We start from the raw sequence: 144179 nt of genomic DNA, 5'->3' as shown, positions 1-144179 counted from the left end.
AAGGGATATATATGTAGTGCTGCATTAATATTTTGTTAGTAAATGGAACATCTTGGGTTATTTACACTTTGTTTTTTATTTCCATTTGCAGATTGATGGGCCAAGCCATAACCAAGCCACAGTCACTAAAAACCACTCAATAAATGGCTGCAAAAATTATTGCAAATGCCACATCCTGAACACTTTTTTATTGACTACTGAAATAAAATGGATCCATGTGTAAAGAATGAGTATCTGCACCAAGCTCTGCTGCAACGAGACTTGTAGTGTATTTATTGAAGAACACATGGTTATACCTGCAAGTGTGTTTAGCAGAAAGCTTTAACTGCAGTTACAGAATGTTCTGTTGTAATATTTTGCTTCATCTGTCTATAGCTGATGTTGGAAATGGTATGAATCCCCTACTGGGTCTTCTATTGAATTTGTATTGAAGATGAGTATTTTTGTAAATCTATGATCCAACATAGCACAAAGTTGTTGTTTTTTCCTTCATCCTTTATATAGCCAGTTATGGCTTTGAGGAGGACATGTTTGTCTTCTGTCTACTCCACATGTGACTGTGATCAGGTAATATGCTGGCATAATACCTGATCCTCTGACACATTCATTTCCACCTCCATTTTCCCAACCCTGACAACTAGTCTCCAACCATTCTCCCTTGCAACCTTCCACCATTCCCCTTTTCCTACCATGGCCCCAGCTGCTGAACCCAAATGCCCAGGAGGCTGTAGCTTGTGATCCACCCTGGAACACAAATCAGCTCACACAAACAGCCCACTGAATACCCCATTCAATACTAGATTGGATGGAGAGGGGTGGTGTGTGTGTGTGTGTGTGTGTGTGTGTGTGTGTGTGTGTGTGTGTGTGTGTGTGTGTGTGTGTGTACAAGAGGGGGGGGGGGGGGTCTTTCTCTTGGTCTTTGTGGAAAGAAAACAGAGGGAGACATTCTCCACTGAGGGCTATGTAATGATCTGCTGTGTCTTGGGCATCAACCTAGCACCAATAAGGACTCACACTTCGATGTTGTATCATATTTAAATTGGTTTTGAATTGAGACTATGTGGTAGAGCCCTTTCTAAATGCCATTATAAGTTGGGGAAAAGTGGGAAAGATTTGCCAAAAAATCATAGGTTAAATTTCAACTGATCAAAAACAATCTACTATCTATAATTCCACTTGTTTGCATCATGTAGATTTTCGCATGGCCTCGATGCATTATTTATGCATCACATCAATTTACAATAACCTACAACTACCCTTTTAAATCCCCAAAGTCACATTTGAGGCTATGTTTTCAATTGCCGTTCGGTAGTCTAAAAAGTTCACGGGTTAGACCATGCACAAATGACTTATTAACACGTTAGAACATCAACATATAATAATTCCTAAATCAATACAGCTCCACAATTACAAACATACTATAGGTCTTACCATAACGCCAGTATCTCGATAGTAGGCTAGGCTAAAACAAACGAACGAAAAACGAATCATTAACAAAAGCTACATATGTTAAACAAATTCTGCACATCCTTCATAAATGGCATCCGAGTGTTCAGTCCTTCAGTGTTTCTGAGTCGAATTGGCGCTCATCATTGTATGTGGCGATGTTTATGTCTCTTCGTCGGCCTCATCTCATTCTTTTTATTTTCACATGTAATGCCTTCTAACGCGAAGTCATTATAAAAACATTAATCCCAATATGTTAATCCTCGCCATGTCGCCTCGGTCACACACACAGCAGAGCAGCATCACGTTTGTCTCTATTCGCGCACAGACCCAACTGTTTAACCGGACAGAGATAGGGATACAGCGCGCATGCTCTTCAAGGATACTCCTCACAGCTCACTGCGGGTTCGATGTGCACTGTGCACGTTTTCCACATTGTCTGCCTAATACAGCGTAATCCTTCATTCTATTACATTGGATAATATTTACATTATTTGTAAGAATCATATAAAATATAAAAAAAACAAGTATATTTACTTTCTGTCATCACATTCATTGTGATATCAATTAGGCTCCATCATGGAACATTGTCATTCATTTGTTTAAATACTGTGATTCTAGATAGGTGCCCCTGGTTTTACAGACACCTATTATTAATGTCTGTGAAATATCGGTGAAAATAGAGATTGTCTTCTGATCTTTTTTTGCTGTAGGCTGGAAGCTTCCGATGGCAAGGGAATATGTGTGGCTTGAATTTGAAATATGAGACTCCAACAGCTGCATCGGTGTTATGACATCGATGGATCAATGAGATCAGCGCTAGCCTAAAATTACAAACGGAGTGGAAGGGGTGCAGCTGTGGATGCTACATTGTCAGTTTGTAGTGCTAGTCTATTAGGCTAGGTTCAGGCCAATTCTGATATTTTTTCTCACTAATTGGTCTATTGGCCAATCAGATCAGCTCTGAAAAAGATTGGATGTGATTGGTCAAAATACCAATTAGTGGGAAACATATCAGAATTGGGCTGCCTGTGTAAATACAGCCTGACTGACCTGTTAATGAGAATGGTTAGGACATAGGAGACGGAAGACTTTCTGCTGGCTTCGCTTGTTTACCTGAAAAACAGAGGAGAAAAAAATACAATTATTTTTCTCTCTCTCTACACACACACACACACACACACACACACACACACACACACACACACACACACACACACACACACACACACACACACACACACACACACACACACACACACACACACACACACACACACCAGATGATTGTTTAACTGAATTCTACAGTGGGCTTGGTGCTAATCAATAGGCTTGGTTTTACTGTTGATGGAGAATATAGTGACTGGAGAAGGAACAGGTCTTAGCGCAATTAGAAATGGATAGTCATAGTACTGATCAGATAGAGCATCACACTGCAGCTCTGGCCATTGCTCCGTCTCCCCTGCTAGATGGAACTAGTTCATCCCTGTGTGGTTGGGTCGTAATGAACACACTGATTACTTTTCCTAATTAGAAACAGACACACGGAAAGGGTCTCTGTATAGAACAGCAGGTGAAGTCTTACTGTAAAACATCTCATCCGTCACAGATCGTCACTGCAGTGCAAACTCCCACACACCTCTCCCATGGGTATATGAGCTTCATGCTGTATGACCTTCATGCTATCTTGAGCCTTTGGAGAAGCTCTCGTATTTACACTTACATTTCACACTGTACAGTCATTCTGCTCATATCGACAAAAAAAGCTCATTTATTACCCAGAGTGCCTTGTGTCAATGTGCACAACACCATGCAAACTACAAGTACTGTAATTACAGCTGACGCTGCCTGGCACCGACCACAGCCTTGACAGAGGTATGCAGTCATTTAAAACCTAATTAATATCAGATGCTAATGGATGCCTCTGCTTTGCCCTTGATGCAGATGAGAAACCCCTATAACTGTCGCAGGGACAGAGAATTAGCATAGCTCCTGATGTACCCCAGGCTGGAATGAACTCTCCAGAACTCTAAGGGTTCTAATTAAATCAAGAGGCAGAGATCTGTTCCCAGGTTTTCTAAAGTTATCTAACTGGATTTTGCCTATCGAATAGGATTAAATGCATAGAAATAGAACAAATAGAATGGGAGTCCCCATTCAATTCCATGATTCATCTGTTCTATTCATTCTATTTCTATGCATTCAATCCTTTCCGATGGGTGAAATTCAGATAGATACATTTAGAAAAACTGAAAGAGGATTAATGTTAGGAGTCCTCTGTAAAGTAGACTATACCTCACCCTAGGTCTGGATTAACACCTTCTATACACTACAGGTTACCATCCATGCATGCAGGCTGCATATATAACACGGATATAAGACACAAAGGCTTATAGCATGACATCCCTGTGTCCTTTCCGTGGCTTTATATTACCGTCTATAAGCAAATAGAGTACAATGCATCTGACTCTAGTCTGTACACGGACTGCCTGCCAGTGACAGATATATTCATCAGTTTGCCGTGCAGTAATGTCCAAGATAATGTGTTTGTCATCTGGTCCGGACATACAAATCAGCTTATCCCCAGGGGCTAAACTGAACGAAGCAATGCATATTAGTAATGAATGAATCCAGGGCTGACTCAGTTCAACATTGACCTCCTTTACTATATGAAATGTCAGGAGTTGACATATCGTGGCAGTTCGGAGTTACAGGATGTGTTTTTATTCTGTTTGTTTTTAGCCCCCCCCCCCCCCCCCCCCCCCCACCCTTCTCACTCAACCTCCATGTTTGTTAGCATCCATCGGCTATTTCTCTCTGCCCTTTCCCCTTTCTTTGTTTGCATTCAGTCAGAGTACATTCACACGCCAGGAATGAAAGGGAGGGAGAGTTTTTGCCCTCTAGTTACCTGCAGGGATGGACTGAAACAGTGCCGCTTGAGTTGGCCTTTTATCATTCAATGAGCCAAGAGCGATATGTCTGTCTATTGGTGCCAAGGGCGAAGGGGGAACTGAACTTTAAAGTCAGCTTTCCACACTCACTTGACCATAGAGCAGTCACTTGGACGGAGCTGAGTGATTGGATGCTTGAAAAATGCAGCCTCAGTCCATGCTCTAATTTTGCCATTTAGACTCTTTCCTTCTCAGACTCCGTTTCATCACTGCCTGCCTGGCCTGCACTCTTAGTGTAATGTTTTGTTTAGCATAATCTAAAATGTAAAAGGGATGGGTGCATTGCAAATAATGTTTTTGTTGTTGCTTGATGACTATCATTTGTAAACTCTGGCATGCGGGCCAGAGATGCAATTTGTTTTATGGTGCCTTGTTACTTAGTTTTACATTTTTTGCTGGTAAACACATTAGTTGCAATGAGATGAAATGACATTGCTAAAATTGCTATTACAGGTACCTCTCAGTAGTGGGGGAGATGAATGCTGCTTTTAGTGGAGCTGGCTTAGTCTGATAGATGTGTCCATGTTGTTGATCCAGCATTAATGAAGTTATTAGTATGGACACTGGTAATGCAGGCTAATGTCTATTTCTACTGTGACATAATGGATTTGTGGCTCTGGATCAAGAAACTATAACGAATCTGATTGTGTCACAATTATTTTGATGAAGATATGCTGAGATAATGAAGACATCATTCAGCTCCCTGAAATCACTCAGAGCTTAGTTCAAATACTCATCCCCCTTTCAACCCCAAAATTGCTTTGATTCTAGATTATACAGAGATTTATGGTTATAGAGACATTCAGATGGAGCCCTTTCATAGACCGGCTGACTCATAGAGACAGAGAGAGGAAAGAGAGCTGTGGGACTCCGTCGGGATGTGAGGGTTGTGCTTGGTTAGGGAAAAGCCTGAGCTGTCACCTCCTCCACTGACATGGTCTCAGGGCAGCAGGGCAGGACTCAGAGCTGGCTGACTGGCTCGAAGTTGGCTGACTGGCTCAGAGCTCAGAGGGTGCGGGGGGGTGGAACCAACAGACCCCGATCTGAACGTCCGCGGGCAGCCAGCAGGTTATCCAGCCGGATCGACAGGTCCACTAGCTGGTCGAACGTGAGGGTGGTGTCTCTGCAGGCCAACTCCTGTCGGACGTCCTCGCGCAGACTGCAGCGATAATGGTCGATCAGGGCCCTGTCGTTTCATCCCGCGCCGGCAGCCAGTGTCCGAAACTCCAGGGCGAACTCCTGGGCGCTCCTCGTCCCCTGCCTCAGATGGAATAGGCGTTCCTCAAACTCCTCAAACTGGTCCAACGCCCCATCTCCCTCTCTTCACATGGCGTTGGCCCACTCCAGGGCTTTCCCAGTGAGGCACGAGACGAGGGCGGACACCCTCTCACGGTCCGAAGGAGCCGGGTGGACGGTTGCCAGGTACAAGTCCAGCTGCAAGAGGAACCCCTGGTAGTTCGCAGCCGTCCCATCGTATTCCTGGGGAAGGGAGAGACAAATCCCACTGGGACCAGGAGAAGGAGGGGCGCGTAGTGGAGACCCCAGCTGTGCTGATGGAGGCGCTGGGAGAACTCCCTGTCTCTCCCAGCGGTCCATTGTCTGGACAACGCGGTCCATGGCGGTGCCAAGATGGTGGAGCATTGCTGCGTGCTCCCGGACGCACTCCTCCACCCCTATACCCGGGGTACCTGCTCCTGCTGACTCCATAAGTTGGGTCCGGTATTCTGTAAGGGGTGCGTACTGTCGGCAGAGGTGTCAGACGCAGGAGAGCAAAAACTGTATTTCCAGTTCCAGAACAATCAATAAATGGGTACATAACCCAACGTACACCAGACATAACGTGCACAAGCACTTACAATAAACAATACCAGACAATAACATGGGGGGAACAGAGGGTTAAATACACAACATGTAATTGATGGATTTGAAACCTGGTGTGTGGGAAGACAAGACAAAACAAATGGAAAATGAAAAGTGGATCGGCGATGGCTAGAAGACTGGTGACGTCGACCGCAGAACGTCGCCCGAACAAGGAGAGAGACCGACTTCGGAGGAAGTCGTGACAGGCTCAGAGCTAGCTGACTGGCTCAGAGCTCCACACTCGCTGACAACTGACACTCTCACTTCACTGGCTCACTCAAGCAGTGAGACATGGCAGGGAGACATGGCAGAGAGAGAGAGAGAGAGAGAGAGAGAAGGCTGTGGGGGGATACCCTGAGAGACTATGATGGAAAAGGTCCAGGAGTCATCACATGACCAGGGTTGCTTTCTTCCTGTCATGAAAGGTAGCTGCTACCTCTGGAAAAAGAGAAAAAACTTGAAATGCGTATATATCTTGTGGATTGTCATGAATAAAATAAATGTCCACCTTGCCCTAGCTGTTTCCAACACTACTGTGTCCATCCTGCCAGCTCTACTTTGGTTCTCTTTGCTGAGTTGGACACCGTCATGGGAATTGTTCTGCTTGTTAGATCCACTTAAGAAAAAGCCTGGGGATTCATTTATCAATATTGTGTAGAAACTATTCAAAAATACTACTGACCAATGGAATTTAGAATGTTCGCAAGCATAGAAAAAGTGTGATTTATCAATCCTATGAGTGTCATGCGTACAGCGATAGGAGATAATTGTTGATAAATACCAATTGTTCTCAGCCTCAGTGCTCATGCACAACCGTGGCTATTTGTATTTGAAATGTCTGTAATTAACCACATGTCACGCCCTGACCTTAGAGAGACTTTTTATTTCTCTATTTGGTTAGGTCGAGGTGTAATTTGGGTGGGCATTCTAGTTTTTCTATTACTTTGTTGGCCGGGTATGGTTCCCAATCAGAGGCAGCTGTCTATCGTTGTCTCTGATTGGGGATCATACTTAGGCAGCCCTTTTTCCCACCTTAGATTGTGGGATCTTGATTTTGTACAGGTGCTGTGTAGCCTGCGGAACTTTACGTTTGTTTTGTATTCTGTTGTTGTTTTTCGGTGTTCATTTTAAATAACGTAAGATGTTCGCCTACCACGCTGCACCTTGGTCTAATGATCGTAACACCATATATGATCAAAATCATCCCTTTAAACCTGTGGAGAACATACAACGCCGTATCATGAAATACCCTACAACGGTGCAACCCCCAAAAAAGTTGAAAAATAAACATTTTCCGAGATTGAAATAGAGGTGCTAGTGTCAGAGATTGAATACAACCAAAAGACTGAAATAGACTGAAATAGAGGTGCTAGTGTCAAATCACATTATATTTACAGTAGCTTTGATTGGACTGATCATGTCAACATCATACATTCAAAATCTTAGCTAGCAGTCATTCTCATTAATCAAGTCGACGATCTACTGGCAAATCCTTTTTAATCCTTGTCACATGATGAAATTATAGATAAAACGTATCGGTGCTCATCGGCCATTGGACATAAACATTACACAAGTTGGAATTCACAAATTCAACAATGAGTGGTTTGGAAGGAATCAGTGTGGCTAACTGCAAGTATTGCAAAGCAATCATTAGCCTGCTATTCAGTGGAGTGGCTGTGTGGTCCCAAGTCTAAGATTAGGGGTCTCTTATCCTAGTTTAAAATTATAAACATAAAAAATTGGCCATGCTGTCAATAAAGCATGATTTGTGCCGCGCTCAAAACAACTGTTAACTCGGAACTGCAAAATCGGACTTTAGTGAGTTCAAGACAACTGGGACCTCAGGAAAAACGAGCTACAACTGGGAAAATACGTTTTGAGCTTTCATCCAACTAGGAATTGTAAATGTGGAACTCGGGCCTCTTTCTAGAGCTACAACCTGAAGATCACTGACGTCAACATGATTCAACCTTTTTTTCCCCCCGAGTTCCCGGTTCAAATCAAATCAAATCAAATGTATTTATATAGCCCTTCGTACATCAGCTGATATCTAAAAGTGTTGTACAGAAACCCAGCCTAAAACCCCAAACAGCAAGCAATGCAGGTGTATAAGCACGGTGGCTAGGAAAAACTCCCTAGAAAGGCCAAAACCTAGGAAGAAACGTGGAGATTATAACAGAACATGGCCAAGATGTTCAAATGTTCATAAATGACCAGCATGGTCGAATAATAATAAGGCAGAACAGTTGAAACTGGAGCAGCAGCACGGCCAGGTGGACTGGGGACAGCAAGGAGTCATCATGTCAGGTAGTCCTGGGGCATGATCCTAGGGCTCAGGTCCTCTGAGAGAGAGAAAGAAAGAGAGAAAGAGAGAATTAGAGAGAGCACACTTAAATTCACACAGGACACCGAATAGGACAGGAGAAGTACTCCAGATATAACAAACTGACCCTAGCCCCCAGACACATAAACTACTGCAGCATAAATACTGGAGGCTGAGACAGGAGGGGTCAGGAGACACTGTGGCCCCATCCGAGGACACCCCCGGACAGGGCCAAACAGGAAGGATATAACCCCACCCACTTTGCCAAAGCACAGCCCCCACACCACTAGAGGGATATCTTCAACCACCAACTTACCATCCAGAGACAAGGCTGAGTATAGCCCACAAAGATCTCCGCCACGGCACAACCCAAGGGGGGGGTGCCAACCCAGACAGGATGACCACATCAGTGAATCAACCCACTCAGGTGACGCACCCCTTCCAGGGACGGTATGAGAGAGCCCCAGTAAGCCAGTGACTCAGCCCCTGTAATAGGGTTAGAGGCAGAGAATCCCAGTGGAAAGAGAGGAACCGGCCAGGCAGAGACAGCAAGTGTGGTTCGTTGCTCCAGAGCCTTTCCGTTCACCTTCCCACTCCTGGGCCAGACTACACTCAATCATATGACCCACTGAAGAGATGAGTCTTCAGTAAAGACTTAAACGTTGAGACCGAGTTTCCGTCTCTGACATGGGTAGGCAGACCGTTCCATAAAAATGGAGCTCTATAGGAGAAAGCCCTGCCTCCAGCTGTTTGCTTATAAATTCTAGGGACAATTAGGAGGCCTGCGTCTTGTGACCGTAACGTACGTGTAGGTATGTACGGCAGGACCAAATCAGAGAGATAGGTAGGAGCAAGCCCATTTAATGCTTTGTAGGTTAGCAGTAAAACCTTGAAATCAGCCCTTGCTTTGACGGTTGTTTTGAAAGCACCCTAAATCCAGAGAATGCCAGACTTTGATGACAAAGTTTGATGACAACATTTCCCCATGAAGGACCAAGGCGCCACCTTCCTGTTCAAGTGAGCACAGTACAACAAGGTGAGTCCAAAAATGTATTGTATGTTGCCGCATAAATGATGTCATGTGAGAAAGGGGTGAATACCTAGTCAGTTGTACAACTGAAATGGGTCTTCAACATTTAACACAACCCCTCTGAATCAGAGAAGTGCGGGGGGCTGCCATAATCAACATCCACGTTTTCGGCACATGGGTAGAACAACAGATTTTTACCTTGTCAGCTCAGGGATTCGATCCAGCAACCTTCAGTTACTGGCCCAACACTCTAACCACTAAGCTACCTGCTATCTGTCATTCATCATTTGTTCAGATATACTTCGATGTTTAGTGTCAGCAGTTGTTGCTGGCATCTCATGCCTAAACTTGCTAATCTTGCCAATTAAACAATTATTAAAGTAGTTGACAATATCAGTCGGTTTTGTAGTGAATGAGCCACCTGATTCAATGAATGATGGAGCTGAGTTTGCCTTTTTTTCCAACATTTCATTGAAGGTGATCCATAGCTTTTTACTATTATTCTTTATGTAATTTATCTTTGTTTAATAGTGTATTTTATTCTTCTTTTTATTAATTTTAGTCACGTGATTTCTCAATTTGCAGTACTTTTGCCAATCGGTTGTGCAGCCAGACTTATTTGCCATTGCTTTTGCCTCATCCCTATCAACCATACAATTTTTTCAATTCTTCATCAATCCACTGGGATTTAACAGTTTTTACAGTTGTTTTCTTAATGGGTGCGTGCTTATTGGTAACTGGGATAAGCAATTTCATAAATGCGTCAAGTGCAGCGTCTGTTTGCTCCTCATTACACATCACAGACCAGCAAATATTCTTCACATCAACAACATATGAATCACTACAAAACTTATTGTATGACCTCTTATACACTATATTAGGCCCAACCTTTGAAACGTTGGTTTTCCTAGATATGGCTACTATATTGTGATCACTACATCCGATGGATCTTGATACTACTTTCAAGCACATTTCTGCAGCATGAGTAAAGATGTGATCAATACATGTTGATTTCATTCCTGTGCTGTTTGTAACTAGTTTGACTGATAACCTGAACCAGGTTGCAGGCACTGGTTACAGTTTGCAGCTTTTTCTTGAGTGGGCAGCTTATTAATAGCCAGTCAATATTTAAATCACCCAGAAAATATACCTCTCTGTTAATATCACATACATTATCAAGCATTTCACACGTTTTCCAGAAACTGACTGTTAGCACTTGGTGGTCTATAGCAGCTTCCCATAAGAATGGCAGAAGAACCTGTAGCCATATTACTTTTACAGTATTTAACATGATATCCTCTCTAATCTTTACAGGAATGTGGTTCTGAATATTTCTGTCTTTTCTGTAACTGTTATAACATTGTATTGCTACCACTGTATCATCAAAGGTATTGTATAAGTGAGTTTCAGAGAGTCAGAATATGAATGTCATCTGTTACTAAAAAGTTGTTAATTTATTCAAAAGTTATTCATTTCATTAACCTTGTAATTTAAACTAGAGGTGTTTTGTTTCGAAAAGGTATCGAAATTGTCTGTCACGACTTCCGCTGAAGTCGGTACCTCTCCTTGTTCGGGCGGCGGTCGGAGTCACCGGCCATCTAGCCATCGTCGATCCACCTTTCATTTTCCATTTGTTTTATCTTGTCTTCCCACACACCTGGTTCCAATTCGATAATTACATGTTTGTGTATTTAACCTCTGTTTCCCCCATGTCCTTGTCCGGAAATGTTTATTGTAAGTGTATGTGCACATTATTGCTGGCGTGCGAAGGGGTTTTGTCCCACTGTATCTATTGTTTTTGTTCACAGTGATTTTTTATTATTAAACTGAGCCGTTGTAACACAGTCTTTACTCTCCTGCGCCTGACTTCTCTGCCGCGAGTACGCACTCCTTACAGTTACACTCAATGCCACGATTCAGAGAGGGCGCAGGGCCAGATATGATGGGTCTTTTGTTACTGTCTAGCAGAGAGTCAATCAGCTCTTTGAAATGCAGTTTCAGCTGTTCAGAGCTGCCCTTCATGATGTCATTAAAACCCACATGGACTACAATAGAATCGATGTCCATGTTCTGGCATAGTACATTCGGGAGCAGCTTAGTTATGTTTTTTACTCGAGCTCCGGGATCAGAAATTGTTTTTGCCCCAGGAACACTTACATTTCTTACCATGATGCTGCCCAAGGACGAAAACATCCACCCACTTCCACGTTTCATAACATGGTGCAGGCCTCCGACAGACAGAGAAACCCGCTCGATCCAGAGCAGGGACAGAAGGTTGCTGACGTTGTAGGGGAAGGAGTAGGCTCAATGGCCGCAGACACAGGTATCCAGAGCCACGAAGGTGCAGGAAGGCTCCAGGGCATTGTTATTCACAATACCAGGATATGTATATTTATATTAGGTTCAGTATGAGCTGACAGCACTACTAAAGCTGTGTGAGGTGAGGCTCTGAGAGGGGGCATGGCATTATGGCTGTGTCTGAGGGCCACGGGCCGATGGGTTCGTTGGGCGGCCTCAACTTTATGCTGTAATTTTATCACAGGTGAAGGATTCAGAACGGGAGAGAGGGAGTGAGTGGCCGTCCGGCAGGCAGACAGGTAGGAGCTGGAAGGCACAGTGAAAAACCGCTTCCCGTCTCCCACTTGTCAGGACTGGACTAGCGAGCCAGTGGAGAGCTGGCAGCGGAGAGGAGAGAATGAGACAATCGTCTAGGACGGGTGTTTTTTCTGCACTCCTTTTCCCAAGTGTAACTGCCACACTCCACAGCATTAATCAGGATTGGGGTGACAGTGACAGGGAGCCAGCCAGCACAACTGCTGATCTGTCACTGCGGAGAGGCAAATGACAGTGGTGACTTTGAGCATCCTGCAGGAAGGACAGACACAGACACTCTACACACCATTCTAGTGTTAAAAAGGACATTCCCTCCCCTCTGAAGGCTCTCACTCTGACTGCATAACAGAAGAGATGGGAAGTACCATGGACATTGTGTCTCTCAACCTGGAATTCACATTAAGCAACATTCACATTTGACCAAAATGACTCCATATGAAGGAGTACTTCAAATGTAGTTATTTTGGTTTGTCAATATTTCAGTTTTAAATCTGAAATGAAATACCCCCCCCCCCCCCCCATTCAACACAAGGCCTGTTTTTTCCCTGTGGCACTGTTGTGTCTGCTTTCTTACCTGAGGTGTGTTCAACAAGGGAAATAGTTTGCGAACGTTGGGCAACGTTAGCTTACATATTCCATTTGTTTTGTGTTAGCCACGATCGTTCGAGAAGATAGTGTGTTTCTGATCTAAGCTGCCGCTAAAAATGATCAAGTGGCCATGTAGACTTTATACTATATTTAGTTGGAATAGCTAAGTCGTTTTCAGTTTTAATACTGTTGCTAAAAAGCCACAGTAATCCTTACAAAAAGTAGATGTTTGATGTTTCACTGTAACATTTTGGAACGTTGATTCAAATTGTTACTCTGGTAACATGTTCGCTGCAAACAGGTTTGTTGCAAAATATCTGTAGGTATGAGTGTTCATAGCCTTACAGGTATGGGGTTGCTTGGGCAACAGTCATTTTGCAGGGTCACCCTTCCAAAACGTGTGTTGTTGATATGAGTGAAGCCTTGGTGGGTGGCCGAGGAAAGGGCAACACCAATGTAGATCTGTAAAAGTAAACCAACTGATCAGATTACTCAAAATCACCATCGTAATAGTAACAGTGAAACCGCATCCTCCATATCTGTATCTATAACGCTACACAACATTTTCAGGATTCAGACTTATACGAACTGTACAGTAGTAGGTATGAATGATGTGACTGCCCTCTGGGAGGCACTAACAGTAAAAACTAAATGGTTGATCAGGTTTTTGTACTAGAGATGATGTAAGTGTCCATGCTTGTCAAGTCATGTTATGGAGACATACTAAATTACAGCTCATATATAAAAGGGCACACAAGTTCACAGTTTAGGTCTGCCTGTCTGTTTGGGTAATACAGTGTTTCACATCCCTAGGAAACGGGAGGGTGAGAAGGGGGGAGAGGAGGGAACTAGGAAGGGAGTACGGCCCTTGGCCCTAGTAGACTAAAGCCCTTTGCCTCTGTTCCTCTTCCTACTCGATTTGCTTCCTGATTTGTCTTGCTTTTACTGGAATCAGTTTGCTATGATCCTGACCACAACCTACTGTATACCTGCCCCTGATCACTTCTCTCCTGCAGCCCGTTTCCTCTGTTTGCACACCTCAGGCATTCATTCACCAGTGAGTTTCCTTGCTTTGTGACAAGAGAAGGCATGCTGCCAATTGCTCATCCACTCATAAACACTTAGAGGTCAGAGACTTTACGGCACAGGCCTTCCTGAATCAGGGATGTAAAGGACCTGTATAGCTGTACCATAAACACCTCAAATCAAATGGGGGCATTTGATTTGCTCAAAACAGCTTAGTTCATGGTAAATTACATTGCAAGGATGTCTACATCCATAATTACTTCATTCATATCATTTCAAGTTGAATGACAGTCCTTGACCGAAAAGGAATGTGGTTGGCAATGCTAATTATAGGATGAGAGACAGAGTGTGACATTCAATGTCTCGGAGAAGAGCCAACGAGGTGTATTGTAACCTACTCATTTCAAAGGAGAGAAGCAGGGGTAAAAAACAACCATGCAAATAATTATCAAGAAGTTCCAACTGCATAAGTAATCATGGAAAATAACTATCTTATGTTAGAAATATTGATTGCAATGCCTCTATTCATTTTCAAAGAAGTATGGGGGATTCATAATGTTCCGAACATGATTTATTCCCTTTAATATTACATAATTATCTTTCAACTCTTACAAAAATACAAATTGCATAGGCACAATTCTGACACTTGAGAACACAGTCATCTTTCTCATGCTCTGTTTTAAGACTAAACTCATACAGCTCATTCAGTAGCTATTTTTATTACATTATATTGTGAATTACAAACACATGTTGAAATGTTAAACACATTCCTTTCACTTTTAGAGACTATTGGATGTAAAACGTATACTGTATTCTACAAAGCTCTGCTGTAACATTTCATTTCAACAACACTTTTGTCAATCTGTTTAAACAAGTGTAAGACATTACTAAGAAATCCACTTGCAAAGCCAAATAGCCTAAGCCATCATTGCAATCCCATACATACAGTACATATATAGACATATACACACATCAGCTTCACTCTGTTTGACATCATTGTAGACATTAACGTTGGTGCCCTCCAGTAGAGCTCATGTCTTGGGTTCACCCAGAGTCAGTACATTGTAAGGAACTGTTGGTAGCCAGCTGAGCCTTGCAGGTAACCCGGCTGCCACTTGAAGGGCACGGCAGGATAGGAGTCTGAGAAGCTGTCAGTGTGGTACGGATGACAGGTGGCCCTCATTCCAAATGGGTACCCTGACCCCCATCTCCACTCACAGCTGCTGAAGTACAGGGGGCTGCTCAAGTCCTCTTGAGGGTGTGAGGGTGTGTAGAGCTGGGTCCCAGTGGAGGAGAAGTGGGCATAGGATGGGGAGGGCAAGCACGATGGGCTGGGGTGTCCCCCTCCTGAGGTGTCTGTATAGAGCTGGAGCTCTGGAAGCAGAGTGATGGGAGACTTGTGGGCACCGTGATCCAGCCGGGACTGCTGGTGGTGTTGAGGCTTACACTGCAGACAGTAGGTCTCCACCGGGGTCTGGAGGCCCCTGTCTCTCTCCCTGTCCTTCCCCAGGTCCAGCATGGCCTCTCCAATCCGAGCCGAGGGCTGCTCTCTGAGGCATTCTGTGTGGGTGCAGGGTGTCTGTCCTCCTGGCAGGGTGCTAGGGCTGGGGTGGGAGAGCAGGAAGCCTGTCAGCGAAGAGATGTGATTGATGGCATGCCTCAGTGGCAATCTTGGACAGCCGTTTGCCATTGAGGTCATGTTTGAGCACAATGAGCAGCGCATTGAATGACTGGTTGTGGTCCAGGATGCAGTTATGCTCACGAACATTGGCGTCCACAAGGCGGGACGGGACTTGGAGCGACTGGGTCTCTTCTCATCCTGGCAGCTGCCGGCCGTGCCCCCCTCGCTCTCTGGAGAAGACTTCTTTGAAACAGTCTCACTGTCCTCGCTGCCACTGTCCTCCTCTTCCTCCTCCAAACCCAGCAGACTCCCCTCTTGCTTCCTCCTCAGAGGACTGTGACTGTAAGAATGGCGTGGCTGCTCATGGCTGGCCTGGTGCCCCCACTCCCCCTGTGTACTGTACTCTGAGAAGACAGGCTCAGGTCTGTCACTGGTGCCTCCAAGCTGAAGTAAAACTAGTGAAGTTCCAAGTTCCTGTCCTATTCTACGTGACTCCAATGCTCGGCAGACTTTCTACTGTCTCTTAGCTCCTTTCAGTGACTCAGTCCATACCTCTGGCTGGCTCTGACAGGCAAGAGGAGCTTTTAAAGACTTGTCTTTTTGTATGTGTCACATTGTAGGAAGGTCTGCCTAAAAGCAAAGTTGTATTCTGTTTACAAGGGCCCTGGAGGCAAACAGGAGAAAGATTAGTCAACTGCTCCCCCCCCCCTCCCCACATCCCCTCCCCTCTCCAGTCATGCAGGATCTCCTCCGCTTCTAAGGTGCATTATTAGCATGATCAGTGTCATAATGGAACATGAACATGTGATGATAAGTGGCAGTATTACAACATTGTGAAAAAAACATGGTATGTTGGTGGATGGAAGCCATTTGTGACATTTCTGGAATATTTCAGTAGAAATACTTTCTTAAATGTTATCTTAAAAATAATGAGTACCCCAAAAATAATGTTGCGTAGAAGACATTTGTGAAATTTCTGTAGGCTAATGTTTGAGTTTGAAGGTCTTGACAGATAGGAATGCTATCTTAAAAACAACGAGTCATGTTTTAGGTCTCAGGAATATTATTTTTTTAGGACTGAGAATGCATTGCAGAAGTAGCCATTGTGATTCATTAAGTCTCGCCTGCCAGGAATCTCAAACACACAGTTGTTGAAAGAGATTAACATACAATTCCTCTTTACACCTTATAGCTGAAAAAAGAGAGTAAAAACACTTATCATCACGTTTAAGCTATATCTACGGCAACAATTAGCCTATTATTAACATTATTATTATAATTAGTTCTAATGAGTGATTCTTACCTTGCCATGGCTGGACTAAGGTACAGTGTAATTTGGATGCCTAGGTTGGGTGTTGGGTCATTGTTCTGTTGAAAAACAAAAGACAGTCCCACTAAGCGCAAACCAGATGGGATGGCGTATCGCTGCAGAATGCTGTGGTAGCTATGCTGGTTACGTGTGCCTTCAATTCTAAACAAATCACAGTCAGCTCCGGTTAAACTGACATGGTGAGAGCAATGTGTTTTCCCCGTTGCAACTCAATAGTAAAAGGCTGATAGTTATTGTTGGTGGAAAAAAAAGTTGTTTAGGTGAGAATTATAACATCACCCTTCCTTTTCTTGTTCTGCAATTAATGCATAATGTATAGGTTTCTTAAACACAGGGTCTGCACACTCTTGCATGGTGTGCTCTCTATAATTTGAAATTAGTTGTAAAAGCAATAACTTTCCATGCTAATCATAGGTTGGGTTTTGAAAATGTGGGAGGGTCACAACTTCACAATTCCAGTCAGAGTTTTCCCTAAAGACTGTTATGCCCATGTCTTCATATCTTATCAATGTTTACCCATAACAATATGACCTTCTCAGTCACAATGACGTCAGTGTTAGACTTTACCCTCTCTTTTCCCTGATTCCTATTACTCACATTTCTTTCTTTGGCCCCTTGGTTTGATTGCAGATGAGGATCCTCGCAAAATGGTCCTCGTCTGAGATCTGAAGGGGGGGGGGGGGGGGGGGGGGGAATAAAAAACATATGAAACATTCCACAATCATCTTTGTAAATAAAACTTTCCATCTGCTGCCATAATTATCTTTTTTATCAACGTTATTTTAATCCATCATTCTCCCTCACTTTTTACGTCATCAGCTCTATTCTTAGTGTATGAGACAACAACTATTTTAAATAATAAACTGTGAGGCTAGTGTAGGCATAGTGGCCTAGGCTTTGACCAAAATCTACCTTTGGTCAAGAGGTACCTTTGAGCAAGACACTTCACCTTAATTGTTCCACCTTAAATCATAGCATTATTTACGCCCTCTAAACCAACTGAGATTGCCAGTTCAAGTGGACTCAAATCAAATTATGATCAATCGATTGTTTCATTTTTCACAAGGGGTTAGAAAGAGTAATGTCAGCAGAGTTACTGGAGCTGCTGTCCCAAGCCGTCTTAAATTATGAGGACAGACTCTGGGAGATGAGAAGCAAGTACAGGGAGTGAATATTTAATAAATAATGGACAGGAACAAAACAAGGACAGCGTCTGGACAGCGGAAACAAAACATAATTAATGCAGAAACGTGGAAGAAACTGAGGAAGTGACAGATATAGGGGAGGCAATCAATAAAGTAATAGAGTCCAGGTGAGTCCCATGAAGCACTGATGCGCGTAACGATGGTGACAGGTGTGCATAATGATGGGCTGCCTGGCGCCCTTGACTGCCAGAGAGGGGGAGCAGGAGCAGGCGTGACAGTATCCTCCCCATCTAGGGGCGCCACCCGGCGTCCCACCTGGGTGAGCCGGACGAGTCAGCTGAGGCGTGGAAGCTCGATGAGCCGGCTGAAGCGTGGAAGCCCGATGTCATGACTGTCCTGATCAAGTCAGGTTACAGGAGACCACAACCCTACAGATTATTTCTCAAACCCAACAGAGGAGTAGAGATCTAGGAGTCTGAAGATGTGAGGGTTTTATGACCCCTAACGCCACTGGTAAATCTTAGGCCACAGACAAATTCCTATTGTCCTGTTACTATGGAGAACCAGCCTCAGAACATTAAACATGAAATAAAGGGACTTTGGAACAATGGTTTCCGTCAGCCACAATGGTGGTCATGACGATAGATGGATTATGAAAATGTATGTCATGTTTGTTTTGTTATTAAAGGTTAATAGATGACGTTATTAAGAAAACATTGTAACGTCAACAGTTTACCTAGTATATGTTTGATGTTTATACATTGTACGTTGTATGGAAAATGTCCAAAAATGTTTTGGTAAAGATGAAATGTGAAGTTAGTTGTCTAAAATTGAATTTGAATAAAATTTAGACCTTGCCTCTTAACGAGGTATGCCCAGAGAATTGCCCTAAATGCGGTTAAGCCCACTTCTGACACGAGGGTATAAAACCTGTGAGTAAAGAATTTACAGATGAGACTAAGTGACCCAAGCTGCAGCCACTGTTTCATTCCTACGCTGTGAGCTCTGAGCTACAGAGCTGTCTGTCCTCAGAAGAGCCCTTCCAGAACAAGGGCGAGGGAACAGACTCCTAAGCCAAAAGGACACTGACATCGTGAGGATGACCAGAGAGGTGCGCTGGAGAAGTGTGTCATTGAGCAGCCTGAACGGTCCACGCGGAGAATCCACAGACACCTTCCCCACGTAATTACATCATTATATTCTGACCCATAAGAGCGGCAGTTTGGGGCAAGGCTAGGGTTAGAACAAGCATAGCTGACAAATTCACTCAAATGTATATTTCTCTCGTGTACTTTCTCTTTTTCTCTCTCTTTTAAATCCCCATTTTGGGTAACACGTGCCATAGTGTGTTGGCCCGTTATACTAATTCTAATCAATAGCCTATAATGTGTTTTTGTGTATGTGTATCTTTTATCATCATTTCAGCTTTCTAGTAAATAAATACTCAACTAAGGTTGGTGTGGTACGAACTCATTGGTGGGAAACAGGGTCCGTGCAGATTCCCGGATTATGCGACATTCAGAACGAGACTGTAGAGGTAACTGGTTAATTAGCGGCTGTTGTAAAATCAATATTCTGATATTCTTTGAGTTAATTTGGGAAATAGAAACTTAATAAAACAAATTTTCCCATGGTGCCCCAGGTTAATGAGTTAATCATTGTTTGATTCAGTTAATCACGCAATTAGAAACCTTTAATCATTCAATGAGCAACAGTCGTCACATTAACTAATACAACGTCACGACACCGACGAGCCGGCTGAAGCGTAGAAGCCTGACGAGCCGGGATGGGAGCCTGATGAGCTGGCTGAGGTGTGGGAGCCCCACGATCCGGCTGAGACAAATGTCAGCAGACTTACTGGAGCTGTTGCCCCAAGCGATCTTAAATGTCAGCAGATTTACTGGAGCTGCTGCCCCAAGCCATCTTAAATGTTAGCGGGTTACTGGAGCTGCTGCCCCAAGCCATCTTAAATGTTAGCGGAGTTACTGGAGCAGCTGCCCCAAGCCATCTTAAATGTCAGCAGATTTACTGGAGCTGCTGCCCCAAGCCATCTTAAATGTTAGCGGGTTACTGGAGCTGCTGCCCCAAGCCATCTTAAATGTTAGCGGAGTTACTGGAGCTGCTGCCCCAAGCCATCTTAAATGTTAGCGGGGTTACTGGAGCTGCTGCCCCAAGCCATCTTAAATGTCAGCGGGGTTACTGGAGCTGCTGCCCCAAGCCATCTTAAATGTCAGCGGGGTTACTGGAGCTGCTGCCCCAAGCCATCTTAAATGTCAGCGGGGTTACTGGAGCTGCTGCCCCAAGCCATCTTAAATGTTAGCGGGGTTACTGGAGCTGCTGCCACAAGCCATCTTAAATGTTAGCAGATTTACTGGAGCTGCTGCCCCAAGCCATCTTAAATGTCAACAGAGTTACTGGAGCTGCTGCCCCAAGCCGTCTTAAATGTCAGTGGGGTTACTGGAGCTGCTGCCCCAAGCCATCTTAAATGTCAGTGGGGTTACTGGAGCTGCTGCCCCAAGCCATCTTAAATGTCAGCGGGGTTACTGGAGTTGCTGCCACAAGCCATCTTAAATGTCAGCAGATTTACTGGAGCTGCTGCCCCAAGCCATCTTAAATGTCAAGAGAGTTACTGGAGCAGCTGCCCCAAGCCATCTTAAATGTCAACAGAGTTACTGGAGCAGCTGCCCCAAGCCATCTTAAATGTCAGCAGAGTTACTGGAGCTGCTGCCCCAATCCATCTTAAATGTCAACAGAGTTACTGGAGCTGCTGCCCCAAGCCATCTTATTTGTAAGGAAACTGACATACAGAGCCAGTGGATTATGGTCTGCACTAATAGCTCCGTTCTCTCCTCCACTTGTGGGGTGGTAATTTACTCCGTGAGAAATCTGAAGCGTCTGATCCCCTCTGTCAGCGTGTCACACTTTGTGTTTGTAATTACAGCACCAGGTAGTCCGGCACTGTCTTTGATTAATTTGTAACGGAAAGGATTTGGGGCTAGCACAGCACAGTGTGCTGAGTCATGTAGCCTATAGTCCTACATATGTATGATCTTAATTTGAGCCAGTTTGCTACAGCAGGAGAATAATCCTGCAGCAACAGGAAGTGTGAATTAATATGTGGATTTTAATTCATGGACATTTTTGTAGGGGTTAATACAATTTTCGTAAGGGAAAATCAAGTCGAACATTTCTATGTGGAAATAAACCTTTTTAAAAGCCTTTTTAAACCTCAAATACACTACATGTTTTAAGATCCTACATCCGTATAGTGCACAAATAGGCTTCCTCAGAGGCCTGGGATTTATGGCAGAGCTTGACAGATTTATGGTCCGAACACAAAAAGCTTTGACTGTAGTTTGAAACAACCCTTGGCCCAGTGTTTCTGACAGATGACAAGACACAACCAGCAATTATCTCTCGCCATAAATAACATATATTTCTTTACCAATACATATTTACACAGAGGTAATTTGAGATAATAAGAAAGGAGGAAGACTTGTGTTCCAGTATATTGACTGAATGGTGACGGAATTTTCATAAGAACAGATTTTTTATAATCTATTTGTAATCTAGCAAAGGAAGAAAAACAGTTTCCAGTGAAGAGGTGTATTATTGATAGTATTGTTTTAATTCATGTGTCAAACCAATGAAAACATGATTGTGCTTGTCACGTCCTGACCTTAGTTCCTTTTTTATGTCTCTGTTTTAGTTTGGTCAGGGCGTGAGTTGGGGTGGGCATTCTATGTTTTGTATTCTAGGTTTTGTATTTCTGTGTTTGGCTGGGTATGGTTCCCAATCAGAGGCAGCTGTCATTAGTTGTCTCTGGTTGAGAACCATACTTAGGCAACCTGTTTTCCCACTATGGGTTGTGGGTAGTTGTTTTCTGTGTCTGTGTTTTACCATACAGAACTGTTTCTGTTTTCATTTATTTATCTTGTTCTTTTGTATTCAGAGTGTTCAGTTAAATTTCATTAAAATATGGACACTTACCACGCTGCGCATTGGTCCGATCTTTCCTACTCCTCCTCAGAAGAGGAGGAAAACCGTTACAGTGTTCTTCAACAACAACAGAAAAATGGAGGTAGACAGCGTAATGGGCATAATGTATCTGGGAAGTGAGATGTTATTTTACACTTTGTAATTCAATGCGCTTCACAAGATCTCATTAAATAGAGGGAGTCTGTCTGGGTGTGATAAAGTCAGTATAGCAGCCAGGTATTATTTTTCCCTGCAGCTGTAAACGTGTAAAGGTGGAGGACACTGCTGGTCCAAGCTCTCCCCATCCAGCTCCAACCCTCTGCCTTCATACACTGGCAGAGCTGCTTGACCTTTAGGAGGACAGTGATGTCATATTTCAACAGGATCTTTACCCTGTGGAGGGAGCAGGTGGAGGTGGATCCCCTCTTCTAACGCCCCTCCCTCCCTGTCCCGCCTCTTCAACCAGACTGACACACCCACAAGGGTCTGTCTGCATGCAGGGCTCTACCTGTGGAAAGAGAGAGTGACCCAATGGCACATGGCTGAGTCACAAACACACACACACAGCTTTTCACTCAAGGACAATATTAGAACCCTGGTAAGTGATAAGTTATGCTTTCACTGACACCATGGCAAAAGCTTCTTTGTCGGGACTACAGTAAGATGTTCTGATCTGATCACAAGACAAGTCCTGTAGTTTATCCCTGTAGTGGTGCAGGAATCTTACCCTCTCTGCCCCTATCCATGTGTAAAGGCACTGGCCACCAAACAGCACCTTGAGCATAGAGGCTCTGAGGAAGTCAGAAACCAAGTTATATTTTATCAGAAGTTGAGGCAATTAAGGCTCACAAATATTCATGTTCACAATTAATATAATCAACCATTTAGTGACAGTTCTGTGTTCAGAGCTTAATCTACTGTATGATAAATATTCAAAATGTATAAATATTATTGTTATGACAATGGTTTGAGGTACGACAATGGTATGATATTTTATTGTTTTATTGTTTCTTCAAATGAAAGATGTACACCTTAACACTGCTTCTACATGCATTACAGACCTGCCTATTTGGGAAAAAGGATAACACAAATAAATATGAAATAGATATTTTCACAAATCCTCCACCCTCAACATGACAAGAGTAGGGAGATGCTTTGGAAGTCCCATGCCAGCCTGCCTCACACCATAATTACACACAGTAGTCATTATGGCCTCAAACACTTACACGGTGGTCAAGGTTAAAGGGCCAGGACCTTGTCCTCTTCCCACACAGAAACATGGTAAAGACCCTCTGTCCATCTGACGGTGGTAATAGGGAGACAATGGGTCAACCCTGAGACAATAGATGTAGTTGACATCCTGCAATTAAAACAATAAAAACAATTGACCTCTGAACAACCTAACCTCCAATCAAATTGCTAGAATTACATGATGCAAAAATAAAAATCTGCTCTAGAGAAAAAAAGTTGTATTTTCATTCATAGATTCCTTTCCAGATGATTTGAATGAATTAAGTTATTGTACACAAAAAGCGCTATAAGGTAAATTATTCATTGTAAAGTCTTCAAAGCTCTGTGAAACCTTGACTGCCCTCCAGCGGTTAACTTGGAAATAAACAAGGAACTTGAGGCCTTCACACACAAACCCTCAACATCTACCACTAACATAATTTAGGGGGTAGTCAGCCCCTCTTCACAATAACTTGAAGCAAGAAACATTAACAAATTAGTTTCTTTGCTATGATATATTATGTACAGACTTTTGCGTATGTGTGTGTAGCTGCGAAGCTCCTCCCCTCATACACATGTATGATTGTATCAATACACAGATTGCAGGAAGTATTTTTTACAGGAAGTAAACACAGCACTCTTTGACAGAACTTTATTTATTTGCCTGTTTTGTACAACAAAGGGCAATGTACATGATACAGGACCTTTCAGATCACTTACTGGAGGAGATGAGGACATCCTTTAGTTTATAGTCTTATAGTATATGCCTGCTACCAAACAACGGTGAGTCTTTAAAAGTGAAAGTTAACTTATTCCTAACAGTGGGGCATTACGAGTGTGACTGAGAAAATGGCCTCCCGACGGTCTCTCCCAGAAGACGATCTCTCCTGTCCTGTGTGCTTAAACATCTTCAGTGATCCTGTCCTCCTATCATGTAGCCACAGCTTCTGTAAAGCCTGTCTACAGGAGTACTGGAGCCTGAGAGGATTTCAGGAATGTCCCGTTTGTAGGGAAGTAATTTCAATGGGTAATCCACTCTGTAACCGGGCTCTAAAGAACCTGTGTGAGGCTGTCTTAAAGGAAAGGAGTCAGAACGTTTCAGACGGGTCTGAGGTGCTCTGCAGTCTGCATGGTGAGAAACTCAAGCTCTTCTGTATGGAGGATCAAGAGCCCATTTGTGTGGTGTGTCGTGATTCAAGGAAACATAAAAAGCATGACTGCATCCCCATACAGGAAGCTGTACAGGAACATAAGGTAGGATTATTTGGTAGTGGGAAAAAAATACCTTGCAGTAGTTTGTAGTAGTTGTTTCTATTTTGATTATTTTTTAACATGTAGCACTATTTTGTGGTACTTTACAATAGTTGGTGCTAAGATACAGCTTGTGAAATCTGTTTGTTTTTTACTCTTAACCAAATGTCTTTCCTACACAGCAATTTCACATAGAGTAACACCTTTGTGAATCCCATGTTTAATTTCAGGTGAAACTCAAGACTGTATTGAACCCCCTAAAAGATAAACTGAGGCTCCTTAATGAAATCAAACTCACCTGTTATAAAACAGCAAAACATATCAAGGTATGACATTTCAGTATTGATGCAACAACATTGTACTCATTTTGGCTAGTTGTCAACTCCGTTCTAGATCATCATCATACTGTAACAGAAGACTGAGGTGAAGCAATTTTGATTGGATGCCGTCAGCGGTGGGGGGATACAGTATGTCTTAGATTTTCCTCTCACTGTATCCAGATCCAAGCCCAGTACACAGAGAGGCAGATTAAGGAGCAGTTTAAGGAGCTGTACCAGTTTCTGCGAGAGGAAGAGGCCACCAGGATAGATGCAGTGAGGATGGAAGAGGTGCGGAAGAGTCACGGGATGAAGAACAAGATAATAGAGATGAACAGAAAAATATCATCACTTTCAGACACAATCAAAGCCATCGAACAACAGCTGAGAGTTGAAGACGTCTCATTCTTGCAGGTAAACAGCTGATTTTATGAGTCGATATTGTATATTGTAGCAATCCTTCCTAAATGAGCCACGTTACTATTCCCACCAGGTGGGTTAACTCTATTGGTGCAATGTGTAGAGTGTTTGCCTTTTATGTCAGAGACCCGGGTTCACTTCTCTGTGCCCCCATTCACTACATTGGTGTCAGAAGTGGGAATGCACAGCCCAGAAAGTGTGAGGGGACTAAGTAGTCAATGCATGTTCCTTCCTGTTTGGAGGGGGCAATATAGCAATCCTCACTCTATGAGCCAATTTACAATTCCTACCAAGTAGGAATGCATAGGTGCCTTTCACGCCGGTGACCTGAGTTTGCTTCCCTGCTGTTCTCTACAGTATTATTTACTGTTTATTGATAACACTGATTTGCATCTCACCTGCTTTCTTGTTCCTCTTCAGAACTACAAGGCCTCTGTGAAAAGGTAAGTGATCTTAATCCTGTATCTCCTCTCTGTGGTTCAGAACCCATCATCAGAGCAGTATTGAACACTAAACGTTCTTCCAGAGCCCAGCACCCACTGCCGGATGCAGAGAGGGTTTCCGGAGCACTGATAGAAGTGGCCAAACACTTGGGCAACCTGCAGTTCAGAGTCTGGGTGAAGATGCAAGGGATTGTTCATTACAGTGAGTGTTTTACAGCAACAACAAAAACAGTTTTAGTCTGCGCCTTGTTCTTAGTCCTAGAACAGTATCAGTCAAAGAAATGTAAAAGGCAAATTCAGATGAAATCCAGTAGTGTTCTGAATAATAATAAAAACAATGTTATTCTTTCTATTGCAATGCTCATATTTAGATGTTAGTCTCAATTAAATTTGTGGGTAATTTTCAGAGTTAAAATCTCTCATCAGCTCCTGTAATCCTGGACCCCAATACTGCAGGCACATGTCTCATTCTGTCTGAGGACTTGACCAGCTTAAGGGATGCTGATAGAGCACTACAGCTTCCTGACAACCCAGAGAGGATTGATGGATGTGTCCTAGGCTCTGAGGGTTTTAACTCAGGAACACACAGCTGGGATATTGAGAATTTGGATGGTCACTATTGGGCTGTAGGTGTGACCACTATGCATGCCAGCAGGCCTAATAATTGTAGCGGTATGCCAAATGAATCCTGGGGTGTTTGGACTACTTGTGGTGTATACCTAGAAATGTCCCCACAGCCAAATCTCCATAACCTCACAGTAGATCACTTTCCCCAAAAGATGAGAGTGCATCTGGACTGGGCCAAGGGAAAGCTGTCATTCTTTGACCTTGATAAAAACACACACATACACACAATCACACACACTTTCACAAAGACAGTCTACCCTATATTTCGTCATGATAAAACATTGAGGATCTTACCAGTGAAGACCAGTGTGACAACAGTTAAATACAACACAAACTGATGTAATAGTTTAACTGCCACAACACTGTTTCTTATCACTCTACTCATAGTCCTTAGTGTTGGAGAGGTGTGCATTGGTCTTTTCTCCACTATCTCTGAGACACACACTCGGCTCTATAACAATGGATTCTGACCCTGGTCTTATCAACAGGTGAAGCAATGAAATTGTTCATGTATCACACTCTTTATGTAGCCTAATGTTGATATTTTGTATTGATTGATCCAGTAAAAGCATTTTGATTGCTGTGGATGTTTTTCTATTGTCAGAATGCTGTGTGTAATCTGTATTCTTGCTCTTTGTCTAGTCATTGTCACATCTGTGATGTTGATCTTCATTCATTATCAGTAAACTATATTTTACTTCCTTACCAAAAGCATGTCTAACTGCATACAAATGTCCACAAGGTTTTATTAATACAATGTGAAACAAATTGTGTTTCCCTTGTTTATCTCCTGTTAAGTTTCACCATTTCCGGCATGTTAGTCTCCAAACATCACATCTAACAGGAGGCACCGACTGCAAGAGAAAACAGAACTGGTCTCTGTTAAAGTACCTCCATTTTCAGATGTCTGTCCTCTTTCTCACTGACACACTCATGCCATTGGTAAAGGGGGGTGTTGAGCTATGACTCAAACATCCTTGTTTAACCACTGTAGTGGAACATGCCCAACATGTTTATACCACTCAAACTCAACTCTAAACCTCAACATCAGTTCCACTGGGGAAACCGCTGTGGAACTGGCTTCAAGGTCCAGAGTTGATAAAAAGTTGAATACCCCTGCTCTATACCTTCCTGGCTTTGTGCGAGTCTCTCTTAATCCATTCAAACCTCAGATCTTGAGTCAAGGAAAAACAACTAATGTATGGAAATTAATGGGACTGATTTCATTAAGGGGTAGTTATTGTAAATAGACTTGAGTGTGTAGCTGTAAGTCATTTAAAATAACAAGAATACAGGAAGTTTCAGCTAATCACATTTTTAATAGATTTAGAAACTGACAACTTTTGTTAATCCTTAGCATAACTACAGCAGGAAAAGAAAAGTGAGCAACAATTAACGTAACTTAATACATGACAGTATGAACAGTCGACAACATGGCACAACTTCTAAATACACTGTACTGTAGTATAATTTTAATACCAAATGCAAACGTCAGAGCTATTACATTTTTCTAATATTTGAATTGCGATTTAGAGGGACACAAACTAAAGGAATTAAGATGCCATAAATGAACCATTCAGTCAAATACAGACTTATATTTTCACATTAACCCTGACAATTAAAACACTGACCTAAAAAGCATGACCCAGTCTGAGAAACCAACCTAAAGAAAATTAGTTATAATTCTCAAAACTGATCGCAGCCTGACAATCCACAGAAGTGAAATTAAGAGTAAGTAAAGATCTAAATTAAAACCCAAGGATAGACAAACAGAATGTTCAAAGATGTACTCTGGCTTAGTTTGGCATGGTTGATTATTAACATGGACAAAACGCTTTGTCAATAACTATATTACATCATAAACAGACTGTCCTACTTACAAAAGGTGCTGTAATTGTTAGGGGCCAAAGAGTTGGCTGGTATCAATAGAGATTTAATTTAGTTATGTAGATTTATCTATTTAATTAGTCAAATTTAGTTTTAAAGTGGTGATCAGTTATCATAATGTAGGCTGAATAAATTCACGTATGGGGACTTGGGAGAGAACTCAACTAACAGTCTCAGAAAGGACTGTTTCTTTCCCTATGAATAAGAAATACTAACAATTCTCCTCTGAAGGTGAAACAGACTTGAGAAATGGGTCCTAAATTTACGCTAAATCCTGCATTGATGTCAATAGGAGATTTGTAACACGGACATTTGCATAGTTCTGGTTAAAATACTGCCCTGTATGAATCTCTAGAGAGTTCCTACAGTACAAAACAGTGGTCACTGCCTAAGTGCCAATCCTGTGCAAAATCCAATGAGAAAGACTCCCTAGAACTTCAAAAACTAAATGTTAAAAGAAAATGTACACAAATATGGGGCACTCATTGGAGCATTGAGATGGTACGTAGATGTAGCACGTTAAGCATAACCTGGATTTATAAACTGGATGATTAACAGAAAATATAAAAATGAAAAAGTATAGCCTCTGCACAGTGTTGGTAACCACCACCACACATCCTGAGAAAAACATCCCAAAAAAACAGTCCGGTATTAACAGAGCCCAAAGAATTTTGAGCAAAGAACCTAGGCCTCAATGGGAGAGGGATGCATATTCTCATAATTTGAACAAGTTCCATCTACCCACCCAATGACCTGGGATTTCAAATTAGTGTAAATCTGTTAAAAGGGAAAAATAACATGTTAATCAAAAGTTCCAAAAATATATATGTTTTGCAGGGGCTTACAAAAGCCTTCCCCATGATATTTGGTTGCTTGCATCTAACCTAGAATACAAGCAGAAAACCCCAACTTGTTTTCACCTTGCAGCACACGGTTTACACATCTAGAAGGCAACCATTCTAAAACGTTAAAACCTTTCCCATTTAATTCAGTCTGAATTCAAAATTACGCACCTGTGATAACTTATAGGTCAAATATGAACATTTTGAATTCCTAAAGATATCAAAATGTTTCATCTTCCAAGACAGGCTGAGAGTATCCTGTGATTCCAAAGATGTGGCGGGAATGCCGGGGTGGTGATTGACTGTCTGAGCATCCCACGTCACTTAATGTCCTCAACAAGCCTCTCTCTGAACATGGGAATTGAGGGCGAAATGTATGAGTCACTCTTGCTGACACGTTTCCTGTCAAACAGTTTTGTTCCCCCACTGTTCAACCAACCTGTAATCTCCCGAATGACAGCATCCCTGTAAGAGGCTCATTGTGGTCTCTGTCGCTGCTATACTGTGCCTGACCCCCCCTCTCTACAGCACAAGCTGCTCACATCAAGTTAGTCCTGCACATGAGTCTCAGAAAGGAGAGGGAACCAATTCATGAGGCAGCGGCCAGGAGAGGGCGTAGCACTCAGTCATGACTTAACAGGCCCATCCTTGGACTGCTCATAGAACACAACTCCTTTTGAATCTAGACGGAGGGAAGTAGGACACGTCAGATTTACTTAGCTCAGACATACAATACCAATAAGGCTTTTCGGGTTCTTGAAAATCTCTCCACAATCATACAGCAGGAATTACAAGCTTACCTTGTTTTTGTAAATTCTGAATATATTCAATCTCTGTAAAAATATAAAAACAATGTTTAGTACAGTGTGAGAGATTGATAATACAGTAGTTATACATGCACCATTCTCTTTCTGTTCTAAGGACCAGCCATAGCAGGACAATTTTTTAACTTTGAATGATCAGAGGCAACAGCTACCTACCTACCTTTAGTGTGATAGATAACAGCAGCTTTTAGATCAAACGCCCCCCAAGATCTTGAGTCACAACCTTTGTGGTGGCTGTGCTCCTTCACCAGAGCAGACACAGGATGAGCAGGGGAGGCAAGAGGCAACTCAGCACCAGGGTCCTTAGAAGAGGACACTACGGCACATCTACTCCCAGCCTCACCAATCAGAGTGTCTGTGCCAGGGGCTTGGCCTCCCAGCGCAGCATCAGGGCCAGGAGCCAAGTGAGGGCCTGATTTCCCAACACTGCTATGGACTTGGGACATAGTTTGTTTGTCCTGCTTGTAAGCTCTTGGGAAGAGGGGCTTGTCAGGTCTCAGAGAGGTGGTGGCAGAGACCTGCAGAGGCAAAGCTGTAGGGCCACCTCCCTGAAAGGTGATCTCCACGATCTGGCCTTTCAAGGCTGGCTTCCCCACTGCCGGCCACACCTCGGGCCCTGCACTGGGCTCGTTGATGAACGACAGCCCCCACTGGTTCTGGAAAATGTCCACCAGAGCTTTGGGATTTGTCTTAGAGGCAGGTGAGTCCACTTGGTGGGCGCTGGGGAGGGCTGGTTGCATATTTGAAGTGGCCAGGGGGTAAACAAGGATACTGGGCTTTCTCAGTTCTCTGGTAGTAACGGAGGGGGTGCCCGACATATTAGTGCCGTTGCTGGACAAGGATGATTCGTTCTCCCACTTGCTGGCAGGGGAGACATGCATTGCTCCAGTGCAAACAGTAGTGGTGAAAAGTGGCGCAGGGAGGGGGCAGCTATTCCCCTCTCCAGATAGGAGTCCATTGGTGAAGCTAGGGGAGGTGATGGTTTTGACAGCAGACATGGGGACTTGGGAGAGTCTGGTGGGCACCTGGGACTGGGGAGGGGAGGTGTCACCTGCTTTGTTTAGATTCTCTTTCACTTTACTTGCATAACTGACCTTGGGCACTGTTTTGGCACTACTATTGTCCACAGGAAAGACAGGGGGTGGTTTAAAGAGGGTCCATGAATCCTTTTTTGTGGAGGTAAGCTTAGCTTTGCTTAGTCTGTCTTCCAGCTTTTTAACAGAGCCTGCAGCAGCCTTGCCGTCAGAGTTGTTACAGTGTAGTTCACCAACCTGAACCACAGTGGCCTGAGCCACAGGTGGGACACTTGTGATGGAAATGGGAGACTGTGAGCCTGCTGCTGTATCGGCAGCCTCTGGAGTGTGAGGCTCCGTGTCATGTTTGTTAGTGACCATAACTGCCTGAAGCGTAGCCTTCTCCTGCCGAGCAGTCACACTCTCCTCTGCCATTGCACTCCGCTGAGCCCAGCGTTTCTTGGGAGTGATGTATCCACTCTCAGAACCACTGCCACCGCTGTCTGGTCCAGGCATGCTGGGGTAGCCGTTAGCATACAGGTCAGGTTTGAGGAGCACAACGCCATTTGTTAAAGCAATGGACTCGCTCTTGCCATCACGTGTTTTCAACTCTGAAGGCGTGTCATTTTTGCAATTCATACTGTTCTTAAAATGGCTATTGCTACTGCCTTTTGTGTGAGTGGCGAGGAGCTTCCAGGGAGGTTTGGGTTTCAAGTTGTTTGCTGCTTGAGTAATGAAGGGCATCCACAGGAACAGAAGGGGTGTTCTCTCTCCAATGGGCTTCCATTTATTTTTCCATTACCTGATGACATGACAAGAAAATACACAATAACAATCAAATATACTGTACTTGCATAGAGTAGACCTACATTTGTTAAACTATCTTCACCCAAAAGAATACGTCTGTTTTGTCTATGTCCACAACAATACAGGCTATCCAATGAAGTCGTACAGGTAAACTGATGCCACATTTCCTGCAGACAATTCAAAATCTGATATTGAAAGTGTTAATGAATTAGTATTTTTTAAAATTTATATTAAACATGAATACATTTGAAAGAAAGTCAAGCCCGCTCACATGACTTGATACATGTCATAGCCAATACTAGCCAGCAGATCTGATCTGGCTTACAGTGGCACTAGGGTCAGACAGCATTCCTCTGTATATTAGGAAAAGTTACCTCAATCTAAGGATGAAAAATGCTTTGTACTCCAAAGTCGCATTATCCCAACTGCTACACCAAGAAGATTGGACAGCTAGTTTAGTAGCAGTCATTCAATCTTCTCGTGGAACAGTTGGGATAATGGGACAATTCTGAGTACAATGCAATTATCATCCCTGGATTGAGGTACGTTTTCTGAGCTATATATATATATATATCTTCAGCGGCTCCTTGGGGTCTTAATATGCACAGGAATACCGTCCGACCATAGACATAGTACAGCTGTAAGCAAGTGGGTCGGATCTACTGGCTGTGCCAATGATGCCAGAGAAGATCAAGTGACAAGAGCAACAGGCCCCAAAATAACGATAGCTACTAGCTAGCTACGAAAAGACTTGAAAAACAGCTGATCAAACACATTTACCATTGATGCCAACACTCAGACCATAACTCTTACAATTACATGAACGTAGGAAAAAGTTACTGTTTACCGTAGCTAGCTAATAATAATAGCCAATGTTACTTAATTAGCAAATGTTAACGGAACATTCCAGAGAAGCCGGTTCGTGTTGCAATGACGTTAGATAACGCATTATCTACATTCCCAAAAGTGACACTCAGCTGACTAACGTTAGAATCAGGTAATTACATCGGATTTGTTCGCTGGCACATTTCTTAAATCATTTCTGGCTTACAATGCTGCTAACTAACGTTAGCTAGTTAACTACATTAGCTGTCCGGTTATTAGACGGTGCACAAGGTCAATGTCCAGCGAACTGTCGTTAGCTAGCCAACGTTCACTAATTTAGTTGACCGTACCAATCTAGATAACTAACTAAACACTCACTAACAGCGTTCTCTAAAAAAAAAAAACGAATTAGCCAACGGGCTAGCTCATGTTTTATATAATAGCTAGCTGTGTAGTTAGCTAGCTGCAAGCTGGCTAGTGACGGCTCAAAAGTTTGTTGCTACAGTACTGTAGTAGATTATGGAGGGACATTCGGACCCGTTTTCTCCGTCTGCTCTTCCTCGTACTGGTGCTGTTGATCATTTTCTACCCATGCGTTCGGTGGACCGGGGTGACTCTCGTCTACATGCTTCAAACATCCCTCAGATAACCATCCATCGGTCCGGTCCTCCATTGAAGTGCAAATTAAATGCAAATCCACGAAGGCTGCTTCCCCTGTTAAACTAGCTAGCTAGCCAGTAGCATAGCCAAAACATTCCCAATCAACGCCCATGACTTCATTTCTGAGCTACGTTTGGGCGTGTACAAGCGGATCATTTGTATCAAGTCGGTGACCTTTCAGTGTGTTGCATTATGGGGTTTAACAATTGTCCGGCTTGCGCATACATTTTTTGTTACAAAAATTGTGTTGTAAAAAACATTGAGTTTTGACTGCAAGTTTTTACAGTTTCTCTTTACCAACTTAATTCTACAGCCATTGCCTGCATTGTGGGAGGCTCCATTGCCATTCAATCATTAGGATGTTTTTGTTTGACCCACGCGAACGTGACTGAAACAGGAACCAACTTTGCTGCGATTCATGTATACAGTGGACACGGACAAATACATGTAATAGTTGATGCTCTCTCAATCACTCATTGATTGTACAATGTACACAAGTGTGACTTCAGTAGGTATAATTTCAGTTTGTGAGTGTGTGATATTGGGGTTGGAACCATTATTTAAACATTATAAAGAACAACAAGATATATTATAAATATATCAAATTTCAGCCAGACCGCCCAGCCAATCCGAGCCACCTACACGCCCGACCCCCACCAGTTTAGTCAATAACTGAACTCTCTCACAACACAAGTTCCTTCCCAAGGTATGGGAAACAAAGGTTTAATGAAAACACACAGAAATAGTACTCCCTCCATATAATTCATATCATATGACCAATAGTACTGTAGAGATCTTTTTACTTGCACACAGTATAGCTGGGTCACCCTGCCCTGCCCCTAGTGGTCCATGGCCCTGTAGTGCCCCAACCCAAACACACCCCACTCAGCTTTAGGATCTTGGTGAAACATTCATTATTGGTTTCAGGTGTGTTAGGCCAAGGCCAGAGTGACCACACAGGACAGCAGACCCGCAGGACCAGGACTGAGCAGCCCAGCGGCTAGGGATTGCCTAAATAGGTACACTACCGTTAAAAAGTTTGTGGTCACTTAGAAATGTCCATGTTTATGAAAGAAAATTATTTGTTTGTCCATTAAAATAACATACATTTGATCAGAAATACAGTTTAGACATTGTTAATGTTGTAAATGGCTATTGTAGCTGAAAACGGCAGATTTTTTATGGGATATCTACATAGGCGTACAGAGGCCCATAATCAGCAACCATCACTCTTGTGTTCCAATGGCACATTGTGTTAGCTAATCCAAGTTTATCATTTTAAAAGGCTAATTGATCATTAGAAAACCCTTTTGTTAGCACAGCTGACAACTGTGGTGCTGATTAAAGAAGCAATACAACTGGCCTCCTTTAGACTAGTTGAGTATCTGGAGCATCAGCATTTGTGGGTTCGATTACAGGCTCAAAATGGCCTGAATCAAAGACCTTTCTTCTTCACAGAACAGCACAAACGGGCTCTAAACAGAATAGAAAGAGGAGTGGCCCCGGTGCACAACTGAGCAAGAGGACAAGTACATTAGAGTGTCTAGCTTGAGAAACAGACACCTCACAAGTCCTCAACTGGCAGCGTCATTAAATAGTACCCGCACAACACCAGTCTCAACATCAACAGTGAAGAGGTGACTCCGGGATGCTGGCCTTCTAGGCAGAGTTGCAAAGAAAAAGCCATATCTCAGACTGGCCAATAAAGAGAAAAGATTAAGATGGGCAAAAGAACACAGACACTGGACAGAAGAAGATTGGGAAAAAAGTGTTATGGACAGACAAATCTAAGTTTGAGGTGTTCGGATCACAAAGAACATTCGTGAGATGCAGGAAAAGATGCTGGAGGAGTGCTTAACGCCATCTGTCAACCATGGTGGAGGCAATATTTTTATTGATTTTATTTTTATTTCACCTTTATTTAACCAGGTAGGCAAGTTGAGAACAAGTTCTCATTTACAATTGCGACCTGGCCAAGATAAAGCAAAGCAGTTCGGCCAAAGAAAGAATTGGTTTTGGGGGTGACCAGACAGATATACCTGCTGGAGCGCATGCTACAGGTGGGTGATGCTATGGTGACCAGCGAGCTGAGATAAGGGGGAACTTTACCTAGCAGGGTCTTGTAGATGACATGGAGCCAGTGGGTTTGGCGACGAGTGTGAAGCGAGGGCCAGCCAACGAGAGCGTACAGGTCGCAATGGTGGGTTGTATATGGGGCTTTGGTGACAAAACGGATTGCACTGTGATAGACTGCATCCAATTTGTTGAGTAGGGTATTGGAGGCTATTTTGTAAATGACATAGCCGAAGTCGAGGATTGGTAGGATGGTCAGTTTTACAAGGGTATGTTTGGCAGCATGAGTGAAGGATGCTTTCTTGCGAAATAGGAAGCCAATTCTAGATTTAACTTTGGATTGAAGATGTTTGATGTGGGTCTGGAAGGAGAGTTTACAGTCTAACCAGACACCTAGGTATTTGTAATTGTCCACGTATTCTAAGTCAGAGCCGTCCAGAGTAGTGATGTTGGACAGGCAGTGATCGGTTGAAGAGCATGCATTTAGTTTTACTTGTATTTTGGATTTGGATTGGAGGCCACGGAAGGAGAGTTGTATGGCATTGAAGCTTGCCTGGAGGGTTGTTAACACAGTGTCCAAAGAAGGGCCAGAAGTATACAGAATGGTGTCGTCTGCGTAGAGGTGGATCAGAGACTCACCAGCAGTAAGAGTGACATCATTGATGTATACAGAGAAGAGATTCGGTCCAAGAATTGAACCCTGTGGCACCCCCATAGAGACTGTCAGAGGTCCGGACAGCAGACCCTCCGATTTGACACACTGAACTCTATCAGAGAAGTAGTTGGTGAACCAGGCGAGGCAATCATTTGAGAAACCAATAAACCAATATGATGGTCTGGGGGTGCTTTGGTGGTTGTAAAGTGGGAGATTTGTGAAGGGTAAAAGGGATCTTGAAGAAGGAAGGCTATCACGCCATTTTGCAATGCCATGCCATGCCATACCTTGTGGACGGCGCTTAATTGGAGCCAATTTCCTCCTACAACAGGACAATGACACAAAGCACAGCTCCAAACTATGCAAGAACTATTTCGGGAACAATTCTGGTATTCTGTCTATAATGGAGTGGCCAGCACAGTCACCCTATTAAGCTGTTGTGGGTCTGCAAGGCTGCAATTGCTGCAAATGGAGGATTCTTTGACGAAAGAAAAGTGTGAAGGACACAATTACTATTTAAATTTAAAATAATTATTTATAACCTTGTCAATGTCTTGACTATATTTCCTACTTATTTTGCAACTCATTTCATGTATGTTTTCATGGAAAACAAGGACATTTCTAAATGACACTACCGTTCAAAAGTTTGGGGTATCTCCCTTGACCTCCCCTGAACTGGGAAATTTCAATACAGACTCCTTTTTTCGTACTATATTCCATATAAGGCATCCAGACCTTATGAAAGTTGCACAGTATACCCTTAATCTTAAAACAAATCTAGTGATAATGTACATAGCTTGACATTTATTACATACATTGTGGGAGGATAACCAATGAATGGCAATGCATTTATCAGCCACTATAAGTTACACAGTTTCTTCTGATAACAGTCTCCAGTATCAACATTTCCAAGCAAGCAAAAACAGGGAGAAGAGAGAATATTTAGACATGCTGAGATAAAAGAACTTACTCTTTGCCAGAATTCAGCCCGCCTTCACAAGACCACAACATATGCAAATATGTCCCCTTTTGTGCGTTACACCTCCAGCAGAATAATAACATTTCCGAGTGAATGATATTCAGTTTCACTGGAATATAAACTCAGCAAAAAAAGAAACGTTCTCTCACTGTCAACTGCGTTTATTTTCAGTAAACTTAACATGTGTAAATATTTGTATGAACATAACAAGATTCAACAACTGAGACATAAACTGAACAAGTTCCACAGACATGTGACTAACATAACTGGAATAATGTGTCCCTGAACAAAGGGGGGATCAAAATCAAAAGTAAAGGTCAGTAATCTGGTGTGGCCACCAGCTGCATTAAGTACTGCAGTACATCTCCTCCTCATGGACTGCACCAGATATGCCAGTTCTTGCTGTGAGATGTTACCCCACTCTTCCACCAAGGCACCTGCAAGTTCTCAGACATTTCTGGGGGGAATGGCCGTAGCCTTCACCCTCCGATCCAACAGGTCCCAGACATGCTCAATGGGATTGAGATCCGGGTTCTTTGCTGGCCATGGCAGAACACTGACATTCCTGTCTTGCAGGAAATCACAAACCGAATGAGCAGTATGGCTGGTGGCATTGTCATGCTGGAGGGTCATGTCAGGATGAGCCTGCAGGAAGGGTACCACATGAGGGAGGAGGATGTCTTCCCTGTAACGCACAGCGTTGAGCTTGCCTGCAATGACAACAAGCTCAGTCCGATGATGCTGTGACACACCGCCCCAGACCATGACGGACCCTCCACCTCCAAATCGATCCCACTCCAGAGTACAGGCCTCGGTGTAACGCTCATTCCTTTCGACGATAAACGCGAATCCGACCATCACCCTTGATGAGACAAGACCGAGACTCGTCAAAGAAGAGGACTTTTTGCCAGTCCTGTCTGGTCCAGTGATGGTGGGTTTGTGCCCATAGACAACGTTGTTGCCGGTGATCTCTGGTGAGGACCTGCCTTACAACAGGCATACAAGCCCTCAGTCCAGCCTCTCTGAGCCTATTGCGGACAGTCTGAGCACTGATGGAGGGATTGTGCGTTCCTGGTGTAACTCGGACAGTTGTTGTTGCCATCCTATACCTGTCCTGCAGGTGTGATGTTCGGATGTACCGATCCTGTGCAGGTGTTGTTACACGTGGTCTGCCACTGCGAGGACGATCAGCTGTCCGTCTTGTCTTCCTGTAGCGCTATCTTAGATGTCTCACAGCACAGACCTTGCAATTTATTGCCCTTGCCACATCTGCAGTCCTCTTGGCTCCTTGCAGAATGCCTAAGGCACGTTCATGCAGATTTCTTATGGTGTTTTTCAGAGTCAGTAGAAAGGCCTCTATAGTGTCCTAAGTTTTCATAACTGTGTCCTTAATTGCCTACCGTATGTAAGCTGTTAGTGTCTTAATGACCGTTCCGCTGGTGCAGGTTCATTCATTGTGTTTAAACTCTTTACAATGACGATCTGTGAAGTTATTTGGATTTTTACGAATTATCTTTAAACGACAGGGTCCTGAAAAAGGGACGTTTCTTTTTTTGCTAAGTTTAGTACGTTCTATGGATGGTCTTAAACTGCAGTTATTTATGTGTGAGATTATATGAACATGACTGAGCATTCTAACATATCTGTATCCATTGATTATCATCAATAGCTTAAATCGACTTTGGAGTTTTGTCAGACTGTCTTAAAATAGCATCTGGCTTGTCCAGTGTTTGCTGGACAAAGGGAATAGAGTGTTGTATCTGAAAAAAATCACCTCACCTCTGTCACAGACTGGTCTTGCCTGACCCTGCTGAGACCCTTGTCACTATCTGATCCTCCTAAAATTAGGCATGACAAAGAATAACCTTGGTGTACATTTATACTTTATCCTATAATGGAATCAATGGTTCAATTTTGTATCATTCACAAATATACTGAACACTTCACCTGAGCTCCGTAGACTGGTCTTCCCTGGCTGCCTGACCGTGCTGGGAATCTTCCCACTCCTAAAAGGTAGGCTATAAACATAGATCAAGAGAAAGTGCAAGTCTCTCCAACTCTGCTCTCTTCAAACTACATCTAGCATATTGGCTGATATAGCCCAGTAATACAACGTAAGGGCCATGTGAGAATCTCCGGTAAGTTGACCTATTTCTTAAGTTATTTTTTCACATTTGATATTGCCTATAGGGTGCATAATTGCTGGGACATGGCTGCCAAGTGAGCTGCGTAACATACGCCCTGTAGCGCCCCAACCCAAACACACCCCACTCAGCTTTAGGATCTTGGTGTACAATGGGGTACTGTGGTGTCAACAGCACCCCCTATATTTAAGGACAGTTTTTTTTTTTTCATTTACCTTAGTCCACTAGCTCCATTCACTTCACCAGAGAGGAAGAGGCAAAGACTTTGCCACAGAATTTGTAAACCATCTTTGAGTTGATTGGTGAAAAAAACAAACATATGACTAGACAGTGAACAGGTTACCAATCGGCTCTCTTACAATAGCAATTGACATCTTTCCCATCCAATCAAATGATTGGACACTCAAATAGGCCTACTGTGGGAAGAGAAATCTTTGCTATAGTGGGCTACATGTATGATTCAGATGATGAGCAGAAAGCATAGAGTTACAGGACTCATCTTTGTATCTGTGCCTTTATGGTGACAGCATTGGTAGCGCCATTGAGGTTATCTCCATTTTATTGTGGTCAAATTAAATGATTTCATCCATCCTCTTCAACTACACAAGTCTAATGCCGCCACTGGCGTTTGCTATGTGTTGTTTTTGTCCCAGGGACCTCATTCAGAACAAATAAAGTACTATAGATACTGGTAGGTACTTTATTTAGAGCTACCTAAATGTTGTCCCAGTAGGCATCTAATGGAACTATGGCATCACTGGCGTGCCATCCATCCCACTTCAGACACAAATGTAGTGAATTGGGACTCAAACTCGGGTCCCTGCTACTGTCCTCTCCACAAAGTTGCTAGGTGTTTCTTGTGTCGCTAATGCTAACACATGGAGCACGCCACCTGGCACAAATTTGCCATAGTTTCCGAGCTTCAATCTGACAAGTCTTTCCAGGATACACTTTTGACGGCCTCAGACACTATCCCACTTCTCACCTCAGTATTGAGAAGAGTGGAGGAGAGCAAATGTGGTAAGTGGATTCTCTGGATATTACGTACCCAGGATAATGTAATAGATGTAACCTACCGGTAGGTGGGGGAAAAGTCACTGAAACAACAGAATAGTGTAAAGCTGCCACCATCTTTCAAAAACAGGGAGCTATAGTAAAGATTTGTATAACTTAACCAAGGTAGACCACAGACTGTCATTTCAAATAGGAACAAATGAGTCATAGTGGGCAGAACAAGCAAGGAGTTGGGCAGAGGCAAGCAGGAGCCAGCAATGTCCTATTGGCATGGTCTAGCATGCATTTGCATATTTCCGTTAAGGAACGCCTCCTCTGTGAAGTGCGCGTGTGCAATAACTCAATTCGCCTTTGCACTCCTAAACAATGCAATTTTCTGAAACGTTTTCAAAGGGTAAAGTCTACAAAACTTAGTCCACTCTGTTTGTAACATATTGCAGTTTTGGGAGAAGAAAACAATATTGAGATCAAATGTTTAAGCGATGGGAAAATTAGCAGAATGTCGGCCAAAATCCATCTCGTTCGATCTTCTCCCACTCCCAGCCACTGGGCTTCCTCCTGGATACACCAAGCGTATGCTTTACATTTATACATACGGTGAAATATCTGTCTCATTGTTCTATCTGTGGTTATAGGGTGACAAGAAATTGGGAGATGAACCTATACACTACCCATAGCTCAACATGATTTATCTGGATTTACAAATGGAGACCGTCTGAAACCAGGGAATGGACTGGCAAGCTGTTCCATGATGAAGGGGCTCTGCACAGGAAAAGGCCCTGCCCTCAGCTGTGCTTTAAGATATTCTCGAGGTGACTTAGGTCAAAGTGTGGTGATTAAATCGAGCATGTTGGTTTATATTGTGTGAGCATGTCCTTGAGTAAGTGGGAGCATATACTGTAAATGTAGGCTATCCAACTTGCACATCCCACTTTTATGATAATTACTAAAGACCGATGTTTTAGAATGCTCTCAATGTTGTTATGTTAGTTATTATTATATCCACAAATAAAATATTTTGCATAAGTCTGAGACAATTAACTCACACTGTGTGTGTGTGTGTGTGTGTGTTTGTGTGTGTGTATGTGTGTGCTTGTGCTTGTTGATGTCAATATAAAATAATGTCTGTGGGTGATTTGTTAGTCAAATGAGTTTGGTGATAATATGCAAACCATTCATGCCCATAATCTGCATTTTATATGTAAATTCTTTAAAGTTTAATTTTGCAAGAAATTCTATCCTTCTTTTTCTCACAGGAGTCTGTTTTAAAACATTTTAATTCACCCGTACCTTTTAAATGCATACAAAATGTGAATTCTCTCTGAATTCAACACTCACACAAATTGTTGTTTAAGACTGTCCCTTCAAGCCTCCCCGAGTGGTGCAGCGGTCTAAGGTGTCACTACAGCCCCAGGTTCGACGCCAGGCTGTGTCACAGCTAGCCGTGACCGGGAGACCCATGAGGCAGCGCACAATTGTCCGTGTTAGCTGGATGGTGTTTCCTCCGACATGTTAGTGCGGCTGCCTTCTGTGTTAAGCGAGCAGTGTGTCAAGAAGCAGTGCGGCGTGGCAGGGTTGTGTTTCGGAGGACGCATGGCTCTTGACCTTCGCCTCTCCCGAGTCCGTAGGGGAGTTGCAGCGATGGGACAAGACTGTAACTACCAATTGGGGAGAAAAAGGGATAAAAGTTTTAAATAAAAAAATTAAAAATGACTGTCCCTTTAAAGGCCCTAACCTGATGATACTGTTCTTATTGTAAATACTAATCTTTACTTTATGCACATTGCACAAATTATGGATGTTTTTTTCCCATATTTATTTAGGAAGCTCAAGCTATCTAGTGTGATCTATCGTGGCCTCAAAATTTCTGCATCTCAAAAGAATATACCATGCCATCCCACTATAAAACATTCAGTGGCCAATGCTTGTGCTCATGCTACTACTCAGGAGAGAGTGCTCTGAAATACATTAGTGATGAATGGATCAATGTCCCAAACTCCCAGAACTTGCAACCGATATACTCTTCTCTTCTGAGAACCTTTATATGATGAAGTTTAGAGCAGTATAGATATGGACTGGAGACAGACGTCAGCAAAGCTTGTCCACATACAGTTTATAGAGTCACACTTCAGCAAAGCTTGTCCACATACAGATATGGAGTCACACCTCAGCAAAGCTTGTCCACATACCGATATGGAGTCACACCTCAGCAAAGCTTGTCCACATACAGTTTATAGAGTCACACTTCAGCAAAGCTTGTCCACATACAGATATGGAGTCACACTTCATACAGTTTATAGAGTCACACTTCAGCAAAGCTTGTCCACATACAGTTTATAGAGTCACACTTCAGCAAAGCTTGTCCACATACAGTTTATAGTCACACTTCAGCAAAGCTTGTCCACATACAGTTTATAGAGTCACACCTCAGCAAAGCTTGTCCACATTCAGATATGGAGTCACACTTCAGCAAAGCTTGTCCACATACAGTTTATAGAGTCACACTTCAGCAAAGCGTGTCCACATACAGATATGGAGTCACACTTCCGCAAAGCTTGTCCACATACAGATATGGAGTCACACCTCAGCAAAGCTTGTCCACATACCGATATGGAGTCACACCTCAGCAAAGCTTGTCCACATACCGATATGGAGTCACACCTCAGCAAAGCTTGTCCACATACAGTTTATAGAGTCACACTTCAGCAAAGCTTGTCCACATACAGTTTATAGTCACACTTCAGCAAAGCTTGTCCACATACAGATATGGAGTCACACCTCAGCAAAGCTTGTCCACATACCGATATGGAGTCACACTTCAGCAAAGCTTGTCCACATACAGTTTATAGAGTCACACCTCAGCAAAGCTTGTCCACATACAGTTTATAGAGTCACACTTCAGCAAAGCTTGTCCACATACAGTTTATAGTCACACTTCAGCAAAGCTTGTCCACATACAGTTTATAGAGTCACACTTCAGCAAAGCTTGTCCACATACCGATATGGAGTCACACCTCAGCAAAGCTTGTCCACATTCAGATATGGAGTCACACTTCAGCAAAGCTTGTCCACATACAGTTTATAGAGTCACACTTCAGCAAAGCGTGTCCACATACAGATATGGAGTCACACTTCCGCAAAGCTTGTCCGCATACAGATATGGAGTCACACCTCAGCAAAGCTTGTCCACATACCGATATGGAGTCACACCTCAGCAAAGCTTGTCCACATACAGTTTATAGAGTCACACTTCAGCAAAGCTTGTCCACATACAGATATGGAGTCACACTTCATACAGTTTATAGAGTCACACTTCAGCAAAGCTTGTCCACATACAGTTTATAGAGTCACACTTCAGCAAAGCTTGTCCACATACAGTTTAAAGTCACACTTCAGCAAAGCTTGTCCACAAACAGTTTTTAGAGTCACACTTCAGCAAAGCTTGTCCACATACCGATATGGAGTCACACCTCAGCAAAGCTTGTCCACATACAGATATGGAGTCACACCTCAGCAAAGCTTGTCCACATACAAATATGGAGTCACACCTCAGCAAAGCTTGTCCACATACAAATATGGAGTCACACCTCAGCAAAGCTTGTCCACATACAGATATGGAGTCACACCTCAGAAAACTTGTCCACATACAGATATGGAGTCACACCTCAGCAAAGCTTGTCCACATACAGATATGGAGTCACACCTCAGCAAAGCTTGTCCACATACCGATATGGAGTCACACCTCAGCAAAGCTTGTCCACATTCAGATATGGAGTCACACTTCAGCAAAGCTTGTCCACATACAGATATGGAGTCACACCTCAGCAAAGCTTGTCCACATACCGATATGGAGTCACACCTCAGCAAAGCTTGTCCACATTCAGATATGGAGTCACACTTCAGCAAAGCTTGTCCACATACAGTTTATAGAGTCACACTTCAGCAAAGCTTGTCCACATACAGTTTATAGAGTCACACCTCAGCAAAGCTTGTCCACATACAGTTTATAGAGTCACACCTCAGCAAAGCTTGTCCACATACAGTTTATAGAGTCACACTTCCGCAAAGCTTGTCCACATACAGATATGGAGTCACACCTCAGCAAAGCTTGTCCACATACCGATATGGAGTCACACCTCAGCAAAGCTTGTCCACATACAGTTTATAGAGTCACACTTCAGCAAAGCTTGTCCACATACAGATATGGAGTCACACTTCATACAGTTTATAGAGTCACACTTCAGCAAAGCTTGTCCACATACAGTTTATAGAGTCACACTTCAGCAAAGCTTGTCCACATACAGTTTAAAGTCACACTTCAGCAAAGCTTGTCCACAAACAGTTTTTAGAGTCACACTTCAGCAAAGCTTGTCCACATACAGAAATGGAGTCACACCTCAGCAAAGCTTGTCCACATACAGATATGGAGTCACACCTCAGAAAACTTGTCCACATACAGATATGGAGTCACACCTCAGCAAAGCTTGTCCAGATTCAGATATGGAGTCACACTTCAGCAAAGATTGTCCACATACAGTTTATAGAGTCACACTTCAGCAAAGCTTGTCCACATACAGTTTATAGAGTCACACCTCAGCAAAGCTTGTCCACATACCGATATGGAGTCACACCTCAGCAAAGCTTGTCCACATACAGTTTATAGAGTCACACTTCAGCAAAGCTTGTCCACATACAGTTTATAGTCACACTTCAGCAAAGCTTGTCCACATACAGTTTATAGAGTCACACTTCAGCAAAGCTTGTCCACATACCGATATGGAGTCACACCTCAGCAAAGCTTGTCCACATTCAGATATGGAGTCACACTTCAGCAAAGCTTGTCCACATACAGTTTATAGAGTCACACTTCAGCAAAGCGTGTCCACATACAGATATGGAGTCACACTTCAGCAAAGCTTGTCCACATACAGTTTATAGAGTCACACCTCAGCAAAGCTTGTCCACATACCGATATGGAGTCACACCTCAGCAAAGCTTGTCCACATACAGTTTATAGAGTCACACTTCAGCAAAGCTTGTCCACATACAGATATGGAGTCACACTTCATACAGTTTATAGAGTCACACTTCAGCAAAGCTTGTCCACATACAGTTTATAGAGTCACACTTCAGCAAAGCTTGTCCACATACAGTTTAAAGTCACACTTCAGCAAAGCTTGTCCACAAACAGTTTTTAGAGTCACACTTCAGCAAAGCTTGTCCACATACCGATATGGAGTCACACCTCACCAAAGCTTGTCCACATACCGATATGGAGTCACACCTCAGCAAAGCTTGTCCACATTCAGATACGGAGTCACACTTCAGCAAAGCTTGTCCACATACAGTTTATAGAGTCACACTTCAGCTAAGCTTGTCCACATACAGATATGGAGTCACACCTCAGCAAAGCTTGTCCACATACAAATATGGAGTCACACCTCAGCAAAGCTTGTCCACATACAGATATGGAGTCACACCTCAGAAAACTTGTCCACATACAAATATGGAGTCACACCTCAGCAAAGCTTGTCCACATACAGATATGGAGTCACACCTCAGCAAAGCTTGTCCACATACAGATATGGAGTCACACCTCAGCAAAGCTTGTCCACATACAGATATGGAGTCACACCTCAGCAAAGCTTGTCCACATACAAATATGGAGTCACACCTCAGCAAAGCTTGTCCACATACAAATATGGAGTCACACCTCAGCAAAGCTTGTCCACATACAGATATGGAGTCACACCTCAGCAAAGCTTGTCCACATACAGATATGGAGTCACACCTCAGCAAAGCTTGTCCACATACAGATATGGAGTCACACCTCAGCAAAGCTTGTCCACATACAGATAGGGAGTCACACTTCAGCAAAGGTCATCCACGTACAGGTACTGTATGGAGTCACACCTAAGCAAATCTTTTCCACATACAGCCTGCTCTTAATGAGCATCCACCATTTCCCCACTTCCCATAAAAATGCACTTTCAGTGTGGCATCGTGACTGACTCGGCTGATAAATGAAATGGGCTACGGGAGCTACTGATTTTCCAGTGTGATAGAAATTGTCATAATTTGGCCAGGTTTTACATCTCATTTCCTCTCCTGTGAAGTCTCTTAAGAAAGCGAGTTCCTAAAAACAGACTTGGACGGAAATGACCTGCTGCTTTAAATAGACCTGTCTTCCACAGAGAGAGACAGAGAGAAGACAGGGGAACAGTGAAACTCTCCCATTGTAGCTACCTCATTAACTCTGAAGGTAATGTTGGCACTAGTCTTCATGGCAATGCACATATTTTACTTTGTAGTATATAGAATTTTATAATGTTATATCTTGTTTATTGATATACACGTGTGGGATCAGCAGGTAGCCTAGCGGTTAGTAAGAGCTTTGGCCCAGGAACCGAAAGGTTTCTGGTTCGAACCCCTGGGCCGACTAGGTGAAAAATCTAAATGGATCTTAATTTGACCAGTTTCATTGCAGGAGTAAAACAAAATAAGGTGATAAATAAAAGAAGGTGCTAATTTCTAATGGGAAATTAATTTTGATAGGCTACAAGAAGCTATAGTTTGGGTGTAAGCTACGGATGCATTTCGGATACACTTGTATGTCGTAGTAGAGACCAATATATATCTTGTGTTATTAAGCTATATAAAACAACATTTCAGATACATTGTTGTACATGTGAATGTTGCAGTTGTAGGACCTACAGTAGTAGGACATTTATTCTGTATGGTGCTTTAGCATTTGAGCGAGTGAGAGAATTTATGTAAGTCACAAGGCAATTTTTTTCAGCAACAACAGAGTGATCAAATTAAGATACAGCATCTGTACAGTGCCTTTTTAGAAAGTAGAGTACATCACCACTTTTCACAATTGTAACATTTTGGCAGAGCTGTGTGTGGTAAGTCTAAATGAGAGTGGCATTACCTAATGCCCCAAGACAACACTAATATAACTGAAAGTTGATTTTTTATTTTTATTTATTGGACTGGTCAACAATGAGGTTTATTTGTGTCTCCTTTCGCCATCTTCCCCAATATAATTTTTTATCATGATGTGCGTGCTGCTGACCATCTGTTTTCTGCTCCAATTACAAACTATGGTAGCCTCCTCTCTGCCAGGCACATTCCCCCCAGCATTCCTGTGCTGTGACCCCCTCCTCTCCTCTCCTGTGCCTCCAGCAGCACTGTCCGTCCATGTTGCAAACTAATTGGATGATTGCTCCCCATTAGAGTCGCCATAGCTGGGTCACTCTGCTGTGCTGTAGAGGACAGAGGACATCCCCACAGTAAAAATATAGCTGGAGCCAGATTTTCAATGATTATGTAATACCTTTCTCATTCAATTGAGATCTGTCCAGACTTTTGTGAGGTGAGATTTAAAAGATCAAATAATGTATATTTGAATTGGGCCCAGCCAGACATAGAGGCCCTGTATTGATGTGGGAGATACTTAACTCCTGGCCTTCATTTAGCAATATGCCTAATGACACTTTAGCCATGTAAACAAACTGAAATCTTGAGTTGTTAACTTTCCGGGTTGCTACTTTCTCGGTTTTAGATTATTTTCCCGGTGTCCATAAAATTAGGTTAATTAATAATCTGGGTGGACCATCCTTGTGGGGCCTTTTTCTGTCAGAGGGATTATCCAGTCTTGAGGGGGAGCCTATAGTAAGTCTACTCCCCAGACACAGAGAGAGAGAGAGACTATAGTAAACCGACACAGAGAGAGACTATAGTAAACATACTCCCCAGACACAGAGAGAGAGAGACTATAGTAAACATACTCCCCAGACACAGAGAGAGAGAGAGACTATAGTAAACATACTCCCCAGACACAGAGAGAGAGAGAGAGAGAGAGACTATAGTAAACATACTCCCCAGACACAGAGAGAGAGAGACTATAGTAAACATACTCCCCAGACACAGAGAGAGAGAGAGAGAGAGAGACTATAGTAAACATACTCCCCAGACACAGAGAGAGAGAGACTATAGTAAACCGACACAGAGAGAGACTATAGTAAACATACTCCCCAGACACAGAGAGAGAGAGACTATAGTAAACATACTCCCCAGACACAGAGAGAGAGAGACTATAGTAAACATACTCCCCAGACACAGAGAGAGAGAGAGAGAGAGAGACTATAGTAAACATACTCCCCAGACACAGAGAGAGAGAGACTATAGTAAACATACTCCCCAGACACAGAGAGAGACTATAGTAAACATACTCCCCAGAGACAGAGAGAGAGAGAGAGAGAGAGACTATAGTAAACATACTCCCCAGACACAGAGAGAGAGAGACTATAGTAAACATACTCCCCAGACACAGAGAGAGAGAGAGAGAGAGAGACTATAGTAAACATACTCCCCAGACACAGAGAGAGAGAGACTATAGTAAACATACTCCCCAGACACAGAGAAAGAGAGAGAGACTATAGTAAACATACTCCCCAGACACAGAGAGAGAGAGAGACTATAGTAAACATACTCCCCAGACACAGAGAGAGAGAGAGAGAGAGAGAGAGACTATAGTAAACATACTCCCCAGACACAGAGAGAGAGAGACTATAGTAAACATACTCCCCAGAGACAGAGAGAGAGAGAGAGACTATAGTAAACATACTCCCCAGACACAGAGAGAGAGAGACTATAGTAAACATACTCCCCAGACACAGAGAGAGAGAGACTATAGTAAACATACTCCCCAGACACAGAGAGAGAGAGACTATAGTAAACATACTCCCCAGACACAGAGAGAGAGAGACTATAGTAAACATACTCCCCAGACACAGAGAGAGAGAGACTATAGTAAACATACTCCCCAGACACAGAGAGAGAGAGACTATAGTAAACATACTCCCCAGACAGAGAGAGAGACTATAGTAAACATACTCCCCAGACACAGAGAGAGAGAGACTATAGTAAACATACTCCCCAGACACAGAGAGAGAGAGAGACTATAGTAAACCGACACAGAGAGAGACTATAGTAAACATACTCCCCAGACACAGAGAGAGAGAGACTATAGTAAACATACTCCCCAGACACAGAGAGAGAGAGACTATAGTAAACCGACACAGAGAGAGACTATAGTAAACATACTCCCCAGACACAGAGAGAGAGAGACTATAGTAAACATACTCCCCAGACACAGAGAGAGAGAGAGACTATAGTAAACCGACACAGAGAGAGACTATAGTAAACATACTCCCCAGACACAGAGCGAGAGAGAGACTATAGTAAACCGACACAGAGAGAGACTATAGTAAACATACTCCCCAGACAGAGAGAGAGAGAGACTATAGTAAACATACTCCCCAGACAGAGAGAGAGAGAGACTATAGTAAACATACTCCCCAGAGACAGAGAGAGAGAGACTATAGTAAACATACTCCCCAGACACAGAGAAAGAGAGAGAGACTATAGTAAACATACTCCCCAGACACAGAGAGAGAGAGACTATAGTAAACATACTCCCCAGACACAGAGAGAGAGAGACTATAGTAAACATACTCCCCAGACACAGAGAAAGAGAGAGAGACTATAGTAAACATACTCCCCAGACACAGAGAGAGAGAGACTATAGTAAACATACTCCCCAGACACAGAGAGAGAGAGACTATAGTAAACATACTCCCCAGACACAGAGAGAGACTATAGTAAACATACTCCCCAGACACAGAGCGAGAGAGAGACTATAGTAAATATACTCCCCAGAGACAGAGAGAGAGAGACTATAGTAAACATACTCCCCAGACACAGAGAGAGAGACTATAGTAAACCGACACAGAGAGAGACTATAGTAAACATACTCCCCAGACACAGAGCGAGAGAGAGACTATAGTAAACCGACACAGAGAGAGACTATAGTAAATATACTCCCCAGACACAGAGAGAGAGACTATAGTAGCGTTCTCCCCAGACACTAATTAGTGGCAATATTTAATGAGATATATTTGACATATTTACTTGGACTGCAGGTGTCTATGGCTGCCCACCTGAACTTGTCAGACCATGATGTTCAGAATCTCTCAAAGCAATGTACCTGGATCTTTCTGCAGGGATGTGATAGTTACACCACCTCAGAGAGGGGCAACAAAAATGACATTTTATTTGTTGTTATGCTATTGTCTTTTAAGAATGATTATGGTAGAACTTACACTGCATTAAGGTACCGTTTTTGATGGGCGTGTAAAAGGGTTTTCAACCTATAAGATGTTTGTAGAAAGTGAATTATTTGCCTAGTTCGTTTATAAATCTTTAATAGCCTGAACAGGCAGTCGATAACGCATTGGCTAAAGTTGTGTGACCGTGATTTTGATGGGTAACACTGTTACCAAGTGTCTATAATAACAACATGTAGGCTATACAATAAATCAATATTTTTCGGCATGTGTATAGATAGCATATAGGCTAGGCTACTGAACGCAATTTTCAAAACCCTTGCAATATATGAAGAGATGTAAGCAGTTACTGGTTACATTCTATGTCTATCACTGTGCGTAAAAGATAACGTTCTTGTTGAGCGGATAATGATTGGGTCGCGCTCCTCGTGTAATTTCTATGAGCAACTGGAGCTCGTGTTCTCCATTCGGGTTCAACTGTTCTATTCATATTTCACTGCGACCTACAAGTCTAGGTCTCCACAATGGCGGTAGTTTCAAGTGTCCACAGGCCTTGACTTTTGTGGTAAATCCTCGGTTGCTATCTGGATGCAACTGATTGGCTAAAAAACATAAAAAACGTCACAACTCGTCTTTTGATTGGAGCCACAGCCTTCCATCACTGAGTGGTTGTGTTCTCTGGCTGTGCATGTTTCCTAGGTCCTGACAGCACCATCCGGCTGGAGGGAGTCGACACTGGCTGCTTGTTTTCTAAATACAAGGGACTTTTGGATATTTTTTGTTTTTATTCATATTTTCCTTTAATGGATTTATGTGTGTACTGCGTAGGGAGATAGTGTGCGGAACAAGCTGAACACACGGGATCCAATGGGGAAAATAAGTTGACTGTGCTGTCAGAAGAATTTGTTTTCCTCGTTATCCAGAAAAAAATATAGCTAATTTTATCAACATGATTCGGATTTCTGGAGTCTGGGGTTGCGGGAATTGTGACATCTGAGGGAGGACAACGGTCCTTGGGCTATTTCTACAAGACGTCGTAAACGGCAACATTGTATCACATCTCGGTAGCGTTCTCGCTTTGCTTGGGTCTATTTGTTCTTGCAGTCAGTCTACTGCTACATAATATTGGAATTGTTGTTATATGCGGAACATTTGAAGTCTCCCATACTGTTCTTGCAACGCCTACTACAAGTGGCTATCAAGCAAACAACGGTAGCTCGACCTAAAGCCGAATAACTTCTGCAAACTGCATGCAGCACAGGCGGTGGGAACAACGGCGGTGCTGGACCAGACAATATGGCAAACTTGAGTAATGAAAGATGAATGCTGTGCTATTTCCCATGTGATACATATCGGTTTCCCTTTTAATATCAAGAAGGGGAAATTGACCGAGTTTCGCCAGTGGAGAGGGGAACGCCACTTCCAACATGAGGGAGACCTAGGGCCGTGGATAATTTATTTATTGTGGGGGGTGCGGGTTATTTTCTGTCGCATTTTTTATTTAAAAATTGAAACAAAATATACTTAATTTACATTTTAATTATTGCAATAGTTTAGTGGCCTATCTGCTATCGGTGCATGCGGAAGAAAATGTAATTACGAGAAGTAGGTCAGATCCGTGTAATGATAAAGCTTTCAGGGAGAGTGAGGTTGATCTCAGAATTATAGCTGACATGTTTATTTAATTCAAACCTTTTCAAGTTGGTTTTGTTGATTGTATGCATCGGGTCACAACCAATGACCAGTTAAACACCATCTGCCCAATCCTATAGCCTACCTTCACCTGGGATATTATTTTCGCGTAAAATAAAAGGCGCATTTTCACCTATATCCCTCCTTTCCTTTCTTTTTTATTGTTATTGAGTGAATGGCTTTGTGCGGAACAACGGCTGCCAATGCCGCAAAAATGATGGCTGCATACAACGGTGGCGCCTCGGCAGTTGCTGCCCATCACCCGCACCATCACCACCAACTACCGCATCTCCCACCTCCCCATCTCCACCACCATCACCACCCGGGCCAGCATCACTTGCAACACCCCGGCTCTGCCGCCGCTGTCCACCCTGTACAACAACACGCTTCTACAGCAGCAGCTGCAGCGGCAGCCGCGGTAATGCTGAACCCGAGCCAGCAACAACCATACTTTCCCTCGCCAGCTCCTGGACAAGCCCCCGGCCCGGCAGCGGCAGCGGCACCTGCCCAAGTTCAAGCTGCGGCTGTCAAAGCTCACCACCACCATCATCAACACTCGCACCACTTACAGCCGCAGTTGGACATAGAGCCCGACAGACCCATCGGCTATGGAGCTTTTGGGGTGGTCTGGTAAGTGTTACAAATATGTTTACCTACCTTCTGGATGAGGCAAAGAATGTGTGATGCCATGCGCTCTCTCTAAGGAGGCCGTGTGCACGTGACCTGACCTTGTGTAGTAGTAGGCTGCAAAGTTAGATATGAATCAATATGTAGGCCTATGTTGTGATTATGTCAGTAACAGTTACAGTTATTCAACATTTTGGTTCCCATTAGGTGGAATCACAGGCAAAAAAAAAAATCTTCAGAAGTGAGACTGAACTCACCTCCCCTATATCCCCCAATACTCAAAATCTAGGTATGTTTATGTACTGTTTAGTAGCTTATTAAGCATATCCAATTTCTAAGGTTGAGGTGAAAAAAATGTGAGTGTGAAGGTGGGGGGGTAAATAGCTTTTGATACACAGCTCTCTGATCCAGGGACCTGTCCTGTGGGTAACATCCCCAGATTTAACCATAAACTGTTTTTAAGACTTGGGATTAGGCTTTCATCTGTTTCTGGGCTCTCTTCAAGGGGCCAAGGCTCCCAACCTGGCCATGTTCAAGTGCCTTAGTTTTGGAAATACATTAGTTGGCCTATAGAACCACATTGCGTTCTTCGCTTCTTCAAAGTACAGAGCACATGTGGATTCCGAGGGGCCTTGATGTTGCTACCAGTGCAATAACATTGTAATTACTACTACAGTATTACTGCAGCACTGTTATCACTCAGCAAGTGTCCTGTTTGTCAGTGATCAGTCAGTCAGACTCTACCTGCCATTTTCTTTTCTCCACTCTAAAAACAACCCATTAATATACCTATGCTACTCCTACTGTACATCTCGAGGGGCCATATAGGGCGATTCCACGCCAGCGGGAGCTGAATAATTTTTTTTGTATCTGAGTTTTCGGGCAATTCTTACCTAGAAACTTTATTGGGAGGAAGTATGTTTGAAATGCTTTTTACATTTGTATCATGATGAAAGTGGGCATTTTAGGCCCTTTTTAGACCTATACACTGAGTGTACAAAACATTATGAACTAATCTTTCCATGACAGACTGACCAGGTGAATCCAGGTGAAAGCTATGATCCCTTACTGTTGTCACCTGTTAAATCCACTTCAATCAGCGTAGATGAAGGGGAGGAACAGGTTAAAGGATTTTTAATCCTTGAGACGTGGATTGCGTTTGTGTGCCATTGAAAGGGTGAATGGGCAAGACAGAAGATTTAAGTGCCTTTGAACGGGGTATGGTAGTAGAAGCCAGGAGCACCAGTTTGAGTGTGTCAAGAACTACAACACTGTTGGGTTTTTCCACACTACAGTTTCCTGTGTGAATCAAAAATGGTCCTCCAGCCAAAGGACATCCAGCCAACTTGACACAACTGTGGGAAGCATATTAGTCAACATGGGCCAGCATACCTGTGGAATGCTTTCAACACCATGTAGTGTACTTGTTCTGACTAATTGAGGCTGTTCTGAGGGCAAAGGGGGGTGCAATTCAATATTAGGAAGGTGTTTTGTACACTCAGTGTACATGCCTCCTCCTGTAAGACCTTATGATCCGTGTACCATACATGATACAGACAACATCTTGGTATATTTATTATTCTTATAGTGTGCGCTAACATAATGGAGTATGTTTAGATTCTGAAATACACATTTTCACAGTAATTTATTCAACATTAAAACAATTAATATGAGTATCTCAAATCTACCCTTTTCGAGTTTGGAACAAAATACTCTTCGAAACACATAATATTTCCAGAGTGGGCTCTGATACTTTAAATTATTTTATAGACAGAAATGGACATTATAGGTCATTAACCAATCACAGCCCTCCTTTAGGATTGAACATTCAGCAAATCACCAGCAGAGGGAGTTCCCTTTGAATCCATTTACCATTAACTGTGTTGGTGGTGCTCAATGATCAGAACTTCAGAATTAGCAAAGTCCTCTCTGGAAATGTGATGTACTTGTAGAGTATATTGTTACGAACAATATGTCTTAAAATTAACTAAACCTAAAAGGGTTGTTTTGAGATATTCATATTTTTTATGTTGAATAAATGACTGTGAAAGTGTATATTTCAGAATCTAGACATTACTCCATATGTTAAAGCACACTATAAGGAGTATAATGACACTAATATGTTGTCTGTATCATGTATGGTTCACGAATCATACAGTCTTACAGGAGGCATGTATAGGCCTAAAATGGCCACTTTCATCAGGATTTTCTCAAAAATAATTTGTGATACAAATGTAATAAGCATTTCAAACATGCTTCCTCCCAATAAAGTTTCTATGTGAGAATTGCCAGAACAATCTGAGACCCAAAATAAATTCCGCTGCCATGGAATCCCTCTATAGGTACAGTTGAAGTCGGAAGGTTACATACACCTTAGCCAAATACATTTAAACTCAGTTTTTCACCATTCCTGACATTTAATCAGAGTAAAAATTCCCTGTCTTAGGTCAGTTAGGATCACCACTTTATTTTAAGAATGTGAAATGTCAGAATAATAGTAGAGAGTGATTTATTTATCACATTCCCAGTGGGTCAGAAGTTTACATACACTCAATTAGTATTTGATAGAATTGCCTTTAAATCGTTTAACTTGGATCAAACATTTCAGGTAGCCTTCCACAAGCTTCCCACAATAAGCTGGGTGAATTTTGGCCCATTCCTCCTGACAGAGCTGGTGTAACTGAGTCAGGTTTGTTAGGCCTCCTTTCTCGCACACACTTTTTCAGTTCTGCCCACAAATATTTCTATGGGATTGAGGTCAGGGCTTTGTGATGTCAACTCTGATACATTGACTTTGTTGTCCTTAAGCCATTTTGCCACAACTTTGGAAGTATGCTTGGGGTCATTGTCCATTAGGAAGACCCATTTGTGACCCATTTAACTTCCTGACTGATGTCTTGAGATGTTGCTTCAATATATACTCATAATTTTTGTTCCTTGTGATTACATTTATTTTGTGAAGTGCACCATTCCCTCATGCAGCAAAGCACCCCCACAACATGATGCTGCCACCCCCTGTGCTTCACGGTTGGGATGATGTTCTTCGGCTTGCATGCCTCCCCCTTTTTCCTCCAAACATAACAATGGTCAATATGGCCAAACAGTTCTATTTTTATTTAATCAGACCAGAAAAGTACAATCTTCGTCCCATGTGCAGTTGCAAACCGTAGTCTGGCTTTTTTATGGCGGTTTTGGAGCAGTGGCTTCTTCCTTGCTGAGGGGCCTTTCAGGTTATGTCTATATAGGACATGTTTTACTGTGGATATAGATACTTTTGTACCTGTTTCCTCCAGCATCTTCACAAGGTCCCTTGCTGTTGTTCTGGGATTGATTTGCACTTTTCACACAAGTACATTCATCGCTAGGAGACAGAACGCGTCTCTTGCCTGAGCGGTATGACGGCTGCGTGGTCCCATGGTGGTTATACTTGCGGACTATTGTTTGTACAGATGAATGTGGTACCTTCAGGCGTTTGGAAATTGCTCCCAAGGATCAACCAGACTTGTGGAGGTCTACAATTTAATTTCCGAGGTCTTGGCTGATTGCTTGACATTATAGAAAAATCAAAAGAAAAGAGGCACTGAGTTTGAAGGTAGGCCTTGAAATACATCCACAGGTACACCTCCAATTGACTCAAATGATGTAAATTAGCCTATCAGAAGCTTGACATAATTTTCTGGAATTTTACAAGTTGTTTAAAGGCGCTGTCAACTTAGTGTATGTAAACTTCTGACCCACTGGAATTGTGATACAGTGAATTATAAGTGAAATAATCTGTACCTTAAACAATTGTTGGAAAAATGACTTGTTATGCGCAAAGTAGATGTCCTAACCGACTTGCCAAAACTATAGTTTGTTAACAAGAAATTTGTGGAGTGGTTGAAAAACAAGTTTTAATGACTCCAACCTAAGTGTATGTAAATTTCCGACTTCAACTGTATTTAAGTAATATGTTGTTGGCCCCACCTAGTCTTCCAGTGGCATTAGAGAACATTCCACCCTATGGCTTACTCCCATCAGTTTCCATCAGATCTGAAAACAGTTAAGGGATAAAGGGTTATTTTGGGGCTGGGCATATACAGTATCTCTAGCTGGGCTTATGTTTGGAGTTGGATGGTAATGAATTCTACTTGTTGTAGTCTTTCCTGCACACACCATTGGTCAGGGTCACCGTCTTCCCCCTCCTACTTTTCCTGCTCCCCCTGTTCCGTGCATCCCCAGCAACACCAGACCGCCTCTTTAATCTTAGCCTGACCTTTCCTCAAAATCACTTTCTGTTGCTCATTGTCTGATTTTAATCTGCACCACTGCTGACCGCCTGGATATTTATAGCGCTGTACTCGCTAAAGGCACAAAGGTTTTCAGGAGCTTGCCCCTCCCTCCCAGAGACCCATCCAGCTGAGCACTCAAGGCCTCTTATTTTAAAAACAAAGTTGCACTCAGACTCAGTCCAATGTGTTTTTAATGTATTTCAGTACTAAATATTAATCTTGAAAATACAGCTTCATAATGAGGAGGGGGTTTACAAAGCTTGGTGGGAGGTTTAGTCTGATCAGGCAAACGTCAGCAATGTAAGGATTTTCTGTTGGTGAAATTCCAATGATTAATTAATAATTGGAATATGACAGTTTTCCGACCAGGTGTTCAAGGAATGGTAGTGTTTATTTATGGTTTATTTGTTCTAAAAATCGATATAAAAGCTCTATATATGGACCCTTTCTTTCTAAAATTATCTACTGAAATTGTTACAACCGCTATTACCAGCCTGTTCAACCTCTCTTTCGTGTCGTCTGAATTTCCCAAAGATTGGAAAGCAGCTGCGGTCATCCCCCTCTTCAAAGGGGGGGGACACTCTTGACCCAAACAGACCTATATCTATCCTACCCTGCCTTTCTAAGGTCTTCGAAAGCTCAGTCAACAAACATATTACCGACCATTTCGAATCTCACCATACCTTCTCCGCTATGCAATCTGGTTTCAGAGCTGGTCATGGGTGTACCTCAGCCACGCTCAAGGTCCTAAACGATATCTTAACCGCCATCGATAAGAAACAATACTGTGTAGTGGTATTCATTGACCTGGCCAAGGCTTTCGACTCTGTCAATCACCACATCCTCATCGGCAGATTCGATAGCTGTGGTTTCTCAAATGATTGTCTCGCCTGGTTCACCAACTACTTCTCTGATAGAGTTCAGTGTGTCAAATCGGAGGACCTGTTGTCCGGGCCTCTGGCAGTCTCTATGGGGGTGCCACAGGGTTCAATTCTTGGACTGACTCTCTTCTCTGTATACATCAATGATGTCGCTCTTGCTGCTGGTGAGTCTCTGATCCACCTCTACGCAGACTACACCATTCTGTATACTTCTGGCCCTTCTTTGGACACTGTGTTAACAACCCTCCGGGCAAGCTTCAATGCCATACAACTCTCCTTCTGTGGCCTCCAATTGCTCTTAAATACAAGTAAAACTAAATGCATGCTCTTCAACCGATCGCTACCAGCACCTGTCCGCCCGTCCAACATCACTACTCTGGACGGTTCTGACTTAGAAAATGTGGACAACTACAAATACCTAGGTGTCTGGTTAGACTGTAAACTCTCCTCCCAGACTCATATCAAACATCTCCAATCCAAAGTTAAATCTAGAATTTGCTTCCTACTTCGCAACAAAGCATCCTTCACTCATGCTGCCAAACATACCCTTGTAAAACTGACCATCCTACCAATCCTCGACTTCGGCGATGTCATTTACAAAATAGCCTCCAATACCCTACTCAATAAATTGGATGCAGTCTATCACAGTGCCATCCGTTTTGTCACCAAAGCCCCATATACTACCATCACATACTACCATCACTGCGACCTGTATGCTCTCGTTGGCTGGCCCTCGCTTCATACCCACTGGCTCCAGGTCATCTACAAGACCCTGCTAGGGAAAGTCCCCTCTTATCTCAGCTCGCTGGTCACCATAGCAGCACCCACCTGTAGCACGCGCTCGTGCAGGTATATCTCTCTGGTCACCCCCAAAACCAATTCTTCCTTTGGCCGCCTCTCCTTCCAGTTCTCTGCTACCAATGACTGGAACGAACTACAAAAATCTCTGAAACTGGAAACACTTATCTCCCTCACTAGCTTTAAGCACCAGCTGCCAGAGCAGCTCACAGATTACTGCACCTGTACATAGCCCATCTATAATTTAGCCCAAACAACTACCTCTCCCCCTACTGTATTTATTTATTTATTTTGCTCCTTTGCACCCCATTATTTCTATCTTTACTTTGCACTTTCTTCCAATGCAAATCTACCATTCCAGTGTTTTTACTTGCTATATTGTATTTACTTCGCCACCATGGCCTTTTTTTTGCCTTTACCTCCCTTATCTCACCTTATTTGCTCACATTGTATATAGACTTATTTTTCTACTGTATTATTTACTCCATGTGTAACTCTGTGTTGTCGTATGTGTCGAACTGCTTTGCTTTATCTTGGCCAGGTCGCAATTGTAAATGAGAATTTGTTCTCAACTTGCCTACCTGGTTAAATAAAGGTGAAATAAAATAAATAAATAAATATAAACGGATTATATAGGCTACATGTGAGCAGACCAACACCAGTGCTGGCCTGGCAGGCACATGATCAGGGATATCCCGAAGCAGTGGTGGCTACCTTCAACACCATCTAAGTTGGAGGTCTGACTCCAACTTAGATGGTGTTGAAGGTAGCCACCACTGCTTCGGGATATCCCTGATCATGTGCCTGCCAGGCCAGCACTGGTGTTGGTCTGCTCACATGTAGCCTATATAATCCGTGGAGTTAGTTAAAGCCATAAGTAACTGCATAGCTATCCGTTCCAAACCAGAGCCAAAATACGGGGCAGGAAACCTGCAGTGGGGGGCTATTAGTTATCAGTGGACCGTCTCCCTTGGAGTGCCCTCCAGTGCAGTAAATGCATCGAAGTGCTCAGTAATGCGTGCAGTGATGCGTGCAGCTGTGAAATGTGGAGTAAATTGGCTTTGCCCTGGCATAGAGAGCTTGTGTCATGTGCTCAACTGGGTACAGCCCAGATGGAATTCGGCTTCTCAGGTTAAATTTTAATTCCTTTGGCTATCTATACGCTTAAGCCAAGGGCTCTAAAACTAGCAGCACATGGCAGTGTAGCTAATCTCTTCCTATGGGAAAAGAGGATATTTTGTCTTGCATTGAGTGTTTATCCATTGATGCTCTTAGTTAGATTATTCATGTGCATTCATGCATGTTGCGACCGGACTTTTGACCGAAGAATCTTAGTTCCACAATGGTTGGGAATGATTACTTGTGGTGGGCGAAGGAGAGGTTGTTATTGTAAAGTGGGGGTGACTGGGCCGACTTCACAAAGATAATCAGTCAAATCTTTATTTAGAAATGAATGACTCTAGGAAAGGGCAAACATTTTATTTGAAGAAAATATGAATTCATATCTTCGAAATAAAAATCCCAGAAGTTATCAACCACCTTTCTTTCATCCATCCTGTGTTTTCAGATCAGTGTACCAAAGGAGATTAGGATAGGAGTCTATAAAAACAACACCTGTTGAGAAGCTGGCTCCACTCTGATTACATCTGTCTGTTTGTCTGTCTGCTCCAGGAGTGTACTGGACCCAGCTGATCTCTCTCTCTACTTCTCAACCAAACTTTACTCTAAAGTCCAACAGGTATTTGTTGTTATCAAAGCGGTTCCAAAACCAAACCATTTGCTTCTGTAACTAACACAGTTGTAAGAAGCATTAGACATGGGTAAACTGTAACATTTTGAATAGAATTATGTTTTTGTGACTGTAAACGAAGGACAGTAGAGCTTGTAGAATATGTCTGTCTTCATATTTTGTGCAGGAGGTGCTGCTTATGTTAGGAATGTACTGGGTCGTTTTAATGGCCTCTAGCTACACTGCCATGTGCTGCTAGTTTTAATCTCCTCCTATGGGAAAAGAGGATATTTTGTCTTGCATTGAGTGTTTAGCCATTGATGCTCTTAGCTAGATTATTCATGTAGATTATTCGTAGCACGCGCTCCAGCAGGTATATCTCACTGGTCACCCCCAAAGCCAATTCCTCCTTCAGCCGCTTTTCCTTCCAGTTCTCTGCTGCCAATGACTGGAACGAACTGCAAAAATCACTGAGGCTGGAGACTCATATCTCACTCACTAGCTTTAAGCACCAGCTGTCAGAGCAGCTCACTGCACCTGTACATAGCCATCTGTAAATAGCCCATCCAACTGCCTCATCACCATATTGTTATTTATTTTATTTATTTTGCTCCTTTTCACCCCAGTACCGCTACTTGCACCCTCATCTTCTGCACATCTATCACCCCAGTGTTTAATTTGCCATACTGTAATAATTTCGCCACTATGGCCTATTTATGGCCTCACCACCCTTATCCTACCTCATTTGCACACACTGTATATATCAAATCAAATGTATTTATATAGCCCTTCTTAGATCAGCTGATATCTCAAAGTGCTGTACAGAAACCCAGCCTAAAACCCCAAACAGCAAGCAATGCAGGTGTAGAAGCACGGTGGCAAGGAAAAACTCACTAGAAAGGCCAAAACCTAGGAAGAAACCTAGAGAGGAACCAGGCTATGGGTGGCCAGTCCTCTTCTGGCTGTGGTGGGTGGAGATTATAACAGAACATGGCCAAGATGTTCTTAAATGACCAGCATGGTCAAATAATAATAATCACAGTAGTTGTCGAGGGTGCAACAGGTCAGCACCTCAGGAGTAAATGTCAGTTGGCTTTTCATAGCTGATCATTGAGAGTATCTCTACCGCTCCTGCTGTCTCTAGAGAGTTGAAAACAGCAGGTCTGGGACAGGTAGCATGTCCGGTAAACAGGTCAGGGTTCCATAGCCGCAGGCAGAATAGGTGAAACTGGAGCATATATATATAAACTTTCTCTATTGTATTATTGACTGTATGTTTGTTTATTCCATGTGTAACTCTGTTGTTGTTTGTGTCGCACTGCTTTGCTTTATCTTGGCCAGGTCACAGTTGGAAATGAGAACTTGTTCTCAACTAGCCTACCTGGTTAAATAAAGGTTAGCTGTTAGCTGGGGTTTGATCCTTGTGTGGAATGTGTTTGTGTGGTCACAAAGAGATGAGTGGGGTTTGATCCTTATGTGGAATGTGTTTGTGTGGTCACAGAGAGATGAGTGGGGTTTGATCCTTGTGTGGAATGTGTTTGTGTGGTCACAGAGAGATGAGTGGGGTTTGATCCTTATGTGGAATGTGTTTGTGTGGTCACAGAGAGATGAGTGGAGTTTGATCCTTATGTGGAATGTGTTTGTGTGGTCACAGAGAGATGAGTGGGGTTTGATCCTTGTGTGGAATGTGTTTGTGTGGTCACAAAGAGATGATTGGGGTTTGATCCTTGTGTGGAATGTGTTTGTGTGGTCACAAAGAGATGATTGGGGTTTGATCCTTATGTGGAATGTGTTTGTGTGGTCACAGAGAGATGATTGGGGTTTGATCCTTGTGTGGAATGTGTTTGTGTGGTCACAAAGAGATGATTGGGGTTTGATCCTTGTGTGGAATGTGTTTGTGTGGTCACAAAGAGATGATTGGGGTTTGATCCTTATGTGGAATGTGTTTGTGTGGTCACAGAGAGATGATTGGGGTTTGATCCTTGTGTGGAATGTGTTTGTGTGGTCATAAAGAGATGAGTGGGGTTTGAGGTGTTAAGACCTGCCCCCTCCTCCTTAGCCTAATAACTCTCTCTCTCTCACTCACATACACACACACACACATCCTTCTGGTTTATTGGTTCAAAGAGGCTGCTTGTTCCCAGTTGCCATCTTCATGTTTGTAACCTGATATTCTTTATTCCAGTATTGTTTTAAAGAGTTGAGAAAGTGAGGAAAGGTTCAGACTTGTGTGTGTGTGTTTTTCTCTCTTGCCTTGCCCTGTGTCAGACTCATTGACCTGTGTGACCTGCAGTGAGATGCTGATCAAACGCTGGTCAGGTCACTCTTCCAGAAGTGTTTGCAAGGCAGGTGAAATAGATTTAGACTACAAACGCTGCTGATTGAGCTTAAGAGAAACATTAGGAGGTGAATGACAATCAATGGATTAATGATGACATCAGTTAATTTAACTGTTTAATTGTTAACCTTCATGTGCAGGTACAATACCTGGGTAAATGAGAGACTAGAAGTATATCAAAAGATTAGAACAACAAGCAAATACATTTTTGAAAACCTTACATCAGACTTTAAGAGAAAGCTAGTCTTACCCTCAGTTAAAGTTCTTTTACACTAAAGCTACCTTATTCAGGACATAATATGTAACTAGTCTCTGACTGGTCTTCTGGTAATCCACACATTATCCAATGTCGCTGATTCCAGGGCTGACATGAAGGAAGTGCTGCGTTTACAGTGACCTTTGACCCTCTGTTGCTCACAATGACCGTTGCACAGCACACCACCATACTTGCAGCTCAATACCAACTTTACAGTTCACCAACACAGCACCGTCATTGTGTGTATCGTGTCGTGTCCCAGTCAACAAAACAAAACACCCCTTTCCCCAGATTATCCATGTTAACCATTGGCTTTCCAGCCTCATTCACTGTCGTTTCTTTGTTTTTTTGGGATGATTATGAAGCCTGCAGACTGGCTGCTTGAGACTTTTAATACCCTGAGCATAAAAGGCTCTCAGACAGCCTGTTTTCTTTAAAGCAGCAGCAGCCACGTCAGTCAGAAGCAGCTCTTAAGAGGCCTGCATTTGGCAGATGCACAGACTAAGACGAGCGGCGAGCGCAGGACTTACCTTTTGAAGTACTGCTGGGGTGAAGGGAGGGAAATACTGTTATGGATATATGTCTGTTTAACCCTACAGTCACCTGCGGCTGGCAGCTTATCCCAGACCTCGTTGACCCTGTCCACAACTCCACACTTCATAACAGCAATCAACAGCTGTTTCAGAATGTTCCTAGTACGCAGAGGGGGTCCAGATTGCGGTAGTCATGTAACTGGGGGTTTTAGCTCAAATCAAATAAAAAACTATCCATGCTTGTTTGCTTAGCTTAGCTGATCTTGGCTGAGAAACTGACAAAGAAGCCTCACAATAGAGAGAACACACTGTCTGATGTCAGTTGTCGTATGTGAATGTTTTGTAATCGGCGCAATCGGTCGGCCCTAGATCGTATAAAAAAAAAGTATGCAATTGATGAGGCAGAACTCAAATGCCTGTTAAAATACTAATCAGAGAGAGTGTCTCTTTAGCTTTGCTGAAGCAGGGATGACGAATGCTTGACAGTGTCCCTCTCATCCTTAGAAAATTCAGCTGTTAATTAAAAATGCATTGCCAAAGACGACATCTTGATTTAAAGGCCTGGCACTCATGTTTATTTTTAGCTTCTCTATTAGATTGTGAGCACGTTTCCCAAAGAGAGCATTTCCCATCTGCCTCCTCAGGACTCCTATCCTGAGAATAGGGCTCTCTTTCTTTAGCTGACCTAAGATAGGAAAAATCATATGCTGTTAATTGCTAGGTTTTCCTTAACACTGGGGCAAGATGTACAAATTCAATGTTCTTACTGGTTTGTTACAGACAGAGGGTCCTCTTTGCCACATATGGCCCTCTTGAAGTCACACCAGACTCTTCCACACATAAACCTGTCTTTACATGTGACTCACATGTTACACATACAGCAAGACGTACTGCCTGTGGTCCGCCACTCGGGTGACCAGCTGGCATGACTCAGTGTTTGGTTGACGCTCGTAGGATTGCCATGGAGGAGGGCCAGGAATGCCCACGACTAATGAGCCAGCCCAGCCCAGTGCGCTCTGTGATCTGTGCGTGCTAGAGCTGAGTTAGTACTTATATCCCTGGATATTGGCTCACTGCAAGGCAAGCTGACATGGGATAACTTCAAGCTGATACTTCAGCCTCTCTCTCTCTCTCTCTCTCTCTCTCTCTCTCTCTCTCTCTCTCTCTCTCTCTCTCTCTCTCTCTCTCTCTCTCTCTCTCTCTCTCTCTCTCTCTCTCTCTAACCAATCTTAGTCCTCTTTAAAGTGATCTCTGGGGTAAAAAAAAAAAGCTCAATAACTCAGTTCTCTTTGTATTCACACTGCCCTTGCCTTTGAGTGAGGACTCAGCTCTCTTGCCAGTTCACGTTAACATTTTTGTTGTCCGAGTCCTCTTTCTATTACATAGTTCATGACAATCATACCATTTAGGAAGCTAGTAGATAATTATAATCCAAACATAATATTAACACGTAAATATTACTTGTAACAGGATAAATAGCAGAAGAATAACTGCAGATTGAATAATGCTTAAAAAGTATACTCAATGTAGGCTACTGACCCTTTATAAAAGCCCCCCTTTTTTCGATTTTCGCCTAAAATGACATACCCAAATCTAACTGCCTGTAGCTCAGGCCCTGAAGCAAGGATATGCATAATCTTGGTACCATTTAAAAGCGAACACTTTGAAGTTTGTGGAAATGTGAATTGAATGTAGGAGAATATAATACAATAGATCTGGTAGAAGAAAATACAAAGAAAAACAACAATTTTTTTTTCTATAACCATCTTTGAAATGCAACAACGGTCCCAGTTCTAGCCGTCACTCTGGTTGTAGTTCCGATGGTGTCGACAAGATGGCGTCGACAAGATGGCAGCAGTGTATGTGCAACGTTTCAGACGGATAACTTGAGTATGAGCGAACTGCACGACAGTTAGTGCGATGTCACCCAGGTACATTTGCGCAAATCGTGAAGGAGACATTTGCATTCATATTACATTTTTCTGCAAGAATATCATCAAATCTGTGTACTTGGACTGATTCAGCTTTTCCAGTATTAGTAGCCATATTATAAGTTCAACATTTGCAAAACAACCAGTTTTCATAACTTCATAACTTTGAATGTTCTTTAAATTTTTGTCCAAAAGGGAAAGGCATGCTGTCGCACAAGGTTAGTAGCTACATTTTACGACAGATACAGGGTTTCCGGATACTCCGGTAAAGCCCCGCTCATTGGCTATCTAGCTAGCTTTGTTTGACCCCGATTGGTGCTTATTTGACAAAGTTAGTCATTCAAGTGAAGACCGCCCGCGTCATTGGCGTGCCATGAAGGCATCGCTCTCTGACCTAATATGGTGTTCTATAGGATATACTACACCCCTAATGATAGTCTGGTTACGTTCTAGGATCTCTGAGGAATACATACAAATGTGATTTGACTTGTTGAAACAACGTTTAGGGTTACATTTTCACAGATTCCCTTCTTTGCAAATGGAACGAGTGGAAATACAAAATTAATCGTGCATGCTTTATGGACCCTTTTAAGATATGAAAAAGGATTTTATCTAACAAAACGACACTTCATGTTATCTCCGGGAACCTTTGGATGATAAAACCAGAGCAAGATTTCAGAATGTAAGTACACATTTCACCTTCAGAGGTGAATTTATCAAACCAATCGCAGTGAAAACAGTGTTTTGTTGTTAGGAGCTCTCAAACAATAGCATGGAATTTTTTCGCAGCAATAAATTCTGTAAATTGGACAGTGCTGTTATATTAACAAGAATTTAAGCTTTCAGCTGATATATGACACATATATGTACCGACATTTGTTGTTTCTCTAAAATCTGCATGCAGCGCCATGTGTTATGATCGATTTACAACTGTAACTGTCCCGTTGACGGGACGCCTATCCCTACGAAGTCTATTAGAGCTTGCATTGATTTTGTACCCTATGATGTGATTCTCACCAAATATGTTGGCATTTTCTCACATTATTCAAACCCCACAATCAAAACAATTAAGCTCTTTCGTAGCCTATAGATCACGTCACAAACAAATCATTTAAACGTGTCAGTACAAAACCTTTGGGGAATTTCCATGTATCCTTGACAATCTCTACTCAATGATCAAAAACAGCACGTTTTTTTTATGCGAACCTGCCTGTGCATCTTCTCTCATTTGTCGCACCATTGCTAAGGATTATGGGCAAGGGAACAGTGTTGCAGTAGCCTAGTGTGTGGTACTGGAATAATGACAAGCGATCCTGGAGCGCTTTGTGTTCACATTGCACTAAAAAAGGGAATCGGACCGTGGACTTCAAGCAAACCGAACTCAGTCCACCTCTCGGGAAGGTCTCAGTTCGGTTTGCATCGGGAGCTATTTTGAGGAGTCTGAGTTCTTTTCCAGTGTTCACACTGCACAAAAAAATTAAGCGAACCGCACTAAGGGTTTTGACTGTCCTCTCAGATCAGAGAGGGGAGTTGTCTATGGAGATGTTTACAGGCATGCTCATTGGAACCCCCCTAAACCCCCTGTGTGACAGCGTTTGATTGACTCTCCGTCAGGAAGCAGGAAAACCATGTGTCGTCGTCCTCCATTTACAGTTCCCATCTTCTACCACAACAGTCCCTCCATGGGTGGCACGACGCATTTGTCTAAAGCGTTATCTGGCTCCATAAGTGGCTCAATCCAGGAGACGGTGCAAATAGTCATTATTTTGACTGTGTTTTTTCATGTGCATTGAATCTGTATGAAGCTGCACCTCCAAACAATGATGCTCAATTGTTTGTAGCGAGAGGCCACATTAACTAGTGTTTGTCAATTGAGACAAACTTGCAGTTAATAGTGTCCATTGTGCTACTAGTGAAGTTCTCTTATACTTGAAATGCCAGTATTTCTTGCATAATGAGTGTATGGTCATTGAAATATGATAATAATAGGTTTTTATTGACACATGGAAATAAGAATATGTAACACTTGGGATTGAAATTGCTATTATACCTGTGAAGTAACACTGTAGTATTAACACATTGTAATTGCATTTTTGTTATAACACAAGAGGAACAGTGACTGCAACTTATCCATTTGCATAACTAAAGTTACTTTAGTTTATGTTGCGGTACGGGTCAAAAAACACTAGCATAACATTTGATAATAGAAATGCAATGATTGACTGGTGTTTGTAATATTTTGCATTACAAATTCAAGCCTCTTTATGCTCCCTTCAGTTGTTAAAGTAAATTCATTAAAATTCTATTTCTTTATGTGATTAAGGTTTAATTTTCTGACTTTAAATTGCCTGCTTGAAACTAATGGTGTTGCAGCAGGTGTTCTTAGAGAATCTGTTCAACTGTTGAATGTGTTTTGGGACCATGGCAGGATGGTCCCAGAACCAGGGGACCACGTTGGAAACAAGTGAATTTCATGTTATCCCCAGGGTAATACTCTGTGCATCTTTTTCCCTCAGAAAATCAAATCAATCATTTAGAATTTCAAACTGTAATCCTGAACCCTTTCCTCTATTGTTCATAAACCAGTGACAAACTGTCTAATGGTTTGATATAGTTTCCTTTCACCTAAGATGGTGTCATCAACAGCCAAAGGTTTTGACACCAAAGCAGCAGTTGGCTAGCGTTTACTGTGACTTGTTTTCCGTAGAGTGGGAAATATTTTTTTCTGGGTGGCTAGCCTGGGTTGTAAGGGGTGGCTAGGCTTGTGGGGTGGTAAGGGGAAGCCTTGGGTGTGTCTGTGCTGCTGTAGGCCATGTTATCTGCGTGTAAAACCTTCCTCTCTGCACAGACCAGGCTGCTACTCACTTCCTGCTGACATCAAGTGAAGGTCTGGAGAGATCACACAGAGTAAACTGCATGGCCCACTACCTCACTCTCAATTAGCAGGGCTACCTTTCAATTGGTGTGTGTCTGTGTGTGTGTTCCCTGCCCAGCTTCCTCACCCAGGTTTTTGCTGACTCTGGGCATCTGCAACAAATAAAATAATCAATCATGTCCTTTAGGGCAGCAGCTGCACTGGATGTAATTGTTCCTTTTCTGCCATTAACGTTGATTTAGTTTTCCTTGTAGTGGGTGGAGTTTTTCTTGCTGCCTAGTTTCCTTCAGCATTACTGTCAAGCTTATGTCCTTCCTAGCCAGCCAGCCAGCCAAGCACATCCCTCTCCCAATGATCCTCCGTTGTTAGGCGGAAACCATATGGTTGGCTCCCTGATCCTATTTCAAAGGGTTTACCTTGGGGGTGGCGTGCGTGTTTGTGTGTAGCTGGCTGAGAGGGCTGCTCTCTGCTAATGACCCAGACTTGCCCTTCTGCCCCTGGCTGTACTGAGCCTCTGCTGCAGCAGCATCTTCACCGTATAGGACCTAGGCTGACTAAGCCCCCTTCGTCCTTCCTAGCTAAAGAGCAGGACTGACCCCGGGGGCACATACAGCTTTGTAACTCCAACACAATACCATGCAGTACAGTTAATGGGGGCTCTTACTCCTACAGGACCAAGAGCCTCTTCTGTGTTAGAGAGCAGATAAAGAAGGCAGGAGAAGCCAGGCTGAATGTACTGTGCTGTGTGTGTAGCAGTACACTAGCTGAATGTACTGTGCTGTGTGTGTAGCAGTACACTAGCGGAATGTACTGTGCTGTGTGTGTAGCAGTACACTAGCTGAGTGTATTGTGCTGTGTGTGTAGCAGTACACTAGATGAGTGTACTGTGCTGTGTGTGTAGCAGTACACTAGATGAATGAACTGTGCTGTGTGTGTAGCAGTACACTAGGTGAGTGTACTGTGCTGTGTGTGTAGCAGTACACTAGCTGAGTGTACTGTGCTGTGTGTGTAGCAGTACACTAGCTGAGTGTACTGTGCTGTGTGTGTAGCAATACACTAGGTGAATGTACTGTGCTGTGTGTGTGTAGCAGTACACTAGCTGAATGTACTGTGCTGTGTGTGTAGCAGTACACTAGCTGAATGTACTGTGCTGTGTGTGTGTGTGTGTGTGTGTGTGTGTGTAGCAGTACACTAGCTGAATGTACTGTGCTGTGTGTGTAGCAGTACACTAGATGAATGAACTGTGCTGTGTGTGTAGCAGTACACTAGATGAATGTACTGTGCTGTGTGTGTGTGTGTGTGTGTGTGTGTAGCAGTACACTAGCTGAATGTACTGTGCTGTGTGTGTAGCAGTACACTAGATGAATGAACTGTGCTGTGTGTGTAGCAGTACACTAGGTGAATGTACTGTGCTGTGTGTGTAGCAGTACACTAGGTGAATGTACTGTGCTGTGTGTGTAGCAGTACACTAGCTGAATGTACTGTGCTGTGTGTGTAGCAGTACACTAGATGAATGAACTGTGCTGTGTGTGTAGCAGTACACTAGGTGAATGTACTGTGCTGTGTGTGTAGCAGTACACTAGCTGAATGTACTGTGCTGTGTGTGTAGCAGTACACTAGGTGAATGTACTGTGCTGTGTGTGTAGCAGTACACTAGATGAATGTACTGTGCTGTGTGTGTAGCAGTACACTAGATGAATGAACTGTGCTGTGTGTGTAGCAGTACACTAGCTGAATGTACTGTGCTGTGTGTGTAGCAGTACACTAGCTGAATGTACTGTGCTGTGTGTGTAGCAGTACACTAGATGAATGTACTGTGCTGTGTGTGTAGCAGTACACTAGGTGAATGTGCTGTGTGTGTAGCAGTACACTAGGTGAATGTACTGTGCTGTGTGTGTAGCAGTAGACTAGGTGAATGTACTGTGCTGTGTGTGTAGCAGTACACTAGCTGAATGAACTGTGCTGTGTGTGTAGCAGTACACTAGGTGAATGTACTGTGCTGTGTGTGTAGCAGTACACTAGGTGAATGTACTGTGCTGTGTGTGTAGCAGTACACTAGATGAATGTACTGTGCTGTGTGTGTAGCAGTACACTAGGTGAATGTACTGTGCTGTGTGTGTAGCAGTACACTAGGTGAATGTACTGTGCTGTGTGTGTAGCAGTACACTAGCTGAATATACTGTGCTGTGTGTGTGTGTGTGTGTGTGTGTGTGTAGCAGTACACTAGGTGAATGTACTGTGCTGTGTGTGTAGCAGTACACTAGGTGAATGTACTGTGCTGTGTGTGTAGCAGTACACTAGATGAATGTACTGTGCTGTGTGTGTAGCAATACACTAGGTGAATGTACTGTGCTGTGTGTGTAGCAGTACACTAGATGAATGTACTGTGCTGTGTGTGTAGCAGTACACTAGCTGAATGTACTGTGCTGTGTGTGTAGCAGTACACTAGGTGAATGTACTGTGCTGTGTGTGTAGCAGTACACTAGCTGAATGTACTGTGCTGTGTGTGTAGCAGTACACTAGATGAATGTACTGTGCTGTGTGTGTAGCAGTACACTAGCTGAATGTACTGTGCTGTGTGTGTAGCAGTACACTAGATGAATGTACTGTGCTGTGTGTGTAGCAGTACACTAGCTGAATGAACTGTGCTGTGTGTGTAGCAGTACACTAGGTGAATGTACTGTGCTGTGTGTGTAGCAGTACACTAGCTGAATGTACTGTGCTGTGTGTGTAGCAGTACACTAGGTGAATGTACTGTGCTGTGTGTGTAGCAGTACACTAGGTGAATGTACTGTGCTGTGTGTGTAGCAGTACACTAGATGAATGTACTGTGCTGTGTGTGTAGCAGTACACTAGATGAATGAACTGTGCTGTGTGTGTAGCAGTACACTAGGTGAATGTACTGTGCTGTGTGTGTAGCAGTACACTAGGTGAATGTACTGTGCTGTGTGTGTAGCAGTACACTAGCTGAATGTACTGTGCTGTGTGTGTAGCAGTACACTAGATGAATGAACTGTGCTGTGTGTGTAGCAGTACACTAGGTGAATGTACTGTGCTGTGTGTGTAGCAGTACACTAGATGAATGTACTGTGCTGTGTGTGTAGCAGTACACTAGATGAATGTACTGTGCTGTGTGTGTAGCAGTACACTAGATGAATGTACTGTGCTGTGTGTGTAGCAGTACACTAGCTGAATATACTGTGCTGTGTGTGTGTGTAGCAGTACACTAGATGAATGAACTGTGCTGTGTGTGTAGCAGTACACTAGGTGAATGTACTGTGCTGTGTGTGTAGCAGTACACTAGCTGAATGTACTGTGCTGTGTGTGTAGCAGTACACTAGGTGAATGTACTGTGCTGTGTGTGTAGCAGTACACTAGATGAATGTACTGTGCTGTGTGTGTAGCAGTACACTAGGTGAATGTACTGTGCTGTGTGTGTAGCAGTACACTAGATGAATGTACTGTGCTGTGTGTGTAGCAGTACACTAGATGAATGTACTGTGCTGTGTGTGTAGCAGTACACTAGCTGAATGTACTGTGCTGTGTGTGTAGCAGTACACTAGGTGAATGTACTGTGCTGTGTGTGTAGCAGTACACTAGCTGAGTGTACTGTGCTGTGTGTGTAGCAGTACACTAGATGAATGTACTGTGCTGTGTGTGTGTGTAGCAGTACACTAGGTGAATGTACTGTGCTGTGTGTGTAGCAGTACACTAGCTGAATATACTGTGCTGTGTGTGTGTGTAGCAGTACACTAGATGAATGAACTGTGCTGTGTGTGTAGCAGTACACTAGGTGAATGTACTGTGCTGTGTGTGTAGCAGTACACTAGATGAATGTACTGTGCTGTGTGTGTAGCAGTACACTAGATGAATGTACTGTGCTGTGTGTGTAGCAGTACACTAGCTGAATGTACTGTGCTGTGTGTAGCAGTACACTAGGTGAATGTACTGTGCTGTGTGTGTAGCAGTACACTAGCTGAGTGTACTGTGCTGTGTGTGTAGCAGTACACTAGATGAATGAACTGTGCTGTGTGTGTAGCAGTACACTAGGTGAATGTACTGTGCTGTGTGTGTAGCAGTACACTAGCTGAATATACTGTGCTGTGTGTGTGTGTGTGTGTGTGTGTGTAGCAGTACACTAGCTGAATGTACTGTGCTGTGTGTGTAGCAGTACACTAGGTGAATGTACTGTGCTGTGTGTGTAGCAGTAGACTAACAGAACAGAGGGAAGAGGCAGGCACCCAAACCTTTGGGTTGTGTCTACAGGGAACTGTAGTGTCTGTTGTGTTTTCTTCCCCTCTCGTCTCATGTACTTTGAAGAGAGATTAAGAGAGATTAAATAAAATATTTGATTTCTGTTGGAAGAGAAAATAAGCAGATATAGAGAATCATTGACTTTACAGACACACACACACACACACACACACACACACACTTTGCAGCATACAGGCAGAACAGCATTCCACTGTGTCTGTGTTTTTGACTGTGTGAGCCAGGAGGGACACAAAATAGTTGTGCTCTAAACCATTATCTGCCATCATTCCCCTGGGCCTCCACTGTCTACGGCTGATCGATCCTGACATAGCTGCTGTGATGCGCTGCGTGTGTTAACGTGTGTGTTAAAGTGTGTGTTAAAGTGTGTGTTAACGTGTGTGTTAACGTGTGTGCGCTGGTATCTGCATTTATTATTCTGTGATTCAATATTTGTGTGTCAGTGTGTGTGACTGTATAAGTAAAGTGTGTGTAATTGTGTTCAATATTGTGTGTGTGTGTGTGTGTGTGGCCCCGGTTATTTAGTATTGCTTGCCTGTGGGGGTTTGCTAATATTAGTCTGTACAATCATTAACATTTCTAATGAACACAATTCCATTATTGTTGAGATGAATGAGGGGATGATGTCACAGGCTTTTGATTTATTAGATGAGCGGGGCAACGGTGGGAGAACGGCAACAAAAACATGATTGAGTTTAGCTCACAGTCCTCTCACTTGAACATCTAATACAATTAGAGTCCATTTCAAGCCTCTCAAATTCAAGTGGCTTCTTTGGGACTGTGATAGCATGAAGACATCAATTTGTCAACGGAAATGAACTGACCTTGTTTAACACTCAGCAAATGGGAACCCAATGTGGCATAAGATGGCTGTCATATGTAATGCAAGGGGCATGGTGCTTTAAATCAATCTTCATCCAATCAACCTGGATCCAATAACTGAAAAGAGCCAGGGACCCAATCAACTGGTCAATAGATGAAACCCAGCTAACATTTATAACATGCCGCTTGTCCAAGGGAAAATAAATACCTTGAGACTGGTGTTCAAACATGTTTGTCATGAATATGGGTCATAGGTGTTGTGAGGGGAAGTCCAGTAACAAGCAGAGAGACACTGTAGAATCTACAGTGTAGATGTTGATCTAGCTGTCCATCAGAACAGCTGTCAGTATAGTTGTCCCAGCTTTGGGGAAAACAGGACATCCAATCAGTTATTTTCGGTTTTGAAACTGCGCTTGACTTCACCCCCTAACAATGTTCCCTAAAAAATGTATTGGCCTTGTGAGAGGAAACATTCTTTTGAGAGGATTCTGTGCAACTTCCAGCGTGCATTATTAACTGTGAACACTAAGGCTGTACCCAGTTTAAGTTACAGTTTCAGACAGTGGCCAATAGGCTATTGTGGCTATTTAAGCATAATGTAGGCCTATCAGAGTGACCTATCAACAAAACTAATGAAGCAAATGACATAACATTTCCACATGGATATGGCTGTTGACTATGATATCGCCTACAATAGCCAATATATGGTGTTCAATGTAGGCCTACATTCCATTTTTAACCCATAAGAGTCTAAGCCCAGTCTAAGCTGGGGAATTGTTTTAAGAAGGTCATACCAAGTATCATTTACCTACTTGATTTGGAATTTTAAGATCACTAGAAATATCCAGAAAATATACAGTACCAGTCAAAAGTTTGGACACACCTACTCATTCAAGGCTTTTCTTAATTTGTACTATTTTCTACATTGCAGAATAATAGTGAAGACATCAACGCTATGAAATAGCGAATATCGAATCATGTAGTAACCAAAAAAGTGTTAAACAAATCAAAATCTATTTATATTTTAGATTCTTCAAAGTAGCCACCACACTCTTGGCATTCTCTCAACCAGCTTCATGAGGTAGTCACCTGTAATGCATTTAAATTAACAGGTGTGGCTTGATAAAAGTTAATTTGTGGAATTTATTTCCTTCTTAATGTGTTTGAACCAATCAGTTGTGTTGTGACAAGGTATACAGAAGGGGTGGTATATTTAGTAAAATACCAAGTCCATATTATGGCAAGAACAGCTCAAATTTGCAAAGAGAAACAACAGTCCATCATTACTTTTAAGTCGTGAAGGTCAGTCAATGCAGAACATTTCAAGAACTTTTAAAGTTTCTTTAAGTGCAGCCACAAAAACCATCAAGCACTATGATGAAACTGGCTCTCATAAGGACCACCACAGGAAAGGAAGACCCGAAGTTACCTCTGCTGCAGAGGATAAGTTCATTAGAGTTACCAGTCTCAGAAATGCTTCAGAGTTCAAGTAACATATCTCAACATCAACTGTTCAGAGGAGACTGCGTGAATCAGGCCTTCATGGTCTATTTGCTGCAAAGAAACCACTACTAAAGGACACCAATAATAAGAAGAGACTTGCTTGGGCCAAGAAACACGAGCAATGGACATTAGACCGGTGGAAATCTGTCCTTTGGTCTGAAGAGTCCATATTTGAAATGTTAGACTCCAACTGCTGTGTCTTTGTGAGACGGAGAGTAGGTGAATGGATTATCTCTGCATGTTTAGAGGGAACACTGCTCCCTAGTAACGGTGGAAGATTCATATGTATGAAAACCCATTAAGAACCAGTCAGTTGTATAATTACCTCTCACGGTGATAACTGAACTATTTAATGAGAGAGATTTTTGTTCAGCTGATATTTACAGCACATGCTGTATCAACTGTACCACGTCCACTTGCAATCTCCCCGCGCCTTCTTTTTCCTCCATGCCTGCTAGGCTAGCCCAGGCCAGAGCAGCCATGTATCCTCACTGATAGAGGCAGAGCCAATATGAATTAGGCAGGGGATTGGAGGCCTTTTATAATATAAAAGTCTGGATGCCATCAACTACCCCTGATCTTCTGCCCCTGAGCAAGGCAGTTTCCTGGGCAACAAAGACTTGGATGTCAATTAAGGCAGCCCCCTGCACCTCTATGATTCAGAGGGTTGAAGGCATTCAGTCGAAGGCATTCAGTTGTACAACTGACTAGGTATCCCCCTTTCCCCATCTCCAACACTCTAGTGCTGCTAACATGCTCAAACAACCACCATAAATCTTAAAGGCTACTGCTTGGAACACAGTAATGAAGTTCTCTACGAGGCTTGACAGACACAGACCAATTCTTCTACTGACCAAACACACAAGCATGCACACACACACACATATGCTCACAGCTCTTCCTGGAATAGGGCTGTAATATGATGCTATTGCCAGTAAGACATTTTGCCTTTCAACTCTTGAAGGGAATATAATGGTATGTCTGTGTGAAGTTTTTACATGACATAAGTCCATAATGGAGAAGAATAACATCAAATCAAATCAAATGTATTTATATAGCCCTTCGTACATCAGCTGATATCTCAAAGTGCTGTACAGAAACCCAGCCTAAAACCCCAAACAGCAAGCAATGCAGGTGTATAAGCACGGTGGCTAGGAAAAACTCCCTAGAAAGGCCAAAACCTAGGAAGAAACCTAGAGAGGAACCAGGCTATGTGGGGTGGCCAGTCCTCTTCTGGCTGTGCCGGGTGGAGATTATAACAGAACATGGCCAAGATGTTCAAATGTTCATAAATGACCAGCATGGTCCAATAATAATAAGGCAGAACAGTTGAAACTGGAGCAGCAGCACGGCCAGGTGGACTGGGGACAGCAAGGAGTCATCATGTCAGGTAGTTCTGAGGCATGGTCCTAGGGCTCAGGTCCTCCGAGAGAGAGAGAGAGAGAGAGAGAGAGAGAGAGAGAGAGAGAGAGAGAGAAAGAGAGAATTAGAGAGAGCATACTTAAATTCACACAGGACACTGAATAGAACAGGAGAAGTGCTCCAGATATAACAAACTGACCCTAGCCCCCGACACATTAACTACTGCAGCATAAATACTGGAGGCTGAGACAGGAGGGGTCAGGAGACACTGTGGCCCCATCAGAGGACACCCCCGGACAGGGCCAAACATGTATGTAGGTTTGGAGGCATGTTCCTGCTACCGAACATCCAAACTCCATTCCATCTCATATAGCACAAGTGAACAGCAAACCTGGTTTCAAAAAACAAATAAAGGAACAACTCCCGATACAACGCCTCTCCCCCATGTGACCTACTTGTTGTGTGTATGTACTGACATGTACGTGGAACTGATAGATGCACACACACTACATGTTACTGTTTTTAAATGTATGTAAATTGTAAAGTCTTTTGTCTGTAAATTATTTTTTGTTATGTGTTGGACCCCAGTAAGACTAGCTGTCAACATTGTCATCGGCTAATGGGGATCCTAATAAATCAAATGTTATGATGGATAGGTTTTGGGGTTGTTTATTTGATGTTTAGGTTGAACCTTCTACGATATATAGTCCTTAGCTAATCCTGGGACAGAAAGCCTCCATAGGATTTATTCTCCCTGTTATTATTTCAAATCACACAGGTTTTAGTGTCTCACTGTTCCTGATGAGATAAAAAAAAAAAAAGACTACATGATACAAATGGGAATGACAAAAAAATAATCAAGACGCTCTCTTTCTCACCACAGACATTCACATCATCTTCCTATTCTCTTGCTGTCACCAAATGTATCCTCCTAATCTGATTCTCTAGCGAGATTAGATCGGAGAAAGTGTGTGCTGTGGTCCCTGTCTCTCTTTCTTAAAACCTTGTCGCGGCTATGTCACTTTGTCGCGGCTATGTCACCTTGTCGCGGCTATGTCACCTTGCGCGGCTATGTCACCTTGTCGCGGCTATGTCACCTTGTCGCGGCTATGTTACTTTTCATCCTCCATGTTCTTCTATGCCCTAGGCATGTTGGAACTGCTGCCGTTGTGCGTCTGTGACTCTAATTACACTTTTTAATTAAAGAATAACGAGGTCGTTGACACATCTGCAGTGCTTTGAAACAAGCAGAGGGACTACTATGCTCGCTGACACCATATTGTCTCTAAAGCCCTGTTTGAACAGCCGTAGGTTGTCTGACTCTAACACATGCATGGGTGCGTGTGAGCAGGACCATTCATTTTCTCTGGTGTGTTGAACCTGTTTAAGGGCTTACTATTATGTCTGTTATTACTGTTTCTGCCATTTTAGTCTTGATGTGTTCTTCCCCCATAGAGTTTTAAAAACTATTGTGATGTGAACCCGATGGGATATGTTGTACATTAAACTACTACATTCTACAATCCAGAAAGAGAATTGAAACCCAAGCTAAACTATGAAAAAGCCATCTCATAGCTGTTAAGAACTTTGAAGTAGTGCTCCTCAATAAATATCTGTTTCACACAGGTACTTTAGGGCAAATGTGAATGAAGTGTTAGAGCCCTGCTTCTCCAGTGAAGCAAATGAGATTCAGTTAGCAGGCTAAGAACGGCTGGCCATAATGTGGAGTCTCTCTCTGGTGCCATCCCTGCAGCACTCTTCTGTGCGGAACTCTTCTTCATTAGTCAGCTAATTGTTGGAGAGGTTGCTAACGGCTACAGCAGATGCTGCTGTTTGCAGCATAAGAACTGTTTCTGGGTATTCCGATTGTAGGAGGTTATTCACTCGTGACAGACTAGCTGGCCAAAGCTAGCCAGCTTTGGTTCTGGGTTCCCAGATTAATAAGAGGCACATGTGGAAGTGTGTCATGTGAAAGAAAAGGGCCTAACACGCTGTCCCCTTCACCCCTCTCTCAGCTGCCATTTCTGAGAGGGCTTTGATTCCTTATGCAAGCATATGCTAATTCTTCCCCAAACTATTGTTGTGTATAAAAATGTTTATTTTTATATGTATATGGATGTGTAGTTTACTGTGTACATTGTATGTTAATATGTATTGTTGTGCAAAACAGGGCTCATCTGGAAAAGAGACTTTGGTCTCAGCATTGACTAACTGTAAATAAATAAATAAATACAATTAATTTAACCAGATTCCTGTGCTGAGGTTTGAGCTTTTAAACATAAAAAATCCGTTCTTCTAATTAGGCTTGTGAGGAATCCAGATTGGCATACATTCATACTGACCTTGTGCCATCCCAGTATATTGTAATACTGGCACTGAAGGAGCGTTATTCTCAAACCCCACCGAGACTCTGTAATCCGAAGGTTAGCAATGCTAACAAGTACATGTAAAATCCCATAACAAATGCCAGATAAATGCTATTGAGCACATTGTGAACATTTTATACAGTCTCTGATATAAACTACAGTGCCTTGCGAAAGTATTCGGCCCCCTTGAACTTTGCGACCTTTTGCCACATTTCAGGCTTCAAACATAAAGACATAAAACTCTATTTTTTTGTGAAGAATCAACAACAAGTGGGACACAATCATGAAGTGGAACGACATTTATTGGATATTTAAAACTTTTTTAACAAATCAAAAACTGAAAAATTGGGCGTGCAAAATTATTCAGCCCCCTTAAGTTAATACTTTGTAGCGCCACCTTTTGCTGCGATTACAGCTGTAAGTCGCTTGGGGTATGTCTCTATCAGTTTTGCACATCGAGAGACTGACATTTTTTTCCCATTCCTCCTTGCAAAACAGCTTGAGCTCAGTGAGGTTGGATGGAGAGCATTTGTGAACAGCAGTTTTCAGTTCTTTCCACAGATTCTCGATTGGATTCAGGTCTGGACTTTGACTTGGCCATTCTAACACCTGGATATGTTTATTTTTGAACCATTCCATTGTAGATTTTGCTTTATGTTTTGGATCATTGTCTTGTTGGAAGACAAATCTCCGTCCCAGTCTCAGGTCTTTTGCAGACTCCATCAGGTTTTCTTCCAGAATGGTCCTGTATTTGGCTCCATCCATCTTCCCATCAATTTTAACCATCTTCCCTGTCCCTGCTGAAGAAAAGCAGGCCCAAACCATGATGCTGCCACCACCATGTTTGACAGTGGGGATGGTGTGTTCAGCTGTGTTGCTTTTACGCCAAACATAATGTTTTGCATTGTTGCCAAAAAGTTCAATTTTGGTTTCATCTGACCAGAGCACCTTCTTCCACATGTTTGGTGTGTCTCCCAGGTGGCTTGTGGCAAACTTTAAACAACACTTTTTATGGATATCTTTAAGAAATGGCTTTCTTCTTGCCACTCTTCCATAAAGGCCAGATTTGTGCAATATACGACTGATTGTTGTCCTATGGACAGAGTCTCCCACCTCAGCTGTAGATCTCTGCAGTTCATCCAGAGTGATCATGGGCCTCTTGGCTGCATCTCTGATCAGTCTTCTCCTTGTATGAGCTGAAAGTTTAGAGGGACGGCCAGGTCTTGGTAGATTTGCAGTGGTCTGATACTCCTTCCATTTCAATATTATCGCTTGCACAGTGCTCCTTGTGATGTTTAAAGCTTGGGAAATCTTTTTGTATCCAAATCCGGCTTTAAACTTCTTCACAACAGTATCTCGGACCTGCCTGGTGTGTTCCTTGTTCTTCATGATGCTCTCTGCGCTTTTAACGGACCTCTGAGACTATCACAGTGCAGGTGCATTTATACGGAGACTTGATTACACACAGGTGGATTGTATTTATCATCATTAGTCATTTAGGTCAACATTGGATCATTCAGAGATCCTCACTGAACTTCTGGAGAGAGTTTGCTGCACTGAAAGTAAAGGGGCTGAATAATTTTGCACGCCCAATTTATCAGTTTTTGATTTGTTAAAAAAGTTTGAAATATCCAATAAATGTCGTTCCACTTCATGATTGTGTCCCACTTGTTGTTGATTCTTCACAAAAAAATAGAGTTTTATGTCTTTATGTTTGAAGCCTGAAATGTGGCAAAAGGTCGCAAAGTTCAAGGGGGCCGAATACTTTCGCAAGGCACTGTATTAGCAGGACAGACATCCCCTGCTCATAAATTCATACAAGTAACTAGAAAATGCTGCTCACAGTTTGCTGCAATCACAAAACAAATATTAGACCACAAGGCTCTTGATCCAGGAGGGGATACTCTGCTGTTACCAAGATAAGCTTGATTTTGCAAGAAGCTAACCACTTAGCTAGATAACTATACTGAAAAAATCTAAACGCAACATGTAAAGTGTTGGTCCCATGTTTCATGAGCTGAAATAAAAGATCCCAGAAATGTTCCATACGCACAAAAAGCTTATTTCTCTAAAATGTTGTGCACAAATTTGTTTACATCCCTGTCAGTGAGTATTTCTCATTTGCAAAGATAAGCCATCCATCCACCTGACAGGTATAGCATATCAAGAAGCTGATTAAACAGCATGATCATTACACAGGTGCACCTTGTTTTGGGACAATAAAAGGACATTCTAAAATGTGTAGTTTTGTCACACAACACAATGCCACGGATATCTCAAGTTTTGAGGGAGTGTGCAGTTGACATGCTGACTGCAGGGATGTCCACCAGAACTGTTGCCAGATAATTTAATGTTCATTTCTATACCATAAGCCGCCTCAAACGTTGTTTTAGAGAATTAGGCAGTACTTCCAACCAGGCCTCAAAACCGCAGACCACGTGTAACCATGCCAGCCCAGGACAGTCACAATCGAGACCAGCCATCCATACAGCTGATGAAACTGAGGTGTATTTCTGTCTGTAATAAAGCCCTTTTATGGGGAAAAACTCATTCTGATTGGCTGGGCCTGGCTCCCCAATGCGTGGGCCAATGTCTTCCCAGGCCCATCCATGGCTGTGCCCCTGCCTAGTCATGTGAAATCCATAGATTAGGGCCTAATGAATTTATTTTAATTGACTGATTTCCTTATATGAACTGTACATCGGTGAAATCGTTACATGTTGTGTTTAAATTTTTGTTCAGTATATCTACTAAATTAGCAAACCAAATGCACAACTGCAGAATATTTAGAAATAATAATAATAATACAATCCCAACCAAAATCTGTGAGTTTATATGTTTTTTTGCATTGGATGCGTCTCAATCCACCACATCCGCCTATGTTCCACACCTGTGGTGAAAGGTGACAGAACTAAACTTGTATTTGTCAGACCGAGACATCCCAAAAATTGGTCTTCTCACAAAACCGTCTGTAGCGTCCAAACGGTTTGGCCCAAAACAATACAACCCTTCTATGGAAAGACAAGACTCTCACAAACATACTAGTGTTCTCCGTTGTGCTCTACGACCTCCACAGTCGTCTGAAGTAGGTACAGCCGATCTGCCAACTTCTGTCTGTAGTGTCCCAACTGTTTGTGCTACACACCTAATATGACCCGCAAATGTGAGACTCTCAACAAATACTATATTTTTCTTTTTTGGGATTCTTCAAGAGGTTTTAAAATTCAAAGTCAAATGGCTAAATGATCCTTCTTAAAAAAATTCCATATAGCTTTGTAGAACCCCCCCCCCCCCCTCCCCCCTCTCGTCTTAGACAGGGCTTAGACTCTGATGGGTTAATTAGGGAAATGAAAGAGGCCGGGAAAATGGCCAATGCCAGTGCCAGCATAGTGCTGCCTCTGTGTCCACTCAGGTTTCACTTTCAAAGGGGCAGCCTGCCTTTTGTGGTCCACCTCGCTGTCCCAGGGCTACAGCTAACAGACTCCCCCAGCTCTAGCCTTGTGTTTGGTTTATGTGTTGTTTCCTATCGTTTAGGCACATACTTTTTCTTACAGAGAAGGGGGTTGTTTCAAATAAGTAGTGACTGAACTGTTCCAGGCAAAGTTAGCAGTTGCTCTGTTCGGTTTGCTTGAATAGACAGGGGGTGCCATAGCTTATACCGTGTTGTTATGCTATCTGAGTGACTCAAACATAACTCAATCAATGCCATGATATTTTAGGATTGATCTTTTCTAAATACTTTTATATCTGGTTTTAGTCGTTTAAGTTTACACTGGGAACGTTTTACCATCCAGAATATTATTTTCAGAAATGTTTGTAATTTGGAGTGGCGGCAACGATTTAGCAGCATTGAACGCAAACTTTAATATAAATATGTCAGCAATCTAAGCTACTGCCTTTATCTGAGTTGTACATTAACAAACAGGCATTTGTTTTGTGGTCATTGTGGCTATTGTGGGACTAAACTTGCTTTTCTTCTCTATAACAAAGGTTGGGTCAAACTGTTTCTGCCTGCAGAGGACGACTCACACTGTGCTGTTCTCTGTGCTGGCATTATATAGTGTTAGTTGTTGTCACAGGTGCATGTTGAGTCACCCCCACTATTTTTCCATTAGCTGCTGGAGTCTGGTCATGAGGGCATTGACCTTTTACCCACCTGTGGGGTTTCTGCAACAGTCACCCTACCATGGCTAGTAACAAGTATATGGAAAATGACAGCGGGGGGGTGGGGATTATTGGGTATATGTATGTATGTATGTATGTATGAACATGGTTTTCATCATAATGATTAAACCATGCATCTGCTAGGTGGCATGTAAGCAAGGGGCAATGCTGACGCCCCACTGTTGACTAGTGAATTACTCAACACTTCTGCTTTTGATTAATGAGGAGAATGAAACCTCCCAATGTTTGAGTGTAATGTGGAGTTACTTCTGCCTGTTCTTCTGAGCTCACAGTACCGGGGTGGAACCAGATCCAGTGTGAGTGTGATTTGTAGCTGTGGGCTGCAGTGTGGACAGTGACAGGTCAGGTCAGGCCTAATGCTGGTTTATTCAGAGGGATGTTTACCTGTCCCTCCCTCCCAGCCAGGACACACACACAGCAACTATAGTAAAAGCATTCCTGTGTTTGTGAAGAGAGAGAGAGCTACAGTGGTTATGATGAGCATGCAGGCTGGGGGAGAGGCAGGCAGGCAGCTGCTGTCTGTGCTACTTGATGGTTGAGACAGAAACCACAAAATGTTGCTGCTGGGACTGCAGATCCTTCACTAGCAGCCTGAAACACACCATGTATTAATAATAAACAGATGAGATATCTTCTGCTTCTCCCTTCTGCCTCCCCTTTTTTTGGGGTCTAAAATATGCCTTCAAATGCATTATCGATGGCGTTAACTTCGCGGTGGAAAATAAGGCTTGTTGCTGTCACGAAATTGACCAGGTCGCTGTGTGATCTCATTTGGTGTGAAGCAAGAAATATCATGATTATTGACATTTCAAACATGCCTTTGTTTGATTCATCTGAATATGACACTGTTGTTGTTTAAGTGATAATGCCCGAGAAGCCGGTGTTTGGAGGATATATTGGCACGTGTATTGTTAGGCCCGAGACAAAGTTGGAAAAACATGTGAGATAATGTCTAGATGCTTTTTATAGTGGCTGGCTGGGCTGATGAGACAGTGGATTGTGCAGTCAGATGGAACAGAGTAAATGGGCATTTTAACATCATAGATTTAGCCTGTGGCAACTTGTGGAATAGACACCAGCTGGAATGCGGTTTTAACCAATCAGCATTCAGGATTAGACCCACCTGTTGTTTAATGAAATGTAACGATGGGACAGGATGAACTGTGGCCCATTTGCAAGTACGTTCCCTGTAAAGTTGATGCTTGAAACAGCAAGCTGGCATTAAAACATATATCTCAAAATATATTTTAAACAGGAAACAGAGGAGTCTACTGATGTACTGGTTACTCCACTGAGGTGTGTATAGGTTATTCCACTGAGGTGTACAGGTTATTCCACTGAGGTGTACAGGTTATTCCACTGTTGTGTACAGGTTATTCCACTGAGATGTATAGGTTACTCCACTGAGGTGTGTATAGGTTATTCCACTGAGGTGTGTATAGGTTATTCCACTGAGGTGTGTATAGGTTACTCCACTGATGTGCGTATAGGTTACTCCACTGAGGTGTGTATAGGTTACTCCACTGAGGTGTGTATACGTTACTCCACTGAGGTGTGTATAGGTTACTCCATTGAGGCGTGTATAGGTTATTCCATTGAGGTATGTATATGTTATTCCACTGAGGTGTGTACAGGTTATTCCACTGAGGTGTGTATATGTTATTCCACTGAGGTGTGTATATGTTATTCCACTGAGGTATGTATATGTTATTCCACTGAGGTGTGTACAGGTTACTCTACTGAGGTGTACAGGTTATTCCACTGAGGTGTGTATAGGTTATTCCACTGAGGCGTGTATAGGTTATTCCACTGAGGCGTGTATAGGTTATTCCACTGAGGTGTGTATGGGTTAATCCACTGAGGTGTGTACAGGTTACTGCACTGAGGTGTGTATAGGTTACTCCACTGAGGTGTGTATAGGTTACTCCACTGAGGTGTGTATAGGTTATTCCACTGAGGTGTGTATATGTTATTCCACTGAGGTGTGTACAGGTTATTCCACTGAGGTGTGTACAGGTTACTCCACTGAGGTGTGTACAGGTTACTCCACTGAGGTGTGTACAGGTTACTCCACTGAGGTGTGTACAGGTTACTCCACTGAGGTGTGTATATGTTATTCCACTGAGGTGTGTATAGGTTATTCCACTGAGGTGTGTGTATATGTTATTCCACTGAGGTGTACAGGTTACTACATGGAGGTTGGGATATTGCATTATCAAATGTATGCAGCACAAGACCCCATCGAAAACAAGATGGTATATTTAACCTCTCTGATCTCCCCATCCCGGATCCGGTATCAGGAATACAGACTCAAGCTCATTAACATAACGCAACGTTAACTATTCATGAAAATCGCAAATGAAATGAAATAAATATGCCATCTCTCAAGCTTAGCCTTTTGTAAACAACACTGTCATCTCAGATTTTCAAAATATGCTTCTCAACCATAGGAAAACAATAATTTGTGTAAAAGTAGCTAGCTAGCGTAGCATTTAGCGTTAGCATTAGCATTAGCATCCAGCACGCAACATTTCAACAAAAACATAAAAGCCTTCAAATAAAATCTTTTACCTTTGAAGAACTTCTGATGTTTTCAATGGGGATACTCTCAGTTAGATAGCAGATGCTCAGTTTTTTCCCAAAAGATTCTTTGTGTATTAGAAATAGCTCCGTTTTATACATCACATTTGGCTACCAAAAAAAAACGAAAATTCAGTCCTCAAAACGCGAACTTTTTTCCAAATTAACTCCATAATATCGACTGAAAACATGGCAAACGTTGTTTAGAATCAATCCTCAAGGTGTTTTTCACATATCTCTTCAATGATATATCGTTCATGGAAGCATGGTTTCTCCCCTCAATCAAATGGAAAAGTACAAGCAGCTGGCAATTGCGCACCGAATTCCACGCAGGACACGAGGCGGACACTTGGAAAATGTAGTCTCTTATGGTCAATCTTCCAATGATATGCCTACAAATACGTCACAATGCTGCTAGGGGGAACGACAGAAAGTGTAGGCTCATTCCTTGCGCAATCACAGCCATATAAGGAGACAATGGAAAACAGAGCTTCAGAAATTCTGCTAATTTCCTGGTTGACGCATCATCTTGGTTTCGCCTGTAGAATGAGTTCTGGGGCACTTACAGACAATATCTTTGCAGATTCTGAAACTTCAGAGTGTTTTCTTTCAAAAACTGTCAAGAATATGCATAGTCGAGCATCTTTTCGTGACAAAATATCGCGCTTAAAACGGGAACGTTTTTTATCCAAAAATGAAATAGCGCCCCTAGAGATCAAAGAGGTTAAAACATTCGTAGGTGTTGTCTTAAAAATTCAAATTATACATCATGTTATGCTCACTTTCGTGTGCGGTATTGAATTGGATTCTTGCATGATTTGGGCAGTGGATAGCAGGCAGCACAGCACACAGGTCTCAACCACACAATTTATTGTTCTGCCAGAGATGCAGACTGTTTCAGCAGCCATTGCCACTGAGTGGAGGCAGCTGTACATTGTATTTATGACAATATCAGGTAGGCCAGGCAGGTTTCAGCCCTGAGTTCCAATGGGGGTTCCCTTGGCTCTCATCTGAACTTGTCACTGTGTGTCAGTGCGTAGTCGGTCTATCCAAAAGAAAAATGTCATCAGGACCCCCCTCCCCCTTGAATTCCCCCCACGCCTCTCCGTACTCTTTCCCAGTGATTCCTTGATCTGCAAGTACCCTGTCGGCCCATATCAGAAGACTTGCTGCATGGCAGAAGGTTTGAATCAAACCACAATCGACGGATCCATTTTTCATTCCTGGCCATTCTGGAAGAAGGAAATAATGTGTGGAACCAGCCTTTTCTTCTTAGATTAAACTCTTATGCTTTTAGGGTTTATTTTTCCTGCTCTGTTTGAAGTGGGGGATAATATTATTTTGGGAAAGCGTTTCATCTCCAAAAGGCTTGCTGATTAAAAACTGTGAGGGTCTGAGAGATCCTCAAGGTGCTGCCTCTCATCTCTCGACCTATCTGTGTGTGTGTGAGAGAGGGTTCATGGGTATATTGGTAAACGTGAGTTTGTGTGCAACTCTGTGGGGTACTGCAGTGTACGAAAGTGTGTGTGTGTGTGTGTCTGTGTGCGCGCGTGTGTGTGTGTGTGTTTGTGTCTTTGTGTGTGTTTCCTTTAAGTGAGATGTGGGTGCCAGTGGTGTCTGGCCTGTCTCACTCATGTGGCTCTCTGCTCCATCTACTTAGATCACCTGGGGAGAGGCGCTTAAACTGCAGCCCTGTGTGTGTGTGTGTGTGTGCGTGTGCGTGTGTGTGTGTGTGTGTGTCTGAAATCTGCCTGTCTGTTAATGATCCATCTGCGGCATAATTGCAGGCATGATAAATGAAACAAATATTTCATCCAGTTAACTATTTACCGTATACTCTACATCAGATCAAACTGTCTTCTCATCTCCACACTTTGTTAATAACTTTTATTACCTTTCACACATCATCTGAGTGATTATGTGGATTTATAAATACTACATTTATTCTCGTGTGTGTGTGTGTGTGTGTGTCAGGGGTTTAGGATGTTCTAGTTCGTGTTACATTAGATGCATGTTGACAAACTACACAGTGTGCCTCAATGACCTCCATCTCAGTGGAAATAAATAACCCCTATTTCACAACCTTGCTGTTTTCTGCTGATGGGAATTGTAAAGTGCTTTGCCTTAATCTCCCTCTTAAGGCTGGAGTTAGATGATTGTTATCCTTTTAAGAAAAATGTAATAAATATTGCTATTTAATGCAGGAAACCAATTGCATCCCTGCTAAGATGAGGGAACCTTTAGTAGTGTAAACCAATCGCATCCCTGCTAAGAAGATAGTACCTTTAGTAGTGTAACCAAATCGCACCCCTGCTAAGATAATAGTACCTCTAGTAGCTTAACCAAAGCAGCACCCATGCTAAGATGATAGTACCTTTAGTAGTGTAACCAAAGCAGCACCCCTGCTAAGATGATAGTACCTTTAGTAGTGTAACCAAATCGCACCCCTGCTAAGATAATAGTACCTCTAGTAGCGTAACCAAAGCAGCACCCATGCTAAGATGATAGTACCTTTAGTAGTGTAACCAAAGCAGCACCCCTGCTAAGATGATAGTACCTTTAGTAGCGTAACCAAAGCAGCACCCCTGCTAAGATGATAGTACCTTTAGTAGTGTAACCAAATCGCACCCCTGCTAAGATGATAGTACCTCTAGTAGCGTAACCAAAGCAGCACCCCTGCTAAGATGATAGTACCTTTAGTAGTGTAACCAAAGCAGCACCCCTGCTAAGATGATAGTACCTTTAGTAGTGTAAACAAATCTCATCCCTGCTAAGATGATAGTACCTTTAGTAGTGTAAACAAAACGCACCCCTGCTAAGATGATAGTACCTTTAGTAGTGTAAACAAATCGCACCCCTGCTAAGATGATAGTACCTCTAGTAGCGTAACCAAAGCAGCACCCCTGCTAAGACGATAGTACCTTTAGTAGTGTAAACAAATCGCACCCTTGCTAAGATGATAGTACCTCTAGTAGCTTAACCAAAGCAGCACCCCTGCTAAGATGATAGTACCTTTAGTAGTGTAACCAAAGCAGCACCCCTGCTAAGATGATAGTACCTTTAGTAGTGTAAACAAATCTCATCCCTGCTAAGATGATAGTACCTCTAGTAGCTTAACCAAAGCAGCACCCCTGCACTTATTGCTCTCATTGCACTGTTAGTATTGATAATTTCTTAGGGACTATGCTTGTTTGTTCATGCTATTGTTTTTAATCCCTTATTGTATTCCCACTCACTCTGAATAAGGGACCGGGCAGCAACTACATGAATATGGCAGGAGCTTGCTGTGTGCTGTCTGTGAGGGTCTCATGCTCTGATCCTCTTCCTCCACTCCAGGTCAGTGACGGACCCCCGGGATGGAAAGCGCGTCGCCCTCAAAAAGATGCCCAACGTCTTCCAGAACCTCGTCTCCTGTAAGAGGGTCTTCCGCGAGCTGAAGATGCTGTGCTTCTTCAAACATGATAATGTGAGTGGGTGGACAGCCTCCCTCCTCCCACCTCAATGTCAATGCCCCTACCTCTTTTGATCCCTCCCTCTTTCCTTCTCTTCCACCTGTCACCGCCGAACCTTGTTTCTTCCTCTCTGTCCTTTCCTATTCTCTCTCTCTCTCTGATCCCTCTCACCCTCCGCTCCCTACAGACGTGCCTGACCTCCTCTCCTCTCCACAGGTGCTCTCGGCTCTCGACATCCTACAGCCTCCACACATCGACTACTTTGAGGAAATGTATCCTTAGACTGGCCACAATGTCATCGGTTATGTGGCCTGTATTCATCAAACCCCTTCCTTCCAGTCTCACAATCGTAGGAGTTTAAAACAACCTCTTGCACATATTACATGCAATTTTTTTAAGCAGCTTTGTTAGCTATCAGTGAATCTCCCAGGATGCTGGTTCTTTCCACAGATTAAAGCGGACAGACTTGTTTGCTGTAGATTAAATCTGACCTTGTTGCATTGTTTAGATGGGATGTCTTGTGTTGTGTCATTGCTGCTAAATTGGCTCAGCCCGGATGGAGTCAGTCCAGATCCAGTCTGAGACCTGCTGGAGATTGTAGACTCTCTCTCTCTATCACCTATTCCCAGTGAAGTCTATGTCTGCTGGGGTTGTTAAAATGGTGAGATTTTACTGAGCTGTCTCATTGACGTTATTTTGCCTCCAGGAGTGACAGTTGGGGCGTGGGAGGAGACCGGAGGCAAGGAGCTGTGCTTGCTGATTCAGTGGGAGATAGATAGGGATGATCTACTAGCAGGTAGCATCTACCTCCTTTTCACTCTTACAGGTGGTTGGGGGGTGGTAGTTTGGCTGTTTGTTTACCCACCGCTATCCCCCATATTGGTGCTCATCAGTCGACAGCACTATCAGTTGGAATCAGGTGACTGACTAACTGACTATGGTAGCCTTGGAAAAACGAGTTGAGCCTGCTCCCATTCTGCATGTTCAGGGTGAAGGGAAAGGCACAAGCCTGTCACCGACACCTTTAGTTATCTTTTCCTTGGCGTCCCGGCACTTAACTGCCTAATGGTTTATTCTGGGTGGAGGAGGATGAGGAGGGCGGATGGAGGGAAGGAGTGTAAAACGTTGACACGTCCCATTTAGTTTCCTTTCGTATTTCTAATATTTCCTTGATGGGCTGGAATTGGAGGAATGAGATTTGAGGCTTTCCGAGCTTTCTCGGTAATCTAGCATATAATTTAATCATACAAATTACACGCTGCTCCCCCGTATTGAACTGGCTCCCGGTCACTCCATATGCTCTTATAAGCCCTTCCCTATTTTAGATCTCTCTAAACCAAGTGGCCTTTCTTTGGTTCTGTCTTGGCAGTCTTTCTAGTGAATTATGAGAGAAAGAATAGAAACAAAACCCTCTTTGTCTTTATTAGCTGAGAGATTTATTTACCTCTGTATTTTTTTTGACGTTACTCATTCATCATAGTGATTATTAGCTTTGCTCTTAAATGTGTGACATTCTGCTGCTTTTGGACTCACTTTAAAGCACACAATGGAAGCCCCTAAATAGTGTACGGTATAGCAGCGTTTCTCTGTGTGCTTTTTGATACTAGAATATACAACAACAAGAACGACTGGGATATATGCTGTGCTCTCGCGTGCAACTTCTGCCTTTGAGAGTGTTAGGGGGAGTGGTGTCATATTGAACTCAGGCGGTTTATTTGAAGGCAGGCAGGATCCCTATCTTTCTCTCCACTCTCTCTCTTTCTCTCTCTCCTTTTCTATCTCTCATTCTCTCTCTTTCATGGCATGTTTAGCAAAGCAAGGGAGATGAGGATGTTGGGGAGCTAGGAGGTTTTACCGGGAGTGTTGTCACACACCTTCCCTGGAAACGTTCCCATCTCCACAGAGAGCAGGCAGGCAGGCATGCAGGCAGGGCCCTTGGCAGGAGCAGCAGGACAAAGCTCTGGAGAGCCGGAAGGTAGACCAGGAATAGGCTCTGGAAACAGATATGTCATCTGGATTTTCTCTCTCTCTCTCTCTCTCTCTCTCTCTCTCTCTCTCTCTCTCTCTCTCTCTCTCTCTCTCTCTATCTATCTTCCTGTCTCTCTCTTTCTCTGTGTGTCTCTCTTTCTATCTATTTGCTTTGTTAAAATCAACAGCTACACTAAATGCAGCCTCAGGATATATGGTTTCCAGTTTACATAGAGTCCAGTTAAGTTCCTTGTGTTCCAGCTTGGTATCTGCTTGAGGGGGAATGTACACCGCTGTGACGATAACTGACGAGAATTCTCTTGGAAGGTAATATGGCCGGCATTTGATTGTAAAGAATTATAGGTTGGGTGAGCAGAAGGACTTGAGTTCCTGTATGTTTTTATGATTACACCATGAGTCGTTATTCATAAACACCAACGCCCTTCCTCTTCCCAGATAGGTGTTCATCTCTGTTGGCGCGATGCATGGAGAAGCACAGTGGCTGAACCGATTCTGACAACATATCCAGAGAGAGCCATGTTTCCGTAAAACAGAGAATGTTACAATCTCTGATGTCTCTCTGGAAAGCAATCCTTGCTCGAATTATGTCTACCTTGTTGTCAAGAGACTGGACATTGGTGAGTAGTATACTCGGGAGCGGTGGGCAATGTGCACGTCTACGGAGCCTGACCAGGAGGCCGCTTCATCCGCCCCTTAGATTCATTGTCCTTGGTGGTGGTTCAAACAGATGATCAGCTTCAGGAAAGTCGTATTCTTGGTCGTAATGTTGGGAAGTTGACGTTGCTCTTATATCCAATAGTTCTTCCCAGCTGTATGTAATTAGATTTAAGATTTCCTGGGGTAACAATGTAAGAAATAATACATAAAAAATGAAATACTGCAAGTTTCCTAAGGACTCGATACATGGCGACCATCTCTGTCAGCACCATCTTTTGAAGGTCAGATAGAGGAGAGGCGTCGTATTCCTGGTCGTAATGTTGGGAAGTTGACGTTGCTCTTATATCCAATAGTTCTTCCCAGCTGTATGTAATTAGATTTAAGATTTCCTGGGGTAACAATGTAAGAAATAATACATAAAAAATGAAATACTGCAAGTTTCCTAAGGACTCGATGCATGGCGACCATCTCTGTCAGCACCATCTTTTGAAGGTCAGATAGAGGAGAGGCGTCGTACTGTGAGGCGTTGTTTTATTAGTGCTTTAAAGCTTATTTTGCTGTTTGCCAGAGTAATTTCAGATGGAATCGAGTTTCATGTGAACATGGCTCTGTATAATACTGTGCGTTGCCTTGAATTTGGGGACTGTGAAGAGACTCCTGGTGCGGTAAGTATGTATTTTAGAGCTATATGTAAGTTGATTATTCAAACAATTTGGACATTTCAATACAATAATATTTCTCACAAAAACAAGAATTTGTTAGTTCTGTATGTGAAGCTAAGCGGAAAGTGTGCAGCTCTGTTTTGAGCCAGCTGCAGCTTTTTTTTTTTTATAACAGACCCTCCCCATCTTCACAACAACTTTGTCAATATGACTTGCCCATAATAATTGACCATCCATTGTTATACCTAGGATTTCAGCTTCCTCAACTTACTCAATGGTCACACCATTTCTACACAACTCCAGTTGAGGTTTAGGTCTTAGAGAATGTTTTGAACCAAATACATTGCTTTTAGATTTAATTATATTTAAGAGCAGTTCTGAAACTGACTGTAACTCCTTATTTAGAATTTCAGAGCTCACTGGCTTTGGGTGCTGACATGTAGAGTTTGGAATGATCCGCATACATAGTTATTCTACACTGAACAAAAATATAAACACAACATGCAACAATTTCAAAGATTTTATACTTTGGTATATGTTATGATAGCAACGTATGCTAAAGCTGGTATTCAACGCAGTTCCAGCCAGCACAGCTCACCGACTGTCATGGAAACCTGGCTAGCTATATAGCTAGCAGCTAGGCTAACTGCTTCACTAAGCAGCAGCTCTTCAGACTTTAGGGTTTGGCAGTATCCCAGGACAGAGAGTATTGGTCCCAGCAACTGAGCATAACCCCATCACAATATTTAAATTAAACAGGTAGGTTAGTTAATAAATGTTTTTCTCTTCAAGAAAACACTTTTCCAGAAACTTTCAAAAACAAACCAAGCTCTCTAGTTTCGCGTTCAGCATGCAGCATGCTCTGATGACGTTGTACATATGCTTAGTGACGTGGACACAAGGAACTTGAAGCTCTCGACCCACTCCACTACAGCCCTGACGATGGGGCCGTGCTCGGCCCTCCCGTTTCAGCTCCTTTGTCTTGCTGACGTTGTGGGAAAGGTTGATGTCATGGCCCCACACTGCCAGGTCACTGACCTCTTCCCTAAAGGCTGTCTCATCGTCATTGGTGATCAGGCCTACCACCGTCGTGTTGTCAGCAAACAGCAAAATATTTAGTTGCATATGCAACCAAATTAGTTGTAGTTTAGAGGCCTGTTGAGGCCTGTAGCTCTGCTAACTTGTGATAATTTCCTCTGTGGGGTTTGGTGTGCATGCTTTTTTTCTTTGTACTTTTGTGGGGGGTTAGCACCCCCTCATCTCATTCTCCAGCCTGGTTAACAAGGTTAACATGCGACCAGAATGTATTCTACCACCTACCAACACCCTTACTAATCCGGCTAAAAAGTACTTCACTCTCTCATCTCACCATTTGTGTTCAGAGGTCAACTTTATGGTCTTCCACTAAGGGTTATCTCCAGAGTTATCTGAGCCAACGTGTCTCCACTTGACCCCAGTCTTTATCTTTACCATGGCAGTCCTTGACTATGTTCATTACCTCACACACACACACACACACACACACGCACACACACATACATCATGGAAGGCTAGTGAATTACTGACACAGCAACAGGCTATTTATAGACCTCAACGTGACATGGCATGGGGCTATCACAACCTGCCAAGAAACCGAGAGAGTGAGAGAGCATGTTCAAGGCAACCACATGCCTGCCTGCTTTACAGGAGTCTGTTATGGAGAGTTTCACATTGTCAGGAAACTTGGACTTGGCTATTGAATCTAATCCCCAGGCTTATGTTTGGTTGACCACTGCTGTTTCTATTTTCTAGAATTCCTAGAAATACCCCTCTGAAAATTTGTATTATCCTGCTGAAATGTCTTACTGAAATACCTAGTCTGGAAATGGGTGGCTAATCTGAATAGGCTCTGTAGCTCTGAGTAGTGTGGTGTGTTTGACTGAGGTCTGACAGCATCTATGTGTCAGATATATAGTGAGTCATTTGCTGTTCCGGAAGTGACTGTACCTATTTTCGTGTAAAGGTCTCTGCTGAAGTTGCTTGCGTGCATGTATGAATGGGAAAGAGCGAGAGGTCTGACACACCCCTTCTGTCTTTTATGTGTGCGCGTGTGTTTATTAAGCACCCACGGTAGAGTACTGTAGGCTGGTGTGGGCTCCGTCTTGGTCTGCTCTGTCAGAACAGGAATATGAATGTGATCTCCACATATCTACACGCTGGTTATTATGTAGAGGGGGTGTTTTTAATCAGGTAGCATATTAGAGTGAATACACTCTTCTATCCAAACACACAGTTAGACCTGCGTAGCCTGGTAATAATTAAACTGCTCCTGACACAGGAAGACATGATTACAGCCTGATGCACTACGCCAAGGAAGAAGGGAGGGAGGGACACTCACAGGCAATTAGATTCAATGTAAATATGGATTTAGGAAGACGTTTCAGGTGCTTCATTACATTACTTCTATTGCTCATGGTCGTTATTATGAAATGGATGGACGTGCTTGGATTTTCATCATGAAACAAAATGACTCATCCCAATGCACAGTGCCATACAATAGGAGGATGTGTCGTGTTCTGCTACAATATGACCTTTAATGGAGGGGAGTTCTCATCTTCCACTGTCATTTAAACAGGGGAAACCCGAAGAGGTCTGAAAATGTCTCATAGGTTTCCCCTTACCTCACCTTGCCAATGTGTGTTTACATTAGTACTTTGCCTCTTCCCTCCCTCTCCTCTCTTCTGTGGGTTAGTCATACAGGGAGGGGGAGGGATGACACCTTGACATACAGCAGACCCCAGGTGCCTCTCTGCCATTTCCCACTTCTCAAATGCGTTGGTTGGCATAGTAACAGGTAACCAGAGCCCTCTGGGAGTGTGTTCTGCGCCAGGTCACATGGTTAAAAGGGGAAGGATTGCTCACAGGTGGCCAAGCCAGGGATGCCATAGCCGACACAGACTAACCCAACTAGTTTATACACACAATAATACTGGAGCTTCAGTGTAGAAGTATATAACGAGCTACCTTAGTTCACAGGCATCTACCCTTTATATACAGTTGAAGTCAGAAGTTTACATACACTTAGGTTGGAGTCATTAAAACTTGTTTTTGAAATTACTCCACAAATGTCTTCTTAACAAACTATAGTATTTGCAAGTCGGTTAGGATATCTACTGTGTGCATGACACAAGTAATTTTTCCAACAATTGTTTACAGACAGAATATTTCACATATAATTCACTGTTTCACAATTCTAGTGGCTCAGAAGTTTACATACACTAAGTTGACTGTCCCTTTTAACAGTTTGGAAAATTCATGGCTTTAGAAGCTTCTGATAGGCTAATTGACATAATTTGAGTCAATTGGAGGTGTACCTGTGGATGTATTTAAAGGCCTACCTTCAAACTCAGTGCCTCTTTGCTTGACATCATGGGAAAATCAAAAGAAATCAGCCAAGACCTCAGAAAATAAATTGTAGACCTCCACAAGTCTGGTTCATCCTTGGGAGCAATTTCCAAACACCTGAAGGTACCACGTTCATCTGTACAAACAATAGTACGCAAGTATAAACTAGAGGTCGACCGATTATGATTTTTCAACACCGATACCGATTATTGGAGGACCAAAAAAGCCAATGACGATTTTTTTTTTATTTTTATTTGTAATAATGACAATTACGACAATACTGAATGAACACTTATTTTAATTTAATATAATACATCAATAAAATCAATTTAGCCTCAAGTAAACAATGAAACATGTTCAATTTGGTTTAAATAATGCAAAAATAAAGTGTTGGAGAAGAAAGTAAAAGTGCAATATGTGCTATGTAAGAAAGCTAACGTTTCAGTTCCTTGCTCAGAACATGAGAACATATGAAAGCTGGTGGTTCCTTTTAACATGAGTCTTCAATATTCCCAGGTAAGAATATTTTAGGTTGTAGTTATTATAGGAATTATAGGACTATTTCCCTCTATACCATTTGTATTTAATTAACATTTGACTATTGGTTGTTCTTATAGGCACTTTAGTATTGCCAGTGTAACAGTATAGCTTCCGTCCCTCTCCTCGCTCCTCCCTGGGCTTGAACCAGCAACACAACGACAACAGCCTCCATCGAAGCAGCGTTACCCATGCAGAGCAAGGGGAACAACTACTAGAAGGCTCAGAGCGAGTGACGTTTGAAACGCTATTAACGCGCGCTAACTAGCTAGCCATTTCACTTCGGTTACACCAGCCTCATCTCGGGAGTTGATAAGCTTGAAGTCATAAACAGCGCAATGGTTGAAGCACAACGAAGAGCTGCTGGCAAACGCACAAAAGTGCTGTTTGAATGAATGTGTAAGTGTCTGCTTCTGCCTACCACCGGTCAGTCAGATACTTAGATACTTGTATGCTTGTATGCTCAGTCAGATTATATGCAACGCAGGACACGCTAGATAATATCTAGTAATATCATCAACCATGTGTAGTTAACTAGTGAACATGATTGATTGTTTTTTCTAAGATATGTTTAATGCTAGCTAGCAACTTACCTTGGCTTACTGCATTCTCGTAACAGGCAGTCTCCTTGTGGAGTGCAACGAGAGAGAGGCAGGTCGTTATTGCGTTGGACTAGTTAACAGTAAGGTTGCAAGATTGGATCCCCCGAGCTAACAAGGTGAAAATATGTCGTTCTGCCCCTGAACGAGGCAGTTAACCCACCGTTCCTAGGCCGTCATTGAAAATAAGAATGTGTTCTTAACTGACTTGCCTAGTTAAATAAAGGTATAAAAAAATACAAATTTGAAAATCGGCGCCCAAAAATACAAATTTCCGATTGTTATGAAATCCGCCTTAATTAATTGGCCATTCCGATTAATCTGTCGACCTCTAGTATAAACACCATGGGACCACGCAGCCGTCATACCGCTCAGGAAGGAGACGCGTTCTGTCTCCTAGAGATGAATGTACTTTGGTGCGAAAAGTGCAAATCAATCCCAGAACAACAGCAAAGGACCTTGTGAAGATGCTGGTGGAAACGGGTACAAAAGTATCTATATCCACAGTAAAACGAGTCCTATATCGACATAACCTGAAAGGCCGCTCAGCAAGGAAGAAACCACTGCTCCAAAACCGCCTTAAAAAATGCAACTACACATAGGGACAAGGATTATACTTTTTGGAGAAATATCCTCTGGTCTGATGAAACAAAAATAGAACTGTTTGGCCATAATGACCATCGTTATGTTTGGAGGAAAAAGGGGGAGGCTTGCAAACCAAAGAACACTATCCCAACCTTAAAGCACGGGGGTGGCAGCATCATGTTGTGGGGTGCTTTGCTGCAGGAGGGACTGGTGCACTTCACAAAATAGATGGCATCATGAGGGAGTAAAATTATGTGTATATTTTGAAGCAACAATTCAAAATATCAGTCAGGAAGTTAAAGCTTGGTTGCAAATGGGTCTTCCAAAAGACCCCAAGCATACTTCCAAAGTTGTGGCAAAATGTCTTAAGGACAACAAAGTCAAGGTAATGGAGTGGCCATCACAAAGCCTGACCTCAATCCTATAGAAAATCTGTGGGCAGAACTGAAAAAATGTGTGCGAGCAAGGAGGCCTACAATCCTGACTCAGTTACACCAGCTCTGTCAGGAGGAATGGGCCAAGATTCACCCAACTTATTGTGGGAAGCTTGTGGAAGGCTACCCAAAACGTTTGACCCAAGTTAAGCAATTTTAAAGCAATGCCACCAAATACTAATTGAGTGTATGTAAACTTCTGACCGACTGGGAATGTGATGAAAGAAATAAAAGCTGAAATAAATAATTATCTCTACTATTATTCTGACATTTCACATCCTTAAAATAAAGTGGTGATCCTAACTGACCTAATCTGGCATTTTACTAGAATTAAATGTCAGGAATTGTGAAAAACTGAGTTTAAATGTACACTGCTCAAAAAAATAAAGGGAACACTTAACCAACACAATGTAACTCCAAGTCAATCACACTTCTGTGAAATCAAACTGTCCACTTAGGAAGCAACACTGATTGACAATAAATTGCACATGCTGTTGTGCAAATGGAATAGACAACAGGTGGAAATTATAGGCAATTAGCAAGACACCCCCAATAAAGGAGTGGTTCTGCAGGTGGTGACCACAGACCACTTCTCAGTTCCTATGCTTCCTGGCTGATGTTTTGGTCACTTTTGAATGCTGGCGGTGCTTTCACTCTAGTGGCAGCATGAGACGGAGTCTACAACCCACACAAGTGGCTCAGGAAGTGCAGCTCTTCCAGGATGGCACATCAATGCGAGCTGTGGAAAGAAGGTATGCTGTGTCTGTCAGCGTAGTGTCCAAAGCATGGAAGCGCTACTAGGAGACAGGCCAGTACATCAGGAGATGTGGAGGAGGCCGTAGGAGGGCAACAACCCAGCAGCAGGACCGCTACCTCCACTTTTGTGCAAGGAGGAGCACTGCCAGAGCCCTGCAAAATGAACTCCAGCAGGCCACAAATGTCCATGTGTCTGCTCAAACGGTCAGAAACAGACTCCATGAGGGTGGTATGAGGGCCCAACGTCCACAGGTGGGGGTTTTGCTACCAGCCCAACACCGTGCAGGACGTTTGGCATTTGCCAGAGAACACCAAGATTGGCAAATTCGCCACTGGCGCCCTGTGCTCTTCACAGATGAAAGCAGGTTCACACTGAGCACATGTGACAGATGTGACAGAGTCTGGAGACACTGTGGAGAACGTTCTGCTGCCTGCAACATCCTCCAGCATGACCGGTTTGGTGGGTCAGTCATGGTGTGGGGTGGCATTTCCTTGGGGGGGGCCGCACAGCCCTCCATGTGCTCGCCAGAGGTAGCCTGACTGCCATTAGGTACCGAGATGAGATCCTCAGACCCCTTGTGAGACCATATGCTGGTGTGGTTGGCCCTGGGTTCCTCCTAATGCAAGACAATGCTAGACTTCATGTTGCTGGAGTGTGTCAGCAGTTCCTGCAAGAGGAAGGCATTGATGCTATGGACTGGCCCGCCCGTTCCCCAGACCTGAATCAAATTGAGCACATCTGGGTCATCATGTCTCGCTCCATCCACCAACGTTACGTTGCACCACAGACTGTCCAGGAGTTGGCGGATGCTTTAGTCCAGGTCTGGGAGGAGATCCCTCAGGAGACCATCCGCCACCTCATCAGGAGCATACCCAGGCGTTGTAGGGAGGTCATACAGGCACATGGAGGCCACACACACTACTGAGGCTCATTTTCACTTATTTTAAGGACATTACATCAAAGTTGGATCAGCCTGTAGTGAGGTTTTCCACTTTAATTTTGAGTGTGACTCCAAATCCAGACCTCCATGGGTTGATAAATTTGATTTCCATTGATAATTTTTGTGTGATTTTGTTGTCAGCACATTCAACTATGTAAAGAAAAAAGTATTTAATAAGAATATTTCAGTCATTCAGATCTAGGATGTGTTATTTTAGTGTTCCCTTTATTTTTTGAGCAGTGTATTTGGCTAAGGTGTATGTAAACTTCTGATTTCAACTGTATGTTGCCCTCTCCATGTAAGGAGTGACGCTGGAGAGGAGAAGCAGGTACAGGGAGTCAATCATTTAATAGGGAACAGACATGGAACAAGACAGGAACAGCAGCAGAACACGGGTAACACGGGTAACGGGTAATATGACAATCAATCCCGAAGCAAGGAACAGAGCTTGGGAACAGACAGATATAGGGAAAGTCATGGCACATCTAATTGAGTCCACGTGAGTCCAATGATCGCTGATGCGTGTGACGGGGGTAGGCAGGTGTGCGTACTGATGGTGACTTGAGTGCGTAATGCTGGGGATCCTGGCGCCCTCGAGCACCAGGGGGAGGAAGAGCAGGAGCAGGCGTGACACTCCATTCTTGTTGTAAAATGGAGTAGCAGAAACTGATCCCCAGTTTCTCATCCATTCCTCTCCTCATACTGTAGGTTACTCTGCTCCATCCCCATCACTCCTCTGAATGACTAGAGGTGTCCAGAGCCCCAGTGGCTGGTGTTCTGTCTCTCTCTCTCACTATCAATCAGGGCATGCCTTTGTACCCGGAAAGAGAGAGAGCCTTGTTATTGTCACCACAGCAGCACAGCAGAGAGAGAGTCAACCACCACCAAGCGAACATGGGCCACAGAGGAAAGAGTGTAGTTTGCATTTCAGCGGAGCAATCAAGCATGCAGATGATTTGCATGAGGATAATTGTACAGTATTAGAGACAGGACAAAAGTAATCTGTTCCCTGCCCTGTCACTGATACAATTGAGGGAATTTTTCATCTGTGCATTGTTGGCAATGATGAGTTGGTTCATACATGAATTGTCAGACTACTTTACCTGTTGCGTGGTATTTAAAAACTATTATTGAAAATATATGTTGTCATTATTAGCCATTGTCACTTTGAGATGACATGGATGCATAGCTAAATATAATTTGCTCCCACAGGGGTTGTCCTTCCCCCGTGGTGTGTCATGGCATGGCTCTAAATTTAGACCACTTTAACAAAATATGAATGATTAATAAATGTTTAAGGCTATACCCTGCATGTCTCTTGCTGGAGAAGCAATACACTATTTATAATGGAGAGTGAGAGTATATACTGTTGGTGAGACGCAGGGTGGCAATTAAGCATTTAGTTTTATCAAGCAGAAAGGAAGCATCTGGAGCCGTGCCCAGGCCAGATAGATGGATCCTTGGCCCCTGGGCCTCATGTTCTCCAATGTGGTGTGGCAGGTTGGCACTTCTCTTCTCCATGTGTCAGAGACGCTAGCAGAGAGGGGATAGGGTAGAAGTTTGCAAGGGAGAGGCCTTGTGATAGAGAGGGAGTGTGTGAGGCAAGGGAGAGGCCTTGTGATAGAGAGAGGGAGGGAGTGTTAGGAAGAGGTGTTACTGTTAAAGGAAGGAGTGTTTAAGTGAGAGCCTTGTGATGGCGGGAGTGTGTGAGGCAAGTGATAAAATACAGAGGGAGCGAGGGGTGAAGAGTAAAGGCACATACAGTTGAAGTCAGAAGTTTACATACACTTATGTTGGAATCATTAAAGCTAGTTTTTCAACCACTTTTTCAACTTCTTGTTAACAAACTATAGTTTTGGTTAGGGCATCTACTTTGTGCATGACACAAGTAATTTTTCCAACAATTGTTTGCAGACAGATTATTTCACGTATAATTGACTGTATCACAATTCCAGTGGGTCCAAAGTTTACATACACTAAGTTGACAGTGCCTTTAAACAGCTTGGAAAAGTCCAGAAAATGATGTCATGGCTTTAGAAGCTTCTGATTGGTTAATTTACATCATTTGAGTCAATTGTAGGTGTACCTGTGGATGTATTTCAAGGCCTACCTTCAAACTCAGTGCCTCAACAATAGTACACAAGTAGAAACACCATAAGACCACACAGACGTCATACCGCTCAAGAAGGAGACACGTTCAGTCTCTTAGAGATGAACGTACTTTGGTGCAATCCCATAACAACAGGAAAGGACCTTCTGAAGATGCTGGAGGAAACCGATGCAAAAGTATCTATATCTACAGTAAAACGAGTCCTATATCAACAAGGATGAAGCTACTGCTCCAAACCGCCTTAAAAAAAAGTATTCGAAAGCCAAGTCGACAAACAGATTACCAACCATTTCGAATCCCACCATACCTTATCCGCTATGCAATCTGGTTTCAGAGCTGGTCATGGGTGCACCTCAGCCACGCTCAAGGTCCTAAACGATATCTTAACCGCCATCGATAAGAAACAATACTATGCAGCCCTATTCATTGACCTGGCCAAAGCTTTCGACTCTGTCAATCACCACATCCTCATCGGCAGACTCGATAACCTTGGTTTCTCAAATTATTGTCTCGCCTGGTTCACCAACTACTTCTCTGACAGAGTTCAGTGTGTCAAATCGGAGGACCTGTTGTCTGGGCCTCTGGCAGTCTCTATGGGGGTGCCACAGGGTTCAATTCTTGGACCGACTCTCTTCTCTGTATACATCAATGATGCCGCTCTTGCTGCTGGTGAGTCTCTGATCCACCTCTACGCAGACAACACCATTCTGTATACTTCTGGCCCTTCTTTGGACACTGTGTTAACAACCCTCCAGGCAAGCTTCAATGCCATACAACTCTCCTTCTGTGGCCTCCAATTGCTCTTAAATACAAGTAAAACTAAATGCATGCTCTTCAACCGATCGCTGCCTGCACCTGCCAGCCCGTCCAGCATCACTACTCTGGACGGATCTGACTTAGTATATGTGGACAACTACAAATACCTAGGTGTCTGGTTAGACTGTAAACTCTCCTTCCAGACTCACATCAAACATGTCCAATCCAAAGTTAAATCTAGAATTGGCCTCCTATTTGGCAAAAAGCATCCTTCACTCATGCTTCCATTGTAAAACTGACCATCCTACCGATCCTCGACTTTGGCGATGTAATTTACAAAATAGCCTCCAATACCCTACTCAATAAATTGGATGCAGTCTATCACAGTGCCATCCGTTTTGTTACCAAAGCCCCATATACTACCCACCACTGCGACCTGTACTCTCTCGTTGGCTGGCCCTCGCTTCATACTCGTCGCCAAACCCACTGGCTCCAGGTCATCTACAAGACCCTGCTAGGTAAATTCCCCCCTTATCTCAGCTCACTGGTCACCATAGCAGCACCCACCTGTAGCACGCGCTCCAGTAGGTATATCTCTCTGGTCACCCCCAAAACCAATTCTTCCTTTGGCCGCCTCTCCTTCCAGTTCTCTGCTGCCAATGACTGCAACGAACTACAAAAATCTCTGAAACTGGAAACACTTCTCCCTCACTAGCTTTAAGCAATCTCTGAAACTGGAAACACTTCTCCCTCACTAGCTTTAAGCACCAGGTGTCAGAGCAGCTCACAGATTACTGTACCTGTACATAGCCCATCTCTATAATTTAGCCCAAACAACTACCTCTCCCCCTACTGTATTTATTTATTTATTTAGCTCATTTGCACCCCATTATTTCTACCATTCCAGTGTTTTACTTGCTATATTGTATTTACATCGCCACCATGGCCTTTTTTTGCCTTTACCTCCCTTATCTCACCTCATTTGCTCACATTGTATATAGACTTACTTTTCTACTGTATTATTGACCGTATGTTTATTTTACTCCATGTGTAACTCTGTGTTGTTGTATGTGTCGAACTGCTTTGCTTTATCTTTGCCAGGTCGCAAATGGATATGAGAACTTGTTCTCAACTTGCCTACCTGGTTAAATAAAGGTGAAATAAATCAAATTTAAGATGTGGAATTACATGCACGCTGCACCTTGGCTCATTTATGACAGGGAGTTTGAAGACAGCGGACCTGACAGGAGGAGGCTTGCAAGCTGAAGAACACCATCTCAACCTTGAAGCACGGGGGGTGGCAGCATCATGTTGTGGGGGTGCTTTGCTGCAGGAGGGACTGTTGCACTTCACAAAATAGATTGCATCATGAGGAGGAAAATTATGTGGATATATTGAAGCAACATCTCAAGACATCAGTCAGGAAGTTGAAGCGTGGTCTCAAATGGGTCTTCCAAATGGACAATGACCCCAAGCATACTTTGAAAGTTGTGGCAAAATGGCTTAAGGACAACAAATTCAATGTATTGGAGTGGCCATCACAAAGCCCTGACCTCAAGCCTATAGAAAAACTGTGGGCAGAACTGAAAAAGCATGTGTGAGCAAGGAGGCCTACAAACCTGACTCAGTTACACCAGCTCTGTCAGGAGGAATGGGCCAAAATTCACCCAACTTATTGTGGAAAGCCACCCAAAACGTTTGACCCAAGTTAAACAATTTAAAGGCAATGTTACCAAATAGTCATTGAGTGTAAGTAAACATCTGACCCACTGGGAATGTGATGAAAGAAACAAAAGCTGAAATAAATAATTATTTCTACTATTATTCCAACATTTCACATTCTTAAAATAAAGTGGTGATCCTAAGCGACCTAAGACAGGGAATTTTTATGAGGATTAAATGTCAGGAATTGAGTTTACATGTATTTGGGTAACGTGTATGTAGTCTACCGATTTCAACTGTATATCTAGTAATGTGTGTGTGTGTGTGTGTGTGTGTGTGTGTGTGTGTGTGTGTGTGTGTGTGTGTGTGTGTACATCTGTAATGTCTATGTTAATGTTTTTAAATGTATGTAAATTGTGAAGTATTTTTGTCTGTAATGTCTTGTTCATTATGTCGGTTCCCAGGAAGACACGCTGTCGCTTTTGCCATTGGTTAATAAAAAATAAAAAAGGGCTGTTATAGAGGGGGAGTTGTTGAGCAGCTGACATGGGGGGGGGGGTATTTGCAGGGAGGCAAGGACCCAACGGAGCACAAGGCACCCAGTGTCCTCAGCCCCCTCCAGCTGGCTGTGGCTGTGTGTGAGTGTGTGTGGCCTCAACCTTTCTCCACTGGTGTGATGTGGCCTCAACCTTCTTCCACTGGTGTGGTGTGGCCTAAACCTTGTTCTATTTGTATGGTGTGGTGTGGCATTCCTCCACTAGTGTGCTGTGGCGGTAACCTTCCTCCATTAGTGTGGTGTGGCCTCGGTGTGGTGTGGCCTCAACCTTCCTCCACTGGTGTGGTGTGGTCTCAACCATCTTCAACTGGTGTGGTGTGGTCTCAACCATCTTCAACTGGTGTGGTGTGGTCTCAACCTTTTTCCACTGGTGTGGTGTGGTCTCAACCTTCCTCCACTGGTGTGGTTTGGCTTCAACCTTCCTCCACTAGTGTGGTGTGGTGTCAACTTTCATCAACTTGTGTGGTGTGGCGTCAACCTTCCTCCAATGGTGTGGTGTGACCTCAACCTTCCTCCACTGGTGTGGTGTGGCCTCATCCTTCCTCCACTGGTGTGGTGTGGCCTCAACCTTCCTCCACTGGTGTGGTGTGGTCTCAACCTTCCTCCACTGTTGTGTTGTGACCTCAAACTTCCTCAACTTGTGTGTTGTGACCTCAACCTTCCTCAACTTGTGTGGTGTGACCTCAACCTTCCTCCACTGGTGTGGTGTGGCCTCAACCTTCCTCCACTGGTGTGGTGTGGTGTGGCCTCAACCTTCCTCCACTGGTGTGGTGTGGCCTCAACCTTCCTCCACTGGTGTGGTGTGGCCTCAGCTTTCCTCCACAGGTGTTGGATGGTCTCAACCTTCCTCCACTGGTGTGTTGTGACCTCAACCTTCCCCAACTTGTGTGGTGTGACCTCAACCTTCCTCCACTGGTGTGGTGTGGCCTCAACCTTCCTCCACTGGTGTGGTGTGGTGTGGCCTCAACCTTCCTCCACTGGTGTGGTGTGGCCTCAACCTTCCTCCACTGGTGTGGTATGGCCTCAACATTCCTCCACTGGTGTGGTGTGGCCTCAACATTCCTCCACTGGTGTGGTGTGGCCTCAACATTCCTCCACTGGTGTGGCCTCAACATTCCTCCACTGGTGTGGTGTGGCCTCAACCTTCCTCCACTGGTGTGGTGTGGCCTCAACCTTCCTCCACTGGTGTGGTATGGCCTCAACCTTCCTCCACTGGTGTGGTGTGGCCTCAACTTTCCTCTGCTGGTTTGGTGTGGTGTGGTCTCAACCTTCCTCCACTGGTGTTGTGTGACCTCAACCTTCTTCCACTGATGTGTTGTGACCTCAACCTTCCTCCACTGGTGTGGTGTGACCTCAACCTTCCTCCACTGGTGTGGTGTGGCCTCAACCTTTCTCCACTGGTGTGGTGTGGTCCCAACCTTCCTCCACTGGTGTGGTATGGCCTCATCCTTCCTCCACTGGTGTGGTGTGGTCTCAACCTTCCTCCACTGGTGTGGTGTGGCCTCAACCTTCCTCCACTGGTGTGGTGTGGCCTCAACTTTCCTCCACTGGTGTGGTGTGGCCTCAACCTTCCTCCACTGGTGTGGTGTGGTTTCAACCTTCCTCCACTGGTGTGGTATGGCCTCATCCTTCCTCCACTGGTGTGGTGTGGTCTCAACCTTCCTCCACTGGTGTGGTGTGGCCTCAACCTTCCTCCACTGGTGTGGTGTGGCCTCAACCTTCCTCCACTGGTGTGGTGTGGCCTCAACTTTCCTCCACTGGTGTGGTGTGGCCTCAACCTTCCTCCACTGGTGTGGTGTGGTCTCAACCTTCCTCCACTGGTGTGGTGTGGCCTCAACCTTCCTCCACTGGTGTGGTGTGGCCTCAACCTTCCTCCACTGGTGTGGTATGGCCTCATCCTTCCTCCACTGGTGTGGTATGGCCTCAACCTTCCTCCACTGGTGTGGTGTGGCCTCAACCTTCCTCCACTGGTGTGGTGTGGTCTCAACCTTCCTCCACTGGTGTGGTGTGGTCTCAACCTTCCTCCACTGGTGTGGTGTGGTCTCATCCTTCCTCCACTGGTGTGGTGTGGTCTCAACCTTCCTCCACTGGTGTGGTGTGGTCTCATCCTTCCTCCACTGGTGTGGTGTGGTCTCAACCTTCCTCCACTGGTGTGGTGTGGCCTCAACCTTCCTCCACTGGTGTGGTGTGGCGTCAACCTTCCTCCACTGGTGTTGTGACCTCAACCTTCTTCCACTGATGTGTTGTGACCTCAACCTTCCTCCACTGGTGTGGTGTGACCTCAACCTTCCTCCACTGGTGTGGTGTGGCCTCAACCTTTCTCCACTGGTGTGGTGTGGTCCCAACCTTCCTCCACTGGTGTGGTATGGCCTCATCCTTCCTCCACTGGTGTGGTGTGGTCTCAACCTTCCTCCACTGGTGTGGTGTGGCCTCATCCTTCCTCCACTGGTGTGGTGTGGCCTCAACTTTCCTCCACTGGTGTGGTGTGGCCTCAACCTTCCTCCACTGGTGTGGTATGGTTTCAACCTTCCTCCACTGGTGTGGTATGGCCTCATCCTTCCTCCACTGGTGTGGTGTGGTCTCAACCTTCCTCCACTGGTGTGGTGTGGCCTCAACCTTCCTCCACTGGTGTGGTGTGGCCTCAACTTTCCTCCACTGGTGTGGTGTGGTCTCAACCTTCCTCCACTGGTGTGGTGTGGCCTCAACCTTCCTCCACTGGTGTGGTGTGGCCTCAACTTTCCTCCACTGGTGTGGTGTGGCCTCAACCTTCCTCCACTGGTGTGGCCTCAACTTTCCTCCACTGGTGTGGTGTGGCCTCAACCTTCCTCCACTGGTGTGGTGTTGTTTCAACTTTCCTCCACTGGTGTGGTGTGGCCTCAACTTTCCTCCACTGGTGTGGTGTGGTCTCAAACTTCCTCCACTCGTGTGGTGTGGTCTCAACCTTCCTCCACTGGTGTGGTGTGGTCTCAACCTTCCTCCACTGGTGTGGTATGGCCTCAACCTTCCTCCACTGGTGTGGTGTGGCCTCAACCTTCCTCCACTGGTGTGGAGTGGCCTCAACCTTTCTCCACTGGTGTGGTATGGCCTCATCCTTCCTCCACTGGTGTGGTATGGCCTCATCCTTCCTCCACTGGTGTGGTGTGGTCTCAACCTTCCTCCACTGGTGTGGTATGGCCTCAACCTTCCTCCACTGGTGTGGTATGGCCTCATCCTTCCTCCACTGGTGTGGTATGGCCTCAACCTTCCTCCACTGGTGTGGTGTGGTCTCAACCTTCCTCCACTGGTGTGGTATGGCCTCATCCTTCCTCCACTGGTGTGGTATGGCCTCATCCTTCCTCCACTGGTGTGGTGTGGCCTCAACCTTCCTCCACTGGTGTGGTATGGCCTCATCCTTCCTCCACTGGTGTGGTATGGTCTCAACCTTCCTCCACTGGTGTGGTGTGGCCTCAACCTTCCTCCACTGGTGTGGTGTGGCGTCAACCTTCCTCCACTGGTGTTGTGACCTCAACCTTCTTCCACTGATGTGTTGTGACCTCAACCTTCCTCCACTGGTGTGGTGTGACCTCAACCTTCCTCCACTGGTGTGGTGTGGCCTCAACCTTTCTCCACTGGTGTGGTGTGGTCCCAACCTTCCTCCACTGGTGTGGTATGGCCTCATCCTTCCTCCACTGGTGTGGTGTGGTCTCAACCTTCCTCCACTGGTGTGGTGTGGCCTCAACCTTCCTCCACTGGTGTGGTGTGGTCTCAACTTTCCTCCACTGGTGTGGTGTGGCCTCAACCTTCCTCCACTGGTGTGGTGTGGTTTCAACCTTCCTCCACTGGTGTGGTATGGCCTCATCCTTCCTCCACTGGTGTGGTGTGGTCTCAACCTTCCTCCACTGGTGTGGTGTGGCCTCAACCTTCCTCCACTGGTGTGGTGTTGCCTCAACTTTCCTCCACTGGTGTGGTGTGGCCTCAACCTTCCTCCACTGGTGTGGTGTTTCAACTTTCCTCCACTGGTGTGGTGTGGCCTCAACTTTCCTCCACTGGTGTGGTGTGGTCTCAACCTTCCTCCACTGGTGTGGTGTGGTTTCAACTTTCCTCCGCTGGTTTGGTGTGGTGTGGTCTCAACCTTCCTCCACTGGTGTGGTATGGCCTCATCCTTCCTCCACTGGTGTGGTGTGGTCTCAACCTTCCTCCACTGGTGTGGTGTGGTCTCAACCTTCCTCCACTGGTGTGGTATGGCCTCAACCTTCCTCCACTGGTGTGGTGTGGCCTCAACCTTCCTCCACTGGTGTGGAGTGGCCTCAACCTTTCTCCACTGGTGTGGTATGGCCTCATCCTTCCTCCACTGGTGTGGTATGGCCTCATCCTTCCTCCACTGGTGTGGTCTCAACCTTCCTCCACTGGTGTGGTATGGCCTCATCCTTCCTCCACTGGTGTGGTATGGCCTCAACCTTCCTCCACTGGTGTGGTGTGGTCTCAACCTTCCTCCACTGGTGTGGTATGGCCTCATCCTTCCTCCACTGGTGTGGTATGGCCTCATCCTTCCTCCACTGGTGTGGTGTGGCCTCAACCTTCCTCCACTGGTGTGGTATGGCCTCATCCTTCCTCCACTGGTGTGGTATGGTCTCAACCTTCCTCCACTGGTGTGGTGTGGCCTCAACCTTCCTCCACTGGTGTGGTGTGGCGTCAACCTTCCTCCACTGGTGTTGTGACCTCAACCTTCTTCCACTGATGTGTTGTGACCTCAACCTTCCTCCACTGGTGTGGTGTGACCTCAACCTTCCTCCACTGGTGTGGTGTGGCCTCAACCTTTCTCCACTGGTGTGGTGTGGTCCCAACCTTCCTCCACTGGTGTGGTATGGCCTCATCCTTCCTCCACTGGTGTGGTGTGGTCTCAACCTTCCTCCACTGGTGTGGTGTGGCCTCAACCTTCCTCCACTGGTGTGGTGTGGTCTCAACTTTCCTCCACTGGTGTGGTGTGGCCTCAACCTTCCTCCACTGGTGTGGTGTGGTTTCAACCTTCCTCCACTGGTGTGGTATGGCCTCATCCTTCCTCCACTGGTGTGGTGTGGTCTCAACCTTCCTCCACTGGTGTGGTGTGGCCTCAACCTTCCTCCACTGGTGTGGTGTTGCCTCAACTTTCCTCCACTGGTGTGGTGTGGCCTCAACCTTCCTCCACTGGTGTGGTGTTTCAACTTTCCTCCACTGGTGTGGTGTGGCCTCAACTTTCCTCCACTGGTGTGGTGTGGTCTCAACCTTCCTCCACTGGTGTGGTGTGGTTTCAACTTTCCTCCGCTGGTTTGGTGTGGTGTGGTCTCAACCTTCCTCCACTGGTGTGGTATGGCCTCATCCTTCCTCCACTGGTGTGGTGTGGTCTCAACCTTCCTCCACTGGTGTGGTGTGGTCTCAACCTTCCTCCACTGGTGTGGTATGGCCTCAACCTTCCTCCACTGGTGTGGTGTGGCCTCAACCTTCCTCCACTGGTGTGGAGTGGCCTCAACCTTTCTCCACTGGTGTGGTATGGCCTCATCCTTCCTCCACTGGTGTGGTATGGCCTCATCCTTCCTCCACTGGTGTGGTCTCAACCTTCCTCCACTGGTGTGGTATGGCCTCAACCTTCCTCCACTGGTGTGGTATGGCCTCATCCTTCCTCCACTTGTGTGGTTTGGCTTCAACCTTCCTCCACTGGTGTGGTGCGGTCTCAACCTTCCTCCACTGGTGTGGTGTGACCTCAACCTTCCTCCACTGGTGTGGTGTGGTCTCAACCTTCCTCCACTGGTTTGGTGTGGTCTCATCCTTCCTCCACTGGTATGGTGTGCTCTGCCTTTTCTTTTCCTTTTCTGGGTTCAGGCCTCAAGTAGCTACATTCCATCTTTATTGGTGGTGTTGTTTGTATGTGTGGGTGTGCGTGCGTGCGTGTGTGTGGGTGTGCGTGTATGTGTGTGTGTGTGTGTGCGTGTGCTTTTGTCAGAGGTGGCTGGCTTAGCTGTGGAGGGTTGATGAGGCAATGCTGCACGCTAAGCTCTAATAACTCTTTTCCTCTCTCTCTCTCTCTCTCTCTCTTTCTGTCTAGCTCTCTCTCTCTCTCTCTGTCTCTCTCTCTTTCTGTCTAGCTCTCTCTATCTCTCTCTCTGTGTCTCTCTCCTCTCTCTCTGTTTATCTTTCTGTCTGTCACTCTCTCTCTCTGTCACTCTCTCTCTCTCTGTCTCTCTCTCTTTCTGTCTAGCTCTCTCTCTGTCTCTCTCTCTCTTTCTGTCTAGCTCTCTCTATCTCTGTCTCTCTGTCTCTCTCCTCTCTCTCTGTTTATCTTTCTGTCTGTCACTCTCTCTCTCTGTCACTCTCTCTCTCTCTGTCTCTCTCTCTTTCTGTCTAGCTCTCTATCTCTCTTTGTCTGTGTCTCCTCTCTCTCTCTGTCACTCTCTCTCTGTCTGTCACTCTCTCTCTCTGTCTCTCTCTCTTTCTCTCTGTCTCTCTCTGTCTCTCTTTGTCTGTCTGTCTCTCCTCTCTCTCTGTCTAGCTCTCTATCTCTATCGCTCTGTCTTTCTCTCTGTCTGTCTCTCTATCGCTCTGTCTTTCTCTCTGTCTATCTCTCTCTCTCTCTCTCTGTCTCGCTCTCTCTGTCTAGCTCTCTCTGTCGGTCTCTTTCGGTTTCTCTCTCTGTCGGTCTCTCTCTTTCTCTGTCTCTCTCTGTATCTGTTTCTCTATTTGTCTGTCTATCTCTGTCTCTCTCTGTCTAGCTCTCTTTCTCTATCTCTATTGCTCTGTCTGTCTCTCTCTCTGTCTTGCTCCCTCTCCCTCCCTATCACTCTGTCTGTCTCTCTCTGTCTAGCTCTGTCTCTTTCTCTGGTTAAAATACAAAAGGGAAAAATAAACAAGCATGAATATGGGTTGTGTATACAGTAGTGTTTGTTCTTCACTGGTTGTCCTTTTCTTGTGGCAACAGGTCACAAATCTTGCTGCTGTGATGGCACACTGGTATTTCACCCAGTAGATATGGGAGTTTATCAAAATCGGGTTTGTTTTCAAATTCTTTGTTGTTCTGTGTAATATGAGGGAAATATGTGTCTTTAATATGGTCATACATTTGTCAGGAGGTTTGGAAGTGCAGCTCAGTTTCCAACTCATTTTGTGGGCAGTGTGCACACAGCCTGTCTTCTCTTGAGAGCCAGGTCTGCCTACGGCGGCCTTTCTCAATAGCAAGGCTATGCTCACTGAGTCTGTACATAGTCAAAGCTTTCCTTAAGTTTGGGTCAGTCACAGTCGTCAGGTATTCTGCCGCTGTGTACTCTGTTTAGAGCCAAATAGCATTCTAGTTTGCTCTGTTTTTTTGTTAATTCTTTCCAATGTGTCAAGTAATTATCTTTTTGTTTTCTCATGATTTGGTTGGGTCTAATTGTGATGTTGTCCTGGGGCTCTGTGGGGTCTGTGTTTGTGAACAGAGCCCCAGGAACAGCTTGCTTAGGGGACTCTTCTCCAGGTTCATCTCTCTGTAGGTGATGGCTTTGTTATGGAAGGTTTGGGAATCGCTTCCTTTTAAGTGGTTGTAGAATTTAACGGCTCTTTTCTGGATTTTGATCATAAGTGGGTATCGGCCTAATTCTGCTCTGCATGCATTATTTGGTGTTTTACGTTGTACATTGAGGATATTTTTGCAGAAATCTCTCTCTCTGTCACTATCTCTCGCTCTCACACACACACACAATTGGGCTGGGCTGGGATGCCTGTGTGCTCTGGGAGTTGGCCTGCCTGCTGACAGTGCTAGATGGCAGGATTAGGTTGTTTCTATCAGAGAGGCGTTTCTATGTACTGTGGTTCAGGTATGCCACATGTATTATGTATCTGCACTGCCTGGATGACGGAGGAGGGAGAGCAAAACGGGTCTGCCTGAGTGTCATCCCCAGGAGAGTGTGAGAGAGGCAGAAAGTGAGCAAGAAAGAAAGAAGGAAATAAATAGAGGCACCGTGGAGGTCTATTAAAACTCACAGCAGGAGCTCTTTGTGACAACGGATCGAGTCCGTACTGCTGCTCCTTGCAGAGGAATTGGAAGAACCTCTGTCAGTAACATCCATTTTTTTTAGGTTAGAATGTAACAGAACAGACACTGTAGATTAGTCTTTCCTCTGCCCATTCCCACTTATTTCCATTTACTCCCTCCCCTCCTCTCTCCACTAACTAGCTCTTCTCTGCAGAATATTTGTGTAGTCTTTGTGGTGTTGTTTTCCTTGACCACTCCTTGTCCAGCTATGTGGTGACAGAACTGATGCAGAGTGACCTCCATAAGATCATCGTGTCACCTCAGCCCCTCAGCTCAGACCACGTCAAAGTGTTTCTCTATCAGATCCTCCGAGGTAAGACCTCTCCAACACGCTCTGACACTCCCAGATTACATTACAAACAATTAAACAGGATTTTCTCACAAATATCAGTTTCAATCGTCATTGATATAAAATGGGGTGCAACCTTCGCATGAGAAACTGTTTGAAAACCGTTCAACTGAATCCTTCCTGGCATGTGTTTTTTTGCAGGACTGAAGTACCTGCACTCAGCTGGCATCCTACATCGAGACATCAAACCTGGCAACCTCCTGGTCAACAGCAACTGTGTGCTTAAGGTTGATCTACTGTCCTCTACTATCTAACATTTCCATCCTCATGTGATGATGACATGTATTAGTCAACTGAGATGTACAGTGTTATTTTTATGAGGTCAAGTTGGGGTTCGATTCTGCTCTGTGGAAGTACAGTATCTGAAATACACACTTGCACTCCTGACTCCTGCCCTCAGTAGCAGTCTGGCGTGGTGAGTCTCTGTAGCCTGTGTTACCGGGGGTCTGATGCCCCAGTGGGATTTCTACAGTACATGATGCTGGGCTCCTGACATAAATCTTCATCCTGGGGCTTGGTAATGGAGGCCCTGCCTTGGTTTATGCTACCCTTAGCTCCCCCTCCTCCCCCCACAGACACTGGAGCGGTGCTAGTCCACGGGTGGGGGAGAGGGAAGAGAGAGAGAAAGGAAGGAGGGAAAGGGGAGAGAACAGAGTGATTCAGTGTGTTCTCTGGCTGACTCTGGAGAACAGATTGTCTTTAGCAGACATTTACTCATTTAGCTCCTAATTCTCATTTCCCAAACGGGAAACCCTCTCCTCTGTGCTATTTTCAGTGGAGCCCATCCCTATCTGCTTCTGTGATTCTCCCTGCCTGCCTGTGATTGTGTGCTATCTGCCCATGATATCAATGTGTATGCCATTATTTTAGAGCGAGGCACTCCTCATTTAATTTCTGATGATGAACATAATGATGATGATGAACATCCCCTTCCAAAAATCTCCTCCCTCAGCAGCATCAGCTACTCAAGCAGTTTGATTCAGTTGTGTACAAGCAGTAATCGTCTGGAGTAACGTGACATGGCCCGTAGCGGTGCAACACTAATGTGGCTCCCCCAATCTTTCACTTCCTGTCATTCTGTCCAGAATTTATATATAGTTAACATAGCAAAAACAAGAAATGGGAAAAAACAGCTGTTATTTAGCACGTAGCTGTCATAAGAGACCGAGCTGGAAGTGTGTCCCTGTATTGACATCGTAGAAGAGGTTGATGATTAACTTCATTGAGTGTTTTCATTGGACATTTAATTAGTGACGCTTTTCTGATATACAGTGGCTTGTGAAAGTATTCACCCCCCTTGACATTTTTCCTATTTTGTTGCCTTACTACCTGGAATTAAAATAGATTTTTGTGGGGTTTGTATCATTTGATTTATGCAACATGCAAGATGCTAAATATTTTTTAATTTGAAACAAACAAGAAATAAGACAAAAAAAACAGAAAACTTGAAAGTCAATACTTTGTAGAGACAAGACACCTTTTGAACACCTTTTGAAGCAATTACAGCTGCAAGTCTCTTGGGGTATGTCTCTATAAGCTTGGCACATCTAGCCACTGGGATTTTTGAAGGACAAACTTCTCCAGGTCCTTCAAGTTGGATAGGTTCCGCTGGTGTACAGCAATTTTTTTATTTTTTACCTTCATTTTACTAGGCAAGTCAGTTAAGAACAAATTCTTATTTTCAATGACGGCCTAGGAACAGTGCCTGTTCAGGGGCAGAATGACAGATTTGAATGACAGATTTGTACCTTGTCAGCTCGGGGATTCGAACTTGCAAACTTTCGGTTACTAGTCCAACGTTCTAACCACTAGGCTACCCTGCCGCCCCCAATCTTTAAGTCATTCCACAGATTCTCATTTGGATTGAGGTCTGTTTCCCCTTAAACCACTTAAGTGTTGCTTTAATGATGTATGCTTAGGGTCATTGTCCTGCTGGAAGGTAAAACCTCCTTCCCAGTCTCAAATCTCTGGAAGACTGAAACAGGTTTCCCCCAAGAATTTCCCTGTATCAATTCCTACAGGTTTCCCAGTCCCTGCCGATGAAAAACATCCCCACAGCATGATGCTGCCGCTACCATGCTTCACTGTGGGGATGGTGTTCTCTGGATGATGGGAGGTGTTGGGTTTGCGCCAGACATAGCGTTTTCCTTGATGGTCAAAAATCTCAATTCTAGTCTTATCTGACCAGAGTACCCCTTCATCCATATGTTTCTGGAATCTCCCACATGCCTTTTGGCGAACACCAAACATGTTAGCTTATTTTTTTTAATTGTATACAGGCCACTCTTCCGTAAAGCCCAGCTCTGTTGAGTGTACAGCTAAAAGTGGTCCTATGGACAGATACTCCAGTCCCCGCTGTGGAGCTTTGCAGCTCCTTCAGGGTTATCTTTGGTCTGTTCCCTCTCTGATTAATGCCCTCCTCACCTGGTCCTTGAGTTTTGGTGGGCAGCCCTCTCTTGGCAGGTTTGTTGTGGTGCCATATTCTTTAATTGTTTTAATAATGGATTTAATTGTGCTCCGTGGAATGTTCAAAGTTTCTGATATATTTTTATAACCCAACCCTGATCTGTACTTCTCCACAACTTTGTCCCTGACCTGTTTGGAGAGCTCTTTGGTGTTCATGGTGCTGCTTGCTTGGTGGTGCCCCTTGCTTAGTGGTGTTGCAGACTCTGGGGCCTTTCAGAACAGGTGTATATATACTGAGATCATGTGACAGCTCATGTGACTCTTAGATTGCACACAGGTGGACTTTTTAAAATTAATTTATGTGACTTCTGAAGGTAATTGGTTGCAACAGATCTTTTTTATGGGCTTCATAGCAGAGGGGGTGAATACATATGCACGCACCGCTTTTCAGTTTATTTTTTAATATATCATTTTCTGAAACAAGTAATTTTTTAAATTTCACTTCACTGATTTGGACTATTTTGTGTATGTCCATTACATGAAATCTAAATAAAAATCCATTTAAATTACAGGTTTTAATGCAACAAAATAGGAAAATTACCAAGGGGGATGAATACTTTGGCAAGGCACTGTAACGGCTCATTCCTTGAAGAGCTTGGGGGAAGTGAGATATGAGTCAACAAAGAATTTCGGAGCAGCTCGTTAGTCCATTTATGAACGATCCAAATATTCCATTCTTTTGTGTCTTTAGAGGAATCAGACAATGTTCTTATTCAGTTATTTAACAATTGACACTGGCCAGTGCCACTGGTAAGCTACCAAATAATAAATGGTGTATCTTGTAAGAAGCTGCATGCATCTAAACCTTGGGTTAGGTTGGGTTGGGAGGACTAGTCTATTTGTGTATTGGTATTGATAGATGTAATAATGTGAACATGTTCTCTGCCTTCATACCTCTTCAGATCTGTGACTTTGGGCTGGCGCGGTTGGAGGAGCTGGACGAGTCTCGTCACATGACTCAGGAGGTGGTGACACAGTATTACCGTGCGCCAGAAATCCTAATGGGCAGCCACCATTACTCCAACGCCATCGACATCTGGTCTGTAGGATGCATCTTTGCCGAGCTACTGGGCCGACGCATCCTGTTCCAGGCACAAAGTCCCATCCAGCAGGTAACCAATACTGTAAACACTGGGGACATGTTGATCTGACATGGGATACTTGCTGATCTAATATTCAGTGTAGAGCATTTCCTTGCTTACTTTATAAGAAAAAAAGTTATTGGCTATTCTTGGTTGTGTTTGTTAGTCAGTAGACTTCACTGAGGTGTGTTATTTCAGCTTGGTTTGAGCTTTCAGAGATAAAGTCTGTATTTGAAAACAGGACAGAGCTTCCTTGACCCCTTAATGTCCATGTCTCTCCAAACCTTGGGCTCTGGTCCTGCCTCCTTTACCTCCCTTTCAGAGATGACATGTTGAGTTAGATGGGGAGGAAAGCAGTCTTATGTCTCAATAAACACTACTCCCTTTCACTTCTGATATTGACACAAATAGCTCATGTCTAAATTGACTTGTTAACAGACACTGTAAGTTTACAATGGACTGAAACATTGCATTCTGGAGCAATAAGTCAATACGCAGTGTAGCTCCCTGGAGTCCTTAACTTGGCCTGCCTCTCTCAAATCCCTCGCCTTACTGCATATGTGCCATAGCGTGTGTGTGTGTGTGTGAGCATGTGTGGGTTTGTGTGTTTGTTCGTGCATGCGTGTGTCAAGTACAGTAACATATGCTGCATGATGTTCTTCTGTGTGTGTTCTGTGTTGTAGCTGGATCTGATCACGGACCTGCTGGGCACTCCCTCTCTGGAGGCCATGAGGACGGCGTGTGAGGGGGCCAGGGCCCACATCCTCAGAGGACCACACAAACAGGTAGGGACATGGATGAGCAGTGTGTGTTCTCTGGTGCAGGACAGAACATTTGTCTCCTGAGCTAGGTTTTCATAAGTCCTATAAATCAAATATATTTTCGGTAATCATGGCTGGATGGGAATATGTATCTGTGACATATTTGTTTCCACACATGGTTACAGGAGTCAGACACATCAGTGATGAGTGGTCCTCTTGGACAGCAAAATGGTGTCTTAGTGTTGTTGATGTTGTTTGTTTCATTGACTTTTGAGCCATATTAAGCCAGAAGGGATCCTACTTCCTGCCACCAGTGCAGTCCCAGGACACATCATGGGGGTGAAGGGGGAGGCAGGGGGGCTTGATGGTGGTCTGAAAAAATTTATGACACTTGCAGAAATGCAGTGGTAGGAAATATACATTTGTGGTTAATCTTTTCATCACAAAACCGACAGATTTTGCCAACTACATTTCATTGGCAAGATTAGAAAATCTAGGCATGACAAGCCAGCAGCACACACTGACACTACACATCCAAGTATTTTTTATTTCTTCTTATAATAAAAAATAAAAAAAGCTTTACAGCGAAAGCACACCATGCGAGGACATGAAAGCATTACATACATTTTCCAACCAAGCAGAGGCATCACGAAAGTCAGAAATAGCGATAAAATAAATCACTTACCTTTGAATATCTTCATTTGGTTGCAATCACAAGGGTCCCAGCTACATAACAAATTGTCCTTTTGTTCGATAAAGTCCTTCTTTATATCCCCAAAAGGTCTGTTTCATTGGCGTGCTAAACTCAGTAATCCACCAGTTTCCCTCGTTCAAAATGCATACAAATGAATCCCATAAGTTACCAATAAACTTCTTCCAAACATATCATACAATGTTCCTAATCAATCCTCAGGTACCCTAATATGTAAATAAACAATCAAATTTAAGACGGAGAATACCGGAGACCATTACCCGGAGATAAATAACGAAGTACGCGCACTCAACGGGACGCGCAACAAACACTACAGCCAAAATGGGAGCCACTTACTAAAACTACAAATTCTAGCTCATTTTTCAAAAAACATGCCCAAAACTCTTTCTAAAGACTGTTGTCATCTAGTGGAAGCCCTAGGAACTGCAATCTGGGAGGTCTTCCTATTATATTTGCATTGACAGCCATAGTAATCAAGGTTGAGCTGAATTTTTGTTTTCTGGATGGATTGTCCTCGGGTTTATGCTAGCCATATCACTTCTGTTATACTCACAGACATTATTTTAACAGTTTTGGAAACTTTAGAGTGTCTATCCAATACTACCAATTATATGCATATCCTAGCTTCTGGGCCTGAGTAACAGGCAGTTTACTTTGGGCACCTCATTCATCCAAACTTCCAAATACTGCCCCCTAGCCCGAGATAAGAACAAACATTGAACAAACATTGAACATTATTTTCAATGACGGCCTAGGAACAGTGGGTTAACTACCTTGTTCAGAGGCAGAACTACAGATTTTTACCTCAGGGACTCAATCTTGCAACCTTTCGGTTACTAGTCCAATGCTCTAACCACTAGGCTACCTGCCTCCCACTTGTATATCCAGTAAATCTGACCAAATTATCAAAGACAATTATTGTAATTTTGAATTCTGTAAATTGAGTGTGGAATAGGTGAATAATGATTGTTGCCTATCAGCAATGACAAGCCACCGGGGTCTGACAACTTGGATAGAAAATTACTGAGGATATTAGCAGACAATATTGGCACTCATATTTGCCATATTTTACATTTAAGCCTGCTAGAAAGTGTGTGCCCTCAGGCCTGGAAGAAAGCAAATGTAATTCCTCGACCTAAGAATAGTAAAGCTCCCTTTACTGGCTCAATTAGCCGACCAATTGGCCTGTTACCAACCCTTAGTAAACTTTTGGAAAAAATTGTGTTTGACCAGACACAATGCTATTTTACAGTAAACAAATTGATAAGACTTCCAGCACGCTTATAGGGAAGGACATTCAACAAGCACAGCACTTACACAAATGACTGATGACTGGCTGACAGAAATTGCTAATAAAAAGATTGTAGGGGCTGTTTTGTTAGACTTCCGTGCGGCTTTTGATATTATCAATCATAGTCTTCTGCTGGAAAAATATGTGTTATGGCTTTACACCCCCTGCTATATTGTGGATAAAGAGTTACCTGTCTAACAACACACAGAGTGTGTTCTTTATTGAAAGCCTCTCCAACACAATCCAGGTAGAATCAGGAATACCCCAGGGCAGCTGTCTAGGCCACTTAATTTTTTCAATATCCTGCCTTGGCAAATTGTGCTGTTAAGACACCCTTTGCAACCACGTACCAATGTGAGAGTTGATTCTCGGCCCTCACTAGCATGAAAACTAAATACAGGCACAGACTATGTGTGGAAAATTATTTAAGACTGAGACTCTCTCTAATACAACCCAACATTGCAGAGTTATGTGCATCCTTTCAAGCACACCCTTCTCATTAGTTAGTTATTCACTATTTTTGTTGAACAAATAAGGTTTTAAATGTAAGATGGTTAAATAAAGAGCAAAATTATTGATTATTATATTATTATTATTTATGGCCTGGTCCTATAAGAGCTCTTTGTCATTTCCCACGAGCCGGTTTGTAACAAAAACAGTAATTCTTATGTTTAATAAATATATTGTATAGTGTGTGTGTGGCAGGCTTACAATGATGGCTAAAACAACATTAGAGTTGGCTGACCCTGGGGCTAGAGATTGGAGGTTGAATGTTTGAAGGGGTACGTGACTATAAAAACCACTGCACTAACCTAATGTAGCTCTCTCCTTGTCACTACTCTAATGTAGATTCCTCTCCTCTCCTTCTCACTACTCTAATGTAACTTCCTCTCTGTGACACTACTCTAATGTAGCTTCCTCTCCTTGTCACTACTCTAATGTAGCTTCCTCTCCTTCTCACTACTCTAATGGAGCTTCCTCTCCTCTCCTTCTCACTACTCTAATGTAGCTTCCTCTCCTTGTCACTACTCTAATGTAGCTTCCTCTCCTCTCCTTCTCACTACTCTAATGTAGCTTCCTCTACTCCTTCTTACTAATCTAATGGAGCTTCCTCTCCTCTCCTTCTCACTACTCTAATGGAGCTTCATCTCCTCTCCTTCTCACTACTCTAATGTAGCTTCCTCTCCTCCTTCTTACTACTCTAATGGAGCTTCATCTCCTCTCCTTCTCACTACTCTAATGTAGCTTCCTCTCCTCCTTCTCACTACTCTAATGGAGCTTCCTCTCCTCTCCTTCTCACTACTCTAATGGAGCTTCCTCCTATCCTTCTCACTACTTTAATGGAGCTTCCTCTCCTCTCCTTGTCATTACCCTAATGTAGCTTCCTCTCCTTCTCACTACTGTAATATAGCTTCCTCTCCTTCTCACTACTCTAATGTAGCTTCATCTCCTCTCCTTCTCACTACTCTAATGTAGCTTCCTCTCCTCTCCTTCTCACTACTCTAATGGAGCTTCCTCCTATCCTTCTCACTACTTTAATGGAGCTTCCTCTCCTCTCCTTGTCATTACCCTAATGTAGCTTCCTCTCCTTCTCACTACTGTAATATAGCTTCCTCTCCTTCTCACTACTCTAATGTAGCTTCCTCTCCTCTCCTTCTTACTACTCTAATGTAGCTTCCTCTCCTCTCCTTCTCACTACTCTAATGTAGCTTCCTCTCCTTCTCACTACTCTAATGGAGCTTCCTCTCCTCTCCTTCTCACTACATTAATGGAGCTTCCTCTCCTTGTCACTACTCTAATGTAGCTTCCTCTCCTTGTCACTACTCTAATGGAGCTTCCTCTCCTATCCTTCTCACTACTTTAATGGAGCTTCCTCTCCTCTCCTTGTCATTACCCTAATGTAGCTTCCTCTCCTTCTCACTACTGTAATATAGCTTTCTCTCCTCTCCTTCTCACTACTCTAATGTAGCTTCCTCTCCTCTCCTTCTTACTACTCTAATGTAGCTTCCTCTCCTTCTCACTACTCTAATGGAGCTTCCTCTCCTCTCCTTCTCACTACATTAATGGAGCTTCCACTCCTCTCCTTGTCACTATTTGAATGGAGCTTCCTCTCCTCTCCTTCACACTACTCTAATGTAGCTTCCTCTCCCCTCCTTGTCACTACATTAATGGAGCTTTCTCTCCTCTCCTTGTCACTATTTGAATGGAGCTTCCTCTCCTCTCCTTCTCACTACTCTAATGTAGCTTCCTCTCCCCTCCTTGTCACTAGTCTAATGGAGCTTCCTCTCCACTCCTTCTCACTACTCTAATGTAGCTTCCTCTCCCCTCCTTGTCACTAGTCTAATGTAGCTTCCTCTCCCCTCCTTGTCACTAGTCTAATGTAGCTTCCTCTCCTCTCCTTCTCACTACTGTAATGATGTTTTGAGGGGAAATAGAACACATCAGGGTGCTGATTCTCTCTGTGCTTTCTAAATAAATCTATGTGAGGATGGCCAGTGAAATGAAAGCCATTGGTCTCTACTGTAGCCAGCGTTAGGAAACTAGCCCCCACCTACCCTGCTCTAGAGGCTTAGGCAGGTCAATACCCCAAGCCAAATGAGTTTAGAAATCAGAGAAGGGCTTGAAAGCTGCTAAGCACCCCCTCTCTCCACATGCACGCACACACTCTGTGTATGCATCACTCCCTATCTTTCACTCTCTCTCTCATGCACACACAAACACACACGCACGCACACCTCAACCACTTTGCTCTACCCTCGAACCACGGCGAAGATAAGTGCAGCCTTTTCTGCTGAAACAGGAAGCCTCACTACCAATCTGTTGTCACCTGAGCTGTCTGTCTGGGTAGAGTAGTTACCAGAGGCTGCTACTCGCACGCTTCACTATGCTGCTGGAGCACACATCACTTAGCCTCAGTGTGCGTGCGCACGCACACACACACAAAATCCAAATTAACCTGTCTTCCCCTTCCTCCACATCTTTGTACAGAACAGTCTGGCGTTGACACGCTGGTTGTGTTGGAACTCTCGTCTCTGCTAGTTTGTTCTAGTAATTACCTGCATGTTTATTGGCTCATCCTTCACCAGTTAGCATTAGTAGAAGTTTTGCATGAGTAAACACATCTACTTGTCCACACCACCTTAAATCCCCCAGTTGCAACTCTTCCTTTCACAGTGCCCTGTTGTACCTGGCGCTGAGGCTGTGTCCTGGGAAGGCTTTGTTATTGTCTGGCAGAGTGATGTACAGCTTGTTTGTCTTACTCTGGGCGGGGGGGATGAGGGTGGAGAGAGATGGACGATGTTGGAGGGTGTGGGTGGGAGAGGCAGGCAGGCAGCTCGTACCGGTTGGCCCTGGTGTAGGGCCTCCCTCGGCAGGGCTAGGTCAGACCTGATGTTCCCTTATATTTTAATAATAATACTAATAATTATATACATTATTTGTAAAGCACATTTCATACAATGTTTTGCAGCCCAAAGTGCATGTTGAGACAGAAACAAATATTTCTATCTTAGAAGAAAGTTAAATGTGGGGCTGTGGCGTTCGTTACATTTTGTCAGCCGGTGATTATCAAGCAAATAACTGCCGGTCTCATTGTAATTGACCGTTAATTAACATAAACACATTTAGCATCTTCTGGCTTCCACACACAGCCTACAAGCCACTGATGCAGACCTTTGGAACATCTACATTTTAAAAAGTCTAATAAATCCTTTTAATATAGCCTACACCATCACAATAAATCCATTCTTTTCGACAGGTCTGAAGAAACATGATATGATGAAAATGTAGTCTATTTCAGAAGAACAGAATAGCATACTCTGACATTATGTTAGGCCATGATCTGGCTATGCCATATGGCTGTGGGATACACTCATTAATTTAGCAGAAAATATTTGCTTAGAATCCTATGGCATTATTTAATAGTATGAAGAATACAATTGAACAAAGCTGAATAAGATAGAAATGATATTGAGCGGTTAGTAAAGACACAGGTCCTCCTATATGCTTCAATTGGAGTTATTTATGCAACTTTACTTGTGATACAAACTTTTTTTTATACATTCCAGGGCTGCATGATGCAACTCTAATAAGGATTTGAAAAAAAGTCACATAAAAGACAGATGCTGGCTCTAAGACCGCACTCAGTCAGATGTATAAGGAAATAAGCAAACAGGAAACCACTCACCCAGAGGCGGCGCTCCTAGTGGCCGGAGACTTTAAAGCAGGGAAACTCAAATCAGTTCTACCAAATTTCTATCAACATGTTAAATGTGCAACCAGAGGGCAAAAAATTCTAGATCACCTGTACTCCACATACAGAGATGCGTACAAAGCTTTCCCTCACCCTCCATTTGGTAAATCCGACCACAACTCTATCCTCCTGATTCCTGCTTACAAGCGAAAATTAAAGCAAGAAGCACCAGTGACTCAGTCTATAAAAAAGTGGTCAGATGAAGCGGATGATAAACTACAGGACTTTTTTACTATCACAGACTGGAACATGTTCCGGGATTCTTCTGATGACATTGAGGAGTACACCACATCAGTCACTGGCTTTATCAATAAGTGCATCGAGGACGTCGTCGCCACAGTGACTGTACGTACATACCCCAAACAGAAGCCATGGATTACAGGCAACATTTGCACTGAGCTAAAGGGTAGAGCTGCCGCTTTCAAGGTGCGGGACACTAACCCGGAAGCTTACAAGAAATCCTGCTATGCCCTGCAGTCCTAAGATTGAATCATACTACACCGGCTCTGACGCTCATCTTATGTTGCTAAATCACTTCTATGCTCGCTTCGAGGCAAGCAACATGTCCATGATTGAGTCTGTAATACCAACATGTTTCATGCAGACCACCATAGTCCCTGTGCCCAAGAACACAGAGGCAACCTGACTAAATGAGTACAGACCTGTAGCACTCACGTCCATAGCCATGAAGTGCTTTGAAAGAATGGTAATGGCTCACATCAACACCATTATCCCAGAAACCCTAGACCCACTCCAATTTGCATACCGCCCAAACAGATCCACAGATGATGCAATCTCTATTGCACTCCACATGCCCTTTCCCACCTGGACAAAAGGAACACTTATGTGAGAATGCTATTCATTGACTACAGCTCATCGTTTAACACCATAGTACCCTCAAAGCTCATCACTAAGCTAAGGACCCTGGGACTAAACACCTCCCTCTGCAACTGGATCCTGGACTTCCTGATGGGCTGCCCCCAGGTGGTGAGGGTATGTAGCGACACATCTGCCACGCTTATCCTCAACACTGGAGCCCCCCAGGGGTGCGTGCTCAGTCCCCTCCTGTACTCCCTGTTCACCCATGACTGCATGGCCAGGCACAACTCCAATACCATCAATATGTTTGCAGATGACACAACACCAACAACGACGAGACAGCCTATAGGGAGGAGGTCAGAGACCTGGCCAGGTGGTGCCAGAATAACAACCTATCCCTCAACGTAACCAAGACTAAGGAGATGATTGTGGACTACAGGAAAATGAGGACCGAGCACGCCCCCATTCTCATCGACGGGGCTGTAGTGGAGCAGGTTGGTACGGCAACTGCCTGGTACGGCAATTGCTTGGCCTCCGACCGCAAGGCACTACAGAGGGTAGTGCGTACGGCCCAGCACATCACTGGGGCTAAGCTGCCTGCCATCCAGGACCTCTACACCAGGCAGTGTCAGAGGAAGGCTTAAAAAATTGTCAAAGACCCCAGCCACCCCAGTCATAGACTGTTCTCTCTACTACCACATGGCAAGCGGTTCCGGAGTGCCAATTCTAGGACAAAAAGGCTTCTCAACAGTTTTTACCCCCAAGCCATAAGACTCCTGAACAGGTAATCAAATGGCTACCCGGACTATTTGCATTGTGCGCCCCCCCCCCCCCCCCCCCAACCTCTCTTTTATGCTGCTGCTACTCTCTGTTTATCATATATGCATAGTCACTTTGTACATACTACCTCAATTGGCCCGACCAACCAGTGCTCTCGCACATTGGCTAACCGGGCTATCTGCATTGTCTCCCGCCACCCACCGCCCGCCAACCCCTCTTTATGCTACTGCTACTCTCTGTTCATCATATATGCATAGTCACTTTAACCATATCTACATGTACATACTACCTCAATCAGCCTGACTAACCGGTGTCTCTATGTAGCCTCACTACTTTTATAGCCTTGCTACTTTTATAGCCTCGCTACTGTTATAGCCTCGCTACTGTATATAGACTCGCTACTGTTATAGACTCGCTACTGTATATAGCCTCGCTACTGTTATAGCCTTGCTACTGTATATAGCCTCGCTACTTTTTTAGCCTCCCTACTTTTATAGCCTCTCTACTGTATATAGCCTCGCTACTGTTATAGCCTCGCTACTGTATATAGCCTCGCTACTGTTATAGCCTCGCTACTTTTATAGCCTCTCTACTGTATATAGCCTCGCTACTGTTAAAGCCTCGCTACTGTATATAGCCTCGCTACTGTTATAGTCTCGCTACTGTTATAGTCTCGCTACTGTATATAGCCTCGCTACTGTATATAGCCTCGCTACTGTATATAGCCTCGCTACTGTTATAGTCTCGCTACTGTATATAGCCTCGCTACTGTTATAGCCTTGCTACTGTATATAGCCTCGCTACTTTTTTAGCCTCGCTACTTTTATAGCCTCGCTACTGTATATAGCCTCGCTACTGTATATAGCCTCGCTACTGTTATAGCCTCGCTACTGTATATAGCCTCGCTACTTTTTTAGCCTCGCTACTTTTATAGCCTCTCTACTGTATATAGCCTCGCTACTGTATATAGTCTCGCTACTGTTATAGCCTTGCTACTGTATATAGCCTTGCTACTTTTTTAGCCTCGCTACTTTTATAGCCTCTCTACTGTTATAGTCTCGCTACTGTATATAGCCTCGCTACTGTTATAGCCTCGCTACTGTTATAGCCTCACTACTGTATATAGCCTCGATACTGTATATAGCCTTGCTACTGTATATAGCCTCGCTACTGTTATAGCCTCGCTACTGTATATAGCCTCGCTACCGTTATAGCCTCGCTACTGTTATAGCCTCGCTACTGTTATAGCCTCGCTACTGTTATAGCCTCGCTACTGTTATTACCTCGCTACCGTTATAGCCTCGCTACCGTTATAGCCTCGCTACTGTTATAGCCTCGCTACCGTTATAGCCTCGCTACTGTTATAGCCTCGCTACTGTATATAGCCTCGCTACTGTTATAGCCTCGCTACTGTTATAGCCTCGCTACTGTATATAGCCTCGCTACTGTATATAGCCTTGCTACTGTATATAGCCTCGCTACCGTTATAGCCTCGCTACTGTTATAGCCTCGCTACTGTATATAGCCTCGCTACTGTTATAGCCTCGCTACTGTATATAGCCTGTCTTTCTTCTGTTGTTTTATGTCTTTACCTACCTATTGTTCACATAATACCTTTTTTGCACTATTGGTTAGAGCCTGTAAGTAAGCAATTCACTGTAAAAGACTGTTGTATTCGGCGCACGTGACAAATAAACTTTGATTTTATTTAAAAGGCATGAGCTCTGGACCCAACTGTGCGTGTCCGTATCCAATTCCCAGGTGCATATTGAAGATGTTAGAATCAAATCAAATCAAATCACATTTGTTTATTTAGCCCTTCGTACATCAGCTGATATCTCAAAGTGCTGTACAGAAACCCAGCCTTAAACCCCAAACAGCAAGCAATGCAGGTGTAGAAGCACGGTGGCTAGGAAAAACTCCCTAGAAAGGCCAAAACCTAGGAAGAAAGAGAGGAACCAGGCTATGTGAGAGGAACCAGGCTATGTGGGGTGGCCAGTCCTCTTCTGGCTGTGCCGGGTGGAGATTATAACAGAACATGGCCAAGATGTTCAAATGTTCATAAATGACCAGCATGGTCGAATAATAATAAGGCAGAACAGTTGAAACTGGAGCAGCAGCACGGTCAGGTGGACTGGGGACAGCAAGGAGTCATCATGTCAGGTATTCCTGGGGCATGGTCCTAGGGCTCAGGTCCTCCGAGAGAGAGAAAGAAAGAATTAGAGAGAGCATATGTGGGATGGCCAGTCCTCTTCTGGCTGTGCCGGGTGGAGATTATAACAGAACATAAACTTTTCGTCAGCCAACAAGATGAGTAGATGATTGGCCTAACAAACAGCAACAGCACTAGCCCATGTCAATCTACTATACCGCATAGTACAAAAGTTGACCTATTCTATTGGTCAACTTGTCCTTCTGTGTGAGAAATAAATATTCCAAACATACTCTTGGACAGTTGTGGGATGCGATAGATCCCAAATTAATACAACCACTCACATCAAAACACCTTTTAAAAACAATGAGGCTGATGCAACAGACCAGAACATTTAGCTTAAAATGTTGATAAGCTATTAGGCTTTTTCATCACATTATAAGTGCAGCAATGCACACACGGCAGTAGGCTATAAAGTGTGTATGTTCCAAAATGCAATCAATTAGTGGGGAAACACCATTCTCAAAAGTGACCGCAAATGTGAATTATGCATGTAGTGCTTTATTATAAAGGTGTATTTTTATGGTGAAAATGATCTTCCCCAAACTTGAAACTCACACGCAGCCTTCTGCATGTAAAGCGGATTCATTTGGCTACATGAGGTGTGTAGCAAAAGAAGGCATGCGCTGTTTCTTGCCTTACTGCACACGTTGAGCATCAAGTGATAATACATCATTCACAAGTGATAATACATCATTCACAAGTGATAATACATAATTCACAAGTGATAATACATCATTCACAAGTGATAATACATCATTCACAAGTGATAATACATCATTCACAAGTGATAATACATCATTCACAAGTGATAATATTGTCACCCATCAGACTATTCTTAATTCAATTTTGTCTTTGCATAAACTAAATAATATATGTGTGACATTTGTTTGGGAGAAGACTTGGAGAATACTAGTTGCCGTGACTAAACAATTACATGGAATTTGACTGAAGTCAGGACTCATGACCACCAGTGTGGCGTTAATAAGGTCACCATAACTGCCCTAGTCACATGTACTCTGGTATTTGGCCTTAAAAAGTTTGTTACATGCTTCAGTCATTTAGACACATGCTAAATGAAGCATCAAGTGTTGTGAAAAGTTTAGGCTACACTGTGTGTTGTCTTTACAGTTCAGTAGACTCTGTACCTTTTGTTTGTCACTTTGAATGTCAAGTATCTGTATGTATCAACACAGTCAGTAATGTTTGTTCAAAGATCACCACGCTCATTTAGTGACAAATATTTGTCACAGTGTAAAGAAGGCCATAGAATGCCATAGCATAGTTTCTAGATCCAGAAATGCAACATTGCGAGACTTCCGGAAACAGACCACAGACCAGGCCAGGGTTTGGGGTTTTAGAAGTCAATGAGAGAAGTGCATTTTTTTCTCCTGAGTTGTTAAAGGCACAACCTAGATTCGAGCCAATGTCTTACGTAGTTGAACATGTTTAATACTCCAACCTCGTGAAAGTGACAAACTGACACGTTTTCATTTTCGTTAAAACAACTTTATATCGAAGGAGTGCCTTTGATTTGACGGTGTGCCCATGCGCAGTTTGGCGTTAGATGACCGTTAGACCCGATGCTGCGTTTCTACGCATCGTTGGCTAGGTTAGCTAGCCGTCGTGCCATGACACTGCCTACAAGTGTGATCAGGGATTTCTCAAGAAGAAATCGTTTTAGCCAATCTTCATACTGTACTGTCTTTCGGCATAGTGTGTGCTGTTTGTGTGTTGGGGCAGTTGAGGAGGGGATGGAATGCAGGGGGGGGATCACATGGGTTTCACCACACAGGAAGCTCATCTGTGTCCCGCTGAGTAAAGTCCCCAGAGCTATGGCTAGAAAAGAGAGCAGCGCCAAACCAACCTGTAACCTCGCTCTCGCTCTTCTCGTACATCAGAACGGGAGCGTTGGCCAACTGCTCCCCTAACACTGTGGCTTTGTGTCTGTCTGGGCTGTGGGTTCCTTTGTCGAACTGAAACATGCAAAACTCTGCGATGTGCAGTCTAATGGGGACATATCGAATGATTAAACCCTTGAGTCAGTAGCAAGTTGTTCTGTAACAATGCAAGTTGTTTGATCAGGCATAATTCATGCCCTAACATACCTAATATTTAGGGTTGCACTAGCAGGTTGTAAAGTGTTTATGACAGGGATATTACATTGTTATATAAACCTCGACAGGTTGATCGCCTCAGCTATCTTATGAAGCACTTGCTTTGTTCACTGTGACATAATCAATCGTCTTTCTTAGAGAGATCAACACAACACAAAGTGTGCAAGATAGATAGATACATACCCAGTAAGGAGATACATAGATAGCCTGTTAGGAGATACAGTTGAAGTCGGAAGTTTACATACACTTAGGTTGGAGTCATTAAAACTAGTTTTTCAACCGCTCCACAAATTTCTTGTTAACAAACTATAATATAAACCACCCTGCATACCACTGCTGGCTTGCTTCTAAAGCTAAGCAGCGTTGGTCCTGGTCAGTCCCTGGATGGGAGACCAGATGCTGCTGGAAGTGGTGTTGGAAGGCCAGTAGGAGGCACTCTTTCCTCTGGTCTAAAGAATATCCCACTGCCCTGTGTAGGGTGCTGTCTTTCGGATGGGACGTTAAACAGATGTCCTGACTCTCTGAGTACATTAAAGATCCCATGGCACTTCTTGTAAGAGTAGGGGTGTTAACCCCGGTGTCCTGGCTAAATTCCCAATCTGGCCCTCAAACCATCATGGTTACCTAATAATCCCCAGTTTATAATTGGCTCATTCATCCCCATCCTCTCCCCTGTAACTATTCCCCAGGTCGTTGCTGTAAATGAGAACGTGTTCTCGGTCAACTTACCTGGTAAAATAACGGTAAAATAAACAAATAATTTTGTCAAGTCGGTTAGGACATCTACTGTTTTCCAACAATTGTTTACAGACAGGTTATTTCACTTATAATTCACTGTTTCACAATTCCAGTGGATCAGAAGTTTACTAAGTTGACTGTGCCTTTAAATAGCTTGGAAAATTCCTGAAAATTATATCATGGCTTTAGAAGCTTCTGATATGCTAATTAACATAATTTGAGTCAATTGAAGGTGTACCTGTGGATGTATTTCAAGGCCTACCTTCAAACTCTGTGCCTCTTTGCTTGACATCATGGGAAAATCAAAAGAAATCAGCCAAGACCTAGGACAAAACAATTGTTGACCTCCACATGTCTGGTTCATCCTTGGGAGCAATTTCCAAATGCCTGAAGGTACCATGTTCATCTGTACAAACAATAGTATGCAAGTATAAACCCCATGGGACCACACAGCCGTCATACCGCTCAGGAAGGAAACGCGTTCTGTCTCCTAGAGATGAACGTACTTTGGTGCAAAAAGTGCAAATCAATCCCAGAACAACAGCAAAGGACCTTGTGAAGTTACTGAAGGAAACAGGTACAAAAGTATCTATATCCACGGTAAAGCGAGTCCTAAATCGACATAACCTGAAAGGCCGCTCAGCAAGGAAGAAGCCACTCCTCCAAAACCGTCGTAAAAAAATGCCAGACTACGGTTTTCAACTGCACTTGGGGACAAAGATCGTACTTTTTGGAGAAATGTCCTCTGGTCTGATGAAACAAAAATAGTACTGTTTGGCCATAATGACCATCGTTATGTTTAGTGGAAAAGGGGGAGGCTTGCAAGCCGAAGAACACCATCCCAACCGTGAAGCACGGGGGTGGCAGCGGGTGCTTTGCTGCAGGAGGGACTGGTGCAATTCACAAAATAGATGGCATCATGAGGGAGTAAAATTATGTGGATATATTGAAGCAACATCTCAAGACATCAGTCAGGAAGTTAAAGCTTGGTCGCAAATGGGTCTTCCAAATGGACAATGACCCCAAGCATGCTTCCAAAGTTGCGGCAAAATGGCTAAAGGACAACAAAGTCAAGGTATTGGAGTGGCCATCACAAAGCCCTGACCTCAATCCTTTAGAAAATTTGTGGGCAGAACTGAAAAAGCTTGTGCGAGCAACGAGGCCTACAAACCTGACTCAGTTTCACCAGCTCTGTCAGGAGGAATGGGCCAAGATTCACCCAACTTATTGTGGGAATCTTGTGGAAGGCTACACAAAGTGTTTGACCGAAGTTAAACAATTTAAAGGCAATGCTACCAAATACTAATTGAGTATATGTTAACTTCTGACCCACTGGGAATGTGATGAAAGAAATAAAAGCTGAACTAAATAATTCTCTCTACTATTATTCTGACATTTCACCTTCTTAAAATAAAGTGGTGATCCTAACTGACCTAAGACAGGGAATTTTTACTAGGATGAAATGTCAGGAATTGCGAAAAACTGAGTTTAAATGTATTTGGCTAAGGTGTATGTAACCTTCCGACTTCGACTCTAGATAGTCAAAACATGGTGGTGGCAGCATCATGGTTTGGGCCTGCTTTTCTTCAGCAGGGACAGGGAAGATGGTTAAAATTGATGGGAAGATGGATGGAGCCAAATACAGGACCATTCTGGAAGAAAACCTGATGGAGTCTGCAAAAGACCTGAGACTGGGACGGAGATTTGTCTTCCAACAAGACAATGATCCAAAACATAAAGCAAAATCTACAATGGAATGGTTCAAAAATAAACATATCCAGGTGTTAGAATGGCCAAGTCAAAGGTGGCGCTACAAAGTATTAACTTAAGGGGGCTGAATAATTTTGCACGCCCAATTTTTCAGTTTTTGATTTGTTAAAAAAGTTTGAAATATCCAATAAATGTCGTTCTACTTCATGATTGTGTCCCACTTGTTGTTGATTCTTCACAAAAAAATACAGTTTTATATCTTTATGTTTGAAGCCTGAAATGTGGCAAAAGGTCGCAAAGTTCAAGGGGGCCAAATACTTTCGCAAGGCACTGTACGTAGATAGATACGTAGATATGGATGGATGGATGGATGGATGGATGGATGGATGGATGGATACGTAGATAGATAGCCTGTTAGGAGATAGAGCCAAGCCCTGTAAATACACCTCTCTAGCTCGTGGCTCTGTGCTCCTTGAGCTCTGGCTAGCTGAGAGAGAAAAAACCCTGACTCTACTCTGGCTAGGTAAGAGAAAGCCCTGACCTGGCTCAGACTGCTTACAACAAGGCCTTGAGGCACTGTGACATCACACCACCAATCCAGCTGTCCAGTCAATTGCCATGCAGGAAAAAGCTCAAAATTAAATGTTGAAATACTCCCTCAGCCCAGTTACCAGAACTACTGCTGATGGCTGCACAGTGCACACACCGGGCAATGTACCCCTTTTTGCTTAGCCTGAGGGGTTTGGAGTGGGCTGGTTGACCACTTGCCCTAGTTTGAGAGGAGATGCCTCTGTTCTCCGGCTAGAGACAGAGATTAGCTGCTGTTATTACCGCATCTGTGTGTTGTCTTTAAAGAGAACCTTCAGCTGCTCTCAGACAGTCTCTTCCTTCACAGGGTTTGACAGTGTGTGTTTCTGAGTGATGTCTAGTCTGAAACAGCGTCATGGCCATTATGACACCAGTCAGCCTCTCTTCCTGAGTCATCATTTGTTTAAATTGGCTGTGTCCCGGGCGGCATCATGGGGCCGGGACAGGGGTCCAGTCCAGCCTCTACTCCCTCTCTCTCCTTCCCTCCTCCCCCTTCATCTGTCTGGAACTCCATCCCCTGCTAATCCCAGGCTAATGCCTACTAATACTACTGTGCACCGCAACGCTCTTTCTCCCTCTCTCTATCTCTCTCTCCGTGCCCCATCACACTGCCACCATGGCAACACACACACACACTGATGTAACACACACACAAAGCAGTCTCCTCTGCTCTCTTCTCCTTCTCCTCTCCTCTGCTCTCTTCTCCCCCTCTCCTCTCCTCTGCTCTCCTCTCCCTCTCCTCTCCTCCTCTCCTCTGCTCTCGTCCCCCTCTCCTCTTCTCTCTTCTCCCCCTCTCCTCTGCTTCCCCTCTCATCTCCTCTCATCTCCTTCACCTCTCATCTGCTCTCTTCTCCCCCTCTCCTCTGCTCTTCTCTCCTCGCCCTCTCCTCTCCTCTGCTCTCTTCTCCCCCTCTAAGCTCCTTCCCCTCACCTGCTCTCTTCTCCCCCTCTCCTCTCCTCTCCCTCTCGTCCCCCTCTCCTCTGCTCTCGTCCCACTCTCCTCTCCTTGGTGATTGTGCTGGGTGAAACACAGCGGAGGGAATAATGTGTGAGTGACAGAAAGTCATATCCTGATGAGCGTGAATCACCAGTCGGGGCTTGCATCTGCTCGTACCGGCAAAACCTAATCAGGGAAAACAAGTGATTAACGGTGTGCTTTTTCAATCAACTTTGTTGAGTTTGATAGAGAGAGAGAGGGAGGGAGAGAGGGAGAGAGAGAGAGAGAGGGAGAGGGAGCAGGGGATGGATGGGGGCAGGGAAAATAATTAGAGTGTAAAAATAACTTGCTCATTGTTCTTCTGGGCCCACCTCCTCGTAGAGATAAGCACACGGCTATCATTTGAAGGATCCCTTTGGCAGCAGCGTGGAAGACGTGTGGAAGTGAAGGAGAGATTTGTAAAATCATTGGCTGTGGTTGGCTTTGATGCCACAGATAAGATCTAGGACTCAATTCAATTGAATCCACATTGCAATATGCACGCAGTAGCCCTTGACTTTTTTCCATTGTCACATAACATCACGTCATGTTTTTTGGTGCTGTACAAAATTAGTACTACCAGGTAGATGTTTCTTCTGAGTGTCAAAACTGTCATGTTGAATGTACAATTCATGATATCATTATCCAAGGTGTTTTCACAGTTCTTAAAATCCCAATGTAATAAAAACAAGGCCAGCATTGAAAAGCTTTATTTGGTGAAGTTGACTGTCCGTGTGACTATTTGACTGACTGTATGACATTTCCTGTCTCTGCAGCCATCTCTTCCTGTCCTGTACACCCTGTCCAGCCAGGCCACCCACGAAGCTGTCCACCTCCTGTGCAGGATGCTTGTGTTCGATCCGGTGAGTTGTGTGTGTGTGTGTGTGTGTGTGTGTGTGTGTGTGTGTGTGTGTGTGTGTGTGTGTGTGTGTGTGTGTGTGTGTGTGTGTGTGTGTGTGTGTGTGTGTGTGTGTGTGTGTGTGTGTGTGTGTGTGTGTGTGTGTGTGTGTGTGTGTTCCTGCGTGCGCCCGACTGCCTGTTGGGAAACAGACCATTATACTCCACAGTAATAGGATGCAATTTCTGCCTAACCAAAGAAAATAATCTCCTCATTACAAGTAATGGCTAAATGGCCTGCAGATTGGACACCATATGTAGAGATGTAAAAAGAAGCTTTCTGGCTGAATAATTATTTTCCTAAAACGTATGAGTATACCTTATGTTACACAGATAGTTTTTGCATCACTTCTGTACAGTACAGTACAGTCAACTACAATACACATATGAATTCAACATCCTAGGGTGTCGATTCTGAACGAAGGGAACATGGGGAAGGTGGTGGTAACCCTAGACACTATTGTCACTGAATGTAGTCAACAATCCAACTTTGGATTGAATTAAATGTCCTTCAATGGCAGGCTTTCACCTCTGGCCAGTGGCCAATCCAGGGTGATGGACAGCCAGCATGTAAGACTGTTCCCCCAGTGCAAATGTCTCCAAGTCCAACCCCTATGCTGACCCATTGACGCTTATTCACTGTCTTATAAACAAAGGGAGGTTGATTCACTTTGCCGCCTTCTCTCCCCCAACCCACATATTTATTTATTCATTCACTTAGGAGATTATTAAAAACATTAATGTGTGTGCGCGTGCGTGCGTGCGCAGAAACCCTACTAGAAGCTAGAGTTGACAGATCACACACGGTGGTGTTTAATGGCATCTTCTGACTGCTTGGGAAAATAAGAAGAAGCTCTGTCACTAACAGATTAATAGGAGTCTGACACATGGTAATAATGGGGGCCAAAAACATTGAGTTATCAGGGACTACTGATTACAGGGTTGTCTCGTGGATATCTGTAATGTGGAAATAAGCAGACCTTTCTTTTCGGACATCTTTATCCAGACCAGTTTTTCTCCCCCTTCGTTTCAAAGTCTGGCACCTGTCAGTGGGATATTGCTGACTAGTCAGTTGGTTATTCAGTTGAGGCTGATTTGATTTGATTCCAAGGTCTAGTTTTAATGTGGGGTGTCCTCAACATGTGCAGTAGCCTGTTGTTTATGAGAGACTGCAAACACTTTATTAAACAGACCATTTGATTTGGAGGGATTTCATAGTCCTGTATGTATACATCAGTGTGTGTAGTCTGTATACATCAGTGTGTGTAGTCTGTATACATCAGTGTGTGTAGTCTGTGTACATCAGTGTGTGTAGTCTGTGTACATCAGTGTGTGTAGTCTGTGTACATCAGTGTGTGTAGTCTGTGTACATCAGTGTGTGTAGTCTGTGTACATCAGTGTGTGTAGTCTGTGTACATCAGTGTGTGTAGTCTGTGTACATCAGTGTGTGTAGTCTGTGTACATCAGTGTGTGTAGTCTGTGTACATCAGTGTGTGTAGTCTGTGTACATCAGTGTGTGTAGTCTGTGTACATCAGTGTGTGTAGTCTGTGTACATCAGTGTGTGTAGTCTGTGTACATCAGTGTGTGTAGTCTGTGTACATCAGTGTGTGTAGTCTGTGTACATCAGTGTGTGTAGTCTGTATACATCAGTGTGTGTAGTCTGTGTACATCAGTGTGTGTAGTCTGTGTACATCAGTGTGTGTAGTCTGTGTACATCAGTGTGTGTAGTCTGTGTACATCAGTGTGTGTAGTCTGTGTACATCAGTGTGTGTAGTCTGTGTACATCAGTGTGTGTAGTCTGTGTACATCAGTGTGTGTAGTCTGTGTACATCAGTGTGTGTAGTCTGTGTACATCAGTGTGTGTAGTCTGTGTACATCAGTGTGTGTAGTCTGTATACATCAGTGTGTGTAGTCTGTGTACATCAGTGTGTGTAGTCTGTGTACATCAGTGTGTGTAGTCTGTGTACATCAGTGTGTGTAGTCTGTGTACATCAGTGTGTGTAGTCTGTGTACATCAGTGTGTGTAGTCTGTGTACATCAGTGTGTGTAGTCTGTGTACATCAGTGTGTGTAGTCTGTGTACATCAGTGTGTGTAGTCTGTGTACATCAGTGTGTGTAGTCTGTGTACATCAGTGTGTGTAGTCTGTGTACATCAGTGTGTGTAGTCTGTATACATCAGTGTGTGTAGTCTGTGTACATCAGTGTGTGTAGTCTGTGTACATCAGTGTGTGTAGTCTGTGTACATCAGTGTGTGTAGTCTGTGTACATCAGTGTGTGTAGTCTGTGTACATCAGTGTGTGTAGTCTGTATACATCAGTGTGTGTAGTCTGTGTACATTAGTGTGTGTAGTCTGTATACATAAGTGTGTGTAGTCTGTGTACATCAGTGTGTGTGTAGTCTGTGTACATCAGTGTGTGTAGTCTGTGTACATCAGTGTGTGTAGTCTGTATACATCAGTGCGTGTAGTCTGTGTACATCAATGTGTGTAGTCTGTATACATAAGTGTGTGTAGTCTGTGTACATCAGTGTGTGTAGTCTGTATACATCAGTGTGTGTAGTCTGTATACATCAGTGTGTGTAGTCTGTATACATCAGTGTGTGTAGTCTGTGTACATCAGTGTGTGTAGTCTGTGTACATCAGTGTGTGTAGTCTGTATACATCAGTGTCTGTAGTCTGTATACATCAGTGCGTGTAGTCTGTGTACATCAGTGTGTGTAGTCTGTATACATCAGTGTGTGTTTGGCCCTCCCCCAGTCGAAGCGGATTTCAGCGAAGGATGCCCTGGCCCATCCCTACCTGGACGAGGGCAGACTGAGGTACCACACCTGTATGTGTAAGTGCTGCTACACCACCTCCTCTGGTCGCGTCTACACCAGCGACTTCGAGCCCGTCACCACACCCAAGTTCGACGATGGCTTTGAGAAGAATCTGACCTCCGTCAGACAGGTCAAAGGTGAGTCTGTCCACCAACCAGCAGAGTGCAGAGTTTTGCTGTGGGAATTAGCCCTTTCAAGTTTTGTTTTTATTGTTTTATCCTGTGTTTCAGCCTGTGTTTCAGCCTATCTAGCTGATCCATTGTTATTCCCTTCATGTTACCGGGTTATGTTTTTCCACTGGGTTTACAAAGAGAGGCAGCTTTAGCTAAAGCTAATGGGTTCAATGGGTGATAAATAGACATTCATCCATTGCTTACATGGTGAAAGTCTTATCCCAACTTAACCTCGTACCACAATTATTGTGAAACTGGAATCTTTACAGACACCTGAGGTCCTAATTTAATCCAATCAGCCCTGAGACCATGTGCAGATCATGCCTCTGTATGTTAAGGCGTCCTCATGCTTCCCAGCCGAAACAGTTCGGAAGAGTTTGTGCATATATTATAATAACATAAGTCTGTAGCCGAAGTCTACGCCCCTTTGTCAGTGATTGGTCAACAGTAGGGATTCTTCAATAGTCTTTGTTGTCATACAATGAGAGACGACTTGTTTTGATGCCTATCTTTTAAGTGAGAAATACTGCACCAAACATCTTAGTTAGATGTAAAATTGCGCATCTAAAATCTTGTCGTGTCTTTGGCTATGCCGGATTAATTGCTATGACATGCTATTCTATAAAATAATTTCTCTGTAATTAATATCACCTGATTGAGCTAATCATGTAAATGTAATTAACTAGAGAGTCTGGCGCCTCAAAATAATATTTATAGAGCTGTTATCTTCCGAATAAACTCTTAAAGATTTAACAATATTTTACATCAATAGCAGTCAACATTAATCGTCATCCTACTTCAGTCTCATATTCTGAAAGTTGTAAATTCTTGGTTATCTGCAAGAATCCTGGCTAACAAGTTGAATCAGCGATACAAAATTGGGTTTAATTTTTTATTTACTAAATACCTAACTAATCACACAGAATTACATATACAAAGAATTAATTATACCTGGATAATTCTTTACGTCATAGGAAACGTCCCTAGCGGGCGGAACAGATATGACAGCTTGTTACACAAAAGAAAAGGGGCTGGGTTTGAGTGAAAGAGCGGGAAGACTGAGGAACAAAGGGAAGAAGCTGTGCTATCGTAAATACAGTATTCTATGCACTCTAAATTACCACCCATTTGGAAAAGGAAAATGCAATAAATATTTACTCTGAGCTGCGCTTCAGTAGGTTGGTGGTAGATGGAAGGCCGTGTTGCCAAACCGAGTCCTTTGTCCTTTGAAGCATGTCTCTGGTGGTCACTTGAATAAGTTGTAGTAACGTCGTTGTGTGGTAGATGGGATACTCTGTCTGTTCCTTCCTAACCTGCGTTTGCAGCTGCGGTCGCTAACTCAACGGCTAGGAGGTATCACTTCTGTCGTGAATAAGAGTTCAAAGTTCATACCGTTCGCAACCAAAGCTCATGCTGATGTTGGCTTCGTTCTGTAGTTTTTTCTGAACCATTCTGACATGGGATCGTCATCTCACATCCGCGGAACAGATAGTTATGTTGTAGTCAAGAACTTATATAGGAAGGAAGAGGAGGGTGTGTTTGAAAAGTTTTACAGCCTTTGTCCCTTCACAGGGGAGGGCCACTGATTGAGCTGAAAATCCAAATCTCACATTTTAGAAGCTAAAATCACATTTCATCCCATCACAAATAATTTCATATTCAAACATTTAAATTGAACAACAATTCCATGTGAATCTGATAACTCTGATGTATAGACTTTCCATTGTGGAGTTTATGTCATCTTATCATTGATGAGAATGTCTCAGATGACAACCGAACTGACATCATATTCATTAAGTACCACTGCATATGTTCAATTGTTCGGATTACCAGAATATAGTTCATTTCCCAACACATACTAATGTTCCCAGAATCTCTATGTTAACCAAGGGGTTTTTAAATGTAACCTCAGTAGGTTAGAGAAGAGAAAAGGGGGGAAGAGGTATTTATGACGGTCATAAACCTATCCCCCAGGCCAACGTCATGACAATCTCCTCTGCAAAAACGTCAAAATTAATGACAGATTTCTTGAGTTATCCTACATTAATACGGACTATTCTGAGGAAGTGTATACTAGCATCTCAAAATGGATAAACAATACTATTGCCTATTTTTTCTATTTTTTCAAGTGAAGGTCTTTTAAGGGAGTATGCGAGCACACTTGTTCGGTACACTTGCAGAGTTCGGCTAGGTGCCAGTTAAACTGAAGCTTGCTGACGCCTTTAGTCACATCCCTAGAAGCACTCCCTCTCGTTTAGATGTTTGTTCTCTCTCAGCCTCTCTCTTCCTCACCCACCCTCCCTCCTCTCTCTCTCTGCGGTGAGAGCCAGATCAGTGGTGGCCTGTTCTGTCAGCAGGTATTAGTGAGGATGTCTTCTAAACGCAGGCTTACTCTGGTGGATGGTCGAAATAAACCTGGCCTTCCTCCCTCCTCCTTCTCCCTCATCCTACTTCTCCCTCCCTTTCCTCTTCCTTCCTGTCTGGTACTTATTTCAACTATTTACCTGGTCCTAATTCGTAGCTAGGCAACAAAGCTTGTTTTAATGAATCCCAATGAAGCTAAGTAATCAGTAGATCATTGTAATGCAACTAAAAGGGAAAGGGGGATACCTAGTCAGTTGTAAAGGGGGATACCTCGTCAGTTGTACAACTACCATTTTACCATGGGATTTCAAAATAAATACCCTGGTTATTTCTAAGTGAAGATCCACACTTTGAAATAGATCTAATTTCAAACAAGCAGTAAATACCGTATGATACAATAAGTCAACCCCAGTTAAAAACCTTACTGTGAAACTCAGTGTAACTGTAAAGAGTGTGTTGGGTTCGTCTCCCTGAGCCTGTCTCTGTCTTCCACAGAGATCATTCACCAGTTCATCCTGGAGCAGCAGAAGGGGAACAGAGTGCCGCTCTGCATCAACCCCCAGTCGGCCGCTTTCAAAAGCTTTATCAGGTAAAACTAGAGGCCTCTGCCGGTGGATACCACCGGATTCCTCATTGTTTGTATTTTTGTAATTGAGCTAGTTTGAAAGCTAACCACTTCTTAGAAACTTGATAGCTTGTTAGATGACATTTACCCGACTTGACCTGGTCCTGTGAGCATGTCAGCTTCCTTTCTCTTACCTGATCTGCTTGCCACACCTTGGTACCTGTGTCCTCCTGTGTCACAACGAGAACAGTAACAGTCCATTCCATTGGCCAGCTTTCCTTATTGGCAGCCAATAAAGTGTCTTTCTCCTTGCAGTTTGTTATTACCCTGCTTAAAATATCTGATTTGTGAGTTTCGCTCCTGCCTCCAGCCAGCCAACATCCTGAGAGTTATTGTTAAGGATTTTGTGCATTAGTTAATTGCTTTTTCCTCTGCAGTAGATGCATGCTGCTCACTAAACAGAAAGTGGTGCTGCGGCAGTGCCAGTGACTGACCATATCTTTCCATCTCTCCCTGTCCCCTCATCTCTCTGTGTCCTCTTTTGTTCTTTCTTTTGCTCATCTCCCTCGCTGTCTCTCTCTCTCATCTCTCCCTGACAGTTCCACTGTGGCCCAGCCCTCTGAGATGCCCCCGTCCCCCCTGGTGTGGGAATAGCTGCTGTCTGGGCCACGACCCTGCCCATGGCCCGCGCTGGACTACTGAGGACAAGAAGAAGAAACCCCCACCCTGCGTAGCATTTCACTGGATTCTAGGACTAGCAATGTCCACTGTGTGTGTACTGTAATACTAACTATGAAGTTTTAAAATGAACCCAACCAACCACTGCTGACTGGGTTATGGAGGGACTTTTAGAGTGTGCTATGTATACAAGTGTATACCCACACTGTTCTGTAGATGCAAACCCACTAATGAATGCGCACACACATGTGCATACAAACATTGTGCAGAGGTGGTATAAGGGCCACCCTCGTGGGCTTGAAAGTGTGTGTAAAGCCAGGGATGAGACAGAGGTAGTATGCTACAGAGTCCTCGTAGTCTCTGCCTGCAGTCCCAGAGGGCAACGCACAGCTCCCATCCACTTCCATACATAGTCATCACTTATTTATTAAAGGAGGGAGACGGGGTCCGGTATGGGTGTTGTTTTTAAATATAGAACGAGATTTAAGACTGTACCTACTCACGCTAGCTAATCCCCCCGAGAAATCATAGCTTTCAATTAGAGATAAAGCTTTTTATTTATTTGTAGTGTACTGTTAAACAGTATAGTCAGAGGGTTTCATTGTCTGTTTTTTTGTTACATTTTTTTCTGCTCCATTGCTGTTTGTTCTATGCCTGCTGTCCCCCGGGTTAGAAGTCAGTATTTGTGAAGAGGTGTGCTCTGCATGCCACTTGGTTGCGATACATATGGCGAGAACCCCTCACACGGCACACCCACTCACACACCTAACCCAAATGTGGGCATGTGGAAGTATGGCACTGTGTCAGTATTAGCTGGGTAAAATGAGGTAACCCTGGAATGTGGTTGCTTCAAAGAATAGACTATTAGTGCGAAGAGCCACTGAGAACTGAAGTACTGTAGCATGACGGGGGACAGAGAGGCAGTAGTTTAGGGTACATATTAATATTGTGGTATTCTGCACAGGTTTTGTGCTACAGTAACAAGAAGGCCATGTTGGGGTGCTACTTGGTCGTTACATTTTCTCTCTGGAGACTCTGAGAGACCGAATTCAAGTAATCTGCTGTTAGACATACTGTACCATATGAACAGGCATATTAAGAGTATAAAGGATACAGACATTCACGGGTTCCCCTACCATGTCTGCTGAATCTATAGTCCTACCATACACTGTATATCCATGTTCTGTCAATACATACCTAGTTGAAGACAGACAAGCTAAATAATACGAAGATCAGCCAAACCAAAATAATGAAATGATTCTATAGAGAAAGCGAAACCAAGATTTAAAAAATAGATGTTTGATGATACGAGGGGATGTTGCCATTCCTTGAAGACATTCAATCATTTCCGTAGGGTTCCAACAAGAGGGGTGTGTGCGTGTTGCTTATACGTGTGTCCTGTCACATGCGAATGAGAAAGTTTAACTAACTACAGTGAGTTGCTTTGGTGAGGGTTTGTCACCTTGACACCATTCCCTTGATAAATAGATATATTAGGTCTACTTTAAGCCTCACTCCCCAAAGCAATGTTTCATGTTAACCACACCTGTACCTACGCCAATAAAATAAACTCTCAGAAGAAAACTATTTAATATATTTTTTGATTATTATTTTTTAGTTTTCAATCAACATTCTATTGAATGCTTTCTCATGATTCACAGAATATGATATGTAAATACATAAAAAAACGAATAGATTTAAAACTAAATCTACAATGGAGGAGAAAAAAAACAAAGAAATGAAAACTCAAAACAATACTGCTGTATAGAAGGTGTATTAGCCTGCACATTTTTAGGGCTGTGCATTTTATTTTATTTTTGAGACTTGCATATAAATGTATATATTTTATTTGGTCTTTCATTTGTTTTCCCCTGTACTAGAGTGTGTAGAAGACAAAAATAATCCAAAACAAAAATTATTCAGAAAACAAATGAAAAAACACATAACCAATTATGTTAATTGTGTCTTGTGTGTACTGCAGAGCTGTGGATATATTGAAGTAGAAGGCTTTTTCTTCTTATTATTATTATTATACTACTATTATTATTATTATATTATTATTTCTTTTACCTTAGAGAAACACTTTACTATTGTGTTTATATGTATATAAAGGAATCACAATGTTGGTCTCTACCTCTTGAGCTCAATTACTTAGTTTGTCTACCTCCACAAGTTTATCATTTCATGTGGAGAATTACAAATAAAACTTGAATGTCCCTTCCAGCTTTTATATTGAAATAAATAAAAAACGCGCAAGTTTCTTCTTCACTCATTTGAAAAACTCTTTAAAATCTGCCAGAGGTGGGATCCATCCTATCATGTCATTGTATTAAAAGGCCCTATCAATAGCCAAGCAATTGCAGACTGTTAGTTGACATTGAGTCATATATTTGATAGGCTATGACCCCCCCACCCCTATTTCCCTGTGTAATATGTATGTGAAGATGCTAGTATCTTTTCTTCAAGAGATTTTGTGTTGAAATGAAGTACAAAAACCCACTGATGCTAATTTTAAATGTGTACAAAAAAATAACGCAGACTAACTTGAACTCTGCAACTGATATTTGGGCAAAATTTGGATAGATGTGCTGTCACATTTTATAAGACATTTGAAGTTTATACTCAGAGGTAATGTAATTTGAATACAATTTACGATAAATATATCTATAAAGCTCTGCTTACAAGGACCTTAAAGCCAATGTGAAGTTGAGACCGGAATTGACTCCTCGGATGTGCTCACGTGTGTGTTGGGAAAAATGGCTGGTTTCTAAAAGTGTAGATTTGAAGTACAGTGGTGAAACTCATTAAATGTGACATTTAAAGAACGTCAGTGCTGTGGCTTTTATTTTTCTTCCTGCTTCATTATAGACCTAGACTGTCACGTAGAGTATGTAGATCATGTATTATACATAATGTCTGATTTCATCCTGGTTGAATGGGTGGTCCCGTGTGGCTCAGTTGGTAGAGCGTGGAGCTTGCAATGCCAGGGTTGTGGGTTTGACTTACAACTTACTGTAAATCGCTCTGGATAAGAGCATCTGCTAAATGACTAAAATGTAAAATTGTGTGATTATTTCATGACTTTTACTGCCACCCAGTGGAGGACATTATCTTTAACAGTCTAAGCATTTCCAAAAAATGCGAGCACGTGATATACAATCAAATCGCATTGCTTTCACATTGGATTTTACCATGGTATATTCCACTGAGGGCAAGTGTACAGAATCTGTTCAAAAGGTGCCCTATGCAACAAGTCCAACGACAACAGCCCTTAATGTTGATGATAGATCTATAACAGTAAATTAATACAATTCCTTAAGAAAAATAAAGAATGTTGAACATTGTTTGAAGCTATAGTTGCTTATTCATTGAGTAGGTCTGGAGGATACAAGACCATAATATAATTTTTATAGCTCAAATGATGAACCCTCCCTAAAGGGGCAAATAAATCCACGAGTAGGAGGTTTTTACATTCTAGGCTATGATATTGGTCAAACTGGTCACCAGCTTCCTTCCGTTGGTCAAATTGTTTTTTCCAACTGTGTTGGAAAGAGAAAAGTAATGGAACTTAGGAATGTAAGACTTGATGAGTGAGTGTTATGATATACAGTGCCTTTGGAAAGTATTCAGACCCCTTCACTTTTTCCACATTTTG

At 43.5% G+C, this 144179-nt stretch overlaps 4 protein-coding genes across 12 annotated transcripts in view; 2 read left to right on the top strand and 2 right to left on the bottom strand.

The window, feature by feature from the left end:
* Positions 1 to 1800, bottom strand: part of LOC110507906 (WSC domain-containing protein 1) — an 8455-nt gene extending 6655 nt beyond the window's left edge. For all 3 annotated transcript variants that reach the window (XM_021588324.2, XM_021588325.2, XM_021588326.2), the window contains exon 1: positions 1432 to 1800. The gene's annotated coding sequence lies outside the window, so the exon portion shown is untranslated. The remainder of the gene's footprint in view (positions 1 to 1431) is intronic.
* Positions 1801 to 23715: 21915 nt separating this feature from the next.
* LOC110507905 (tripartite motif-containing protein 35) lies at positions 23716 to 26966 on the top strand. Of its 5 annotated transcripts, none has more exons than XM_021588322.2 (6): positions 23716 to 24395; positions 24623 to 24718; positions 24893 to 25123; positions 25550 to 25572; positions 25656 to 25774; positions 25980 to 26448. In XM_021588322.2, exons 1-6 carry the CDS (start codon positions 23991 to 23993, stop codon positions 26048 to 26050), a joined length of 945 nt encoding a protein of 314 aa, XP_021443997.1. In that variant the 5' UTR covers positions 23716 to 23990; the 3' UTR covers positions 26051 to 26448. The 5 variants fall into 5 exon arrangements, 3 of the variants coding, with proteins under 3 accessions (XP_021443997.1, XP_036820579.1, XP_021443996.2); XM_036964684.1 differs by having other exon boundaries at positions 23717 to 24395; positions 25656 to 25725; positions 25995 to 26966; XM_021588321.2 differs by having other exon boundaries at positions 23721 to 24395; positions 25999 to 26966.
* A 532-nt stretch (positions 26967 to 27498) lies between these two features.
* LOC110507904 (nuclear fragile X mental retardation-interacting protein 2) lies at positions 27499 to 33258 on the bottom strand. 3 transcript variants are annotated; one of them, XM_021588320.2, is made up of 4 exons: positions 32935 to 33258; positions 29909 to 31567; positions 29729 to 29761; positions 27499 to 29610 (listed from the first exon to the last, which is right to left on the bottom strand). In XM_021588320.2, the coding sequence occupies exons 2-3, from the start codon at positions 31507 to 31509 to the stop codon at positions 29755 to 29757; spliced, it is 1608 nt and encodes a 535-aa protein (XP_021443995.2). In that variant the 5' UTR covers positions 31510 to 31567; positions 32935 to 33258; the 3' UTR covers positions 27499 to 29610; positions 29729 to 29754. The 3 variants fall into 3 exon arrangements, with proteins under 3 accessions (XP_021443995.2, XP_021443991.2, XP_021443992.2); XM_021588316.2 differs by having other exon boundaries at positions 29913 to 31567; XM_021588317.2 differs by having other exon boundaries at positions 29913 to 31567; positions 32906 to 33224.
* Positions 33259 to 50714: 17456 nt separating this feature from the next.
* Positions 50715 to 143349, top strand: LOC110507903 (serine/threonine-protein kinase NLK). The gene is made up of 11 exons (XM_036964616.1): positions 50715 to 52377; positions 88413 to 88542; positions 88745 to 88800; positions 112383 to 112489; positions 112667 to 112752; positions 115894 to 116103; positions 116757 to 116858; positions 133806 to 133892; positions 136683 to 136881; positions 139777 to 139870; positions 140446 to 143349. Exons 1-11 carry the CDS (start codon positions 51923 to 51925, stop codon positions 140498 to 140500), a joined length of 1581 nt encoding a protein of 526 aa, XP_036820511.1. The 5' UTR covers positions 50715 to 51922; the 3' UTR covers positions 140501 to 143349.
* The last annotated feature ends 830 nt before the right edge of the window (positions 143350 to 144179 follow it).

Source organism: Oncorhynchus mykiss, chromosome 27, assembly GCF_013265735.2.
Source record: "Oncorhynchus mykiss isolate Arlee chromosome 27, USDA_OmykA_1.1, whole genome shotgun sequence".
Taxonomy (NCBI): domain Eukaryota; kingdom Metazoa; phylum Chordata; class Actinopteri; order Salmoniformes; family Salmonidae; genus Oncorhynchus; species Oncorhynchus mykiss.
The sequence above is the reverse complement of the archived record's forward strand: the minus strand, read 5'-3'. Positions and strand labels throughout refer to the sequence as shown.

What these genes read in the sequence shown, in the direction of transcription:
- LOC110507903 (XM_036964616.1), top strand. Translation starts at nt 51,923, where the DNA reads ATGGCTTTGTGCGGAACAACGGCTGCCAATGCCGCAAAAATGATGGCT. An exon ending in ATCGACTACTTTGAGGAAAT is followed by an intron (nt 88,801 to 112,382) that starts GTATCCTTAGAC and finishes CTCCTTGTCCAG; the next exon opens with CTATGTGGTGACAGAACTGA. An exon ending in GCTTTCAAAAGCTTTATCAG is followed by an intron (nt 139,871 to 140,445) that starts GTAAAACTAGAG and finishes TCTCCCTGACAG; the next exon opens with TTCCACTGTGGCCCAGCCCT.
- LOC110507905 (XM_021588321.2), top strand. Translation starts at nt 23,991, where the DNA reads ATGGCCTCCCGACGGTCTCTCCCAGAAGACGATCTCTCCTGTCCTGTG. An exon ending in AAGCTGTACAGGAACATAAG is followed by an intron (nt 24,396 to 24,622) that starts GTAGGATTATTT and finishes GTTTAATTTCAG; the next exon opens with GTGAAACTCAAGACTGTATT. An exon ending in AAACAGCAAAACATATCAAG is followed by an intron (nt 24,719 to 24,892) that starts GTATGACATTTC and finishes CACTGTATCCAG; the next exon opens with ATCCAAGCCCAGTACACAGA.
- LOC110507904 (XM_021588316.2), bottom strand. Translation starts at nt 31,509, where the DNA reads ATGCCCTTCATTACTCAAGCAGCAAACAACTTGAAACCCAAACCTCCC. An exon ending in TGTTATCTATCACACTAAAG is followed by an intron (nt 29,762 to 29,912) that starts GTAGGTAGGTAG and finishes ATATTTTTACAG; the next exon opens with AGATTGAATATATTCAGAAT. An exon ending in TCAGAATTTACAAAAACAAG is followed by an intron (nt 29,611 to 29,728) that starts GTAAGCTTGTAA and finishes CCCTCCGTCTAG; the next exon opens with ATTCAAAAGGAGTTGTGTTC.